Source organism: Diadema antillarum, unplaced genomic scaffold (assembly GCF_040938485.1).
Source record: "Diadema antillarum isolate AM-2024a unplaced genomic scaffold, OU_Dant_1.0 scf00000091, whole genome shotgun sequence".
NCBI lineage: Eukaryota > Metazoa > Echinodermata > Echinoidea > Diadematoida > Diadematidae > Diadema > Diadema antillarum.
In genome coordinates this window covers 2,266,242-2,410,420 of record NW_027270980.1, presented here as the reverse complement: position 1 = coordinate 2,410,420, position 144,179 = coordinate 2,266,242, and the positions used below count along the sequence as shown (strand labels likewise).

The window sequence follows — 144,179 nt, the reverse complement described above, 5'->3', positions numbered from 1 at the left end:
TTTATTTTCTCAGTGCTGTGCGAGGATAACATATCAATAATTCCTAAGCAGTAACATTTCAGTAATATGCTTAATATTAATAACAAGCAGTTGCATGTGTGTGTGTGTGTGTGTGTGTGTGTGTGTGTGTGTGTGTGTAGCTAGAACCCTTCAAAATAATTCAATGCCCTATTGTTTTCGTTATTTGAACTACAAGTCATTCACAAGTGTATAGTTACTTAGACAAAATATTCATGTCGAATATGATGAAAATTCATTATCAAATCGCTGAAGGCGGATGAACACACACACACACACACACACACACACACACACACACTCAGACGATCATGTGGTGCACACTAATGGTAAAATATTTGCAGAATATTGTCAATCATTAGAGTAAGACTCACAGCCGTTATTTTATACGTTGCAATATAAAGTTCCAAACAAAGTACATGCTGTAATTGTGAGGTGATTTTCTTTCTCACTTATAGTACATTGTAATTGCAGCGACCAAGCGGAAGGGGCTGCGGGATACCCCTTTCCGCACAAGGGACTTTTTTTAAAGATTTGAAATCTAACGATCTGGTGCGCGCTTTTGGTGGAATATTTGGAAAACATTCAATCAGAAAAAGTAAGACGATGCTTTGGTTAAAATATATGCAAGTTAAATGATAAAAGCGGCAATATACATTCTTTAATTGTTTTATGATTTTTCCATTTACCGAATACATTATTTGAAAATGTATACATGATAATTACGTATGCACAGAAATTGGAGGAGAGATGTGGGAGTATATCTAATCCCAGTGTCCTTCCATTCCTTTGGTAGAATATTTGCAAAATTGTCAATGAAAACAGTGAGATGATACATTGTGTCTACGTTGCAAGAATGAGCCCCATGCAGAACAAACTACATTCGCTATTTTTAGTGATCTTCTTACTGATCGATTAAAAAAAAAGAATGATGATCAAGCGCCTGCAGCGAACAAGCAGGAGGAGGATGTGGGAGGGGGATACTGCATGCATCTGTAACCTCTTGCTTCGTACTATAATGTGCGTCTTCATTAAGTCTATGGAGGCAGATAGCGTTCACTGGCAATGACAGAGTAAACGAAAGTGAATGAAATGGTGACAGATCATGAAATGCTATGTATAGGTCCTATTTTCAAAATAGGATAACGGGAATGTAATAAGGAAATTGAAATGAAAAATATGTATTCTGTGGCGTGATTTTCTTATTTACTGATGAAATCATTTGAAAATTTACAAAATCCGACTCTAAAGAAAAGGGGATATGAAAACCCTCCCCCTCATCTCCGTCCATACGGCAACGGTCGACTTTGGGTCCTACTGGCTCTCATCGTAATAGTTTCGAAGAAACTATTGATCGCAATCTTAAACGTTCAAGATGATTAAATAAGCTATAAAACGTATGTTGTTATGAATATGCAAAGTAGGCTCACTTATCACAATCCTTTACCACTTTGCAGTTTCAGCCAGTTGGCTCCAAATCTCCGGCCTACTCTCCAGGAGAAACGCTAGATTGTCCGTCAACGGTAAGACCCTCTTCTTGACCCTCTGTGTTCTTCTCCAGAAAAAAAAAAGTCAGAAAATGCAGTTCGGGAATATAACTTTTTTTTAAATATGATACGGGCTTTGTATTTTCCAATGTATCAAATATTTTACAATTACTACTACTTCTTTGAATGTTCTTATTGCTTGATCAAGCAATCATCAGTGTCCCAACGCAGAAGCATTTTGATTTCCAATCTCTTTTAAGTTTGTAAAATCAATGTTAATGTAGATGAACACCAGAAGATAAGACAATAAACGACATGGGCTTATGAGTCTAATAGACAAATATCAAAACAAGAACATTCCAAGAATCCTGGTTGCACTGGTTCTTGTCGATACTGTGCTATTATGAAACGTCTTAAGGAATTTTAAAATATTATCATTATTTATATCTTTCCAGGACTTCCCCTTCATGTATACCAACGTGAACAGCCGACCAGGATTCCTGTGGCAGCCATTTAATCGTTCCTCTCCAGCGTGGAAGTGAGAGGCTTGATGGACAATCCCTGTGGTGTTTTGAGCTCTCGGGACGTTTATCTTATTAAGTATTCATTACACAAATTCAAAATCCTTGTGTAAGTTGAGACAGGTATATACAATTGTTCCTCTTCCGTGTAGTCAGAGGTGATTGAAATGGTCATATGTGAAAAAAAAAGAAGATAATAATGTAAGAAGTTTGAAGCCATTATTTGAATTACTATCCTGTTGTTCAGAGCGATAACAATATCAAGTGCTGTTATCGTCTCAACTCATATAATTATTTTGTACGATGACCTGCAATATAGCTTGCGCAGATGAGTATGGCCCCCACTTTGTTGGAGAATCGATTGAGGTGAAAGGGGAGCTGGTAGTACACAGTGGTTCCCATTTGCATTCAACAACCAACTGTACAGGAGCCTTGAAGGAACATCGCAGTACATTTATATCATCGCGAAATTGAAGTCTTACACAGGTCTAGAACAAAATATCTGACGTTCGGGGAACAAGAAGTAAAGGAATATGCTTACTCATGTAGATATTTTCTGTACTCTATTTTGTGAACTACTACATTTATTTTCAACTAAGTCGACTCTAACATTTTGTATTCGTATTTGAGGAGGATGCGTTTCTTATGTAGATTGAAGATGAAATTAGTTTCCGAGGAAGGGGAGGAACAAACGCTGGTTACTGTTGCTGGTTACTGTTGCACAGGCCTTGATATAAGATTAAAGCTCGTTATTCCGAAGGGTCGTTATTCCGAAGGCTCTTCAGTCTGAAGATTCTTCAGTCCGAAGATTCGTTATTCCGAAGGTTCGTTTTTCCGAATTTCACTTTCGGATGAACAAATGTTCGGAATAACAAACTTCGGGATAACGCCACAAATGTTCGGATTAACGAACCCTTTTTCATTTTCGGATTAGCGAACCTCTAGGTATGGGGAATTTGTGTGTTTCGGATTAACGAACCTTCGGAATAACGATCCTTCGGAATATCGAACCTTCGGAATAACGAACAGCACCCTTGATATAGTGTGTCTGTTATTAATAGCTTAATTCAGTTTTGGAGAACGTCATTATTAACGTAACGCCAGACAACCAGACGCACAAGATCTATGTTAGAATGTTCTTGGTGGATTCAAAATATACTTTCTGTCTGACAAGTTTGCCATGTCACACGGTACATCATTCGCTTGTAAGTTATTGCGATGGATGTATCTGGTGTTGGAGGCTGCCTGAATTAGGCACAAAGACATGCGGAATGAAGAAGCTTAGACATCCAATCACTGAACGAGAAGGTGGAAGGACGAGGAAATTGACAAAATAATGCGTTAAACTGGCAGTTCAATGCGATGAAGAGTTGCTAGTCTCATGAGTATACTATAGTAGTTTGTTTTTCGTTGTTATTGCTTGTAAAATGAGTTTGATGTAAATGTCTTGAATTCGGATGTCAATAACTATAGACCCATATCTTTATTATCTTCTATTTCTAAGATTTTTGAAAGAATAGTTTATATCAGGACAGTACGTTTTCTTAAAACCTGCGACATATTCTCAAACTTTCAATTTGGATTCAGGGAAAATCACAGCACAACACACGCACTATACTTGCCCTCATCGACAAAGTCACACACGCACTCGACACACTTTCACACACAATAGGTATCTTCTTGGACTTCTCCAAGGCCTTTGACACGATTAACCACGGAACACTTCTCGCCAAACTGTCTCATTATGGAATACGTGGAAAGGCCTTGGAGTGGTTCACGAGTTACCTATCAGAAAGATCCCAATTTGTACATGTCAACGGTTTTGACTCTCAAAGTAAAACAATTGCATGTGGTGTTCCACAAGGGAGTTTATTAGGCCCTTTGTTATTCATTATTTATATTAATGATTTTCATATTCAATCCTCGGAGAAACTATTTCATTCATATTATTCGCGGATGACTCTAACCTTTTTTTTTCTCACTCTGACCCAAACATTTTAATAAGAACAGTCAATGAAGAACTGAAAAAGGTTATGCAATGGATATACGCAAATAAATTGTCATTAAATATTCAAAAAACAAAGTTATGCTTTTTAGTAATTCTTTAGATAGCCTCCCAGGTAAAATTACATTTGATACTACTCCTTTAGAAGAAGTTTCTTCTTTTAAATTTCTTGGTGTTTGCGTCGATAACAAGCTTTCATGGAAGAATCATATTGATAACATATGTAAAATTATATCACGTAACATTGGCGTAATGAATAGATTAAAATATCATCTTCCTTCATCTGCATTATTAACTCTTTATTCTAGTTTGATACTACCTTATTGAAACTATACGGGATTCTTGCTTGGGGTAATACATATCAGATGTTACTTGATAAACTTCTTTTATTGCAAAAGAAAGCGCTTAGAATTGTTTTTAATTTACATACCCGAGAACATACAGATGCTTTGTTTTCTGACCATAAAATATTAAAAGTAAATGATTTGTATGTGTTTCAACTTGGCCAGTTCATGTTCAATTGCAACAGTAACTCTTTACCTAAAATATTCCACGATTCATTTCATCGAAACAGTCATGTTCATAACTATCCCACGCGACGATCCGACGAGTTTCATCTTCCATTAATGAGAACCGCACATGCCCAAAATACATTTCTTTATACCGGACCCAGACTTTGGAATAATTTAGATAATAGTTTAAAAGATTCCCCCAAATTTGTTACATTTAAATACAAACTCAGAAAATATTTACTTTCTACTTACAATCTTAGATAATTTAAATTGTTTTTATTCATGCTTGAGCTTTCACCTGTCCTGATGTCGCAGCACTTGGCGTGTTCTGTGTGCAGACTTCTCTTCTTTCTTCTCTCCTCTTCCTTTCCTGTCTTTTGTTCTTCGTAGACTTGTATTGTTACCGTCTTTTCTCCTCTCGGTACTGTCTCGCGTCTTACAGTGTATATACGTGTGGGTAATCGAATGTGTGTACGAACGTGTTGTCCTTGTCATATTTTCCCGGTACACGTGGTTCAGTGAGCAGTGTCCGGGCACTAGCATTGGTATTCTATATTTTTTCCCCAACCGGTGTATCTCAAAATAATTACATGTATATTGTTATAGAATAGTATATCATTTACTCATTATTTATATAGCGATCCACGTCCGACAAGCTTTGCTTTTTAGTGGATCACTATTTTCCATAATCGAATTTATTTTCCGCTCGCCCACGAAGTATTTATACAGTGTTTTTCCTAAATATTGTACATGCTATATGTTGTTCTATAATTTGTCTCGTGTATATATTACATGAACCTTTTGCAAACGTTTGAACAATATTATTTCATCACATGTATACTTTGTACTATGTTTTTTGATTTTCGATGATTGGAAATAAACTATAATTGATTGAATTGAATTGAAAAACAGCCCGTGGCTGAAAGAGCTGTCTGTCCACATAAGCATAGAGAATAATGAATCGTTGTTAATGAACTAATGAACAATAAAAAGACGAGGACATTGCGGTTATTGATTTAATCTAATATGCTGCCAGCTGAAACCATCCCTTCCCACCCCCCCCCCCCCAAAAAAAAAAAGAAAAAGAAAACACACACATCTTTACTCATACCAATGAGAATAATACAATAGCTACCACTTTTCTGGCACGGGCAACGGCTTCCCAATTATTCATCTGGGTAGAGCGGCCACCTACTGAAGTTTGGCCTTGATCCCCGTCTGTAAAGGCGCTCTGATATAGTTCTTTCTTTGTGCAATTTGTATAGTGTTTTGCAAGTCCTTCGCCCCCAACTTATTTTCAGATGAGACGTAGGATTGTTTTTTTTTTTCGAGCCATTGCCAAGGACATGGCCTAAGGTCGCATTCTTTCTTTTTAAAGTTAACACGCCATCATATTTCCCCCGACAAAGTAACCGGTTAAAGCACACTGAAAAATAATGATAAAAAAAAATGACAGGTATATACCACTATATTAATAACCTTTATCGGCCTATATGAATGCCGGGAGCGTGTATACCTCGCAGGCACACTGAAGCTTATGAAAGTTTGAATTTACCGATGTGTTGACTTCATGCATCAATCAGTCTATCCGCAATTGCCATTTTGTTTCAAATAACAATGCGTGGTATTTGCAAACTGTATAGCAAAGCAACATTTAATAATCCTCATCCGACAGGATGGTGTGTGACCGAGTCTCTCACGCAAGAACTCTGCGTTCGTGCAATTCTGTCAAAATATGTAAATAGTTAAGACTGTAAGTTGTCTAAAAACCCCAAATCGTTTTAAATCCTCGTAAATCGAACGTACAGATCTTTAAATCTTAATCTTTGCGCTCTATCTATTTCGCTCCATCCCTTACAAAATAAGGGCACACTTGTTATGTTCACTTCCCGAATGATTTCATAAACTATTACTGAGACGCCCAACATCATCCTTTGTTTGAACTTGTCTTTTCATTGTGTGCGTGAGTGTGTTTGTGTGTTTGTTTGTGTGTGTGTGTGTGTGTGTGTGTGTGTGTGTGTGTGTGTGTGTTTTAAATTCTTTAAAAAGGCGTGGGTCTGGAAGAAAAGCAATCAAGGTTGAGGTCAACGTATTGAAAATAACATGTACTGTACTGACAACTATTTTATTCCCCCATTATACGACACAGCCTTTCTTTAATTTTGTGGTATACACTGTATGAAGTCGGGTTATAAGCAACTCATACTTTTGTTACTGTCAGGTGGATATCCTGGCAAACATCTGTTATAAGGATTACATGAATATATTATGATAATTACATCATAGATGCTTTCATCAGTAAAATTAAAAACCAACATGCCTGTTAGTACAAATGACTTTTTTCTGCTGCTGTGTTCTTTTGCAAGAGAAGCTTACAGAAGTCCGCGTGATGTGAAACAGATACCAAATCATTTCGTACTTTTTTATGCAAAAGTAAATATCTGAAGTCTCCACGAGCAGCCTCAAACAGACTTTTGGCACAGTTTATACAGACAGAATAGGGCAAAGGCGATCCTATCCAATCATGTTCTGATACGACCTTCGACTACGCGGGATTGGTTGCAGAGCAGCCTCGATAAGGCTCAGCTGCAGTTAAACGTCTGGAGTTTCAAGCGCAGTTCCTGGGATCGGGAAGTGTAATTGCAGACTGCAGAAATTTCGCAATTTTTGTCTAATGATCTCATGTTCTCCTGGATTTAACTTTCTCTCTCTCTCTCTTTAGAGGCTCTGGGTTATTATTGAAGATAGTGTTTTGGCCAGTATATAAAGCGCATGGAACATAGGCCTACAGCATAACTGTGTATAGAGATCTATCAAGTTAAAAGGTACTGTTTACCATTGGGAGCGGTGATCTAACAAAAATGTTCAAGATATCACATTTGATGCATATGACTTGTGTAGGTCAGTTGTATCACAAAACATTCTACCATACAAGGATTTCGTAATAAAGCCTACAATATAAGGGGATATCACTATTTTTCTCACAAACAATAACTGTAAACATCTACAAACATTTTAATTATAAGTACTGTTCACATTTTGTATATTTAACAATGTTAAACATTGATTATACTGATTCAATTTTTACATTGGTTGTTCCTATCCTTGATTCACATTTTGGAATTATTTTGAAGCACTAAAGCTGGGCTTTTGTTTCATCTGCAAATGGTAAATAATGCCTTTAACGTGTTCGTACATCCCTACAATAAATACCCCGCAGTCTAATATCGCAGAATGAAGGAAATCAATAACACCCATACATTTGTGGAAAAGACGAGACAAAGTTTGTTTGGGTTTTTTTTAAACAATTTCCGCGGTTTTAGGGAGCAGTGTTTAGGTGGTTTCAGTGAAAACACTCGGAATATAAAACCGCAATTTCAACAAGTACACGACGCCCTTCGTACAACGAGGTGATAGAAATGAAGGCAAAAGACCACTGTACTGTTAAAAAAAAAATCCAGTCACCTTCAGCAAGTGTTGTTCCTTTGTAATGTTATCCGGAATAAAAACAGGATAAGAAATTAGTAGCTAGAGGTCAAAGGTCAATTCAATGGCCATTTCCAGACGTCAAATGTAATCACCTAAGTACGATATAGTAATGCATGTTATATGAAGATGGATTTGGTCTTGGGTGGATATACTAATAACTTAGAAACTGTTTCTATTGTGCTGTGAGGGTTACAGGTCAATGCTTTACTGGTCAAAATCAATGAGATTCGTCAGTAAATAACGGATCATCATGTTTGGCAAATACATTGACTGCGCGAGAAGGAAAGGCATCCGAGGGGGATGTGCTGCACTGCGTGCTCTCGAGTCATTTAATATTTTTTTTTTTAATTTATTTCTTTTTAAAGCCATGCAACAATGCCTACTGTTTGGCACATGCATTGGAGGGTGCCGGAAGATGACATAATTTTCAGTGGGTGAGCAGACAGTGTGTGTGTGCGCGCGCGTGTGTGTGTGAATGCTTGTGTGTGTGTGTGTTTATGTGTGTGTGTGTGTGTTGAGGGATTCTGAAATCAAATTCATCAATGCTTAGAGTAGTTACATACGCATTTTATTATCAGTCGGGTAGGTTTGCACAAAAATTCTTTGACACCCATACTCCTGTAAAAGGAACGTCACGTATTGAATGGTTTGATTGAGAGATCGTCCAACTCCCAACATTCCCAAATCCGAAATGCTGAATACAACTAAAAGACGCCATTGAAGTACCCCTAGCTCGTAGTCGTCAATTTATGTCTGAATGAGCGGTAGTGAGCTCCTTTCCGTTCATGTCAAAACGGGAAACAGGAAAGGAAAATGAAGATAGACATATAGACAGATCTATTGACATAAGAAAAAGAAAGAGAAGAAGATAGACAGAAAAATAGTGAGAGACAGAGGAGAAGAGGAAGGCAAACAGAGACCCAAAGGAAGAGAGAGAGAGAGAGAGAGAGAGAGAGAGAGAGAGAGAGAGAGAGAGAGAGAGAGAGAGAGGGAGGGGGTTGAGAGAGTGAAAGAATATGATCAATGAAGAGATTTGTGAAACTTTGCATGACGTATGGCACTGAGATTCAGGGTTCGGGTGTATACCTCGCCAACACATTTCGTTTACTTTGACAACTATATAACTTGAATAATATTGGTGATCCCGTCGTCAGGGTTTGGCATTATTGTATTGTTCGCGAACACATTAGTTTGCCTTGCAAAGTATCGGGGAGAAGACGGCGTTGGTCAGCGAGCAATTTGTGAGGCAAAATTTTCAGAGTAAACTCATCCACAATGCATGCTTCCGGTGGCGATTTTCTGCATCGTGGCCCTGTTCCGAAAGCCAGCGAGGTCCCCCAAGCAGGGAGAGCGGTGCTGTGGTGCGTGCCTCGCTCACGGTCCACGGTCTTCACCAAGTGCATGGCCGAGATCGACGGTATGTCGTCCTGGTTTTCAAACTTCACCTACGCCAAATGGTTTGCCAAGGTGTACGGAGACGCGACGGGAACGCTTCTCCCAATGGAGTACGCAGGAAACGAACAGGTCTTTGACACTGCGATGGAGTTCATCAAACTTAGTGGGAAGGGCTTCACTCCATCACCTGACAGAGTAGGGTATGCAACAATCATTTTGAAATGTGCTTTGCTGCCATTTTATGATTATCATAATGGGTGCCATCACTGTTATGAACATCATCATTATTATCACTACCATTGTCAGTAGGCCTACTGCTGGTGTTACTATTACCACTGCCATTTACAATTTTGTTCAAGGGAGTTTAAGTTTCCCTTGTTTAAGGGAGTTTAAGAGGGGAATTTTGTTTAAGGGAGTGCTTAGCTGATGTCATTGCAAATTTGTATAAATATGGTGAGCGCAAATATCTTGATTAAGATTTTACAACATCTTTTTCTGTGCAGAAAAGAGATACCTTGCTCTGAGAGAATTTCCCACATAGGCCCTATTAGGAAGACAAAAAACAAACAAACAAGCATATAAACAAACAAACAAGCATATAAACAAACAAACAAAAAAAAAACAGAAATTATGGAGGAGAGATATTTGTGCTTACGTTTTAAGATGTGTCCGAATAATAATGCTGGGCATTTTTTTTTAAACTACCGCATATCCAAGCAAACAACTTATGAATTACAAATGAATAACATGCGATTAGAAGTGTCTTGTTTGTCTGCACGTGAGCAGCTCATCTCAGTACAAGCACCTTTTGTTTTAGATGAAGTGTCATTCCAAGACTCCTCGTTTTTCTTCAGATACGCCGAGATCAAACAACACATGGAAAGTGACAGCAGCAGGTATGTCTTCGTGAAGGAGCAAGCTTACTCCATGGCAACTACGCGCGCTCGAAGCTTCATCCCGCGTGGCTTTCACCACGCTTTCCTGATACGAGAGCCGACCGAAGTATTTCAGTCGATACGCAAAGCAATGCTCCTAACCCTCTGTGACATGCACGGTGGTCACGGCGAGGACGACTTAGAAAGCGCCAGCATCATCACGAACGACCCATCGGCGACGATGGAGCATCTGACGTTCTACAAGAAGCAGTACGAACTGTGGCGGTTCGTGCGGCAAAACCTCGACCGTGATGCAATTATTATCGAATCGGAAGACCTTGTCTCGAAACCGGGCCCTACACTTAAAGCGCTCTGCGACAAAGTTGGGTATCCATACAGCGATGCCATGTTGTCATGGCAACCCGGGGATTTGAGAGGAGTTGGGTGGCACACGCCTTCCCGCGAATTTTCATTGGTCGACTCCTTCCCTCACTATTACTCCACAGCCTTGTGGAGCACGAATTTCAAGAGCACCGGCAGGAAAGATCCAACACCACGTGATCAGTTGACTGAGGATGTCCTCCAGTGCGTTGATGCCGCCACGCCATACTACCAGGAAATGCATAAGCATAGTTACCGTGTTTGAAGGTCATGATCTAGACCTTACAAGGGTATCTTTGACTCCCAAAGATATCTGTAAGTAATTTATTTGTTCCTTCTTCACTAAGCTAGTAGTTTAAACCTATTGCAAGGATATCGGCGGTAAGCATGGGTATCTGCACATGCCCCTTAAACAAAATATCAAACAAATGAGAAGAATAAAATGTCTCTGCATCGGGACTTGCCTTTCTACGATTGGTTGTACCAATTTTCTCTTCAAATCTCCTATTCAAACTTCATTGATTCAAATTTCCCTCACTGACAGTACAGTTTATATGCCGCCGTTGTGAAAATATACCAATTCAAGACACTGATACTATCATGTATACCTTATTTTCTTCATAGTGCTACCACGCCCTGCTTTTATTTGATATGAGGTGAATATTAAGATATATGCGTATATTAAGTTCAAGAAATAGATTTCTCCTTTGTCCATAAACAAAAGACTGTTATTCATGATAACATGACTTGTAGAGATCCTTGGTTTCGATATTTCTTTATGAACGTACTATGTATATAATCCTCGTATTTACCTTTACGCTGTTTCAGTTGAAAGTGGAGAGGAACTCCACAATTCATGTCATACTTTGTTTAAATGTAGACCACACCTTTTGTTTCGATGACTACATAGTACGTCTAGTCCATGTGCCTTGTGATGCATCCTTCCTCTCCTATCCCTCTTCCTTCCTCCCTCGAAAGTCTGTTGCAAAATTATGCGTTCTATCTTATTGTAATAATTTAATGTGTAATTTACAGACACTCAAATACAAACCTGGAATTGTTTTTTGAAGACCTAGAAAACCTGCTCAGGAAAATCAACTTTTCCAATAAGATATGCTGTTTAATGGGCGATTTTGATATCGATCTGGCAAAAGAGAATGATCCGACTTTAACTTTTTTTAAATATCTTACCGTTCCATTTCATTTTATAATGCAATTGATAAACCGACAAGAATAACTATATATAAATAAATAATATAATGCTGTTAAATAAATGTTGTTAAATACAAATAAATGTTGTTAAATACAAAAAAAAAAAACATCCGTGGATTACGAATGGTATCGATAGAGGTCAATTTAGAGACGGAATATGTTATATAAATTGCATGTAAATAGTGGTAATATAAATATATTTGATTTAGAATGTTTTGATAAATACAAGAGATATCAAAATAAATTGACGGAAATGATAAGAGCATCTCGTAAATTATATTTTCAAAATAGAATTCTAATAGCTAGAAATAAATGTATTTCCATTCGGAAAGTAATAAAGAGATTTTGAATAGAAATTGCGTAAGTAAGCTTGATTTATTTTTTAAAGAAATGTCGTATGACACACCATTAACAATTGCAAAAAAAAATCAATAATTTTTTTTCCCGAAATAAGTCGAAGTCAATCTGAGAAAATTGATAGGAAAGGAATGGATTTAAGTATTTTTTTTCAATAGAAGCTTTCATAAATCAATATGATATTTTTACCCTGTAAATGATAGTGAGATATTGAAAATCGCTTAAGCACTGAAAGATATTTATGCTACTGGTATTATATTACACGCACTGTAAGTCTCTCTGAAAGAATATGTACTTTTGTCCTTTTATGCCTGGGACACAAGAAATGGCATTGTCGTGATTGTCGATATGACTCCAATGTTCAGCACTGCAATGATAACCCTATGAAATTATGTAATTACTTTTATGGTGCAGTTCATGGACCTTACGATTGTTCGTTCCATTCGAGATTTGACATCAGCAAAATACCGATCAATATCAATTCATCGTGTGTATGCCAGATTTTGTGATCGTTTGTTTCTATTGTTGTAATGTAACACTTCAACCACATCTCGTGTTTCTACACAATGATTATTGTTCCTTGTGTTTTGAGATGTTATCACTTTGTCAACACAGACATACATGACATGATTATAATTGTTGTGTTATAATGTGTAGGTTGTGTACTTGAATTCCTTTATGTGCCGTCATCTGCTGGAAACATGTTTGGTATATATTTTTTTCAATGTTATATGACATTCGCTGTCTTAAAAGGTCATGATAGTTATATGCTTAAAGGGATGGTATGGTTTTGGTAGAAATGGGGATTCAGCTTTCCAACTTTTTTTGTGAGATAATGAAAAACGTCTTTGTCAATGTAAATACGAAAGAGCATGTAATTCTAAAAGGACTTCAAAGTTTATCTGATGAAGATTGGTTTTGAATGGCTGAGATATACAGACACAATCATAATAACATGTGGGACCCATCTTTCATTAGGATTACTTTGTTTTACTTTATTTTTGGATATCTCGGCCATTTCAAAAACCGATTTTCATTAAATAAACGTTGAATTTCTCTTAAAATTGTATGCTTTTTAACATTTCGTGGAGTGGTTTTTATAGGTATCTTGCAAAGAGTTAAAAGCTAAATCTCCACCTCAACCAATACTACACCATCCCTTTAAACAGGGCCTGCTGAAGGTCACCCAGGATGCACTAAACTTACAAAGAGAATGACTAAAAAAGGTACATGGAACAACATTTCTCATCTAATTAGTTCTGATAGAATGGATTAAAGACTTTGTTTTCGAGACCATTACGTTAAATTATTATGCTGAAGAAATCAATAGCGTTATGGTTCCCTTTTGAAACAAATTATAGTGTATTGTCATATCATGTTTGAGCGAGCCGTAATTGATAAAAATCATACAAAAAATATGAAAGAGATTTATCAAATTTGACTTATATCTAGAAACTCGATTTTGCAAGGTAAATTTTATGAAAATTTGCTTCTGGGTAATTAAGGACCTTCAGAGGCGATGAAATCAATATTTTTTTTTTAAATCGTTATATATATTTAACATATATATATATATAACGAAGAATAAACCGGTAATGCAATATTTCGCCAATATATAAGAAATAATGAGTTTATCGAGTGTATTATATATTCTTTCTTATATATTGGTGAAATATTGCATTACCGGTTTATTCTTCGTTACTTTAGAGCCAATACGTGAATTCGCAACATTTATATATACTACTAACATGTTATATCATTATCATCATTACATGATATATATATTATTACATTATTATTTAACGCATTCGTGGTGTTAGAATTTAGAATTCCACAGTGTTGCTGTCTTCTAATTCGGACAACCCTCTCCCTTTGGTTTGTTTCATCATGTTACTCTAAGAACCTCAACTTCCACTTGTAGAGAAGTTTCACATTGACAGAATCATTTTTAAAAAAGTGTCATCTAGTCGCATATTTGCCTTCACATTCCTTCTCAAAACATGGTTTTCATTCACATTCCTTCTCAAAACATGGTTTTACTTAACTTAATAGAGATCTTAATACACACATTAACCACAGATTGGTGGCTTATCTCCACCTTCAAGGGTACTTATAATTTTAGTTATATTCCAGCTCAGTAATTTCTCTATTTACATTACATTTGTTTCACAATACAAAATGGTAGAGTATTAGCGTTCTAACAGGTAATATTATTATTATTATTATTACAGCTGTATTATTATCATTATTATTATTATTATTATCATTATCATCATCATCATTACGCAACACTGCTGAATGTTTTTTTTTTTTATGTTGTTTTACTTGTAACTCGTCCGGGGTGTAAAGGACATTTGTTTGAGTCAAGAATTAAAGATTGGTGATTACGTGAATCCCTACTTTCTATAAGGGGCTCAAAATAAAACGGGCTCTGCTTTCAACTTTGTCTTCTCAATTAATTCATATTGTTCATAGTCACAATACTGTACTTCTTAAAAGACAAGTTCACCTTCATATACATTTAGATTGAGTGAAGCAGCAATATCAATAGAACACATCAGTGAAAGTTTGGGGAAAATCGGACAATCCATTCAAAAGTTATGAATTGTTAAAGCATCTGTGCAGTCACTGATGGATGAGAAGACTACTACAGTGTATGATGCCGCATGCGTAGAATGATATAAGGAAATATAAAGAGAATAAATATTTCACAAAATTTAATTTTTTTGAAAAAAAAGTGCACATTTCCTCGGCTTGTCACTTACGTGTATTAAGGGTAATATTATTCCCCCCTGCCTTCTGGAAGAGGCACGTCAAGTCTTCTTAATTTGACTATGCGAGAAAAGTGAAAATATGTTGAATTTTATATATATATATATATATATATATATATATATATATATATATATATATCTTTTATATCGTTGTACACAATCATGTGACATCACAAGCTGTAGTAGTCTTCTCATCCAGCAGTTACTGCATGAGCAGAAACTTCAAAAATTCTTAATTTTTGAACGGACCGTCCGATATTTTTCTCAAACCCTCACTGATGTGTTCTGCTAATATTGCTGCATTCACTCAATCCACATGTCCATGTGAGTAAACTTTGTTTAACGGTTTTGATCAGAAAATGTATGCGCTACAAACCATTTTCTAACACTGTCGTATAAAGCTGTTTACTGGTATCTAAGCTTAATTTTGACATGGAAAAAAAAACCCCCAGAAAATTAAAGTGGTCACATGAAAAGTGGCATATAACAAGACAATGTGTACACCACAAAGCTATGCTATTAGAAAAGAAAGAATTTCAAGCCAAGCACACTTTTTTTTTTTTTTAAATTAGGGATGAAATTTGAATCAAAAGGCGTGAGAGATGAAAACGCGAAAGGAGCTATAAAGATAGAAAACCAAAATGTCGCCAGACGGCAGGAGCTTTGGGTAGGTTTTCAAGGATAATAACCAAACGTTGAGTGGAATGGTGCCGTGATAGAAAGGGAAAAAAAAATATCTGTCCGGTAGTTCTTCAGCGCCTTTCATAAATCAGCACTGATCACAAAAGCAGATTCAAAAGTAGGTTTCATTCACGGAAACGAAGATATAAAAGGTGCCAGCTCTTCACAGAAATCAACATATTTGTTCAGATTATTTGCGCATGATGCTCAAATGCAAAAGGTGGGTAAACCCAAGTACACCTTTGGCGATCGTCCAATCGAAGTGAATGTAGATTCAAAGCTGTGTAGGCGGAAATATGTCGTGAATTTGCGTAGGAATTTCATATATATATTCTTTTCATTTCAATCAGCGACGAGATTAATTCATAACTTGATTCGTTTTTAAATCTATACTAGTTTATCTTTGTATCATGCACACATACTGTGTACGTAATAATGATACACGCATACACACATACAAGCACGCTTATGTATATGTCATCATTCTTCCGCTCTTTCCGCTAGCATTCTTTATCATATACAGTTGTACCAATAACAGTGTCACTTGCCACGCCAGCTTGATTGTCACCTGTATTCACAAGGCACAAACAAACACATAAGGTATATAATGAAATGATCATTTATTCAAACAGATGGTAAATGTCGCGTAAACAGATATCAAAGAAATACAATACGCGTTGACAGGCTCTAGATGAAAACATGGATTTCGACGTTGCAAGAACAGCACTAATTTCTGAGGGGCACATCCCTGTTTAAGTGAAATTGTTTAAATTAAGATGTCTACAAATTGCAGCGCAGTCAGTATGGTTTGAGGCCAATGCTGATATATGGCACTTCATACATCCGCTATCGACGAAAACAACTTATCGATCGCGTCTATACGACAATATTCACGGTATAGCGCGTTACACCATTAACGTTGTTACGGTATAAAACAATTTTGTCTGTTCGCATTTTGTTTTTAACGTCATCAACATCATAGCAATGTTCTCTTTGGTCACATGACTCTTTGTAGACTACTAAACAAAATTTTATTGATAAGGGAAATAATGCAAAACAACATCTCAGTCTGCGTTTACATGTATGCATTACACTCAGCACACAACTTCAGATACATCATAACACAAAAGTTCAAAATGTTGTATATAAACGAAATCAGACATTTAAATCTTCTATAACAAGTTAGCAACTTTCCCTCTTGTTTCTTTGCCCTCTTACCCTCCCCCCTTTATTTCTCTCCTTCCCCCCCCCCCCCCCCTCTCTCTCTCTCTCTCTTTCGCTCTCTGGCCTGTAAATGTATACGCTGTATATATTATATATTATATATATACATAAATACATACACACACATATATATGTCTGTTTAACTTATCCGTTCGAGAGTGAGAAATGACTGTCTGGTGCATCAACTCGATTTACATTCTTCTCTCTTATTATCAGGTGATCAAAGAATCCGTTCGACCAGAAAATATTCCATATTGATTCGCGTGGGGAAAAATGAATGGCAAGAAGTGTCACCCGCTCTCCTTCTTTCCACAGAAATGGTGGTGAGAAGAGCAGCTCGAGTCTGAAAAAAAAAATCCTTGTTTTTTTTTCTTCTCCTCAGCACAAAGTAAATGATTGTTTTGCCTCTTATCAACCACATGGCTCCAGAGATCGTTTCTGAAATGTATTCAAAGTACACCTAAACAACCACAAAGCTTGCCGGAGATTTACTCTACTCAATAGCAACTACTGAATACGAAGAGAATTTTTTGCCAAAGATAGGCCTACTTAATTGGATGGAGTAGGTTAATGCAATGAATCGTTACTATAGGCTGTAGGAAAAAGAAAAATCCATGAATTCTTATGATACAAAAACGGTCTATATGTTTTATAACGTCTTTAACCATTCTCCCTCTGTTAACAGACGCACCTACAAAATGTCCGCCTGGATATTTACACGTTCAACTCGCTCAGTATCGTCGCCAACTTGTTCATGCACAAGCTGGTCCCGAGATGATCAACCCTCCACTACCATCCCGGCATACAATGTCAATAGCGAGCTTTAGATCTACAACGCGAACGCCAAGACGACGGGTTGGAAAATGGAAACAGCCATATCATGGCACATTGGGCAGAACATCGTAATTGTTATTGGCTAATCAGCGCCGTCATAGCGTTCGCGTCGAAGATCTACAGCTCGCTACAGGCAATTTGAGATGAAGACCCTGCAGAGGGTATAGGAACGGGCTCTTCACGAGTGAAGGAGGGAAGAACTCACAAGGCATAAATGGATGAATGATGATAACAGTTAAAGATATTCATTGATACGTCTCGGGCAGAGTGATCGTGAGCACTTTCTTCTCTTCCAAGAAATTTGACGACAGTTTTAAAGAAGACAACAATGAGGGCAATTCCACAAGTGATGTACAATAGTATTATGAAATTATCATAATCATGCGCTTGCGCATGCCCGACATATGACAGTCAAACAACACAAGTCGGATCCACTGGACTGCGATGGAAGCAATAAACTTAGCTTCTGATGAGTGACTGATGAGAAAAAAAAATCCCTGTGGAATGGAGGTACACAGGGCCACATCCGAGATCCTAACTTCTGGGGTCGGAGAATGCGAGATCTGTTAGATGTCAGCAGACGAGATCCTACGTCACGGCTCTCCTTCTCGGACCCAAGAAATATTAGAGGCGAGGAAATACATCAGGTTGTATCTCGTCTTGTCAGATCGCACACAGACCTATCTGTGCACCGGGGCTTGCCTTTCTTAATTTCATCTTCCTCAATATTTCACCGTATGCATGTGGGCGTCCTGCATACATATTGATTTATCATTCCCAAACGACGGTACCGTGATTCGCGAAGGGTCAATAGTTCCACTGATATTACGGATTGACACATACAATTATCAGCATGCACCTTTTGAGCTTCTGTATAGACTCGATCGAGTAATCTGATTGCGATGTCTTGTAAACCTCATTATAATTCGACATTGCCAAAATCACGTGGGTGAGGGAGTAATCCAGTTACTAGTATTATCATTTTTTAACCGCAAGATTGCACGGCTTTTCACACACACCTGTTGGGGTCTCGTATTGAGGTTACCCAATGAGCTGTTGTATGTTGTGGTGTCGCTGGTGAACCGGCGTGGCTGCTTTTGTTGAAAGCCCAGTTTGTGTTTTGTTTGCTGGTGGAGGGGGTGGGGCACAATGCGTCGATCCATGCATGTCGTTCTGAGGAACGTATCTCTTCAACTTTGACTCACCACTTGTTGAGAGCCGGCTTCAATAGGCTTCTTTTTATTCAGATTTGATGAATATTTCACTGAGAAATGTCAGTAGGTGGCCTTGAAGAACGCTGGATGCATTATCGGACCTGCGTAACAGCGTTGAAGTATATCGTGTGAGACATGAGAGTTGGGTCGACAACAGAGAAACTTCTACGGCATTACAACGGGTGCAACGTATAGTTCGGTCCACATCCATCCGCTAACACACACACACACACATGTGTAGATCCACAATATTGTATCATATCTAAAGAATACAGCAGATATTTGTCTTTACAATCCGATTAGTTCCTGGTTGACTCAAAACTCATGATTGTGAAAGTCATTTCAAATGTCAACAGTAAGGAAACACATTTAACTTTTCTGGAGAGTTGGTGTTCCAGTGGTATACATTTTGTTTTATATGTAATACAATATACCAAGAAATATATATAATACAATAAACCAAGTAAGAAAGTTCAGTCATAATTTTCTAGTTTTTAAACATGCGCTTTCTCGGCAGGATGAAGAGTTTTTATGTCATTTAGGTTTTTGTCACATAGGCCCTACTATAGCATAATACTTTAACACACAGGCTTCATTATAAATGTTCCAAGTATCAAGAAAGTTCTATCGTGTTCAAAAGCCAACTGGAACCAATTCTCTTTTGTCCATTTTTCCTTTGGGTGTATTTTCTATCTTGAAAATCTTGGCCACGCAAATCCATCAACTTGCGTGATATGATCCGACAGGGTGAAGGGTTGAAAATGCAAAACCAAATAAAAAGAAAACAAAAGAAAACAAATCGAGACACAGAAGTTCATCGTCCTGTATGAACATCCCCGACACAGATGTTCCCCGTATGAGTGGGTGTTACTATCTGTCCCCCATCTCTCTCTCTCTCTCTCTTTCTCTCTCTCATCTCATCATTTTCCGTTCCGCAATTAGTCCAAACAGCGTAAGCCGCGTGGAAGCTCAACGGCATCTATAATCAAACATAATTGGGTTTTTTCCCTTCACCCCTTCCTATAGATTCTAATCACTCTCAATACACTGCATCACGTGTCTTTTCTGCTTGCCCAATCCAAAAATCATTGTGTATTATGCGGCTCTCTCTTCAGTCTGCCTTTCACGAGAATCATCGGGGCATAACGACTAAAATTCGACTAATCCGAGTATTTCCTGTTGGCATTTCGACATTACGGTGAGAAGAATGCCTCGATATTTATAGAAACCATTCATCTGCTCTAGTCTACGCCCACTGTTGCGAACTTATCATCCAGTGAAGATATATCTCATCCGTAAACTGGTTTTGACTTATTTTTCTTGCTTTTTCATGTCCACAAACACTCGCGACACACGTTTACGCACATTATGTGTGTGTGTGTGTGTGTGTGTGTGTGTGTGTGTGTGTGTGTGTGTGTGCGTTGGCGTGCATGTGCAATCATCATTTAAGCACGTCCGTAATACACTTTGGACCTTTTGGAGATGATTATTCGTGACTAGAAATTAAAAATTTGCTCAATACCAAGAAACATAAAAAATGACATTCGCGATTCATAGAGAAAACCAAGCAATTCACTAGGTATATATTGTACTAGAAGTTACCAAGGTTAAAAAAACAAAACACAAGTTTCCTCAGCACAATGAAAGGGGTCAGTCACAACCTCTACTTTGCATGTTTAATGAGGAAATCCAATTCACGTGCCTATAAATCTTCACCAACTTTCGCCTTCTTTCATGTTCATGCATTCTTCGCATCATAAATCGTTGAGGACTATTTACAGCTACGCAATGGTGCCTTGGTATTTGACATCGTTATAAATGCTGAATTAACGCCGAAGAGGGATTATCTTGCTGGTTTTGAAAATGGAATTTTGAGATAGTACAACCCGTACTATCGTCAAGTCCCCTATTTGCAATATGGTGCCTGTTACGGATGAACTATTTCATTAAAAAAAAAAAAAAAATATATATATATATATATATATATATATACAAGCTTCATATTCCATTTTTTTTTTTTTTTTTGGTAAGGTTTCAGTAAGCTTACATTGTTGAAGTGTATTTTGTTAGCATTACCTTTCTCAATTTCTCATCGAAGTTATCACGAATACATGAGGAATTTCCTTTCAAAATGCGATGCCAGACATTACATGAAAGGAAAAGATGGTTGAGAAAGTCAATAAAGTCTGCAAGCTGACGACATTGTCTCTTTTCAAACCGCACGGATCTCCTCTACGTACAGCTATTTTTTGTTCCATGAATGACGCGTCACATTTTTTTTTATTAGAGTTCATGTCCCACTATTCAATTCATTGTTTACGCGGAGGGGGGGGGGGGGATAGAGATAGAGAAGCTGCGATGTCTTTTGATGTAAACACCCACATACATGTACACATCCGATCACTACATTCGCCCTCAATCACTGCAGATTACGTCATTTCGGTTCAATTCGCTTTCTTATCATTTCAATTACACGTATTTATATTTATTCTGCTGCTTTTCACCTTAAGACAAACCCGACACCAAATACATTTCCCTAGAAAAACGGAACCGAGCACAAAGTAATCCGATGTCAAATCAGTTTTAATGTGTGTCCTCACAAATACACGCACGTGGAGTCTTTCATGGGGACACAAACATAGACGAATTCACCTCTTCATGACGCCAATGTGCTGTACAATAGATTGAAGTGCGAGTCCAATTATTTAACAAAGTCCAATACAGAATGAATCTCGGCGAATTGGCGAAGTTCAGGGAAAAAGTTCACTGCATGGTGGCCGATGGCATCATACAAACAAGTTACAGTAGTTGGCGCTCCCCTATTTTCATGGTAATTGATGTACGATGTATCCATACCAGATGCGTCACAGAGGTCCTGTATTGGCATGTACTGTATTACGTTAAATGCATCAACAAAGACATTCACTCAAACTTCCAAAGTTCTGTAAAGATGATTGATTGTTAAGGCTGCTATCTCTGCATTTATATCCGGGCAATTGGGTGGTAGAAGGCTTCACGGTGCACCACGTATTCTTTCTGGAGTAAGTGAGTGGCCCTGAAAACGGCCTACCTTACTCCAGAAAGAATACGTGGTGCACCGTGAAGCCTTCTACCACCCAACATTCTACCACCACGGAAGCCTTCAAAGATTTATCCGGGCAATTACCACCCGGCTAAATACTGGTTAGTGGTACGTTTAGAGTAAAGATTAGGGTTAGGGTTAGGTTTAGGGTTAGGAGTTTGGGTCAGGGTTAGGATTAGGTTCAGGATTAGGATTAGGATTGGGGCCAGGGGAAGGGTCCGGGGTAATTGCCCAGGGGGTAACTGCCCTAGACCCGTCAGGAATACTAGTACACAGTTACTTTAAGACTACTGGTTAGAGCTTATGACCGATCGAGCTAAAGAAATTTCAGCCTTTGCAACATCCGACTGTGTCTTAATTCATTGTAAAAAGTCACGGTAACAACAGTGGTGATACGACATTTGCTCCAGCGTCAGTTGCTCCGGTCGTATTTTCTCCATGGACTATTAGGGTTAGGGTTAAGGTTATAATAGGGTTTTAGGTTTAGTATGACATGAGGATTAGGGTTATGTTTGTGGGTAGCATTTATGTCTGCCTTAGCGTGCAGATATTTCATGGGAGCAATTGTCACAGAAGCAAGTGTCATGGAACCTCAACAGTATACACTGTAGCAGGGACGAGACCAAAGTCGTGAATGAGATGACTCCCGCAGTAACTCCGGGGTCCGCGGCCAGAGCTGGGGATGTGAACAACGATACGACTTATATACGACTTATGATACGACTTGTCTGCAATAGGGCAATAGGGCAATAGGGACACTCGACAGGGCACTGGAGCCCACCGCACCCGCTTGAAATCTATCCTGTGTGACTTTGTTGGCAACGCTGACTGATCATAGTCTGATAGACTTTGTGTCAGCGTTCGATTACTTTGTGAACAGAACTTCAAACTATTCACCTTCCTACACACTGAACCTGCCAGTGAGGATGCAGAAGCAGGATGCCATGATGAATAAGGGAATAGAGTCTTCCGTCAAATATAACGTGTGACAGCATGGATCGAGGAAAACGCTGTGGTCCTCCCCGACAGAAAGGCCAATTGCCGATGACACCTCGGACACAATGGACATCGTGCAGGTGATCCATCATGCCCTGCGTGAGGACATAGCAGCAATAACTGCAGGAAATAATCATGATAGACATGATGGAAACGTGTGAACAAAAGCAGCAAGTATGTCAAAAAGTCATGTGTTCGCATCCGTCCGAACGCGGTTTGCCTTTTCTCAGACTTAAACATGGCCACATTGGGTCGAATGGGGGTAGGAAGGGGGTAGGAAGCTGGTCGCAATACGTCGAACGTGTGGGACTCTACATGTACATCTCTACTCAGGTCATCAGTGAGGAAAGCAAGAAACGCTGTATCCTGCCCAGTGTCTGTTGGGCCACTACGTAAAAGCTTATGTCAAGCTTGTGTACGTGCGTCAGAGTAGAAGCAAGGGGACATCGTATTCACAAAACTTGTGAAATCTGTACAGGATCACTGTTACAATAAATACACAATGCGACTTTCATTATTCAACTGCGCCTGCTGTGTTCCAGAGAACCATGGATAATCTGCTAGCAGGAATTAGTAGTAGTGTACCTGGTCGATTTGCTTGTCAGGGGTAGTATAGCGGACAAACGTGTAGCAGCATAACTTTTCTCAGTCTCTCTCTTCCACACATGCACTCTTGATCTCTCTCTCCTTCTCCTCTCTCTGTGGGTCACTGACCCTCTCCGCTGTTTCGTTTCCTCCTCGACCAGTTTCCTTATCGTATCTCATGATTGTTCGCGAGCCTCTGCTCGCCAGTGCGTCTATCTGCAATGTCATGACGGACACAAATTCTTAGTATTGGAACAAACATGAATTCTCTCCCGTGGCTTGTCAACGGACACCACCTGACGTCCATTCGTCTTTTTGGCTGTGGCTCTAATGTACATAAATAAGAACGCCCATAAACAATCCCAAAACAAGGTAATTGCTTGTCAACACTGACCACTGCTTTGTAACTTTCTTTTAACTACATTTTTTCACCGCCTACCAGAGAGGTGAGTCACCTCCCTGCTGAAATTGTGTATAAATGGTGATTGCTGAATATTGTAAAACAGTTTCATGCTCATAACGACTCGTCCACGTGAAACTTCTTCGAATAAAAGCTGCAATATCTCATGTACTACTTGCGTATCCCGAGTCTCATTTTTCTCCAACTTCGATTAGTGAGATGTTCTAATTCTCATCTAATATCATCTAGCTAGTTCATCTATCCTCACTAAAAACTTATGATCACTCGTGAGCAGGTTCTACGTAAACTACAAGACGCTGAATGGCGGCTGAGGCTAGAAAGGTGCGCCTTTCTCGTCAGCGCAGGGCAGTACCTGGGCCACAAGGTCACGCCGACGGGTTGCCACAAAGGGGAGAGTTCAAGCCATTGGCGAACTGGCTAAACTGACGGACGGCAAGGAACCACAGACATTTCTGGACATGATCCTCTATTATGCAAAGTTCCTGATAAACCTGCCAACCATGCTTGAGTCACTTGATTGTCAGTTGCGAAAGAACGCACTATGTTTATTGGGACAGGAACAACGAAACGCGTTCTGAAAAAAGGAAACGCTCAAGACAGCAAAGGTACGAACGCACTATGACAGCAGCAAACCACTTGTTCTCATCACTTGCAACCCTTGCCCATACATGAAGGAAGACGGAATGGAAAAGCCAGTAGATCACACATCCCGTAGCCTGAATGATGTAGAGAGAAATATTACAAACAAGGAGGAGGATCAGGAAATCATCTTTTAGGTGGAAAAAGTTTAACACCTACGTATATAGGGCGACGAGTCATCAAAACGAATCACAAACCGCAGCTTGGGTTGTTTAACGACAGGAAGGCCGTTCCAGCTAGGATTCGCTAGTCGTTTAGCCCTCGCAGCGTACAATAAGGATCTCGTGCACCAGCCGGGTCTGACCATCTCCAACGTAGATGCGCTGAGTCGACGTGGAGCAAGCACCGATCCCAAGAGATATTGTCTTGCTGATGACCGAGATGGAAAAAAAAAATACCGGTAGATCCAGCGCGAGTGAGAATCATGACACAAACATATCCAATGTTCTCGCGTGTTTGCAACTTCATCATGAATGGGCGGCCGGAGAAACCACCTGACGAGAACTTCAAGCCCTACTTCGGCTGAAAAAGCGAGTTGAGCGTGGAAGAAGGATGTCTGTTGTGGTGTACTCGCGTCGTACTCCCATCCCAATGCCACGCTCAAATGCTTGAAGAGGTACATGATGCACACCCAGGCATCATCAAAGTGAAGGCTATCTATCGAAACTGCGTGTGGTGACCCGGAATCGACAAGGACCTCGAGAGAAAAGTCTGAGCATGTGCAACGTCAGGCACATAAAAGGGAGCCGCCAGAAGCACCCTTCGCAGCCGTGGTCAAGGATACATGTAGACTACGTGGGTCCTGTATTAATGGGAGGAAAAATGTTCACAGAGCTTATCGATGCCTACTCGAGGTGGATAGAAGTGCATATCACGAATGAATCTACAAGCGATGTCACATGCGACGGTCGTAGCAACATTTTCACAACAAATACCCATTGTCTACGCACATGTTGGTATGGGATAACGGATCGCATCATGTGTTTTACCATCAACGACATACGGGCTCGCAGATAAAGCGCGCTGTGCAAAGAGTGAAATCAGTGTTTTCTTTTTTTCTTTTTTTCGCAAGATGACGGGACCACTACATACCAGAATCACACATTTCCTCATCACCTATCACTTAAGAAAAGAGCTGACATGGCAAACGCCCCGCAGTAAAGAGAAAAACTGGTACTCGTTAATCATGCGGTGTCGAATGAACGTGCTAGCATCGCGCAAAAGTAGTTCGCACAGAATTCCACCACGATTCGCGACCGATTCGTGAGTTCCGGGAAGAAGATTAAGAACGTGACTGGTACGCAACCACATAGGAGGTCATCGGTGATTAACCTGCTGGGTCCTATCACACGTCTTGGTCCAGTGTCCTATGAGGTGGACGTTGAGGGTCACGAGAAGCAAATCTGGAGATGTCTAACTGAATGCGAAGCGGCGACAACTCCTCGAGGAGAAATCGAAAGTGACATCCAATCACGAAATCTACAACGAAACCCAGTTGCTCGAGCAGCGTGTCTGCTCGTGATATGCCCTATCTCTCACCAAGAACTAGTCTTAAGAATGACAATTAAAAAAAAAAATAAAAAAAAAAATGATAGTGGTTTTTACGTGAAAACATCATGGACCCATGAAGATCTCAATAACTTACCCAGTTAGACCAGTCCAACACTTCCCGATATGGATCCCACAGTTATCACAACACAGGGAATTTTGAAACTTTTCAAAGAATTGAAACTATATAAACCACCAGGTCCTGATGGGATTGTACCTCTGGTCTTAAAGAAATGTGCTGAATTTGTCGCTCCACTGTTACAACAAATTATCCAAAGGCCCATAGACACAGGAGAGCTACCTGACAATTGGTTTCAGTCAATATTTCTCAAATATTCAAGTAGGGCAATCGATGTAACCCAGGAAATTTCAGACCAGTTTCATTGACGTCTATCCCGTGTAAGATTTTAGAGTCACGTTAACAGTACAAGTAGACATCTGACGTTAGAAAGATAGATTTAGTTTTGGAATGGGTCTATGCCTAGGCCTATAGAACAGTGTTCTATAGTTCTTTCAATGTAAGGCCAAGACTACAATACAGTCCCACAGATTCTTGGAATAGAGATCTACATGTAGGACTAAAGTGAATGATCGAGTCTTGGAACAGATCTGAAAATAAGGCCAGGACTAATGAGGACAGTCTTGGAACAAATCTAGGAATAAGGTCAGGACTATTGTGTCTGCACAAGAAGTATTGTGTCTATATAAGAACAACATGTCTCATTCATTTCATAGTCATTCTTCCCTTCCCAGACACTACATCCATCTCACAGCCACCCTTCCTCAGTAAAGCTCCTTATCAGTTTTCTGGTTTCTTTCTCTGGTCAAGATCAACTAATCTTCTAACATGCTGACAGCCACTTTCTATTCCCACTTCCTTTCCGGCACCCCCTGCCATTTGTCTTGTAAACAACCACAGGAAAGTTACCAGGAAAATGTTTTGTAAACATGATGTACAGTGTAATTGCGTTGGAATATATTGGAGAACAGTGAATAAAGAAGACACTTGCATTCTGACTCCAACATGAAGCAGTCATGCCTCTATCATTTTCCTGAGTCTATAAGCATCTAACTACTCCCACACAAACATAAAATTTAAAAGAACAAGTAAACATCTACAAGACTACAGTAGGGCCTACAGTCCCGCAGAGTCTTGGAGGAGAGGTCTAGGACTAAAGTGAATCATCGAGTCTTGGACCAAATCTAAAAATAAGGCCAGGACTAATGAGAAAAGTCCTGGGATGGATTTGAAAATAAGGCCAGGACTAATGAAGAAATTCTTGGAACAGATCTGAAAATAAGGCCAGGACTAAAGTGAATGACTGAGTCTTGGAACAGATGTAGGAATAAGGTCAGGACTAAAGAGGAAAGTCTTGGGCTTGAAGACAAAGATTTAATATAAAAGATGTGGGAATAGCTCTAAGTGAAAGTACCGTTAGACATACTACCCAGGCCAGGACTAAATATTGCTTGGGATTGGATAATGGTCTTCAACTTCAAGGAAGGACTGTGTTTCAGTCATCTGGAAAATTCTGCTCACTTTGCAAAACATTGCAAAAAGAGGTTGACGCATAGCATTTGCAGTAAGTTACATCCCACAGTGCTGCACACGGAATGGAAGACAGATCCACCCAAGAAGGAGAAGAACAATTCAGAAAGGTAAGCTGGCACTCAGCAGGCTAAAAAACCAGAGGCTTCTGTCATGACTGCACAGCAACCACAGCAGAACAGCCAGAGTCAGAGCACAAAGCAAGAAGTGGCATCAAACACCATAAAGTGCAGCTTCACAAGTTCTCCAGGCAATGACCCCTTGCCAGGCATTGTGCCAATTAGAGTGCACTCGAGCAAGACATGGCAGGTGTGTAGACAGAAACATATGCATTCGTTGACTCAGGAAGGAATGCTGTCCTCTGCACAGAAAAATTGGTGAAAACTTTGAATCTGCAAGGCAAGAAGATCAACTTGCATATGTCCACCATGACAGATGAAAAGGTGACAACTAGTCAAGTGCTAAAAGATCTAGAAGTCATGGATCTGCAGGGAAGCAACACCATCCAGCTGCCTGAAGTCTATTTGCAAGAACAGGCACCAGTAGACAAGGAAGATATTCCTACACAAGAAGACTTGCAGAAGTGGCCATATCTTCAGGTCATCGAAATGCCATCATTAGCGAAAAAGGCATGTGTTGGCTTGTTGATAAGAAGCAATGTACCCAGGGCAATGAAGCCATAAAAGAAAGATCATAAATTCAAACTTAAAACTGTGGAATGCAAAGCAGCAAGATTTGTCTGCAAGGACTCCAGAAGAACCAGTAGTGTCTCTTCCATGTTAGCAGAACTAGGGTGGAAACACCTCGAAGACTGCTGGGGTATTTCCACACTTTACATTTCTGCATAAATCTAATCATCCCATTGCTGCCGTAGACACTGACAGGTATCAAAAAGTATCTTCAGATGGAATCCCAACTGGGAAATCTTCTTCAATTTCTTTCTGTCACCCAGTGACTAGGAAGGACTATTACAAATATTCCTTCCTTCTAAGGACAATGGCAGAACGGAATCTTCTACCAACGAATGTATTGAAGGTCAAGAGTAGGTGATGTGAATATTTCAATTTTCATCCAGGGGCCAGTTTTAAATGCACCTCTTGCCACCTTGCAACTGCAACTCAATATCCCAGTTGCGGAGTCTTGTTTGATTTGTGATGAGAAAATCTTGTGAATATGAAGTGAAGAAACTGCATTATCCTTATGACATAGTTATCCAATATTTGATTCTGCGGTTTCAGTGCACGTACTGCATGCTGGAGAGAATCAAAAAGTTTTTTACTGGGTCTCAAGTAAGAAGATTTTTGGCTAATGCAAACTCGACCAACTACAATGTTAAAATCAAGATGGAGACAAGATAGAACATAGATTCAACGTTTGAAGGTTCTTTGACACACCAGGTAATGCCACCCTGAAAAAAGATGAGCATAGGAGCAGGCCTAGCCAAAGTACTACAGCACCATTTTGAATTTTGTCATACAGTTGTAAAAGTTTGTTGAAGTACAATTTATCATCTTTTGTCCAACTTCTTCATCGATATTGGCTTGCTGCAATATGGGCACTCCCCATACAGGGTATTGAATCCAAGACCTGTCATGTTCTGGCGACTCGTAGGAAGAGAGCAGAGCCACTGAAAAGCAAGAGAAATACAAAGATCATCACTGAAATTAATTCTCCCAAAATCAAAGTTGAACAACTCGATCATGATACAATGTAGACTTCTAAACCATGAGGACTCGGATTGTTTTAACTACATGCATTACATTCACTAACATGGGCATAATTACTGACACATAATAATGGAAAAGAAAAAAAAAAACATTACACAAATACCCACAATGATATCATTTGGGTTGATAGTGAGAAAAAAACAAACCTTCTATAGACTTATAAATACTTCATGAACTTCTACAAAGGTTAGTGATATTGGGGATAGCATGATTATGTGAATCACATTTTCCCCTCTTTTTTATTCTACATCATCAGCATTGCATTGATTTACCAGAATCTGGAAATGTCCAGTTTGGAAGTGTCCAAACTTACAAATTTCTTTTATGACCCAAATCATTAACCCTAACTTACCTGGGGGGGGGGGCATAATGGCCCCCCTCAACGAATTCCGCGACCATTTCGCCGCGTAAAATTTTTTGACCGCGCCGCTCACTGACTTTTTACTTTCAAGTCCCGCGCAACTTTTTAGACCAAATTTGCCGCGCCCAGGCATACCGTTCTGAAGCCACACGCCTTCAAAAAATTTTCGTCAACCCCAAAATTGCTCAAAAACGTGATTTTGTGTACAAAGTCAATACAAATTGTGTTTTTTCAATTAAATCATAAAAAAGATTCATATTTGTAATTTTAAAGGCTGAAATAAATTTATTTTAGTATAATTATGCTTCTAAAGATGTGTATGACAAATTCTGCTGAAAAAACAACAAAAACAACAGTTCAAAAAAACAAGGAAATAAATAAAAAATGATAAAACAATAAAAAACATAAGAAAGCAATTTTGATACTGAATTTTTTTTTTATGCACAAATGTTTGGAATGTCACTAGGAATATTTACACCAAAAATCAGCATTTCATAAGCTTTTATAAGCCAATTACAGACGAAAATGAGGTTTTTTGCATATATTTGCATAATCAATTAATTCAAAATAGAAAATGTAAATTTTTTGAAAATTTAACTGAACAGTCTTGTAGATTTCATCCAGCTTTATGTTCATGCAAAATTTTGCGGCGATCGCACGATCAACGGACGAGATCTGAAGGGGGGCCATAATGGCCCCCCAGGAATTCAAGCTTGCTAAATAGCCCAGGTAAGTTAGGGTTACATCATGAATGGTCATAATTCTGCATCACACTGTCAATCCTTGTATTGTAAGATTTGCATTTTCCTCTATGTGCCACATCCAAAGCGCACATATTTGTTCCCACTTTTTTTAAGAGCAACTTAGATTTACATTGTGTTTGTTTGGTTTTTTTCTGGTGAAACTGCAATATGCACGATGAGCTTTTTTAGTACTGTAAAAGTGGAAATTTTCGCACATTTCGCGCAACCAGAAGCGAGCGCAAAAATAAAAGCACGCAAATATTTTTGCTTGCCATATGTTCCAGTTAGCTGATGTCTTGATTCCGCGGAATTAAAAACTTGCGAAACTCTTACAGTAGTCCCCTCCATTTCCAACAGCCTACCTATCTAACCATTAAATACTACAACTTTAACGAATCTATATGACTTAGTTTAAATTATGCAACTGTTATGATATTACAATTCACTTACAGATTATGTAAATATTTGATATCATCACTTTGAATTCATATAATCATGCCGTGTTTTTTATTGTATATAATTTTGTTTGAAATTAAAAATATATGAAATGAGATGAAGATAGAGTGAGTGCACTGAAGGGAGTAGTTATCAAAGAGTTAGGAAATGACTGCAAATGCACTAACATCAATTTTTTTTTAAAATTGGAATTTCAACACAAGAGAACAGAGAAAGAATTGTAGAAGCAAAACTTGTGCATACCTCATGTAAACATGTCTGGTGAAATGGCTTATTGCACTGAGGATTGTCACAAACTTGGTCAGGGATGATACTATCCAGGCGATATGAGTAACAGATCCCACATTCTTCTGTGAAGTCCTGTTAGAATGAGAATAATCAACCATAGATCATGTTGAAAAAACAAGAACAAAAACCAATCAAGAGACCTGTGTGTCTAGCGCTCACCTGAGCGGCACATTTCGCCTTCATGACACCAAGAATTCAAACTTGGGCATTGCAGACCCCCCTCCCCTCCCCCCCCCCCCCCCCCCCCCACTTAATACTAGACACCCAATATGATATCTACAAAATTACAAATTGATTGAAAACTGAATACAGTTACTGTTGCTTTGTCTCTAAAACTCAATGAAACTTGTGATTGTGACTACACAAGCTGCTATGATTCTCACAAACTTTGCAATGGCAGAATTACCTATATTGACTTCCAAAATCATTGCTCATCGGAAATTCAAATATTCCTTTACATAACAAGGCCACTCAGAGTAAAATATGACACACACACTAACACACACGCAATATTAAAATTACGCAAAACAAATCAACATTTTACCTGCAAAACATATGACTGCATCAAAAGTATTACCGGTACCTGTTGTTGGGAAGACGATGGCAAAGGGAAGTCCACATCCAGAACACTACGCAAATTGGCCAGCAAACTTGCCGAACTGTTCCATGTGAGCAGGTTGACATTCAGATTGTGCCGAAGAGGACCGATTACTGCCAGAGAAGGTAGGGAAATGAGGATATGAGCAATACTTTCTTGGGACAAGATGGGAAAACACACACACACACACACACAACTTACATCAAATGAAGTATTTCAGCTGTAAGAGTTACTTGATACAGAAAAAAAAAATCATCCAACTATGAAGGGTTCATGGCCTCTGCAATATTCTTCTGGCATATACAATGTATGAATTGTGTGGTTGGTATTTGGTCTGTTCAGCTAAATTTACACCATTCATATCTTTCTGAAACAGATGACATATCACTATGGGCAAACAACAAAAGATAGGATGTTGAGATGATATCATTACATGCCTTGGCCATGTTTCTAAGCCTTCCAATCTCAGTAAAATAAATGTGGAGGTGGCCAACAAGTTACAGCAATGAGCATTTGGACAAATATGTTACCCATTTCTCAGTCTGGCAGTGAGAATTTGACTGTTTGTTTAAATGCTATTTCTGTTCCAGGTTTATAGAAAATAGGCTACAGGCCTATTGTCTCTTTCTTCATTTGCATATCATTAGAGGAGTCTCCATAGTGACAATCAATGAAAAACAAAACAAGAGAAGAGACTAATCATAGTATCTTGTGGTTATAATACATCAATCTATCATGATGATTATCATACCCAACATCTTCAAAAACCAATTTTGAAATGAAGATTGGATTTTGTCACAAGAATAATCCCGGATGCATCAAACACATGAGTTAAAAATCACACACTGTGGTATCCTGGTATGGCCAAGATTCTTCAGTTATAACTAAATCAGACTGTTTGATGGGGAAATGGTATGGTCACATATGTATGTCCAGTATGTGTTATTGTAACAAATGATTCAAAACTGTCGACGAAAAAGAATGGTCAAACATTGTTGCAATGACTTGCAAGAAAAAAGAGCTGCACTAACATGACATAGACTGCATCTATGACACAGACTGTCAGATCAGTCATATGTATGTGCTATACATGGAGTGGCAACTCTTTGCAATCCATGCAAACACTTTTGGGTTTTAAAGCGTAACAATGGGATGTCTAGTCTTCCTGTGGGCTTTGTAGCCATGCTGAGCAACTGCTCTATCTTAAAGACAAAGTCTGGTAAAGAAGAAAAACTTCTCATTTCATTGAATTACAAGCTGCATTTCAATGCAAAATTTTTAATAAAATACAACAATTTGTTTAGAACAGAATAAGAAAAGATAGAATAGATGGAGTGGCAACTCTTCGTAATTCATGCAAACATGTTGGGTTTTAAAGCGTAACAATGGGATGTTTAGTATTCCTCTGCGCTTTGAAGCCATGCTAAGTGTTGCTCTATCTTAAAGACAAAGTGTGGAGAAGAAGAAAGCTTCCCATTTCATTAAATTACAAGCTGCATTTCAATGTAAAATTTTGAATGAAATACTACAATTTTCTAGAACAATCTAGGAAGAATTCAGTTATACACATGTATTTCTGTTCTCTTCATCCTGCACAAACTGAAAGGAAGAGAAAACTAGTTCCTCTTAAACACTTGATATCTTTCATGATGCACACATTTGTGCATGTTATTTTCCCAACCTCTTAATCCGGCACATTAAATCGATCTTTCGAAAAAAGCACCCTGACACAGTGTGTTCTACCATGTTTTCTACTTTTTGCAGTTAAAAGTGTAATTTTCACACTGCAGAACTTGAATTGCTGCTCCAATTCAAAGCAGATACATTTCATCGTTGCCAGCACATTGAAAGAGAAAGCAAAGTGCAGCAGGGTTAGGTCTTTTGTGCTGTAAGAATGTGAGTCCTAATTACTGATGTGCTCTTTTGTCAAAGCATCTGGATACTACTTTTAGTTTAATAATCAAAAGACAAGCGCATAACTTCTCAGCAGAGTCATGCATGACATTAATGGCGAGCAATTAGTTTCTACTCCATCTAAAGAGCACCTCCCTGGTTAGCTGGCGTAGGATTGGTTGCACCTACCATGCTCCGCCCCGAGAAACCTGCACTGGGGCAGCATGTGGGGGATGGAAGGGATCAACGGTGATTTGAAGTGACGAGTTGTTCCCTGTAATAAAGAAACAGAGGCACTCTTGTGAAGAGACACCGAGAGATATCCTGCACACAAGAAACTGAACAATTCACTGGTGCTTTGGAGGAAATATCTGAGCTAAAACCTGTAGAAAGCATGGGGGAGGGCAGGAGAATATACGAGGTATGCTATCAATCTTACACAGATTCGGAGGTGTAGAAATAAAATATGCATCCCCCCCCCAAAAAAAAAAAAAAAAAGACAAAGAAAATGGTATTACAGGAGGCAATGCTAACCTAATGCTATTCTGCGGTGCACATCAGCTGGTCCAGGTTTTTCTGGTTCTAGGATCCAAGCATTGGCATCAATCTCCGCCATCTCATCCCAGAATGGCTGGTACTGCTTCAGGCATCCTTCAAACTGGCTGAGAATATCCCGCAAGGTGCACTGTAGAGAATGCCATCAGCCACATGATTTAAATTCTTTTTTTTTTAAATGAATACGATATGTTAACATTGTAGTGGTAAGCATTTGTAAGTATTTCTTTGTGAAAACATAGAAATATATACCACGCCAATCAGAGTCTACAGAGTCAGTACCTCAGTAAGTGCTTGTATGGCAGCTCGTATATGAATGCATCCATCTTGCGTGTTTTGTTTTGTTTTGTTTGATTGATTATTTGTTTGTATTGTTTTTTGTTTGTTTTTGTTTTGTTTTGTTTTGTTTTGTTTTGTTTTGTTTTGTTTTTTTGGGGGGGTATCATATGTTTTACTTACAGTTCTGAAAGAGAGCAAAATGTGCAGTTTTCATGGGTTACACATATAGCATCCAAGAGGAAAGTAAAGCCATCACAACCTGAGACAAAAATCCTTGGGTGAATGGCTCACAGATAATCAAGTATAATGACGCTGAATGTTGCATAGTCTTGCCTATTTCCCATTTGGTATGCATTCATATGTTGTAAAGTACAACGGTACACAAAATAATTTTTGATATCAAAGCAAAACATATACATCAAAATGCAGTGAACCGCACTACATGCTTTTAGTTTCTTCTAATGATATCTTTATCATGGCCACTACCAGCACTCACCTTGTGGTTCCAGTGCAGTTCAAAATCTCCTGGCAGATTTGTACAGCATGTTGGGGCTACAGAAGGATACTGTATGGATAGAAAGAGGACATCTTGTCAAAACTGTGACATTGGCACATATACGTGTGTATATGAATACATGTTCACATACATATAAATCTTACACTATGATGAGAACACTAGTATTGATAATAAATGAAGAAACTTTGAGTGACCAGGGTCCTGCTTTGTTAAGATTCAAATTGTCAAAACTACATAATCAAATCCTACAATTAAAGATAAGACACCATGAAAGTTGTATATTCCTTAAAAATGAATTAAAAAAAATACAGCAGTATTACTACAATGCTAGTCATTGTCACATGCAGTTGGGTTAAAACTGCACCACAATATCTAAATCATGCAAAATAACATGGGCTGCTAAGGTGAAAATGATGATTATCATCACATGATGAAGTCAGGATGCTTTACACAGATTTCTGTGGGGGCAAGCTGATGTAAGTGGACCATGACAAACACACTCCTGTTTTCATCGATCTCAATTTAATTTTCTTGAATTTAAATCTAATGAAATACATGGGACCCTTCTTGCAGAGTTGGAGTATTAGCACTACAGTGTAGATATGGCAATCAATAAATACAAGCCAGAAATAATTTTGCCTTAATTGGTACACTGCTTTTAAGCACACTCATAAGCACTCTATGAGATGCAGGAATCTATATTCATACTTGCTGGTGTAGTTGAATCTTGATGGTGTGGGTAGTGCCTGAAATTTCCTTGGACAGTAGCTCAAGCCTTTTGAAGTCAGCGTCAATGTCACTCACTCTGTAGCAAAACCAAAATTTAAACACTGAGCAATTACATACACAGATGTGATACATGACAAAAACCACAAATGAAGAAACAATAAACAGAAACTGGCATTTATACATGTACACCCTAACTCAGTTTGTTGCATGCCACAACTCGTATGGTTATAATCAATTTAAACTGCACAGTTGTACTCTGACAGAAACTCCAGAATGTTAGCATCATTCAAAGAGCAATTTCACTCACATTTGCATACATTGTATGTTTATCAGGTACTTTACATTCAACTACAAGTATTTCCATTACATTTTACACCAAAATGCGCTCCTGCAATGACCTAAAACTCCTTGCAAGCTCTATAAAGATTCTCTTTGGCTGTCTTAGGTTTGTCATCACGTATATAATATCAGCACATAGCCCATGAATGCGATTGAAGTTTGTGTCACTGTCTTTTTAAATGGCCTTTTATGACTTGCTGTTGTGGAGGATCATCATGACCATTTCTTTATAGGCATCCAAACTTGCCTCTCCCAGCCTATATCCCCGACTTCTTGGACTATTCTCGAGTACAGAGCCGAGTCATCAGCCAGTTTCAGAAGAGGCATTCCCGTCTTGCAGCCCTTTTTCTTGGAGGCCTCCAGCAGGCTGCAGAGCTCTTGAATGAAATTCTCTGGGTCGGTCGCCGACTTCAGCCTACTCTGGATCATTTTTCTGTGTTTGCGTAGATGGCGTTCTAATCTCCAGTCTCCCCACACTCTGTCCGAAAAACAAGAAAGAAGTACTTACACAAATATCAGGACGTGGCTCATTGATGTTTTGGAAGACCAGTGAGGCCAGAAAACTTTGAAAGAACTGTCTAAATCTTGTTCTAAATGGTTGACCAGACATTTGAAGGGCGAGTATAAGACTGAATATAAAATCTTCGCAACACAATTTATTCACTCTGAAATGCACATACACAAGGATTAGTCATTTCTTAACTGCAGCAGCTTAATCCATTTAAACTTGACAAAAAGAATTAAATACATGTTCATTCTGATGCCAAATACCATCTGTAGGCAAAATGTAAAAAAAAAAAAAAAAAAGAGAGAGAGATATGCAGAAGGATGTTACTATGTTTAATTCAATAACTGACACAAAATGCATAACAGGTGAGGAAGAAAGAAGGAAAGCAGTTGGAATATTGAGAATAGCACCTTGCGCCATGGAGGCATTTATCTAGAGGAAGCTCCAGATGAATCTGATGCTCTTCTCCCTATTACAGCAAAAACAAAGAAACAAAACAATTAATGACATTGAAATGCGCATTGATACTCTTTTTTTTTTTTTTAAAGGGGAGGGGACTAGTGGCCAAAGTAAATTTATCCTATCACATTCTTCTAGAAGAAGATAAACATAGCAGGCAAACACACTCTTCTGATTCAGTGCATATTTGAGAAGATCGGTGGCATCGCTCACACATTTTCTGTTTTGGCTGTGTTGATGATGTCTTTTAGTTTCACAAGTGTCCCACTTGACTGCACATAACACTTCACTGTATTTCTTTTCATACATATGAAGGGAAATCATCACCATTCGCATCACTTGGTTCTAATGGTACAATCATGCAAGAATGATGACTTTTGCATGGGGTGGGGTGGGGTTTATAGTTGTTGAATTATGTACAAAAGAATTATTTCATAATCATTGCACATACTGTAAAACATGATATATTCGCGGCACGAAATTTTCGCGAATTGGAGCTGACGGCCTTTTTCGTGGCATGAAATTTTCGCGAATTGCCACTGGCGTCCAATGCATATAGTGTAGACAAGAAATTTTGCGTGCATTTTAATTTCGCGAATCTTGGCGCTCGCGAAATTCGCGAAATTAAAATGCACGCAAACAGTCCTCGTTTTACAGTACACAACACTGGACATGAAAGTCATATAAGGTGATATCTTTGCACTATCTAATTAATTTGCATATTGGTGATCATAAGCAAAATCAGTTTTGATATGAAGTTGGCTAAAATTAATGATTCCATATCTGTTTTTTTTCAATGAAACTTTCAACTCTTCAGCATGTTTGATTTCATTCTTCTTGAACATGATGAGGAATTCTGCTACTGTAAAAGTGGTTTCTTTCGCGTACAGAAACTTTCGCGGTTTCCATCGGTGCCGACTTTTTCGCGTGTGTTTAAATTCGCGGTCGGTAATGATAGAGTTGTAACAAGCCACGAGTTCAAAACATTTTCGCGTGATGTTAAATTCGCGGTTCAACCTCAAAGCGCGAAAAGCGCGAAAATAAAACCACCGCGAAAGAAACCACTTATACAGTATATAATCACACATTAGGCAGAAGTCATTATTCTGAGTGGAAAATGGAGGGTAACTAGTATGGCAGGTTATAAACAGTGAATTTACCTGGACTTTTATGATACCCATCCATACTGTCCTGTCAAGGTTCTGTGGAATGAGAACGTGCCAAACATCTCCTCGGCTCATTGCTTGCTCTGTTCTTGGGCCTGTTGTCTGAAAGGAAGTAATCAATTTAAAGGAAATCGAAGCCCAAATATAAATGTGGATTGAGTGAAAGCAGTCATATTAGAAACTCTACTAGAGCATGTGAAAGTTTGAGGGAAATTGGACTATCAAATCAGAGGTTAAACATTTTTGACATTTCTGTGCCATCATTGCTAGACAAGAAGACTACTATCATCGATCAGGTCGCAACGGAAAACATCAATACACAAAAATATAAGAAGAATCCAAGTCCCAGCATCATTTCATTTTTCATGAACTAGATGAGCTGTGATCGATATATTCCGCCAAGTGTAAAAGTGTCAAAATGGCAAAAACTCCATTTCTACTGGACATGGACTTGGGTCTCACTCTCAGACGCAAATAGTTCTATACTATTAAACTTATTACTAAATTAGAGGGTTCTAGTATAGTAATGTATTATTTACAGTTCCCACAGTCACAGAGAGCTAGACTCTAGATCAGAATCAGGGCCAGTGGCAGTGCGAGGGTACATGTACACTGCAGTCCTACTGTCTGTAGCTAGGGTTCTCTGACGTTAGCTAGACAGCGAGTAAAGTTCAACCCCGGGGCGCTCCTAGCTCCTCGTACACGTTTGGGCTGGTCCGGTCGCAGTTACATAGCGAGTAGGGCACCACAACTGACAAATAATTGGACACATGGGACTAGGGTGACGGGGAGAGTAATCTTCTTGCCTTTTTTTCTTCATGTAAGTAATAGAGATATTCCAGTGCAGCTCATTATATTTTAAATGGCCACAAGATATATTACAAATGATATAGTCGGATGGAAATGACACTAGAAATCGTAACTCGAGAATCTATCGTACATTAAACTCACCTGTAGCTCGCTTCTCCGCTTCTTCCCACCGTGTTTAGTGTTATCGTAGGAACGGTATTATGTAATGCGCATGCGATATGCAGCAGACAAGCCATATCTGATCAGCATGTAGCATAGCGCAGCAGCCATGCCTGCGTGCATGCATGCCTACGCCAGCAGCCAGCGCGCCAACAACCCGCGATCAAGCGAGAGCGAGCGAGAGAGCTAATCGTGCGCGCAGTATGTGTGGTGTGTGTGTGCATGCGCTGCCTCCATCACAGTGCTCTAGCTACGTGTATAATGCATGCACCATGCATGAAGAGTCACGTCGGTACATCGGTACGTAAACTTACGACGGAAAAACCGGATATCGAAGAACGTACACCCAATTGTAACGTAGGCGATTCATCCGTTCGTGCGATCCGACCCACGACCTGTGATCCATCATGAAATAGTAGAGAGGAACCAGCCAGCAGCTCGAAACGGTTACGTCGCCAGTTTGTGAATGGGTTAGCAGTTGTTCCTGGATATCTCTAAATTTTAGAGTACAAGCTCTCCCTACGCCACGCTGAGCTACAATTCTCAGTGTGAAATACATAGGTATGGATAAATTGCATTGCTAAATGAATTGCTATTGTGTGGCATTGCTATTTTAAATGCCTAGTAATACTGGCCTAGTTGTCGCCCTAGCTAGCGCCCTAACGTTAGTAGGCACCTATATCGCTTACTAGTATTACTGTACGTGTGTGGACGTTTGGCGCAGATAACTGTTTAGACTAGATCATATGATTATGACTCAATGTCTAACGTTATAGTATTACTATTATTAACGTTAGTACTATCAATGAATCTTGAATGTTCTGATGATCTGAGTGATGTTAAATCTTCTTGCTGTTCAGTATTCGAGACCATAGACATAGATCATAGTCTCGACCCTCGAAAGTAGAGCCTAACTTTGTTAGAGGTAAATTACAGACTGTACAGTCTGAGTGTGAAATATAACCATCTAAGTCTTACTCTTAGTCTTAAGTCTAACATTAGGCCTAACGTTACTGCCTGCCTTGCGTTGGGCCGGCCCTTGGCCTTGTGTTGACCGAGAGATCAGTCTGTATCTTGTTGGGGATAGATCTATATCATCATCTATCAGTCCGGGAAACCCGCTCACGAGGCCAGCCGAGCGAGGCCTGCTCCCTGTACGAGCACTGCCTCGCCTCACGAGGCCTGCCGAGAGCCTCATGAGGCCTCCCGACCCGGGGGAGAGCCTCAAGAAGCTCCCTATTCACTTTTTATTCATCTCACATCTGACATATAAATTGTCACAATTTTGCACGGTGATTTTTTGTTACACATACATGTCCACTAGGGGCCTATCCATGATGAAAAGAAGAAAAAATTCTGTCTGTTTTTTTTTTTCTCCAAAAATCGAGATTTAATCAACCGATGCAGAGCGACCCATCAAAACACGGGCGCCAGCGTGTTCGCACAATGCAAGACAGCCGCACCTAGCGGCCTGATTCGACTTAATATTTTCGGTGCTTTTTTCTGCAGCTCTCGCTTCTCCGCGCACGAATCATCCACGTCAAGCTGAAGTCTGCCATCTTTTTACAAAAATTCATTACGGGAAAAATGAAATCAGTACTAACCTGATCTTGTGCATATAGGCCTATTCCAAATTACTATTCCACACTGATAGAGTAGGTGGGTACTCCAGTTTGTTAGCAAACTAATCACTTTGTAGGAATGACCAGTTCACTTTCTTCGTCAATTCCGCCGCCCGCTAACCTTTGGGCGCTTTTTCTGGAATCATCTCGCGACGCGACGTCACATCACATCATTATCACGCATCCAGCACATACAGACAGCGCGCAAGCTGTGAGATTTTGAGAGCGAGCTTGCGCACGCACCGGAGGATACTGTATCCTCTGGTGTGTGCGCAAGCTTGCTCTCAAAATCGAGCTTGAGCATTGAGGCTCTTCTCGAGTCAAAATTCTCTCATAGCACTCCTGAGCAGACCGAAATGGCCAAGGGTCGGTGTAATGTTGCGATTGTTGCATGTACATGTATTACTATGGGGGTAGGATGTATGTTTGTGCTTCCATGTGTTTATATCAGTGCTTCCATATGTTTATATCATTGCAGAGTGCATACAGAAAAATTACAAATACCAGTTCGAGATGTGCTCGCTACTCATTGCTATCGCATAGAGGTCTACATTATTGAACCCGACCAGACGCTGTGCAAAGCACGGCTGCCGTGACATTTAATTGTGTACAGCATGCATCAGGGCTGTTCTACAGATACAATGTAGTTTAGCATTGTAATCATGCGTGTATGCGTGGTGGAGGAGCACAGTCTGTTGAAATTAGCCAGCAAATACAGTGTAAATGATGTGTCATTGTACATGCTGGCTTCTGGACTGTAGTCTAAAGTGTAATGCTTATCATGCTTACTGTAGCCTCATCCAGTTGCTGAACAGGCTTTGATGAGAAGCACCGTAGTTCTAAGTAGCCTCATCTTGTTGCCTCAACAGGCTTTGATGAGAAGCACCATAGAAGTATGCACTGGACTCCATACTAATAGCCTGACATTGCGTAGCTTTGCTGTCAGAAACTTGATGCAACTTCACACTCAAATGCTAATGTGTATCACCCGAAACTTTGTGATTGATCAGAATCAAATGCAAAGTTGTGTTTTTTTATTTGCATTCAAAATCAAACGTTCTTTCAGCAAGAAACTTTTTTTTTCAGCAAGGAACTTGCATATCCAGATGTAATGCTTGATAGCTGTTATGTTAAAGTTAAAATTTTCTTGTTTTTTTCTCCTTTCTCTCCCTCTCATTTCTCTCTGTTGTTGTGTTATACATGCACGCTTATTGTTTTTTGTGTGCCTATTTCTTCTCTGAGGATCTACACATTTAACTGTTGGATGTGTAGATGTAGGCTATGATTTTAATTTGTAGAAAATGTAATATTTCAAATGAAATGAGGTAAAGTCCTGAAGTCACACACTTTGGCCCCAAGCTTTATGGAGGTCAGACGTCCAAGGTGAGGATTTGTCCTCAAATATGCACCAAAAGTGTGTGAAAATGTCTCAAAAGGTGCACAAATAGTTTGTGGATATGTCATAAAATGATCAAAAGAACTTTGCAAATTTCACGAAACATACACAAGACATTTTCCAAAGTGTCGGGACCTAATTGGGTTTCATGAAGATTTTGCAAACATAGCGCACGTCTTGCCAAGGTCTCGGGCATATGACGAGGCTTTCAAGACATTTTTGAGAACAAATTACAAGCAAATCATGACCCAGTGTGCGGAAAATGTTCACGAGAAATGTCAGATTTTTAAAAAACCACTGCCAAACTAAAAACAACACCCACAAACAGTTGACAGGGCTTCCGAACTCCTGCACAGGTTTGGCGATCTTTTGCAGACTAAAATGCGAATGTTGGAATTTACCTTTTTTGGGGGGACATTCGCATCCTTTGCAAATTGTTCGTGTGCTCCGTGAAATCAGCCCTTAACAGACAAGCCAACACATTTCTCAGGATAGAATAGCATGTGCCATTCCCTGCCAGATGGCTTACTGGTTGCTTGGAGTCGTAAAGTTCTAAAAAGTGTACATCATACATTTCACTGTGTAATCTGCAAAAAGCCTGCCATGGGAGGTGAGCGGGTTTGGCATGTCATCGATGTAGGCAAGAAATAGGCGTGGGCCCAGCACACTGGTACTGCCCAGTTGGACTCCTGACTGTGCCCTGGATGGGATTAGAATGAGTCACCACAACCTGTTGCCTGCTGGTAATAAGTTGGAGATTGCAAAAATAAATTTATGCACTTTCTGATCCAGTAATAGTGAAGCTTGACTTGTGGACCAAGAGTGAATGGTTGACTATGCTGAAAGCTAAAGTTGCAAAATGTAACACTAAGATGTCCATCTTCTTTCCCTGGACCATATTGTTGATCAGCTCATTAATGAATTCCAAAAGCTGAATTTCACAGGATCTTGTCCTTCTGAAACCATGCTGTAGTGGGCATATAATATTATTATCAAGGTGATCTTTTCTTGCACTACAAGCCTATAAAGCATCTTGCAGCACACACTCGTAAGACACACAGGATGGTCCATTGTAGTTTGAAGGTTTGTATTGCTCTCCCTTCTTGAAGGTAGGAGTCACATTGGCCCCTTTCCAGTATCAGCGGAGGACTGAAAGATGATGGCTAGAATGGGTGCAAGTTCATTGGCCAGCTCTTTTAAGACACATACAGTAGTTTGATGTCATATTGACCAGGAGCTTCCCTGGCTTGGGGTTGTGAAGTTATACATGTAATGTCTTACACTGAGAGCACCTGAACACCTTGTCTAAGACTTAAGTCCCTTGTTGGCATCTGGCATTTGGTGGTGAACTCTCCTTTAGAGTACAAGTATACATGTACGCAGGTAAATTATAGGTCTATACAGAAAGTATAGGCTGTGTGGTGTTAAGGTAATCGGGGTTCTGCACTTGTTCAGAGTGAAATTCCAAAGTCCTGAAAGTGACAGGTCATTCTTCTTTTATCTCAAAGAGTGGTATGCAGGTATAATAAGTTTATCATGGTAGAGAAAATTTTTGTAAGTTTTGCATGTTACTGTCTGTGTCAGTCATTTATATTTGAGTTATTGACTTGCAAAATCATATTTTCATCAAGAGTCAAATGCAAAACTAGCATCTTCAACTTCTTTGCTTGTAAACCTGGAGAAGTTTGATTTGATTTGATCATAGTTTTTGTTTTGTTTTGGTTTTTTTTTTTTTTGGGGGGGGGGGCAGAGAAAAATAATTGGAATAGAGGATTAGTCAGGGATTAAAGACAGGGTGATGTTGGGATACCATGGAATGGGAAGTCTGGCCCAGCTCTGATCATATTAAAAAATCAAGAATCCCGTAACAAATTGCGTCAGAGCTTTATCACTGATCTCATGTACATTGTAAGTACATTCGCAGCCGAAGACTCTTTGACTGGAATCGGTTATTACCAATGAGTGTACGCTTCAGTGCACAATTCACTGACAGGTGGCTAACAGGTGCTATTCATGGTACTTGGTTACTTGGTTGAGGTCCTCCTGAATACTCCTACTGGAGTTTTGACTGGAGGTGCCGGAGGGTGGACATTTAAACAATTATTCCATTTAATAACATCTCCTTAAATTTAGCAGAATCCGTTTGTGTGATTACGGAAGAAGGAAGTTCATTCCATGCTTTAATTGTGCGGGGAAAAAATGAGTTTCTGTGGACTTCCAGTCTGGAGGATGGTACTTCAAACTGATGAGAATGTCCGCGTCTACTTCGGATAAGCTTGGGTTTAGTGTGTGATAAATAATCAATATCCAATCTATTATTCAACATTTTGTGAAAACAAGTCAGGCGATGTGCTTCTCGTCTTGTTTGGAGTGACTTCCATCCAAGGGAGTTCAGGAGTTGAGTGACGCTAGATTCCTTGCTGTAGGTGTTGGTGACAAAACGTGCAGCTTGTCTCTGGATTCTCTCGATGGATGAAATATTTTTGTCAGTGTAAGGATCCCATGCGGCAACAGCGTATTCCAAGTGTGGTCTTACTAAGGTAGAATATAATTTTTGCTTGACAGTGGATGAACAATGATGAAAATTACGCCGGAGGAAGTTCAATACACTCGCAGCTTTAGAGGTTGAGTAGTGAGTATGGCAATTCCAGCGTAGGTCGTTTTGGATTTTGATGCCTAAGTACTTGATCTCCTTAGTTCCTTGGAGGGTAACACCACTGATGTTGTAGGATGCTTTACCTGGAGACCTCTGTCTAGTGACTCGCATAAATTCACATTTGGTAGGATTAAACTGCATGCCCCATCTGTGAGACCATTTGACCATTACGTCGAGGTCCTTTTGGAGATCACTCATATCATTCGGTGATTTAATTGGGCGATATAATAAACAATCATCGGCGAAGAGCCTAGTGGTACTGGAGACTTCTTTCTGGATGTCATTAATATACAGTAAAAACAGATGAGGGCCAAGCACTGTACCTTGTGGCGTACCACTCAAGACTGGATACCATTCAGAGCTCTTCCCATTTACACATACACGTTGAACACGCTTGGTAAGGAAATTTGTAATCCATCGCAAAATGTTAGAGCGAACTCCATAAAAATTCAACTTCTGGATTAGTTTTTTGTGTGGGATGACATCAAAAGCTTTTGAGAGATCCAGTGCAAGAACATCTGTTGGGATGTTACTATCCAAGTTCTTTGCGAGGTCATTTACAGTGAGTACAAGCTGTGACTCGCAGGATCTGTGCTTCCGAAACGCATGTTGGTTGTCGGAGAGAATGCTTTGTTCACTTAAATGATTCATTAATTGACTGTCGATTATATGTTCTAACAGTTTGCAGCATGTGCAGGTGAGAGAAATTGGACGATAATTTGCAGGGTCAGTGGTAGAGCCCTTTTTAAAAAAGGGGGCAACATTAGCACTTTTCCAGTCAAGCGGGAGTTCCCCTGAGTCAAGGGACTGTTGAAAGATGAACTGTAAAACAGGAGCCAATTCATCAGCAGCTATCTTAAGGGCTTGGTTCTGAATTTGATCAGGACCGATGGCTTTTGATGTATTAATATTAAGCAGCAGTTTACGTACACCATCAACACTGATCTTAATAGGTGGCATTTCGGGAAAAGAACTAGTTTGTAACTCAGGCAAGGGAGAACATGGTCTTTGAATATATACACTATACCCTAGTGGGTAGCGAATGGAGGTCAATTCAATCAAATCACCCATGTTTCCCGACACTACAGGTCTTTAAAATACATTTTAGGCATGTCTTCATCAGCTTGAAGTTTCAAAATAGCACGCTATTTTGCAGTTGCGAAACTAGCCCGATGTCAAAATAGCGGGCTATTTGTGTGGTGGAGACCCAAGTAGCGCACTACTAGTATTTGGTCGGGAAAATATCCCAAGAAATCTTGGGCTAGTTCGCGAATTAGCGCACTAATTCGTGAACTAGCGCGCTATTTTGGGTGCATCTCCATCAGCCCAAAATTTTCTTGATCCCTCCACGCTTCTGGTTAGCCAGCTGGCTGTGGGGAATTATTGGAAAGCGCAATGTAAGCTGAAGATTCGTGCAGATTGCGTGTATTTTGGACTTGTTCAAACATTTCAAATTGTTAATTTCATATAAGATGTCTCACTGGACAGAAGAAAGACTAGCATTATTGATATCCCTTTGGAGAGAATATGCTGTACTGCTCACCTCCCTGGTTGTAGTATCGTACATACGGTGATATAGGGGATTTTGCGCGGAGAAAAACCACTTTCAAACCGCGAGCTAAGCAGAGTAATGATGCAAAGTGCGCATGCATCAATTTTCGTGCTAATTTTCTCAAGCGGGCTGTTCGAGCTGATGAAGATGCACATTCGCTGTATCGGGCTATTTTCCAAGACTGCAAAATATTTCGCTAGTTTGAACTTCGGGCTGATGAAGACACGCCTTTTGATGCAGCCAGATGAGCTGTACAGGAAACAAGGATATATATATATTATGATATTTGGATTTGTATTATAAGTGTGTGTGCATGTTATGTTTACATTATTATTTTTTTTTTTTTTTGCTCTTGTTTGTAACATGACAGTTCCAGGACAGCATTTTGCCCAATTCATTAACACGCTGAATCATACAAAACTGCATTTGTATGCAATTGCATTTGTTATTTCAGACCAGACTTCTGTACATGTGCATACATTCACCTATCTGGAAGAAATTGCGTGCAGGTTTCTAGTATTTTGCCATATTTGGTCATTGATTATGTTTGTTCAGTGGTCTTGACCATTGGTCATGGACTTGTAAATTTGAGGATTAGATTTTGTCTAAAGGTACAATGCCATCAGTACTAAGTTATTGTGTCAAGCAGGCAATGCTTCCTGACTATGTGGTTATGTATAAAACTTGAGATAAGAGCATTCCACAAACATTCTTTAGCCAACCTTCCCGCCCAAAGACAAATTAACCTGTTGAGGACGGTTTGATTTTACTACAACACGCATTTCCTATAGACACCTGCCCGAGTATACTCGGGACTCGTCCTCAACGGGTTAATGTGCAAGAGAAAATTATTTGTGAAACCATCCATGTTGACTTGGACAGAACATAAAGAAACTATCTTGAAAGGTAGCACTTGACTCATCTAACTAAGCACATTTATGCTTAAGAAAATCCAAGCAGGATTTCACATATTTATGCACTGTACATAAAAAAAAAAAAAAATGTACACTGTATACACTAAATAACCAAGGCTACAAAGTCCTTGTCCTTGGAGCATGCACACATCTGTGAGGTACACTGTATGTGTATGATCCCATTCCCAGTATCTTCTGTTCATGTTTGATTTTGTGTGGCCTGTCCAACAGCATGGCTTCTTACATGCACCAAGACAGGCAAATTGATCATGTGACTCTGATTGTTTGCATGGACATTCCTGTGCTTTATCACACACACACACACACACACACACACACACACACCGAAAAGAAAGAAAAAAAATAGATGTTTCACTGTGATGGCATGATTGCAATCTTTATTCTAGGAGGATGTACAAAGTATGGTAGAATCTTGAAACAACTTCCCAATGTGTGTATGTTAAGTGAAGTCTCACTGACAATTTGTATACTGTAAAAGTGGAAATTTCGCGGTGTGGAAATTTTCGCGTATTTCGCGCAACCAGAACCTACCGCGAAAATAAAATCATGTGAATATTTTTGCTTGCCATATGTTCCAGTAGTTGGTGTCTTCATTCCGCGGAATTAAAAACATGCGAAACTCTTCTAACCCTGCCGAGCGCGAAAAATTAGTCGCGCGAAAATATCCACTTTTACAGTAATGTGTATGTCTATTGAGAAAATTATATTGTTACATCACTGAAGCTGATCAGATGTAAGGCCTTGGGGTACCATTGAATGTTTTGCATGAAGCAACCCCCCCCCCCCCCCCCCCCAAAAAAAAAAAAAAAAAAAGAAACACAACAAAACAAAACAAAAAAATGGGGGGATGGTTATAGCCTTTTGATGTGTCCAGTACTCATACAAATTACTGTAGAAGTGGAAATTTTTGCGGTGTTGTCATTTTCGCGCATTTTGCACAACCAAAAACTAGCGCGAGAATGAAAGCCCGAGAATATTTTTGCTTGCCATATGTTCCTTTGCACGATGTCTTGATTCCGCAAAATTAAAAACACACAAAACTCTTCTTACCGTGCCAAGCACGAAAAATTAGTCGCACGAAAATATCCATTTTTACAGTATGAGTTTGCATTCTATACAAATCTGTGCCTAGTCAACCTTGCATAAGTCAACCTCACATAAATCGAAGGTCTTTTCAAGTCCTCTTTATATTCTGTTGATTTTAATCCTTCATAAATTGAATTTTCTCTATAAAAGTCAAATCTATTTCTTCAGTCCAAATAGATTCAACTTGGGCAAGGTTGACTGTATTTTCATACCTCCGTTGCATTGTCCTTGTATTCTTTGCAGAAATCTTTCCTTGTATAGTTGAAGCGCCTGGTATACATCTACGATTTATATTTACTAGGCTGATTACTAATTCTGCTCTTTACCATTTTATAAATGTGATGCTGATGTAAAAAGCATGCATAGCAGAGAAAGTTGCCTAAGTTACTGTAGAACCAGAAATTTTTGCTGCATTTTATCTTTGCAAATTTCATGAGAGCCAAGATTTGCAAAATTAAGATGCACACAGAAGTTCTTGTCTACACTATAAAGCATTGGATGCCAGTGGCAATTCACAAAAATTTCATGCCGTTAAAAAAGCCATCGGCTCCATTTTGCAAAAATTTCGTACCGTGAATATTTTTTGCTTTTACAATAATGTTGAAATCTGGAAACTGAATGAAAATAAAATGTACAGTTGTACTGTATATGGCAGTTGGAGACTGAAAATTTTCAAACAGAGGAACAACATAATGTTAAATCGTTTAATTAAAAAACCTTATCCATGGGTCAATGGCAAACTACTTTCTGCAAAGGAGGGTCCTATATAAAAGGGAGGTAAAGCTTTTGATGATGCCACATGAAATAAAGAGCGAACTGGTACTGAGCTCAGAGCTGTATGTACAACTGTAGTATGTAGGGTTGTACACTTGTGACACATTCTAGGCCAACTGCGGTACTGTACATTGTACAGTGTGTATACTGTACCATACAACTTCTCATTGACTGTAAGTGATAATTCTGGCCAAGTGGAAGAGAGCCCCCTAGTGTTGCCTTTTTTTATATTGGACATGTGCATCTATGTACTGTACATTGTACGTACATGGTGTAAAATTATGTGGTAAGTTGGTGTATTTAAAAAAGAAAAAGAAAGAAAGAAAGAAAGAAAGAATAAAAAAACTGTCAAATATAATTCTTTGAAGGCATAATGTATAATGTGTGCATCAGACAGTTGTTTGTCTTAATCTCTGCATCATAACAACTGTAGGATTAGATACTCGGGAGATTTTCCAGGCTGGACTGAAATGATGTTATGGGATCCAGAGTGTTCCTTCTGATTATCAAAAGCAATATTAAAAAGGCACTTGTACTTACCAGTAAACAGAGTAGCCTGTGTCATATGAAATTAGAGAAATATTTTGCATTGATACATGTACAGAATGTACTTGTGGTGGTGAATGTGGCCAGAGTTTTCAACAATTTTGTAAATGTTGCAGAGCTACCAACTTATTATGTTTTTACTACCAGAATAATGAGTATGTTTTTTCTTCATTCAGAATAAGAAAATACAGAATTGGAGCAAAAAGCAAAATGCTTTAATGACATTTTGTGTAGCATATTTGATACATGCTAAGTGTGCAATTTTTCTTTTCTTAGAAATCTACAACTGTATGTGTTTTGCCTTGAGATCTACAGTGGTTAGCAGCCTTGCATACCCATTGATAAATTGCATTGTATTACAGCTTTGAAGTGAGCCAAAAATAATTTTCAAATGATGTGGAGGGCTTGCAGTCATATTGATATATCAAGGCAGTATATTTATTTATTTGTTTGTAATACATGAAAAAAGAAATATAGAGAATCTCAATAAGATCTCTGCATGGCTGGTTATGCAGCTTGCCGTACATTGTGTAGTTTGTTAGTACTAGGGAAGAAGTACACAAACCTGAGGAAAAAGAATCTGAAGATTACTTCAGCTGAAAATTATCAATGTTTAATGTGGTGAAGCATATGATTTCATTATCATTATTAATCTTGTAGTTGGTAGTGAAAAAAAGTTCATGTGAGTGATTTTATTTTCGTGTTTGGTCTGGAGATGGTTATCTTTTCAAAACCTCACTTGCGTCATATCTGATAACATCTTTCAAAGTACATGTAAAGGGAAAGCCTTTAAACTGTCTTTGTTTTGATTTCCTTCCACTTTTATGGAGGATATTTATGAGCAAAGAAGAGAACACACACACGCACAAAATGAAACCATCAGAAGCCCACCTGACATTACTATGGAATTGAAGTCCTATTTCATGGAAATTTTTGCTTCCTTTCTCTTTTGACAATGAAGATTTATCCATTCATAAGATTTTTTTGACGTTTATCACCCAGAGGGTCTTTTTTCCCACATGCTTGTAAATTTCAAACACTTTTTAACAACTTGTGTGCATTGTTGCTTGATTGTGGTAGAGTTCTAAATGAATGTTGAACAGCTTTGTCCTCAATTAATTTTGCAATGAACAGTACATTTGATTTTCATAGCAAGGGATGTGAGAAAAAAACCCAATATTTTTGTGTAGTTTTAAAATTTTTTATCACATTTGACACAGAAATGAAATATTAGAATATGAGCATTGCCCAGAGAACCAACCGTACAGTAAAGGGCTTTATTTTTAGTAGCCTGTGTTCACTCCCGCTATAGCATGTGCGCACAATTTCCCGCAGTATTTCTGGAGAGAAGTGAGTGTTTGAAAGCAAGAGCTTGAGTCTCCATTTCACCTGCCTTAAAAGGTCCCAACCTGCTGTCAGTTGTCTTCTTGGGTTTGTTGATGAGCCGTAATTATGTGTGTTGCGTGATGTCATCCTCCCATGCAACCTTATTTGGCTGCACAGAGGGGGTGGAGACTCCACCATGACACTATCTCTTTCTGCCAATAGAAATCGCCATGAGCTCGGTTGCCCATTGTCTGTCGCTGATGCATATCCTGTTTATTTTCTGTTACTTCCCATAATGATTCAATAAACTCTGGACTGTGCATTTCTTGTGACGATTGTACAATGCAGACTGTCCAAACTCCTCCTCTTTTCCCTGCGTGCTGTGAGCTTAGGAGAGAAAGAGAAAGAGAGATGGAGAGAGATGCGAAGAAAATAGGTTTAAAATGTGTATACTAGTACAGCATGTCATGTGGGGCAATACCAATAACAGTTTAAAATATTGTCTGAGCAGTGTCGAAGTCTCATATCTGAAGAGGGAACTTCCTTGATATGTTAGTTCCTGGTTGATTCTTGCTCATAGGAAATTGCACGCACACTCTTGATGTGTAACTCACACACACAAGTTCTCTCGCACAGCCAGGAGTATAGGGTGTGATAAACAATCCGTAGATTGCTCGGTCGGTGCTCTCGCTGCTCCCTTGCCAGAAGTGCCTGAGCAGACATGGTGAGTGGAGGGTTATCGTTTTCAATGCTGCCCAGATGTTGTTGTTGTTGTCACCATTTTGATACCAAGGATATACAGTGCTTTATGTGTCTTATTCTCCGGAAGTATTTGTGGACCGTGACTGAATGATCATCTCTTCTTCTTTTCCCTCTTTTTTTTTTTTTTTCATATTCATTCCATGTGGTGAATTGTTAATTTTTGTGTGTATTTTCTTGCTCTGACAGTATTATGCAATGTTTTAGATGACTCAATTTTTTTTAGTGACTGTTCAGCAGCAGCAGCATCATTTCGATGTGAATGTTTGAACTGGGAAATCTCTACATGCTATAATTCATGGCAAGAGTCATGTTGGCTTATCATTTATCAATGGTGTAGTACACTTGCATGTTCATAGCTTTGAATTTACACTGTTAGTCATCTTTACAAACAATCATGTAACACTAGAAGAGCCAAAATTAAGATTTCTTTTCTTTCTTTTTCTTTTTTTTCCCCCTGAAAGGATGACTCTGAAGTGCCAATTATTGTTTTTTTTTTATTTTTGTATTTGCCTGTGAGTAGTAAGTCAGATGCATTATGTGCAATTCCAAAGAAGAAGAAGAAAAAAAAATCCCCACATTGATGACAGATACATTGTGGTCATAATTCATTCAGCGGAGTACGTGTATTCATTCAAGAATGCACATAAAAGCTGGTTATTCTTGGTGCTGTGTTTGCAGTTGTAGCTACAGTGGTGACATTTGGACTTTGGACTGATGTGTCTGGAAATGATGTCAGGCTTTTAAATGGATGCTGTCATATGCCAATTTGTACACGGAAACCACCTGCTTGCCATGATTTCAGAGTCTTGTGTTTTCTTTGTTTTGTTTTGTTTTTCTATGCTTGTTCTTCCATTCTCTGCATAGAGTGTTATTTTTCAATTGAGAAGTAGAAAGCTCATCTTGTGATACCTAGTATAGTTTGGCTGTAGAAGAGATCTGATAAAATGTGGAAGTGTTTTGTCTCATGGTTTGATGATGAATTTCTGATAGATAATAACACTGAGCAGGGTGTACTTTGATCCCCCTATTTAAGCCTTGTTTATTTTTGTTGACATCCGTAAGTATCGTTTATAGAGTAGATTCACGCAGTGATTGCAAAAAAGGGGGTATAATTTTAAACTGCACTTGTTTCTTCAGGGTGACTGAGTTCAGATCTTCAAGCAAAAACTGTGTAAGATTTTGAAAAACAAATTGTGTCTACAGATGTCGGCATCATTCAGTGTACATAAAACGTTTGGTGTGAGGCCTGTTCTTGCTAAGTATTGAATGAAGCAATAGTAGTCCTATTTTTATTCCTTCCCACTGTACATTGTATAAATTATATGTGAGTGTGCTGTATATTTTGAACAGCCATTTGCTTGAGAGCAAGGTATTATCAGTATATTTAACAGTTTCTGTGATTCCTGATTGATATAGTTACAAGAACTGACCCATCCAAATGTAAGTTTCCTATAATGTTGATATCCAGTAATTAAATTTTTCTTGTGCTGGGAGAGAGCTTTTCCCAGTTGGCCAGCGCAAGGAATGGCTATTGGGTTTGAATTGCTTAAAAATCATATTTCTACTGAATTAGAGATATCGGCAGTGGTGGTATAATTAGTGTTATTTTCAATACTACTATGAATATGACTGCAACAATGCAGCTGGCGTGTGCAGTGAGCATTGCTTCATTTGACATTCCTGCATTATGTGATACACAAAGCACAATACATGTTTGTTTCAGAGGTACAAATGTATCATGATGAAATATACTCAATAGTTTGTGAAATCACAAGCATAGTTAATGTTAAATCCAACCTGACAATGTTATATACTGAACTACTGAGTATCCATCAAGTATCTTCATGTATATCAAGTTGGCAGTGAATTTCCATTTCAACGAAAAGTATGTCAGTTTCCATAGTTGAAGTACAGGGAAGTTATACAGATGAAATTCAAATTGTTTGGAAACTTAATAGCATGTTGAAGCTTAGTATTTCAATGAAGGTATTGTGGTTTAAGGTGCACTGTATATTTGTGTATTTATTTATTTATTTTGTTTTTGTCTTTGTAGTTGTATCCAGCTTCTATCCTTGAAACCTCCTTAAATCGAGCCAAACTCAAGCACTTAGTATGACCATGTCATCTGAAAAGCCATGGAATATTTGTTACTGTATGTAATTTTTTTTTTCCATGAAAAAAAAAAAGAGAAAAAGATGTCATATTGACAGCTTGTGTAAAATGGTGTTGATATCTCTGAGAACTAATCTCTATGAATGCTTATTCCCTTCAGGAACTGTCGATTTAAGCTTTGAAATTATGGTGGACAATTTCCCACAACTTTAGCAGTACTTCAAGAATATGTGTGACCAGAAATGTTAACATATATTGAACTGTTCCCCATCTTGTAGGAGATTTCACTGTAGTGGAGACAATGCTCATTTTTAGGAAGGATATCCAAGATACCATTGTATGTATGAATATACACTTCGTCTTCATCCAGTGATGATGGATAGGAGAAAAGCCAGCCTTTAAGAGCTTATTGACAGTTGCCATTTTCACATGAGGAAATTCTGGAAATTGTTATTTCACATGTGCATCACTTTCTCATTTACAGAAGGGCATCCAGAAGCTCCCCGATCAGCACCAGCTGAGTAGCCTCTTTCCCATAGTGGACCACTGGAATCCTTTCGGCCACGATGGTCGGCGGCTGAGTGCTGTAGATCCACGATCTGCCTTCACCACTGCCTCCCCAACCATCACCACTGCGGCGTCCACCAGCATCAGCAGCAAAAGCAGCAGCGGCGGCGGCGGCAGCAGCAGCTGCACCACGGCCACCCACACCATCGGCTCCCTTAAAGCCATGATGAAGCCGACGGACTTGTTCCGGGACCAGGTCAACGCCCTCTGGTCCTGCTTCAAGGACTGGAATGAGTGTGAGCAGACACTGGTGCTCTACTCACTGCTCAAGGGGGTGTCAGGCACACAGGCCAAGTTCCTATCAATGGTGCTAGAACAGGCCCAGGCTGAGTCGGACCTCCAGCATGTAGAGAGAGAAGCCAATGATCCAGGTAGGCAAAGTTTTACCCCCCCCCCCTTTTTTTTTTTTCCGCATTAGTTTTGGTGTGCTTTTCCTGTTATTGTCATTTTCTCTTCTTTTTTTTTTTTTTTGGGGGGGGGGACATCTACAACCAAATTTGGTTAACATTTTGGCTTTTCACAGATTTGGAAGACATATTTCCCTATAAGTTACAGTCAGTGTGGAAATGTTCTGTGTGAACAATCCTGTAGATGCTGGCTGCATATAATCATGAAAGTACAAAAAGTTGTTGTACTGCAAAGTGCAATATTTTAATCAATATTTTGATGATATTTTTGTTTTTATTTTTTATTTTGTATAAAGAACACTTCTTTTTTGATTTTTTTTTTTTACCCTTTATAATCTTTTACTTTCTGTGTTGTGTCTCATGCCAGTAGTACAGACAGTTGGCACTTTGCTGACATCAATCTCATGACTTGATGTGATGTGTTGAAAAGCCAGTATGTGTGTTGCCATGAATAATCATCTACATACAATGTACAGCACAGTACAATGTACATGTACATCGGAGAATGCTGCAGTTGTCCCATAAGTTAATGAGGTACTTCTTCCTGAATCCCATCCCAAAGTCTATGCCATGTATTAACATCACTTGGCAGCTGTGTGACAGGCATACATGATTGTCACTGGGCATTGTTCAACTACAGCCCACTTCAAAGATATATAATGCATTGCAGTAGAAACAGAAACAATAAGGCACTGTGCTGGTTGTCATCTGCTCTTTGTAGCTATACAAAGCTATAAAAAGGAATGACAGATCTCTATTCAGCAAGCATGAAAATGTTCACATGCAGTAGGCTATCTACTTATAGGCAGCGCCAGCTTTTTATGGGGGGGGGGGGTGATTTCTGTATTTTTAACTGTTTCTAGAGATTAAAAACATATCACTCTTCACTAATATGTAGATTGATACTCTGCTGTACTTTTTTTTTTTTTGCGGGGGGAGGGGTTTTAAACTGCAATTTGTAGTTTACAATACATGTACCTTTAACCAAGACGAATCTAAATAGAATTTATATAAGTATTAAAGCTGGCAATCTGATCTGATACTAAGTGTGATTATGTCAGTGATGTAATATTTTGTTGGTTGCTTTTATTTATTTATATATATATATATATATTTTTTTTTTTTTTTTTTTTTTTGGGGGGGGGGGGTAAGCATTTTACAGGGAAGGGAAGGTTAATGTGAGTTAATTGTTAATGTGTACAATGAAAACCTTTCTCATGTTGTCATTTACCTACAATGTATGTCAGTTCTAGTATACTTTAGGTCTCTCTTTATGAATACCAGAAATGGAGGGCTGTAAAATATTGTCCCTCCGTGGTTCTTTGTTCAAAGCTTTTCTAAACTTACAGTTGTGCTACACAGGCATTCCATGGGATCATCCTAATATACTACTCAAAAAAAGTTAAGGACCACTTTTTAAAACGTACACATTTGTACACATTTGTACCACTTCACAATGGGCCCACTTTTCAGGATATGCAATAATGCGAGAGACATCATGCAACAACTGAAACCGCCCATGTGTGAAATTGTTACAGGGTGTTTGAGGAGATTCAAGACAGCCATATTCGGGTATTTCTAGAAATACAACACCCGGTTTGAAAATTGTATACACACATTAAAAAGTGGTCCTTAACTTTTTTTGAGTAGTGTATTATGGAACTTTTGAATACTTGTAATGTACATCCCACACACACATGCTGCACTGTATGTAGCAGCCTACACATTGTATGATAGTCAATGTAACAACAGAGGAATACTATTCTGCACAGTATTCGTACCTACAGGCTTGGAAGGGGTACACAATCAAAACAACAACAACAACTATGTAGAATGTACCTGTACATTGTATTGCATAGGTAGGAAAACTTAATAAACTACTGAGTTGGCAGCGAGTGTGATTTAAAGTGTTCAGTGGTGTATTTCTGACTAGAGACAGCAAGAACTGCCAAGAGAGTGTACTGCACATTTATCAAGAAGTAAAAACAAACGGCTACATGTCTAACTGAAGTATACTGTAGGCCCAGCCCAGTCAGTCTCCGGTAAAGGGGCAGTGTGGGATATTAATAGATCGAGGCAAATGATAATCTGTCCCTAGTACACTCTGACTAGATGGATGTAAGATTCAGCACCGTCAGACTCTATCCAAAAATAAAGTAACCCCTAGCGGATAATTGAGGCCATCTCTCGTGTGGCCGTCCTGTCGCGTGGACAGCATTGAAGTACACATTGCGTGCAATGGAACTCCCTCCTCTGCCCCCCCCCCCCCAAAAAAAAAAAGGAGGAAGGAGTAAAAAGGAAAAAGAAATCATAAGAGTGTAATGTATGCCAGGTCTTGTCTGGTGAGTGTGTGTCATGGAAGCATTGGCCAATCCTCTGACGTTTCTTGGGAAAGAGGATATTAGAGAGATTTGTTGAGCGCGAGGTGCTCACTTGCTCCTATCGCGTGGTGCTATCACAAGGTAGCTTAAATTCTCAAGTCAATGATGGTGTGTACACTGTAATATCACGAAGGCAGTACAACTGTGTTGCCCCCCGTAATTTTTCCCTCGTCAGTCTGTGTGTCAACATGCTGAAATTGTTTTTTTGTTTTTTTTACTAAACCATGTACTTTGATGCATGCTTGAAGGAAGACCCTTCTTACATGCACAGCTGACTAATACTGATTGTACTGTCTAATTTTGCTTTGGCCAGTTAAAGAGGAATGAAACCCCAAAATATAATGTGTACATTGAGTGAATGCAGCAGTATCAGTAGAACACATCAGTGAAGTTTGAGGAAAATAAAGCAATCTGTTTAAAAGTTATGAGATCTTAAAGTTTAGGTGCTGCCATTTGCTGGATGAGAAAACTACAATATTTCACAACATTATGCTGGATGACATAAAGAAAATTATATTTTAAAGAGAATTCAACATATTTTTTCATATTTCAAGCATTATGAAAAAGCACTACTTCTTTCACAAAAAAGAGGGGGGAGTTTACACTATCCTTTATATGTCAAGATCAAGAGAAAGAAATTGGCCACACCAAAACTTTACAAATTAATATTTTTTGAACAGCTTATTGGGTTTTCCTCAAACTTCATAAGTGTGTGCTGCTACTTTACTTAATCCACTATTTTGGGTTCCGTTCCCGTTTGATACAAATGTGTCCTTCTTGAAAGGGCAAAGATAAAAAAGAGATGAACTGTGAAGTGCAGAAATTTTCATGGTACAATGTACATTCATTTTTGCATATTTCATGCTACTTTTAGCACAAATTTTAGAAACCACAAAAACGTCTTCACAATTTACTCTGTACATTTTGAATGGGTTGAATCGTGGGCTTCATCAGTGATGCCTTTTGGTATAAGTGTGTGCGTGTGTGTGTGTGTGTGTATGTGCCTTAAAAATGTACATGTAATATTCATTTGAGCGCATGTGTGTGTGCAGTATCAGGGTACTCATAGTTTCTGTACGTACAAAGTGTAATGCAAGCAGCAGTGTGACCATACAATTGTATCAAGGGATTCATAATACAAATGAAATACACAGTTTGAGATTGTGTTTCATTCTCATAAAATTTTGCATGGACCACTCAGAGATGAAATACACTACTGTAAAAGTGGAAATTTTCGCGGTGTTGAAATTTTCGCGGTGTTGAAATTTTCATGCATTTTGCGCAATCAGAAACTAGTGCGAAAATAAAAGCACGCAAATATTTCTCCTTGCCATATGTTCCTGTAGTTGATGTCTTGATACCGCGGAATTAAAAACACGCGAAACTCTTCTTATCCGGCCAAGCGCGAAAAATTAGTCGCGCGAAAATATCCACTTTTACAGTATATGAATAAAAATTCGGTCGCTGCCATTACTTAAGTTGTCTAGAATTTACAAAATAGCTGTCATGCTGCCTTTGATTATTTATACATCAATCAAATATCGTATGCAGGAATGATTGGGGTAAATATGCATATGAGTGTTTTGTGGGATAAACAAAAGACCTTTTATGGTTCCCTGTCACAGGTACTGACTCAAGTGATTGTGTTGCATATGACCAACCAACCACAGCATTAGAGGTGAAGATTTGGCAGGGATCCCCATAGGATTATGTGCAAATGCCTCCTGATCTAACCATCCTTCCCCCAGAGAGTCTCCAATTGCCTTCTTTTGCACTTGGAAGCTAGAATCTGTTGTTGTCCTTGTTTTGTTGCACAATCTTGTTGTTAATTCCAAGTAATTTTTTCTTTCCTTGTCAGCGGGGGTGAAGTACCTGGTACACTGCTACATGGCATGAATTGACATCCAGCTTGCAATGACTTTGTTTTAATAACAGCTCTGTCATGTCACCAACAGCAAAAATGTGCATTGCTTGTGGGAATGATAAGGGCAACTTTCAATCTTTTGCATTCGTAATACATGCGTTGTACATACTGTACTCATGTTTATATTGAAAATTAAAGATTCATGATATAAAATTAAATTTACAGATTTTAATCCCCTTTTGAAATTAGCTGCATTTAAGGAGACCTCCGAATGATTTTCAGACTTAGAATTGAACAGATAAATCAGTTATAATGTGTACGATACAGAGTTTCAGAATGTATAGTGATTGGGATGAGGAATAAAAATGTTTCCAAAATTTATAACAAATCACAATGAACAGGAATGATGACATTGCAGCTTCACCATAAGATTGCGCTGTGGGGGGGGGGGGGGGGGGGGGGGGCTCAAGGAAGCAGAACAAAAGAAGAAAGCATGCATAAATTCTTACACAGCAAGTATTTGGATTACATTGCTACGTTTCTGAAATATGTGAGCCTATTGTAACATACTCTGTCATCATTCTTGTTCAGTGTTGATTTGTTTTGTGTTTTTCAGAGTATTGGTTTCTCTGCTCAAGGACCACAATGAATTCCACAAATCTACAAAATGTATGCATGGTGCTGTTGGTGTACAATGTGTACGTACTACTGTATAAAGCTGTTATTTTCGTAAGGGTTTAATTTTCGCGAATGTTGCGAACCACTGCTGGACCGCAAATTTAACAACACATGAAAATGTCACCATACACTAGGCTAATAGTGCACTTACGATAAGCCTCAGTGTCAAATCGCAAAAACAACATCTTGTGAAAATGTCTGTGACCTCCCCATTCGCGAAAATATCTGTATGCGAAATAACAGCTTATACAGTACACTGTACATGATGCTGAATTATGAAGATCGTTTGGACTTTCCCTATAAGTTTGTATGTATTGTAGGACTACCTGTACAAATGTAGTTGTCATGCACGCAGATGATTAGCAAACAAATGGTCAAGTTCAATGCAAGAATGACATTTGTTTCATAGAATTTGAAATAATTCAAATTTCCAAATTGTCTTGGGCTTGAAGTTCAGAGGAGATTTTATCTATTTTAGCATTATACATCATGAAATTTGTTTTTCTGCTAGAGCACATTATTTTGCAGTCTTGCCAGGTGTGGTACATGTAAGTGACTTCATGAGGATAAAGTGATGACAGGACCACTAAGGTACTGTATGTTAATGTACAGTACCGGTAGTTTATTGACAGATGTTGGAACAAATTGCCTGTGAAGGGGAATTCTGTTAGTCAATGTTTTCAGCAAATATTTTGATTTGTCACACTTGTGTACACATTGTGTACACTACAGTTGACATCTGGACAGTATTGCCATCAGCATAGTTCAGGGCACTTCATAAAAAAATGTTCAATTACTCTATTAAAAGTCTAAGCGTTTAAGGCTTTCAGAGAGTACCCTGTCAAATGTGACATCTACAGTGAGCAGAATCACATATGACTACACAATAAAATCATCGTTTTTTAAAGTTGTATACTACCGTATTTCTCTTGCATTTTTTTTCTTTTTTTGTGTGTGTAGTACAGATTGATCCTGCAGAGATACATTGTACACACAGGACTAGACGTGGTGTACTGTATGTCACCCAACTTAATATGATGCCTTGTCATGTGTGGCTATGAATCAACTGAGTAAAGGTTGCACCTGTATGAGTCTAATTGCTGTATCGATACATCAAACCACACTACTTGCCTGGTACCACTACAGAGTGACGCATATGATGTTGAGATATATATGAGACCATCCGCTCATTTAAAACTACTTACGGTATGTTTAAGATCACAGTGTGCTGGGTAGTCATTTTACAGTTGTACCACTATGTACATATCTATAGTCCATTGTGAAAGAATTATCTCCTGCGGTCAACAATTTACAAAACAACTGTGTTGCCAAAAAAGAAAAAAAAAGTATTTATATTGGACACAAATCCCATGGATGTTAACTTACCGGTATTATGTTACCGTAAAGTTCCGTGTATAAGACGCACTATTTTTTCGTCGGAAAACGTTGAAAATCGGGGGTGCGTCGTATACACGGGTACAGTCGAATCGAGGAAAAAAATCCGTCATGTACACCCAATTTTATAAGGCCAACTTGGGGCCATGTATGCCCATCGACGTTTGGAAGGTAAGCAATCACTAGAACTTACGGATAAAAGAGCGATCTTTCAATCTGGACACCCACAAAAGCTGCAAATACGAGATACACTTACATCGGCCTTGTGCAGTAACGATGTATCAATCTGGCCATAGACAACAGCTGTAACAGCACTGCTGTATGCTACCGATGTCAGTCTACCAAGCTACCAACAGCCAACCTAGTAGCTGGAATACGCGATGTACAGGTATCATTACTAAATTACCGATACTGTAAAACTTATCAATGTACTAGTATCAATATGACCATAGACAAAAGCTGTAAAATACGGAGTAGGATCGACACTATATATGTCACCGTAAATATGAACGATGTGTGAAGCATGCATGCATATCCATGTCGTTCGTTTGCTCTTCATTTCACGAGTGCGAGACCAGCTAGGATAGCATAGCTACACTGTGCTGTAGCTAGCTAGTAGCAAGCCTTTGGCAAAGGCAGCAGCTGCAGAGAGGCTTTTGCAATGGACTCGCGTGCACACAGCGATCGGATCGAAGCGCGCTAACCCGTTGCGTGCTGTGTGTGCAAGTCCATTGCTCTCTGTGTGCGTGTGCTGAAATTATAGCGAGCTGCCTTTTGCAAAAGGCTAGCACTGTGCATACAAGCATGGTACAATAGACACACATGTTACTGGTAACAGTGCATGAGTGTAATTACCGTACGCACCGTACGTCTTGCCGTATGATCCCTCTGCTACACTTGTTGATGTTTTTCTTATTTTTCGTGATGAACCTTCCAGTCTGACATGCGTCAATATGCGAGACACCCTCTGCTATGTATGACAGCAAAGATCGTACTGTATACTCATGAGTACGATATGCATGACACATGTACCACGATTGAAAGGCGAAACAATAGCAAGTGAGTACCGAGACAAGTCTCGCATTTTGCGTCTTCCATATTTTGTTGATACCCGATGAATACCGTTAAAAGAAAATATAAAAGGAAACGAAAAATAGAGCAAATACATGCTGCATTCTAGGGAAATATTGAGCTGAAATAATATGTATGACACACGCAATATTTGCGTGGACATTTTCGTGTGTTTTTTTTTTTTTTTTTATTTTAGGTCCGAAATTAGGGGTGCGTCTTATATACGGGTGCGTCTTATACACGGAACTTTACGGTAGTTTACCACGGGAGTACTAGGCGAGCTTGCCTTGTACTCCCTTGATTATACTACAGTTGTAGATGGCACAGGTTGGCAATGACTTTGCAAATACATGATAATTTTAGATTTCAGTAACAAATCAATGATCTTGTACATAAAAATATCCAGTCAAAATTGTTTTGTTTTATGCTCTCCTTTTTTTTTTTAAAGGCCAGTTAAAATTGAAAGTAGAAGTACAAAGTTTTATTACAATTGCTAAAAAAAAAGAGAATTAAAGAAGGTTGCCTCCAACAATGATTCATTTTTGGAGAACATACAAACAATGATAACACAGCATTCAGTGACAACTGGTATGCTTGAAAACTGTTCAATATGTTTGCATTTTTTTGTTGCCTTTTTGCCACAAGTGGATATTTTTGGGCAAGTAATTTATTGTGCCCTAAGATGAATTCCGTGTGTTTTAAGTTCAGTGGAATCAAAACACTACATAGTGATACATATAACAAGCAAAGATATTTGCGTGCTTTTATTTTTGCGCTTGTTTCTGGACATGAGAAATGCGAGAAAATTTCCACTTTTACTGTAATTTAACTTGATTTACCTCAAATCTTTATTGTTTAATTTGCTAGCACTTTAAATTTGGCTTACTTTTCTACATTTGATTCAAGTTAAACTTCTCACAGTTGGGTATGACAACAAAATCACCAAGTACGTAGGTGTACTGGTAACCAGATTCTCTCTGTTATAGTCACATGGCACTCTATTTGTGATTAGTCCTGTTGACTTCGGTCCAGATCTCAAATTTTGCAGTCTGTGGGTGTTCATATTTTGCTACCATAGAAAACAGAAGACCGTCTCACAACTTGTGTGTAGGATGTCAGGTGATAAATGTATGTGGTAGACGCATAGAGGCGACTCAGTAGCACACGCAAGACATGCAGCATGCGACAAGTCGGCAGGTTGACACGTATGGTGCGGGAGTCTATCACTGCAACAAATACGTCAGCAGAGGAAGTTAACTGTGAGCAGGCATGTGAGCACAATTAGCTGCAGCTGAGGTGTAAAGTCCTGCCCTGTACACTTACTGTAGGTCACATGGATGTATACAGAATACTAATCACCTGATGATGAATTTATTTTAAAAAAAACAAAAACCAAATATTCACCCTTTCCATGCAAACAGTATATCCTACTCCATGCTTACCCTAGTCCTCCCCCCCCCCCCCCCCCCCGGCACGCACGAATGCACACACACACACACACACACACACACACACACAAACACCACACATATGCTCTTCAGTCTCCTTGCTTTGTACAGATTTCCCCCACATCAAGAGATTTTACTGAACAGTGGTTTGAAGTCTATTATCATTTGAACTTTAAAAGTGAAAACATAGTTTTGGGAAGGGTTTGAGAACCCGCCTGGCACCATTTCATATTTGCGTGCAATATATCGAAAGAGTCTACCAAGAAACTTACCTGGCTGACGCGATTTAGCGGGATGAGGAGTTGTTTTGGAGTATTTCAAGATCAAAAATAAGAGTCGGTATACCGACTTTTATTTTTTAGAAGGATCCAGACTAACTCGGTCTCAGGGAAAACTTGGCCCTATTTCAGACAATTTACATGCAGTTTGTGATCGCCATACCGAAAAGACAATCAAAGATGCTTGATAAACAACACAACTTCAAAGACATCTCAGGTGATGTGCGTAATACGCTTGAGGACCGCGCTCTGTCCATTTGGTTTGTACAAGATTAGCGCGCACTTTCCTGTCTTTTCAGTTACAGTTGTAAGCGTCCGTGGGTATCAACTTGGACCATAACTGTGACCAGCCAGAACGCAAAGCGCTACAGGCTGCTCCCATAGTATGATACAACGCTGTACAATCCAAAGGGACAACTCGTCCCGCCGTCAAAGCGAGGCTGAGTTGTCCCCGAGTCTGAGTTTAGCCTGACCCCAATCGGATAAGTTCTGAGACTGCGACTCTGGCGAACCTTTTTGGTTATTATTTCGCATTTTCGTCGTTAACCATCGAATATCTTGTTATTACAGGGTTATTCCACACATTTATTAGGCATACGTGCACATTTGGGAGTGAAATTTGACAACTTTTGCAGGCGTACCAGAACTATGTTTTGGCTTTAAAGTGATGTCGAGTCAAAAGACTGCCAGAGTTCTCATAGAAGTAGAAATTGTATAGGTATCATTGTTGCACATTGACCTTGCTGTAAGAACTGAATGTACAGAAGAGGTCACAGTGTACAAGTATTTCTTTGATATTGATCAGTATCAAGTCTTCATTGTTAGCAGATCCAGATTTATAATTTTGCAGTATACACTATGCATTACGAAAAATAAAAAAAATATATGGAACTACACTGTACACACAATTAAGAACATGCCAACCAACTTTTACACTGTTGTTCTATTTTTTCTCCTACCGTATGTCAGATCTATACCCTCGCACATACAAATGTATAAGGGGGTACAACATAGGAATTAGCGCGTAGGCGGTCGGGTGGTTGAGCTATCCGTTGCAAATCTTGCGTTCCAAACTCCTTCTGCAGTTTTGAAGCAATTTTGATGAAACGTAGGGTACATGAAGACATTGAGGTGTAGATGTGCAAGACATGTTTTTTGTGTTTGTCAGAGAAAGTGTTGCCATGGTAACCAAAATTTTCCCAAAACCTTGTGGAGTGAACTACTTCCACAGTATTTGAGCAATTTTTGTCAAATTTGGTATGTATAATGATCTATAGGTGTAGTTATGCAATACACACTTTGTGTTTGTACTTAACAAGGCGTTGCCATGGTAACAGTTTATTTTCTTGAAAATCTTGTGATGTGAACTGCTTCCACAATTTTGAAGCAGTTGAGCACAAACTTGGTGTACATACATTTGTAATGACAAGTACAAGACATGTTTGTTCGTTTGTTTTTTGTCAGAGAAAGTATTGCCATGGTAACCACAATTTTCCCAACACCTTGTGGAGCAAACTACTTCCAGTGTGAAAAGCTTATTTTCTTATTCATTAGTCTGTGCATTGCATCAATGTGTTAAACCTTCAGTGTTTCTTTTCAAAACCAGGTTCTGTTGTTTTCTGTTGTGTTTGGGCATACACAGTGTGTAGAAACAACATTGTACTCGAGTATAAGAAGAACGCATTGTTTCCATTGCATCAGTTGCGCCAGGTTCTGAGTTGCTAATTTGTGATTTGTTTTGTTTTGTTTTGTCATGTTGAACAGTGACACTGCAGAAAGATTGCACTTGTGCTGTAGTGGTTACCATTGTAGACTTCAGGCAAAGAGCTCAGGCTGCATTATTTCCCTGCAAGCTGGGCAGAGCTCTCAGAGAATGACTCACGGAGGCATGACCTCCGTTCAGGAAACGATTTACTGCAACCTGCCCTGCCAGACTACGCTGTCACTCACTCCATGCTGCCTCCAGCAACACTAGACAGTTGCAGAAACTTACCTACTGTACGTGTGGCTATGGGCTTAACCCCTCCCCTGCTCCCGTCTCTCATGTCACATGACAGGTATTGGAAATAGACATTAATCAAAGGGACTTTCCCCTCTCAGTAAATTTGGTAGTCGTGTGGTAGAATGGAAGAAAGAGATAGACGGGATGCAGCTGGATGCTGGAGATGGGGAAGCCTCTCTTCTGTACATTATGTACAGCTACAATTATACATTGCACGCACATGATGTGCCACCTGTAAAATTGCTGTACATGTGTACTTCACATACTGTACAGTTGTAGCTTCTATTCTGTCATCCAAAGTGTGACCTATGTGTACACTATTGTACATACTTCTTGATTTTTGCAACATTGAAAATCCAAATGAAATACCGTAAGATCAGTCTCATGTCAAAAGCCCAATGGAATGCACAATTGTAAGTGACTTTTGTAACTTGAATCAAATCTTGAATTTACATATTTGTAGACATGTTATAGTTTGTGTTTTCCCTGCTATTGAGGAGTTCTTTTGTGTCCACTTTGTGCAGGTTGAATTTCTTCTTTTCTTCCCTTATGGTTTCGTGACTAAACTGGTGGATTCTTGTGCTTTATTGGACAGAGCAAGGTGCAAAGTACAATTGTACTTGTAATGTCATTGAGCATTGTATAATTTAGTAAGGTCAGGAGAGAATGAGTTTTATTTTTCTTTTTTTAATATGTGCAGTAAGAGTTTTGTCCCGTTGCCTCCACCCCCTCAAAAAAAAAAAAAAGTGATCAAATACCTTGAGCAGGAAAATACAGTTATCAAATAAAGTCAGTTATCATTTTGAAGGATTTGAGTTTAAAATCTACTGGAGCACGAAATCCCTCAAAAAGATTTCGTTATACATGTACTTTTGATGACATGGGTGTAGCTTTAACCCAATGAAGAAGAGTCCCGAGTATACTCAGGCAAGTTGTCTGTGGGAGATGTGTGTTGTAGCGAAATCAGCCCACCCTCAGCAGGTTATTATAAAGTGAATCAATATTCAGAATCGACGATAGATTTTTAAATTTCCAGTCTGCCTGCTGAAGAGATCATTTCTTCTCACAGTTATTTAGTCAGATATGACATTGCACTTTTCAGGGTTAATGGAGTCTATGTAAGTGCCATTCTCATTGTAAAAATCTTGAAATTTGGGTCATGATCAGGGTCGCATCTTTTTGATTCTCACAGTGAAAAATTCAAAACTTTGGGTCGTGATTGTTTGTGAAAACCTGACCTGGGCATGTGCATGAATGATATGCTTACTACAGGGCAAGTCCAAGATAATGCGCACGTTACGTATGGGACATTCAGAGACTTTTATGACCTGAAAAATAGTGTTAATGGCCTTTGATCATATTGAACTTCATCATGGTGTTTGATATCTAGAAGAAGTATAATCCTGTAAAAAATTGAGAAAAATGACCTTGACAATTATATTCTAGAAGAGAAAATATGTGCCGTTACGTATGGGACCAGAAAATTTTTGTTTTTTTGAACATTTTTTTCAACCTCAAAACTCTCTGAAAGTATATCATTCTACAACTTGTAACTCACTGTCATGAAAGTCACAACACTCAAGATTATCACAGGTAAGTTTCATGTCATTAGGCAAGAAGCTCTAATTACAGGTTCTAATTAAAGACAGACATGACGTGTTACGTATGGGACAGTTACGTATGGGACAGTTTGTCCCCCATTCATTTAGTGTGTGAAGAACCATGTTTATGGGTATTTTGCATAATTATTGAAGTAAAATCAGTTAAAACTACTCAAATACTGATCCAGATTGTCAAGGAAACAATATTCCCCAAATATTCACCATCATAATCATATTCAATCATATTTTTATATTTTTATGACCAACCTGGGTATGCATGCCCTTTGTCCCCCATTCGTTTAGTGTGTGGAGAACCATATTTATGGGTATTTTGCAAAATAATTTTGCAAAATACCCATTTAAACAAATTTTTGCATAATTATTGAGGTGGAATCAGTTGAAATTACTCAAATACTGATCCAGATTGACAAGGGAACAATATTCCCCAGATATTTACCATCATAATCATATTCAATCATATATTTTTTATGACCAACCTGAGTATGTATGCCCTATTTTTATCAAGATAGTTACTACTGAAGAATTGAATAGTTTAAAGTGTTTACTTGCATTGATGAAGGGCAGTTTGCCATTTAGTTTCAATAAAAAACAACTTGACACAAGAAATATTAAGTTTAATAAATAAGCAATACCTGCTGCGTGGAACCCCAGTGATCGAGTAGATATATGATGTTTGTCTAGCAGTCAGGTCATTGATTCGAGTCACAACTCAGTATGTATACCCATGAATTTTGTTGTGGCTACTACTGAAAACTGAATAAGGACAAATTGTGTATCACTTGCAATAAAAAAAAAATCATTTTACTTTATTTTTCTTCTATATATATCACAACCATTTCAAATTGGATCTCCATCACAAACTTTGAATTCCTCTAGTCTTAGGAGTTTATGCTCTTAAGTAATTCATATAATTGGTTTCCAATCATCTCTTTAAATGTTGAAAATTGAATCCCCATTTCTACAAAAAACTATACCATCCCTTTAATGCTGATTTTTCATTGTGCATTTTGCCATTTTCCCCTCCCCCTTTCTAAAATTGTTCAGTCAAGTTCATGTATTGTTTCAAGTGTCTATAACTCAAAAAGTAGCTACAATGTTGAGATGTTTTCTTCAGGATGATTGACCATTTGTGTGAGAGACCTTCCCAGCTAACTACATGCATTCACATGCAATATGTATGAGGATGTCCCATACGTAACGCATTTATCCCATACGTAACATTATTTCAATGCCTAATAAAAAATATTTCTTTTACTTGTTTTTCTTTTTTCTTTGGTATTTAATTTCTCTAAACAATAAATTAGAACTTTCCAAAAGGGCATTAAAATAACCTTAGGAATTTCAGAAAAAACCTTAAAAAATGACCTCATTTTGTTACGTATGGGACATCTCATGATAGGACACGAGCTAATTTGCATAATCATTTGCATAATCCCTAAATTTTCATACCAAGTTAAACTATGTGATGAACTTCTTATGTCCACATATTAATCAAATATTATTTGCATTCCTTTGAATTAATATGAATTTTTATAAATGTCCCATACGTAACGCTGTGTTTCACATTTATGCAAATGAAGCCCTTGAAATTTGCATAAATTTCCATAACATCATTTTTTCCTTCACGGAAATCAAAACTTCAACTCATAAGCTTCAAAATGATACCAAACATGTCAATATTGAGCAAAGATGAAATTTTGCCTTCTGAGGGGACCTTATCTTGGACTTGCCCTACAGCAACATTACAATACCAGTTCAATATACTGCCACACACAATGGCTGGTTAAAAATAGTTGAGCAACACACACAGTGCATTGTGAGATATGGTCAATAGCACAATCAGGGTATGCAATTGTGTAACAGGGGGGAAATGAAAAAACTTGGTGAAAATGCTTTTTTTGCTGTTTGTTGTACAATAGCTGAGTGTTCAAATTTTCATTTTATGTAAAGAAAGAGTCAAAATTTTGCATTTAACTGCACAAACATGTAAATTAGCATTTTAAATCGGGGTGTTGAATTACATTGAAATGACTAATATATTGGAAAAATTCATTAAAAAAAAGGCGAATGTTTTTTTCATCTGATATTGCAGTTAGATATTCCTGATAAATATCCCTTTCATTCACCACCAGCACATAGCCATGACATATCACAAAATATGAATAAATATCATATTTTCACTTCTCGAAATGGATGATCAATTTTGTAGGCATTATTTTGAATTCAAATAAAACCACTTTTACATATTTTATCATATTTCACTTTTGCCAAAGAGTGAAGAGGTGAAACTTTCAGGAACAGGTAACAGACATATAGTGGCCATTATTACAAAGTTTTATGAAATTAGGGCTGGTACTTTCGAAGATATGATATTTTTCATCAAAAAAATTATCTGTACAGTCTGACCTTGAATGTGTGCACAGTGTTTGGATCCATTCTCATATTTGTAAACTCAGATAGAAGAATGAATGTGAGATTTATGATGACTTGAGTTGATATCCAAGCTGTGACACTCAAACAATGACATATTACGCCAAAATACTATGTTTTTGCTCATGGTATCTTTAGAAATTGAACAAGCATTGAAATATGAACACTGAACACTTATCATATGACCTTCATGCAGTATAACATGGGCGTGGATCGGTCTTTTTTTCCCTCAGCAATTTGTAACAATATAAAAAAATAAGTTCTCATTGCTCAAATTTGCTAAAATTTTCACACAATAGATTTCTACATATGTACAATTCATGGCTAAAAAAAACAAGGATATTCAATAAGGGGAAAAGATTCTTTTTAGTAGTCAGATTAGGATATACCTCACTGAAAATACTGAAAAACGGCTGCACTTATTTTCCTCAGCATTTGAAAATGGCTCAAAACTCAAAACTGGCTGAACATTTATTGGCAAACAGCACACCATATTGTAGTGTGTCTTCAGTACTTTCAGGAAAAGCAGAAAAATAAGCTGTTTCTCCATGTATAGCTGTACAGCATGGGTTAAAAGGTCACAATGTCACAAAAATAAGCCAGCATAACACTCCTACTAGGACGGGACTTCAGACCTCATAACTTTCTCCAGCTGAAAGAACCATTGTTTTTTATTGCATGCAAGCAATGCCAGGAAAAAATCCATTAATTTGATACCAAACACATAGGGGTAGACTTTGAATATGGACCTCAAATCTTGATTTTACGCAAGTTGTAAAACGCTTTTTTTTTTGACGCATTACATGGGTTTTGGGGGACTTTTTGGTAATTAATCTTTAATAATTAACAGTAAATGAGAAGAAATTAGCTATTGTCTTACCACATGTGATTACTGATGTCTTAGCATGCTGCATGTGAATTTTTAGGTCAGTTGGTGCATTCTTTTAGAAGTTACAATTTTTTAAAGTGAGAAAGTCATGATTGCATACCCTGATTGTGCTTATCACCATATAAAATTTTGCAATTTTTTGCAGTCACTGTTCTCACTATACAATATGTCTATTTGCAAACAATTGCACAAAGTGTTGCGATTTTGGTCACAGCCAAAATCCTGCAAAATAATGTGTCATTTATGACATGTACAGTGTATGTGCACTTCAAGGTAAGTACATGTGCATATCATAATTCATATTCTGTAACGGAAAACTTTGTCTCAAGTGTTCCGAAAATAATGAGAACATACAGGCAAAAAAGGAAATCACTATGCACTTGGTTGCCAATCAGCATTGTTATTCTAAGCAACTCGACCAAATCACAGAAATATATTCGTATTTCCTTCTGCATAAACTGTATGTTTATTACAAGGTACGTGTACAGTGTATAGTATAATGTCTCCCGGAAAGATCCACTTGTACCTTTCTCGAAGAAGAAGAAGAAAAAGAAGAAGGAAAAAACAAGCAAACCCAAAAGGAACAATGAGTTGTCCCAAGTTATGATACCATATTTAGTTTCGGTTTATAATGAGCCATAATGACATTCTATATAGTACATGTTCTGCATTTCCTTTTGCCATTGAAAAAGTTTCTTCACATCTGTAGAGAAAGTGTAGTAAGTAAAATGAGATGTGTATATACTGAAAATGTGTGTGTGTGTTGTGTGAATTTGATGAGTGTAATTTTGATTGTTTTAACCCTATCTCTGTCACGGGCCGATTAAATCGGCCCAAAAACTGCAATAGAAATGCTTCGGCCGATATTATCGGCCCTATTTTGATTGACAGATTACTTCAAAGGCTATGACACTACCACTCTATAAACTCATTTGTGATTGGCTGACAGTGTAAGGAAATGATTTCCAGCGTGAAAAAAGCTTCTCCACCTTTAACCAATCAGGAAAGCTTTCTCAAAGTCCAAGAAATTGTGGTGGCCCCGCCCATGGTCATTTGCATTCAGACTGCAATGTATTGTGTACAGTTTTGCCATGTGTGGAGAACTTACACGAATCTGTATATGTGGGACTGTACTAGAGATCGCCGCGAGCGATGAAAAGATCGTACATGTGGGTCAATTTTCATCTATTTTATCTAAGTCAAAATAGTAAAACATGAAGTGAAAACATTCAGATTAGGGATTTCAACATCTCTGAATTCTGTGAAGGGGTATAGTTTCAGTAATATCGGCCTCATAAATGATCTGAAGAACAGATGAACACTGCACATTCGGTGCAGCAGTTGCAACTGTTTACTCAGCACTAACAGCAGTGCAATGGGTCTCTAGTTAGCCCGGGCCAGCGGGGCAGGTGTAAGGAGCAATAGGGTTACAGTAGCTTCCTGCTGGCGGCCTGAAGCTGTACAGTCTTGATGTTGGGGTATGTTTGACTGTTTATTATTATTACATGATGAAACCGTCACTATGCGAAACTTCAGTTCAATGCAGGTTTATCATAAAGAAAATGACTGCTGTGATAGTTAATTCTGTTTCAATAAGGAAAGTGCAGAAAGTCATAGACTAGCATATGATGATCAACTGGAATGCATGGACACTCCAACGTCTGAATATTTTCAATAACATTTTTTATCCTTAGATTATCTTATCATTATGGCAATATCATAGGACAAGATTAATATAAATTTACAAGGAAAAAGCACAATTAAATTTATATTTTCAGCTTGACAAGATACAAACACACTTTGTCTACTTTCAGGCCAACATCACTCACAAAATCAGAAATTACACAAAATGTGTGAAATCTAGGTTGTAATTGCCACAGACTTTTGTTCATAAAATGAAGAGTACTGATGCTAGTGATGAAAAAATCATACCATCTGAAAGCTGAATAAATTCTCTACAACATCTATGAGACCTTTTTGTGATGCAAGCTCATGTTGTGTGGAAAAATGAGGTGGTAACATGTAGAAATAAGTCTATATTGATAATTATGTGACATAAGAGGGCGTCCTACTTAAAATTGAAGTGCGCCCTCACTCAGATTATTATGGAAAATGAAAGTTTAGACTATAAGCTTTCAAATGATGTATAACATGACACATTAATGTCAATAATAATAATCAGAAATGGCCATCAACAATCTTGTGTCTGTGCACTGCAAAATGTCTGAGCAGTCTGGCTACGGCATATGTGACAGATATAGGGTTAAATTGGAATCAGTGCCTGTACACCTGTATGTCAATCATATTTAAAAGAAAACAGTTGCCATACACACTATATACTGAATTCTCAGTGTATGAAAATAAAGTACCTTCTCAGCACTAAATAGTCCTGTTTTATGTTGTTACAGATTGTAAAACTACATTATATGTCTTTTTATGCACAGTTCTTGGGAAATTAATGCTTTGAAGTAATAACATGAGATTTACATTGTTATCTTCGACTACAGATTTTGTGAGAAGTTTGAACCATGAGAGCAAGGATGATGCCCTCGTACAAGTCCTGTCCCACCTTCCCCTGCTCCAGCCCAGCAGCACTGAGGCTAAAGCGGAGTACCTGAAGCTCATCCCAGAGATCCTGAACTACACACAGGAGAAGGGCGTGCTCCTGGAAGAAGCCCACCAGCTTTTCACGTACCTTGTCATACACCCAGTCCTCAGCTGCGAGGAGCGCCTGCCTCACAGCAAATGGATCAGCCAGTTTGAGGACCAGCCGTCGTCCTTTCCCTCGGCTAGCTACCCTGGCTCACTGACCTCTGACCAGCTGGTCTCGCCGTTCCCCAAGCCATCTCCGTATGCTCCCCCGCAGCTCTCAGACGGTCCCTCCCGAGGGTTTCTGGTGCCCGGCAGCTGCCATGACTGGTATTCTGGAGGCTCCCCCACTGAAGGGAGTGGGGGCGGAGGCCTGCTCGCTGGACCAAGTTCCTTCCACCAGCCACTGACGACGACTATGTCTGCTCCTCCGGCAGTCAATGCCTCTGGATCGTCAGGTAGCCACACATTTATTTATTGCATCTTCATATTACCTTGTCAGGTCAGAAAAAAAAATATGTCCACATATGAATAGGAAGTTCATAATTTACTTCTAGATAAGATTCCTCATTTTTGTGCATCTACTTTTTAAAAGCCAGTAAAATTCAGTTTAATATGGCTATGAGGCCAAAAGACAGTTTGAGTTGAAATAAAATATTGATGATTCTGTAAAGTATGCGAAGCATTTGAAGTCACCTTAAACACCGTTAGAACATGCCTTTGTTTTCCTTGTCTTTTCCAGGTAAAAGACTTTGTTTGCTGTCATAAAGTTTTAGTTGTGATAGCCTTTGTATAGATTTAGTTGCAGTCTGAAAATGTATGTTATTACTCTTACTTGTATTGCTTTAGAAAAGTGTTGCATCCTGTGTGTACCACAAGATTCTATTTCTCCTATGCCTGACATTTCATAGTTTGTAAAGGCCTTGAACAGATTTAGGATTGTTTTCTGTTCTAGATGATGGTTTCCATGGTAAAGGCAAAAGAAATAGCTTCCTGGAAGAAAACAGTGGAATGAAGGGTAAGACTCATTCAATTTTCTTTGTGTGTTTGTGAGACCTTGCTAGCAGCACATCTGCCTCCCGAGTTTTCAAGAATTCAATATAATTATCGATTCGGCTTTCTTCAGATGTTATTCGTGTCTTGACCTTACATCATGTTGGATAGTCTGAGCATAATTGTTTCATGACAAATGAAACAGTAAGATGAGCCTCATTTTGTTGAAATCAGTGTCTGTAAATTGTGATGCCCATTATTATTTCTAAAAAGTAGGATTGAACATCTGAACATTGAACATTGAACTCTTTTTAAAGTCGAATCTGTCTTGTCATTGGGGGGAAAAAGAATGATTTCAATGTCTGTGTTTATGTGTGCACCTTACCCCATGAACAGATGTACCGGCATGGCTGAAGAGCTTACGGTTACACAAGTACACCAGTCTCTTTGAAAAGTTAGACTACAAGGAGATGATGATGCTCACAGAAAAGCAGCTGGAAGAAATGGTATGTACCAGTCTCTACCTGTTTGCCTCTTTCCAGTACAATTCCCCCTTTCTTTATTTGTGTTACAAAAATGTAATTCCTAGTCTAGATTGTATATGTCAATTAGTTTGAATAATAAAATGTATGTTTAAACTAAAGGTGTCACTTTTGATGAGTTAGTGGCGTATTGTGCCCCTACATGTGTTCTATATTTGTGTAAAGTCTTTGTGTACCAACATAAAAGCTAACAAACCTGCATTTTTTTGTTGAAAGAGTATGAGAGTTAAATTTTTCTGTTTCAAAGGGCTTTGTGAGGATGATGATCCCCTTAAAGACTGTGTTGTCTGAGGATATTCTTCTCCATTTGAGAGGTCAAGGGTAATGTTAAACATGGCTGGCTAATGCCACAAGTAAAGAAATATACTGCTGTACCTGAAAATATTTACAGGAAACATATTTTTTAGTGTTAGGACTATTCAGTGTTGGGGTAATACAAATTTTGTCAACTAGTTCACATTATATCAACATTCCACTCTGCATCCTGCAATAAGTAGTTGCAGACTAGTGTGGTGATCAGATGTTTTGCTGTTCATGATAAGGACAGGCTCATGTGAGTGAGGTAGGAGAAAATGTAATAACTTCAGAGTTCTCTAGTTTCAAATCTGTGTGTGTGTGTGGGGGGGGGGGGGTACATGTAGTATAGATATAGGGGAGAAGACTTTATAAAGCAGCCATGATGTGTGGGTCACATTAACATGATTGTTCACATCATGTATTAAAATCAGCTCTTCCATAATGGCACTGATCAATCCCCCATGGTATTACTATTGCATAGTAATCCAATCCACGTATGCTTCAAAGCCAAACTTTGTTGAATAACACCTACATGTATTTTGAAGAGAGGCAGAAATGTGTCATTTCCACTGAGTAATTTTTAAGTTGATGTATAATGTTTTATTTCTATGTGTTAAGTCACCAGTAGGTGCATTGTTGTAACAAATGGCCTCCCAACCACCTCCCCTTCCCCCATAAAAAAAGCATTTGAGAGCATATGCATAAAAAACACCTTTGCTGCAATAGCACAATAAGCATAGCCATATGTTTCTATAGTTTCTTCCTCTAGCAAAAACTCTATTGAGAGAAAGGGCTGCAAATAACATGAAACAAAACTAAAGATAATCAGTTGTTATGGATTAACAGTGCAACCATGAATGATTTGTCAAGATAGATTATGTACAAGCCCACTATATCTTGTGGTCTTGCAGGTTTCCACAACTAAACTATTTCAGGGTTAGCAGTGTCATGTTGTTTGCCCATTTGAATTGTATAAAGCTGCATTCACAAAATGTCATTCAAACAATGGTTCATGTCTTAATCAGTAAAGGTGGAAAAATGCTTGTACCTATGGTGCCATAGCTGCTAAAATCACAAAGTAATTATTCTGACAGATGAACAAACACTGAAATTGTGCAATTTTGGCCATAATTGTGGAAGCCAGCAATTTGATGTTACAATATATTTGTTTGTTTGTTACAATGATGTTTTTCTGCCTGTTCTTAATATTTTTATGGAGCAAAGGAAAATTGTGTTGATGCATTCCTTGGCTTTTTCTGTCAGGCCAAGTGAAAAGAGGATTGTGTTGGAATTGCATTGACACCCCATCTTTTCCAATCAGATTCTCAGTGAATGTCAGACATATCTCGTTGGCAGTTATTGCTTCGCAAATTGTGATTGAACACTATGGATTACTCACTATAAACCATGCAATCTTGAAATTAAAGGATAATGTGTGCTGTATAAAGATAAATAGTGTACAGATATGGACCACTTTTCAGGGCATTGTTGATATCATTGCACCGAATAAAAGCAGTCCACAATGGTTTGACATATTAAACAAATATAATTTAGTGAGATTTTGTGCTTGGTCAGTTACAATCACAGAATGTGTATAATCCTTCACCAGGTATGAAGATGTAGATGTGAAATCTTGTTTATTCCTTCTCAGTCGTGCGTTGCTAGAAGTGAAATCTTATTTATTCGTGAGTTGCTGGTGGCAATTGTGATGAGGATCTCTCTACAGCTCATGACGGGGATGTAATAGGAATGGCTACTTGATAATACATCAAGCCAAACCCTTGAGTGGCGCAGAGGACATGTTTCTTGGCAACGGTTGATCCATACTTTCGCATGTCAAAATCCCCCGTTTTTTTTTTTTTCAGGGGTGGTGTGCACTGGGAAAGGAAAGGAAATGGTGATATGAATGCAGAGCCCACAAGAGTTTGAGATAATTATCTGTCAGTGTAGGAGACCAGCACAGCTTTGTCCATCCAGGAATGTTCGTAGCACTTCCGGGAATGTTCATTACTTTGGGATCGCTCTTCTGCACTCGACTAGGAGCTGGCGATGTTAAGAGCTTTATGCTACAAGTAATTGGGCTTGTGATAGTGGGCCAAGACAATACAACTGTCAAAACAGTTATTTCTTAGAAACAAAACAGACCACTTCAGAAGGGGGAAAGTACCTAAGTCTTCCTCATTGTTTAGCAAAATAGCATGTTGGTGAAGATTGCAGGGTCGTTGTTTGTTTCAAAAAGTGCATACTAGTAGTATGGGCAATTAAGGTTTGAAGGAAGTCATAAAAGATGCTGTGAAATGGGATGGAGAAAGGATTACGCATAGTAATGATGAGTTCAAAAAAATCAGATCAAAGCCCCTGCATGCTGGCTACAGAATGGCTGCCTTTGGTAAAATTAACTTTCAGAAGTTTTCCCATGATTGCTGAATTGATAGAAACATACATTCTATGTTAGTATTTTCATAAATGGTCATGATTTGATTTTACTAACACCCCCCCCCCCCCCCACCCGGAAAAAAAAAAGACTTTTATTTCAATACAAGTTACCAACATGGATGAACATGTATATGGACTTGTTAGACAGACATTTTTCTGCGGAGCAAAATTATGTTTAGTTTACTGATTGCTATGATTTCAATCTTTCATCAAGGTCTGATATTTTTCTCCACTTGTGATATGTTGCCATCTTCTTTAATAAAATGTTGTTTGATAACTTGTTTGTGACATGTTTTTTGTATTCCCATGCAGGACGTTACAAAGGGTGCAAGGAATAAGATCATGCTCAGCATACAAAAATTAAAAGAAAGACAACACATCCTCAGAAATCTGGAAAAGGTGAGTGAGAAAATTCCCTCCCCCCCCCCCTCGATATTTGTATGATATACCCTGTTGCACATCAGTATGGTTGAGATGGTATGGCTGTCGTCTGTCCAGGGTAATCATCAGGGGACTCTGCTCATCTGCAGGGGCGTCTGAGCCCCTGCGTGGGTACAGGTATGGGTTGAGCTGTGTAATCGATATGTGTCGAGATAAAGTGGGATTTATGTGTGCATGATGCCTATTGCTTGTATACCTGGGCAGAAATGAAAGAAAAACAAAAACTCATATATCCCTACTTGTACCTGTGAGTATATTATTCCATAACAAACCTACACACATTTTGTACGTACTATTAGCCAGGCAGGATGTTGACAGAGGCAAAGATAAAGAATGGCCGGTTGTACATATCTGTAATCTCAGATATGATATTTTTCTCTTTTCGGGGGCATACCCTGGTACATTTGCAAGCAAACTCTCATCCAAAATACATGAATTGACAGAAAAATAAAAAAGACTTTGAAGAAACAAAATGCAGGAATGCTGGCTGTTTTATTTTTTGTTCAAGTACATCTAAAAAAGATTCAATCTTAAAGCAGTGCCAAGCAGTGCCAAGTACTCTCCAAGACAAAACGGTTGAATTGATTTATGTTGGCTGTAACTGTGACTGAGATGAGCTGTGACACATGATCTATCAGTAATGGTACATCTTCTATGCACAGCTTATAGACCACAGATATCTGTGCAGGCATACATCGACTGTACCTGTTCAAGAAGTATTTATAGAAGATGTAGTCTCAGTGGTAAGTCATGAATAACATGGGCCATTGCACCTGTACACTTCGTCTACAAGCTTGCGGGCTAATAGGAACCTTATCTTTAAAGGATAATTCATTACTAGGTATCAGTCCCTTATACTTGTCAGTCATGAATGTTCAGTTCTGTTGCTTTTATAGTCTAATCCATTATACACATGTATCGGCTTTCCCCCTCGAACAAACACCGTCTATCTCTGCATTTTCATGAATGCCAATAGCGGATGATGGTAGACCCGCTGTAATGCCATAACAAGATTGAATTCTAAGTATGTGTGACATTTGCATCATGGGTTTGTAGGATCGCCTTTAACGCGAAAGACCGTGGGTGAGGGGGTTATGCAGGCTGTAGGGGGACGGGAGCGAAGACTGGCATGCTAAGTACATGAATGCAATGCAGAGTGGAGCGGAAGCTACTAGTTTGTCTGTAGCCTTGAGGAAATGCCACCTGTCACTCATGTTATTCGAAATCCTGCGCTAATTTTGTGGCCAAGTCCCCTGTTGTCAAGGTCGTGAATTCCCACCCCCACCCCACACTCTTTCCCTTTCCTCCTCCCCCCCCCCCCCATCCCACAATCTGTTCCATGCTCATTTCTAAGTCAATAGAGTATTGTCTCTCCAACAAGATAAGTCAAGTTTTTGGTTTGCTCAGTGTCATCTCCCACTATCTTCATTTGGATAGAAATAAAAAGTAACAGAAACTTGGCAGAGTTATATAGATTGTGCATTGATCTAATAAGTTCAAAGAGTCTCTGATATTTATACAATGTATGAGTGTGATTTGCAGCCCTCCTAGTCTCAGCTAACAGTAGTTTTGTACCATAGTCTCCTTGATTCTGCAGGAGGCTTCCTGAAAAAAAAACAAACAAACAAACAAACCTATCTCTTCATGTCTGGATAGGAGACTACAAGAATCTTTGTGATATTGAAATTATTTTTGCCCATTTTGATCCATGTAACATGCAGGTATCTCCCTAATTGCTCTTTGGAATCTCCCTTATTTTAATGGTTTACTGTAAAAGTGGATATTTTCGCGGGACTAATTTTTCGGGCTCGGACAGGCAAGAAGAGTTTCGCGTGTTTTTAATTCCGCAGAACCAAGACATCAACTATTGGAACATGTGGCAAGCACAAATATTTGCGTGCTTTTATTTTCGCGCTAGTTTCTGTTAGCGCAAAATACGCGAAAATTTCCACTTTTACAGTAAATGTTGGCAGCCCTATATTTTGTACCCCGCAATCATATAGAATATCTTGTGCTTGTCAAATAGGCCTGTATCAATAGAAGTGCACAAAAACTAAGCTCCTGAATAACCAGAAAGCTTGAATTGGTGACTTGACTAAGACATATGTTTCACACGCACACACACACACACACAAACACACACACACACACACACACACACACATAAAGAAATTGCAGTACCTAGGCCAGCCTTTGTTTTCTTGTAAATGCACACGGGCCTGATGACTGTACCAAATTCAGTCACATTTGGTACAACCTCTTGAGGGAGTCTCTTGCTGACCTTGGGCCAGCCTACTATTGGTGTAAATGCATGTGAGCCCAAATGCAGTACCAAATTCATCAGAAGATAACATCAAGAGATGACATACAATCAGTGTCACACGCAGCATGCAATCTTTGTGCACCTCGTCAAAAGAAAATATACATGTATTTACTTCCATGGAGAGTGCCACTAAGACGAAATATAAATAGTTTTCATATATATAGGTCGACCCAAAATGTCGTACCACAATTGGGGCCGGCCTCTGGCCAATCTGCCAGTGTAAGCGGAGTCATGGACATTGTACGTGTGTACCATAGTAATGTAAGGTCAAGCATTTTAGCACTTCTGTACTCTTGTAAGGTCACATTTACACCCAAGGCATTTTGTTTACATTCCAGTATTGGATAATGCATGTTCTGAGATCCTCTTGGTAGACGTGCAGTTGTACAATGTAGATTTACTGTGGAACTGCTCATGTTTTATCATGAATGACAATGGCTAGTTAATATAGGGAGAGGGAATATTGCCAAAGGCAAGGAAAACCTCGGGTTATTCCTTTACTATGCACGCTGCCCGTTTCCTCTGGTGACATGATCAATGTCTGGTAGGAGGATATCGGTGGAGGAGGGAGGAGGAAGGACCTTTTTAAGCCAATCATAATTTGGCTCTCTGCCCTAGAACGCAACCCATCCAACAGTCACCATGGACACTCCCTTCAAACTTTAGATGGCTTTGAAACAGAGGATCACTGGAATTTAAATGCTCCTTCCTCTTCTATGAGTCCCTCTTGAAGGGGTGGAATTCTTAGTAAAGGAGAAAACACCACATAGTCCCCTATGACAGTTCAGCTAGGACTGTATGATTGGACTGGCCTACATGCATATGAAATTAATTTCATGTCACTGGGCATGGGATGTATGTATTAGTAATAGTAATATTAGTTTGTGTTTATGTATGTGTGTAGTGTGTGTTTGTATATACATGTACATGTATGTGTAAGTTTGTGTTAATTTGATTTTTTTTTCTTTGTTTTGTTTGTAAGTTTTGTAATTGTTTCTGCCATTACAAGTATGATTTCCATCTGATGGAATAAATTCAAAGTAATGAATACATATTAAAAAGGATGTAATAACTCTTGTCAGGCATAAGGTGTAACTACTGTAAAAATGAAACTTTGTGACATGTATTTCCTGGGCATTTGTCTGTGAATTATGTATTACCTCTCAAGACTACAGTCATGAGATAGTCTTGACAGAGGGTGGGGTGGGGGTGACATAAGGGATATGGGATAAGCGGGATGTATCAAGACTCGCCTGTGTGTCCCCCCGTACCATCTGACAGGCTGACCTCTCCAGGATTTGCCGACACCATCGGCCTAGGGACGTGGATGGTGATGAGGTTCTTCCTGCACCCATTGAATGTAGCCATCAGTCCAACTCCTCCCTCCTCCCCTTCTTCCCCTCCGTTTTAACCCTCCCCTCCCCCTTCCACCATCTACTAGTCATGTTGACACGTGGCCCCTGTCATGTGACATTAGTCTGCATTTCCTTTTGTCACTTATGTCATGGGACGAGAGGGGGGGGGGGGGTTATTGGAATTTTACTGATTGGCTGTGAAAGTTTTTAAGTTAGCACTGAAGTCTAGGCAACACACAAGCATTTGATTTCAAGGAAATATTTCTGTTTCTTTCGTGCCATATCAAAGCATGATTTGCTGTAACAATGTTATTAAAATGCACATTATAGAAACAGTCAGAAATGTGATACAGCATTTCATCACATTCATATTTTGTTGAATACAGATTATATGAATTATTTAGAGCCCTTTCATGAACAGTCCAAGTGAATCCCTTTACTGGCAAAGTTACAGCAAAGAATAATGAAAGGTAGAAAGACTTGATTAAAACAGATTTGCTGTTTGGTAGCAGTTTTATTATGAGGTTAGATTTTATGAAATGATGTAAACATGATGATGCATTTATAGTGGAATATGATTTCAGAAAATATCTAAGACCAACACCCATGATGTACAATTGTGTGTTGTTGTTGTTGTTTGTAATATATGTTCGAAGTGTTTTTCCCCACTTCTCTCTCTTTCTCTCACTCATTTTACTGCATGAAATATTGATCCAGTTCTGAAAATGCAGTTGTTGCTTTTTGTAGCATTTTTATCATATTCTTGTTCTGTACAACTGTCCATTTTTCATATTAATGGTAGATATAAGTAGTAGGTGATATAAAAAAAAAATTGTGAACTTTTCATAAGTACCAAGCTTTATTTCCAAATATTGTAGATCAAAAATATGCCAACACTGTGTTGGTGTCTGCTTATATAAAGTACACCAGAGTTAAGGATTGAGAGTTGATTTCTGTCTTGTTTGTTTGAGAAATGCAAAGTGACATCCGCCAGTGTTTGTAATTGATCAAATCTCTTGGAAGTAAGATAGAAGAAATGTCACCATCCACAAGAAGAAGAAGACCGTTTTTGCTGGGGAATATGTCTCCTTTTTTTTTTTCTTTTTTCTTTTTTTCTTTTTTTATTGCGGAAGCTCTTCATTGGAACTGAATGCCTAGTAAAGTCTTTTTTTTTCACTCATTGTGTACATTACACAAAAGAAGTTTTCCATACCTGCTTTTCCTTAGTTTAATTTGGCACATAATGCTGAATACTCTTTGCCCAAACCATATCCAAAAGGGAAGTATTTGTATTTGTATAAAATGTATTTTTTTAAATATGTGTGTATGTGTGTGTGTTCAGGACATATGTACACCTTCCTTAACTTCCCCCTCTCCTTAAAAGAATGAAAATAAATAAAAAAAACAGCTGCAACAATAAACCCAATAATGTAATGATAGCAATGGCTACCAAGACTTATAGCCATTGTCACTGTGTAGCAGAGCAAGAACAGTATTGAAAGTGGAGGAACAGCCCCTTTACTGAATTTGAAAAAACAAAATAATAATAATGATAATGGAGGAAGGGGGGGGGGGAAGGTGCGTTGTAGAATAAGAATTCTATTTCCGTTTCTGGCACCGGTGACGATTTGTTGCCTGGCAACCCTCCTTTGTGTTTGTGGGGAATATTTGAAGGCATCTCATCCCCGGGCTGGCGCTCCGTATGGGTCAATCTTTTTGAGGACATCAACTCTCCTCGTCCCCGCTTTCTCCTGAATGCTGCCTTTGATGTTGTTTGAAAGTGCCACGAGCCTGGAGAACCTCCGCTTTTCAGATGGAGCGGAAGATGGCTGGTGAATTTCTCTGTGTACATCACCTGTTAAAATGTTTGTTTTCCATTTTTTCCCCTTTTTTCTCTTTTTTTCCCCTACCCACAATGCAGTGAAGATTGGGACATAATATTCCTTTTCTCTCTCTATCTCTCTTTTTTTTTTTTTTTTTTTTTTTGGGGGGGGGGGGGGGGGGGGGGGGGTCTTGAAACAGTTTCCACACTGTCAAAAGTGCATAATTGTGTAAAATGAAAGCCACAATCTTCTTTTTACTGGAGCAACCCAGTCATTACAAATGTATTACTGGCACTAGCAACGGATGTGACAGCATTTTGGCATTGATGTTTTATTTCCTGCCTCAGAGATATCCATTCTCAAACTAAGCACACCATTACATAGACATAGAAATAACTTTGCCTCATTTGCAATCTTTCAAAATGGGATGGTAAGCTCACAAAAATTCTATATAAAAAAACAAGATCAAGTATGATTGACTAGTCATTTGTAGCTGTTTTTAGTTTAAAGTGTTTGATGCAGTATTCATGTGTTCTCTAATTCCACTGTTACAACAAAGCAAAACAAACAAACAAAAGAAACATACAAGATTTTTTGTTAACAATTTACTGAAATGTTGCTTTGGATATTCAAAGAAAATAAATATCTTTATTTGGGCATGTGTAATTTGTCACATGTGCTTTGTCATGTGTGCTTTGTCACTGTCAGTTCTGTAGCAAATTATTAAAATCTGACACACAAAAGTCTGCTGTCAAATCTTTTCATAAATTTAGTGGATATGTGATGGTGTTTACAAAGAAATTTACTTAAAATGGCTACACAATCAGTGGGAGCATACTGAGGAACCTGCAATATATTTGTATGCAGTATGCATGCATGAAGATCACATTGCTCTGATATTCCTAGCTCATGCATCGAGTCCTTTCTACTATTAAGCACAGTTTTGCATCATACTGGTTTTTTTTTTTCTGTGTGTGTACAAGTTGTATCATTTCATTATTGGTTATTTTTTAATATTAAAGTGAATTGCTTTATGAATATCAGAGAAGGTTTTGACACACAGTTGGATAGGTACAATGCACATTAGATGACCCTTCTTGGTATGTTTAAGGACATGGATAACAGCATTGAACCAGTTAGTCATCATGCTTTTTATAAATCAGTGGGTCCTTATTGATTGCACATGCTCGACCTTATGTATCATGCATGTTGTATGTCCCTACTGGCACTAGCAACAGATGTTTCAGTGAATACACAATATATCAACGTTGTGATAGGAAATGGGTAATTTGGCCATTGTCACTGGAACTGCTTGTTTCCAGGTTTGGTATGCTAATCACTTTTAAGCTCAGTAATTATGAGTTGTCATGCTTGTTTGTTTGTTTTTGAAGGGTTTAACAACTCCAACTTATCTGTTTGTACAAGTAATAGGATGGTTACTCTTTTCGGAATCGTATCCCATTCACTCTTGTTGGAGTGAATGTGAAAAGCTTAAAACTAAGCTGTACAGCACAAATTGTTTCATATGGATCATGGAACAGCATGGAGTTTTTGCTAAACTGCTGTGGGTTTTGACATGAATATGTTAACGTTTCACAGTGCATTCATTTTGAAGTATAAATATGACAATTTTTGCATGATGTATAATTGTGCTTGGCCATTTTTTTTTTTGATGAATTTGATAATTTTATATCATTTTGAAATTTGATAATTTCAAAGGATGTTCACTTGTGTGTGTGTGTGTGTGTGTGTATTTTTGTCCCCGCCGAACGAGTTCGAGCAGGGGACTATGAAACGGGCTCCGTACGTGTGTGTGTCCGTGTGTCCGTCCGTGTGTCCGTCCGTCCGTCCGTCCGTCCGTCCGTCCGTCCGTCTGTGTGTGCGTCCGTGTGTGATCAAAATGTTCAAAATGCTACTCCTTCGCCATTTCTAACCCGATTTTGATTCTGTTTGCTTTATATGATAGCACTACATGGGAGTTTTGAAACTTCTATACAGAATTTCAGTTGTGACCTTTGACCTTGACCTTTGACCTACTGTATATTGTACATTTTGCTTCAAAATGCTACTCCTTCGCCATTTCTAACCCGATTTTGATTCCGTTTGCTTTATATGATGGCACTAGGTGAGGGCTTCAAAACTTCTACACAGAATTTTGACCTTTGACTTCTTTGACCTTTGACCTTGATTTTTTACCTATATTGTACATTGCCTACAAAATGCTACTCCTTCGCCATTTCTAACCCGATTTTGATTCCGTTTGCTTAATGTGATGGCACTAGGTGAGGGCTTCAAAACTTCTACACAGAATTTTGACCTTTGACTTGTTTGACCTTTGACCTTGATTTTTGACCTATATTGTACATTTTGCTACAAAATGCTACTCCTTCGCAATTTGTAACCCGATTTCAATTCCGTTTGCTTTAAGTGATGGCACTAGGTGAGGGCTTCAAAACTTCTACACAGAATTTTGACCTTTGACTTCTTTGACCTTTGACCTTGATTTTTGACCTGTATTGTACATTTTGCTACCAAATGCTACTCCTTCGCCATTTCTAACCCAATTTCGATTCCGTTTGCTTTATGTGATGGCACTAGGTGAGGGCTTCAAAACTTCTACATAGAATTTTGACCTTTGACTTCTTTGACCTTTGACCTTCATCTTTTTACCTATATTGTACATTTTGCTACTAAATGCTACTTCCGGCGGGGACATATATTACGCACTGCGTAATTTCTACTTTTCCTTGTTTATTTTAGAGCTCTCTTTTTGAATTACGGAAAATGTCCCATTGTTGGTAAAATAATCTAAGTTTAAAGCATCTCAGATTTGAGATAACAGGTGGAGATGCCAGGCATTGAAGGATACATTACTAGTGTTGTGGGCTTGACTGAGCTCTAGACAGATTAATAAAGTTATTTCATCAGACTTTTTGTTGAGGTCATTGTAAATATCTGAAATTGTAATATAAATTCTCTTTGCAGACTTTGTGCTTAAAGGGACTGTACAGTACTGGTTGAGGTAGGGATTCATGTTCTGAACATTTCTAAGTGAGATAATGAAAAGCCTCTTATGAAATATGAAAGAGCATGTAATTTAAAGAAGGATTCAATGTTTATTTGATGAAAATTGGTTTTCAAATGGCTGAGATATCCAAAAAAGTGCTCATAATAAAAGGCAACATGCCCCAACTTTATTAGTATCTCTCTGTTTCACTTTGTTTTTGGATATCTCAGCCATTTCAAAACCGATTTTCATCAAATAAACTTTTGATATCCCTTAGAACTGCATGCTCTTTGACATCTCATAGAGTGGTTTCTGAATATCTCACAAAACGTTAAAAGCTAAATCTTCACCTCGACCAGAACTGTACACACCCTTTAAACAAAATGAAGAACTGTCATAACATATCTTGTGTATTTTATTTTTTGACAAAAATTGTTTTTATTCCTTTTATAAGGACATCATGTCGTCGGGTAGTGCAAAGAACCTCAGGAACGCCCTGAACGACATCAAGAACATGCTGATCACCCCGATCCGCGCCATCGACCTCGAGGAGCTACGGAGCGGCAGCAGCAGCAGCGGCACCAGCGGTGGCAGCAAGTCACTGGAGGAGAGCGGGCCAAACCCTGCGGGGGTGGTGGGAGACATGAGGCCGGACAGCAGTCTCTCCTCCTCAGACACGGAGCAGGGCTCCCAACCCGTGGCAGAAGGAGACCTTCCGGGACAGATCACCAGGTTTATGGGCAAAAGTGAGTACCTCCTTGATGCTTTCATTATGTCTTAGGAAAAATAGCCAACACTCCTCCAGTGCGCTGCATTTTTACACCACCAAGCAGTAATATGGCATTGGAGTGAGTATTGCATTCTGAGGACAATTTCTTGTGCTTGGAGCATCACCTTTTATTTGTGTGACTTTTTTGTGTGCATTATTTTGCATATTGCTGTATTCTTAACGTGTAGAAGATGCTTAAATTATCTGAGAACTAACACCCTGATGATGTATCGACAAAGCTCATCTAAGGGTAAGCTCATGAATATTTGTCTGGCACCCGGAAGCTGAGATACGCCCACCATCATCAATCTTCTCATATGCATGACAATAATTCTAGATTCTGTGAGGCATGTTTGTATGCGAGACTTTGTGTGTGTATTGTGTGTGTGTGTGTGTTTGTATAAGAGGTAAAAAAAAGAAAAAAGCAAAAGAGAGGGGAAGACAGAGAGAGAGAGAGTGAGAGAGAAAGAGTGTCTTGATGAGGGGATTACAATTACAAGTGTATAGCCTAGAGTTAAAGGAACTCTTCATTATCTTCCTTTAGCTAACACTGTGTTGTCATTAGTTTTCCATCGAGCAACTACCCATCAACACAAAGGGATATAGTACACCTGCTTGATTGAGCATTTATGATTGTGTGAATGTGTATTTGTGTATGTATGTGTGTATGTGTGTGTGTGTGTGTGTGTGTGTGTGTGTGTGTGTGTCTTTCTGTCAACTCCTAAGAGAGACTGCCATTGTAAAATGCTGGAAAACTGGGACACAGCAATTGTGTCTGAAGGTTACCGAGAAAAAGAAATGTGGAATACACTTTTCCTCCTGGGTCCTTCTTCCTTTGCCTTTGGCTTTGCCTCATCCATTGGTAAAATGGCACAAACACTGCGGGGACCAGTGGGTGTGGTGGTAGTAGTGTTGGTGGTGGAGGAGGAGGAGAGAGGGGGGCTCTTGAGTTAGAGACTTTACGGAATGTATACCATGAAAACTCATTATAATGTATGCACTTGCATTGTATACTTGAAAGATATAGCCCCCGAGAGAAGAGTTGATTGCCCATTTCTTTTCTTTTTTCTGGCATTCAGTAAAAATTGCATTGTTTTGAGGAATGAATTGTCAGTGGTGCAGTATGATTGTTATTCTAAGGCAATGAGAAAGAAGAATGAATTAGAATGAAAATGAATAGAATTAAAGAAATATAAACAAAACATGCTAAAATAAAGCAAAAAACAAAAAGCAAACTATACAACTACATGCAATTTCAAGTCCTTTGAAAGCATTTTTTGTAAAATATATAAAACATATACCTGAGATCATCGCTCAGAATATTTACAGTGAAGAAACTGACACCGGGTATCTATGAGGATTGTACAAATAACAGTTCAACTCGGAGTTTTGATTTATTCCATCTGATTCATAGACTACAATGTATTCATAATGATTTTTGTGGTAGAGTGTGTTTGCGTTATGAAAATACTCGATGATTCCTTTATAAATATTTTTGTTGTTCTACCTCCATCACATGACTTTCTACAGTACCTGCTCAACAAAATACAAATGATGAAAGAAATGAGAGAATGATGAGGAAAAAGTGCTGGAAACAATAAACTTATGTTTCCTGTTTACATACTGGTCTAAATGTTGCAAACATTATGAGAATTATATTCCAGCCCAGATCTGTGTACTCATCCAGTTACCTGGGAAGTTTCAATGCTGGGGTTATTTCTGTAGTTGTGCTTCATATGTGATGACATTGCTGTTATAGAATGTTAAGGGGAGTTGGGAGCATTATTGAACACCAAATATTTTGTGGTTGCTGTCATTGTTGTTGTTGTTGTTGTTTTGTTTTGTTGTTGTATTTTGTTTTGTTTTGTTGTTGTTGTTGTTGTTGTTGTTTGGCTGGGGCACCAAAGGAGCAGAACACATTATGCTTTCAGGCTGTCTGTCTGGTTAAAAATGTATATCAGTATGTTCTCTAAATTAGGTGGAAAGGAAGAAGCGAGGCATTTTTTTTTTTAGCTCACCTGAGCCAAAGGCTCAAGTGAGCTATTGCGATCGCCCTTCGTCCGGCGTCCGTCGTGCGTCGTGCGTCGTGCGTCGTGCGTCGTCCGTCGTCCGTCGTCCGTCGTCCGTCGTCCGTCGTCCGTCGTCCGTCGTCCGTCGTGCGTCGTGCGTAAACTTTTTACATTTTCATCTTCTTCTTGAAAACCCCAAGACCGATTTTCATCAAACTTGGCAGGTAGCATCCCTAGGGGGTTAGGAACTCAATTTGTTAAAATGGGCACCATGCCCCACCCAGGGGGCCCCCAGGGGGGCCCAAACCCCCCAAAATTAAGGAATCTGTAAAAATCTTCTTCTCTAGAACCAGAAGTGATAGAGCTAAGTTAATACTATGAGTTAGTACATTGATGACTGTAGTTTCAAGTTTGTTCATGGCAGAATCAGGGGTGCCCCCCTTGGGACCCAGGGGAGGGGGGGTGGGGAAGGGTTCTAATGGGGCCTAAATTGTACATTTTCATCGTCTTCTTGAGAACCCCATGACCCATTTTCACCAAACTTGGCAGGTAGCATCCCTAGGGGGTTAGGATCTCAATTTTTTAAAATGGGCACCATGCCCCACCCAGGGGGCCCCCAGGGGGCCCAAACCCCCCAAAATTAAGGAATATCCGCAAAAATCTTCTTCTCTAGAACCAGAAGTGATAGAGCTAAGTTAATACTATGAGTTAGTACATTGATGACTGTAATTTCAAGTTTGTTCATGGCAGAATCAGGGGTGCCCCCCTTGGGACCCAGGGGAGGGAGGGGGTGAGGAGGGGTCCTAATGGGGCCTAAATTGTACATTTTTATCTTCTTCTTGAGAACCCCATGACCTATTTTCACCAAACTTGGCAGGTAGCATCCCTAGGGGGTTAGGATCTCAATTTTTTAAAATGGGCACCATGCCCCACCCAGGGGGCCCCCAGGGGTCCCAAATCCCCCAAATGAAGGAATCTTTATAAATCTTCTCTAGAATCAGAAGTTATATATAGAGCTGAGATAATACTATGAGTGAGTACATTAATGACTGTAGTTTCAAGTTTGTTCATAGGAGATCCAGGGGTGCCCCTCTTGGGTAGGGGGGGGGGGGGGGGGGGGGGGTGGCTGGAAGGGTCCAAATGGGGGCCTGAATTGTACATTTTCATCTTCTTCCTGAAAACCTCATGATGGATTTTTGTCAAACTTGGCAGGTAGCATCCCTAGGGGGTTAGGATCTCAATTTATCAAAATGGGCACCATGCCCCACCCAGAGGGCCCCAGGGGGCCCCAATCCCCCCAAATTAAGGAATCTTAAAAAAATTGGGCCCTTATTGTACATTTTCATCTTCTACTTGAGAATGCCTGGTCAAATTTTGGTAGAGCTGTGAATAATTTAGATTAGTGACTGCGTGAAAGGTGAACTTGCGATACTCAGGTGAGCGCTAGACCCGCGGGTCTCTTGTTTCATTATTATTATTATTCATTTGAAAGATTATCAAATGGCTGAAGTCAGTATTAAAATGTGAATATCCCACTGCTTCCACAATAACTTACAGGCTTACTGTCATTTTATCAGGGTTGGTACAAGTCTTGACTGTGTAAGAAAAATTTCAAATTCTTTGGTCTTACAGGTTTCTGTTCGATATAAAAAGTAAAGAACAAAAGCACTTCTTTAAAAAGCAGAAAAGGAATTTTTTTCTAAATACTGTATTGCACTTTGCCATATATTTCAGAGGTCTACAGTGCTTTCATGTGAGCTATTACATTAACTTGTTTGCGGTGTCCAAACAGCCTTTTGCTCCTGAGATGCCGAGTCCTAAACATTGCTCATTGTGCAACAGATCCCCGCCAAAGGCAAAAGAAGAAACTAATATGAAAGGATCTTCCCTGAGAAGTGGCATGATTGGGAGATTGCTTTGCTTTGATTGCAGATGAGGCATATCCTGTCTACACGTAGCTCATGCAGATTCATTCAGTACATACAAACACAGACAGACAGACAGACAGATTGGGGTTCTACATTGTATTATCTCAATCACGACTTTGAAGCCACCACCTCCCCCCCCCCCCCCCACTTTTTTTTTTCTGTTTGATACCCATTAGTCCTAAACTTCCAACTGATACATGAACTAATATTTTCTGACCGGCATTGATAGATCGAGAATATGTTTTTCTCAGTGAGAATGTGACTTCATATTTCTAGTTTGCTTTTTTAAAACAAAGTTCCTTTTTGTTTACCTGTTTTTCAGGGTTTGTTTGTTTGTGGTTTTTTTTTGTTGCATGTTTGTCTCCTTTTTTTTTTGCCTTTGCATCTGAGTATTAATAGATGAAATCGATTATGGTTACTGACATTTAGGTCATAATTCAAATAAGCTGTTTTAAAGCCCTAACCGACCTCAAGTGTATTATTGTTATCATCATTGTCATTATCAAAACGTCTTTTGGACTTGTGACACTTAGGAAACAGAAGTGAAACAGCAATTACGGATGTGGTTTCTCAGAACTTGGGTAGTTGTGGGTTTTCATGTATTGGAAGAGCATTGTACAGTATGTATTCCGCCATCTTTAGAATGCAAAAGACAGGATATACTGTAAAGAATTGATATTAATTTCCTCACATGAGATATTGAGTGGTTGTTCCTGGAGTGACACTTTAATATTGACAGCTCTGCAGCTTGCAGAGTCTTCTTTTTGTTTTGATTTTGTTTTGTTTTTGTTTGTTTTAACATTTTTGCACATGCTTGATACAATTGACAACTCTGTATTACAGTGTAGATAGTGATCTGTTGTGCCAATGCACATGATTGTAGCATGAGTAAGTAACCAAAATTGAAAACTCAATGTCCTTAGGCGGCATTTATAGTAAGCATTGTTTCGGGAATGCGACATCATTTCAAGGGATATGAGGAAGTCTGTCCTGCCATGCCCGTAGTAATCTTCGATGTACATTGTACGTACATCTACGCCAATTCAGAATACTTCCAAGTTTCTCCCCCTCTATCCTCTTTAACCCCCCCACTCTTTTTTTTTTTTTTTTGGTGGAGATTCTTGCTCTTCATTAATGATAATTTCAAGTGTGACTGCACTATTTTCCTGAATTCGCATAGAGTTTGGTCACTTCCTTTTTTAGACCTTCATGGGAGCAGTGCCAAGGCATTGTGGATGTAATGTATTAGCCCAGACTGAATTAATTTTATGAGTTTCCTATCCATGATGCCACGATTCCTTGAGCAACCCCATTCCTACTCTCCCCTCCCCACTTGTCAAGTGTATTTCTGTTTTGTTTTGTTTTTGGGGTTTTTTTTTTTAAGCAGAGACGTGGCATAGAAGAATGTGTGTCGCGCCACGAAAAAAAATATGGATACTGCGAGGCCTGGTGGATTTCGGTTAAACGAAACCGTGACTGATCCGAGTTGGATGTCTCGTGACTGTGTGCAGCCAGTGACCGCATCCAGAGGCTTTCATAACAGGATATAAACATACAGGAATCTAATCCTGAAATCATGGGAACATTTTTGTCCACATATGTTGTTACCACTCAAACATGTACACATCTCCATGATAGTGTGTGGCATTGTTTTCCCTACAAAGATGTTTATCCTCTCATGTGCTACCATGCTTCCCTCTCACTCTCTCTCTCTCTCTCTCTGTATCTGTGTGTGTGTGGGTTTTTGTTTTGTATTGTTTTGTTTTGTTTTTGTGTGTTTTTGTTTGTTTTTGTTTGTTTTTGTTTGTTTTTGTTTGTTTTTGTTTTGTTTTGTTTTTGTTTTGTTTTACAAAGTCCTTGCTTTCTTTCCTCCAGGTATATCTTCCCAGTGCTCAACATTAGCTGTGGCCCAGGGGCCACTAAAAATTCGTGATGGGCTACCAAATTTGCCACTTTTCTTTCTTTCTTTTTTTTAATTACCAATATTGGTAATGCAGCTTATATGGTGCTGTGGCCTTATTGCTGGGGAATTACAGTCCAAGTACCTCGAGTATACTAGCACTGAGAAATTTTTCTCCATTTGATTGATCGTTTGCTCATTGAAGTAGCTGACATTACAGAGCGAAATGTGAAAAATCATGCATGCGGTTTTTCTATGATTTAGCTACCTTGAAAAATATTTTTGACTATGTTACAAAAGAGAAGTTATATTGAGGGTACTGAAATAAAAAAACTATATTATATATCTTTCAATAGAAGGAAAGGTAAACTGTACTGGTGCTACATGGTTTTGAAATACCTCAGCATTAGAGAAGTGTCTGTGTGTCTTTGCGTGTGTACACGTATACAAAGTGTTGTATACAACTGTATGTGTGCTGACTGTATACATTGTATACAAAGTTTATAGTGAAGGAAACATGAATACTTTATATCTTGTCACTGTACTGTGATTTTTACAGGGTGGAAAAATTTTGGATTTGCAAACAACGTCAGTCTGAAAACATCTCATAAAGTAGTAGAATACATAAAATGCATATTCATGTGTTATTTACAGTTTGTAATCTTTGCAAACTTGTGAATGTGTGCAACCAGAATGTGATTACGGATTGTTCTTCTTCTTTTCCTATGTAAGAAATCATGTCTCATCCACTTGTAGATATATTTCTTGGCAGTGTAAATGCATTGTTCCACTCTCCTTTGAACATGTGTGTTTTGATGTAAATACAGTGGCGTTTTGAATATGATCGGTTTAACCCTAAAAAGACTGGGGGGGGGGGCCTAAAAGGCCCCCCTGGGGGGGGGGCCTAAAAGGCCCCCCCAGGCCCCCCCCCCCCGACATTTCGCGCGATTACTCTGCAACACGCAATGCTCTCGCCGCGATGTTCTATGACTTTTTTCTTTCGAGTTTTCCGCACATTTTGACACCAAATTTGTGACACCCGGGGGTACGGTTCTGAAGTTACATAACTTTTTGTACATGCTCGTGAGGCCGAAAATGGCTCAAAAAATGTGATTTTGTGTACAAAGTCAATGCAAATTGAGTTCTTTCACATGGTTCATATAAATATGCTTATTTTTCCTCTCAATGGCTAAGATTAATTTGTTTTAGGAGTATTATGCTTCAAAAAGTGTCTGCCACAAATTTTGTTTAAAAAAACAACAAAAACAAAAGGTCGAAAAAACAAAGAAATACATAAGAAATTCATAAAACAATAAAATAAATAAGAAATTAATTTTGATACCGAATTTTTTTTCAAGTACATTTGCTAAGAATGCCACAAAGAATAATTAGACCAAAAATGAACACTTTTGGAGTTTTATTTAGTGATTTAGATCAAAGAGTCTGATTTCTTGCATGAATTAGCATAATTAATCAAAATAAAGTAAAAGAAGATTATTTAGTAAAATTTGAATATACGATCTTGTAGATTGCATCGCACACTACCATTGTGCAAATTTCCGCGGCGATCGCGCGATCCACGGCCGAGAGCTTAAGGGGGGCCCTTTAGCCCCCCCCCCCCCCCCCCAGTCTTTCGAGCTACCAAAATAGCCCAGTCTTTTTAGGGTTAAGAGACAAATGCCTCTCAGCGACCAGCTACCCACCTTCCTGTCATTCCTCCCCTTTCTGCCTCCCAGTGTGCACCCAGCTCCTGATGTCGCCGCGGCCGCACGAGGAGATCATCACCCAGTACCTCCAGCTTCTGGACAAGTGCTACAACCACGAGGCGTTCACTGCCGCCCAGAAGAGCAAGCTGCTCTCGTGGCGGAAGAACTGCCAAAAGTTCAGCCCGCACCCCTACACGCGCAAAGCCTCCTTGGACAGCAAACAACAGCGCAAGTAAGTAGCATTTTTGGAAGTTGTAGTAGTTGATGTGTGCTATGTGTTATTATTTTTGCAGTGACTGCCACAAAAGCACAAAATGACATACATATACATTGTACTTGACAGCAAGTAAACAAAGTGTTCTCTATAACAACAACTGACAAATTCTGTACTTTTTTCTATCTGCTGTATTTCCAAGTCTTGTGTTTAATTTTTTTTTAATTTGTTGCTCATATTGATTTTCTTATTTTTGACCTACACTTTTCATGAACATACAGTGAAACATTGTCGTACAGAGGTCAGACACAACAAAGCCCTCTTATAACGAGGTGATTTTGCAGCCCCAACTCTCTCTGTTTCATTGTTTTTATACCCAGATATAGTGAGAAACCTGACATAACAAGTTGATTGTCATGGTTTTTTATATCCTTGTTACAACGAGATTCCCCTGTACTATGATATCCTAGATATCCACTAATTTATTGTTGGCTGCATGATTCATGCCCGTTCTTGTATTTTTCCTGGGTCAGCAGCATTTTACCAAACAATGACTTGGATGACTTTGTCTTTCAAAATAAGCTCAAGGTGAATTGTAAAACATAGTTAGTGTCTTGTCACGAGCGGTCTTGTAAGTTGTTCCTCCCCGAAAGTAAAAATTGCGTGCTCTGTCCTTTCTGTGATGATTGTACCCACACACACACACACACACACACACACACATTCAGTACACACTTCACAATACAAAATTATGAGGTAATGCGCACTTTGATGAGGAAGTTGCAAATAAAACAAATTCTCAACTTGTGAGTCATGTGGACATGTTCACCATCATGTACTGATGCATTACAAATTCTACCATGAGGATTTTATTTTAGTCACAAAAGTCTGTGACAGATGATAGTGTTGTATTTTTAGATATGTATTTATTTCTATGTTTTCTTTGTTTCTCAAGTAAATTGGTCTGTGCTGAAATGTCAGAGCATTGGTGCGCTTAACCTTGATAGTGCACAGGGTATCCATAGTCTTGATGATTTAATAAAATTGACACCAAAAAGGGGGGAAAAATGCTCTGTACTATTCGTTTTTGTTGTACAGTGTATGTTATATTTTAGGTTTCATTTAGCAAACTTACGAATAGTTGCTCACTGACATTGCATCAACAGCTTTGTGTCAAGAGAGACAGGTTCTTATGTCAGCAACTGTAATACAGTATACACTAATGTATGATTGGCATTATTATAGACATGAAAGTGAGAGAGATACTACAGCTTTTTGCATCTGTGTCATATAGTGCATATTATGCACATTTTGTGCATTGACGGTGTTGATAGAAAGGTTTTGGAGGTGGAAAGTTTCGTTGGGTGGAAGAGATAATTGTACAAACAGGAAACAGTGCAGCATTCATTCTATTCTGGAAATGTTAGTCATTGAGATCCTGTAGTGGGTTGCCATTTGCTCTCAAGGTAAATCATCAAAAGTTTTACCAAAACCATTTTGATATTGTTGGATGAGGCTGCAGTGATGACCCTAAGGGTGAAGCAGATTGAAAATTCATTGTTCCAGTATTTAACCACACTGTCACAGAATGTGTAAAGTTAAAGGTTAAAGACCCCCAAATAAGAGAAGCCATATTAGTAATAGAATTAATAGTAGAACACTTACACGTTGCATTCATGTCAGGATCACGGTAGGTTATATTTTGGCATATTGTTAGATTCGCAAATAGTACCCGACTCGCAAAATTCACAAAAATAAAACCCCCACAAAATATATGACATATATGTGGGACTGTATTGGATGCTTATTAGTAGTTATTGTGTTAGGTTGAAGTTGCATTAACTCAAAGAATTGCATTTCCATCGTGAAAAAACAAAAAGGGGATGGAAACAAAAGAACATGAGTCTCACTGACAACTGTGAGATTCATGACACATAGGCAATGTACCAGTACTAAAGATAGCATTTTCTCTTACTGCAGCTGGAGCCACTACCCAACAGCCTTCCGTGAGCACACTACCCCAAGCTCAGGGGTGGCCGTCGGTGTGCGGAGACCGGTCGGCGGGCAGCCGTACGGCCAACTGACACAGCCCCACCTCAACCCCTTACTGTCCATGAACAGCCTGTGCAGCACTAGCCCTGTCTACAGGCAAACCCCTGGCAGCAACATGTATCTCCACCACAGACAGGTATGGAACAGGGAGGGGGCGGGGAGGAGGGGGGGGGGGGGGGTCAGTCAAAACAGAAGGGAGAAATGGTCTTCTTCTAGCCAGGTGCCAAGGCCAATGTTTGTTTTCAAGTGAGGTGTGCCCGAGTTCAATTCCCTGACAAAATGAGACCAGCCATGATGCCATAGATTCAATTAACTGTGCTGCAGTCACGGTGGAGACTGTACCCATTTCGGTGATGTGTACAGATTCTGCAGATGCTAGGCTCACAGGCTCACAACTTTTCCATTACAGTGGTCACTGCTTAATCGGGAGGGGTCGGGAGACAAGTTTTTCTCCGATTTAAGCAGGGCTCCCGCTCAAGCAATGGCTGATATTGGCTCATGCAAACCACACAACATGAAGCCCAGTATGTGGACATTACACAAAACCATTTACAGGTTTTAAACCCACTGATATCCACAGCAATAAGCACACAATATCATGGGCTATGACACGCAGACACAAAACGCGGGCAAAAAGGACACAGAAGTCTGATTGATGCATTACCTAAACAAATCTTCATATTGATTCACAAAGTAACCGTTTTCAGAGTTCACAGTACATTATATGAAGTAACGATGCCTATGACCCTGCCAATGCAGAGAAAGAGGCAGCACTGCCAACTTGAACATGTTTCAGTCACACCATTCAAGGTAAAGCAACATGCACATTATGGCACTTAATGAGTAACAAAGACATTTTTCCCATATTCAACCTGCCTTCTTACGCTGTCTGTCACACACCCCCGTTCACAAACACACGCACACTGCACATACAGATGCACAAAGAGGTAGAGTATGGGCCGCGTGTGGGTAAGGTGACTCTCCATTCTTGCACTGAAGGGGTGGTATAAAGTGGAAGTACATTCGAGAATAGATGCTGACGATGCTCGATATGACCACCAGCACTAGGTCCTACTGTGCATGATTAGACTGTGCAATCGGCAAAATCTATCTGGGGTTGGTTTGAAAATAACTATTCTGGTAGAGAAATGAAATTTCTATTATTATTTCTAAGTACTTACTTTCATTTTTAGACATTAGTGATGGACAAAGGAAGTGTTTCAGCCAAAATTTGTCCAGATTACAGCAGTGAAAAGGTTTCCAATTAAGCGGTGACATGTAAAAAGTTGTTACTTTGAATTTTTGTTTTATGTGAGCTACCTGCTAAAGTACATATATTCCAATGCCTCCCGTGCTTTGATTTCTGGGATGAATGGCAACAAACTTCTTTTTAGCTTAGATTTGTCCATCATGGCCAAAGAATGAATGGCCCAAAATAAAAAAATTAAGAAAGGGGGGGGGGGGAGGGGGAGAAGGAAGAAATGGAGAAGCAGAACAAGAAAATTTGATAGACTTTTGCTTCAACAGAAGACAATCTAAGAAGCTTTCCTGGGTTGGCAAGGTATAAGGTAGGGGTTTGTGTGTGTGTTCGTGTGTTTTGTAAGTACAGCTTTTGAGCAAATTTATATTTTCTTCGCTTATCCTAGACAGGTGAGTGTGGGCTTGTGTGGTGAGTAACCAGAGGTTAGAACTTGAACAAGTGTGTTCTGCCCCGTGGATTAGTCAAGGGACCAAAACCAGCGCCATTTCCTTCAGTTACCAGGGTTTAGATGGGCGCACCTGCCAAAACCTCTTTGCCATTAAATGATATGAAGAGTCACTCTTATTTCCAAACAAGGAAAAAAAAAATCATGAGAGGGGAGTCCATCACTTAGGATCATACCCCTTCAACAAATTAAGGTTCCAAATTGCAAAATGTAATATTCCGCAGTCATTATTACTCTATTATCCAGTGATTCTGAGGTCAAGGGAAGACAATTATTCAGTAGCATGAATCAACTTTGAAAAATCCAGACTGTAGAAATTTAAGCATGAACAGCCAGAACTGGAATAGTTCCTTAAAGGGAAGATAAACCCCAAGAACAATGTGGATTGAGTGAAAGCAGCAACATTATTAGAACACATCAGTGAAAGTTTGAAGAAAATCGGACAATCGATGCAAAAGTTATGAATTTTTAAAGTTTTGATGTTGGAACCGCTGGATGAGGAGACTACTGGAGGTTATGACGTATGAGTGGACAACAATACCAAGAAAATATAAAGAAAAAACTACAAAAATCAATTTTTCATGAAAATTACAAATTCCATCAACTTGATATTGACATATGTTAAGGGTAGCAATTATTCCCCCTGCTTTCTGAAAGCGGTTGGTCCACTGCTCTTTCATAATTCTAGAAAAGTGAATTTTTGTTGAATTTCCTTTATATTTTCTTTGTATTGTTGTCCACTCATACATCATATCCTCTAGTAGTCTCCTCATCCAGCGGTTCCAACACCAAAACTTTAAAAATTCATAACTTTTGCATCGATTGTCCGATTTTCCTCAAACTTTCACTGATGTGTTCTACTAATGTTGCTGCTTTCACTCAATCCACATTGCTCTTTGGGTTTACCTTCCCTTTAATGATTTACTGCTTACAACATATTTTTCATGGATTTTTGTTTTCTTATTCTAGTTGCCTAATATTCACAAAATTTACATCACAAAATGTTGCATCCCCTGACATGTAGGTAATGTTTATTGTCTTTAGGTGGGAAGTATCGATGACAGTATCTACTCTTTTAAGATGTTTCTTTCTTTTTTTTGGGGGGGGGGGGTATGCTGATTGCTAGCAGTCTTCTCCATATTCTTATTATTGGCTGCTTTCAATGCTTTTATGCCTTGAGAATCTATCAGTTGTATTTGTGAAAATCATAACTCTCTCATAATATCCATTTCGCAGTGTGATCATCATTTGTTTGGGTCTTTTATTTTGTGTGTATGTCCATATGTAATGTCTTTCAAGCATCATATTCTGCAAATCCCATCAGAAGTGCTGATAGTGATTTGCAAACCAGGATTTTGACACCCCTAGTGACCTCGTGTAGTACAGACATGTAATAGTGAGAAGTGGTCCAAGCATCAACATGCGGCTTTAGTAATAAGAGGTTTCATGGGCGTTTTAAACTGGGCTGTCATTTAATGTGCAGACCAATGATGCAAAACAAAGCCGTACTTCCTCATTTTAGGAGAAGGTCAGCGTCCACAAGAAACTTGCCAGCTTTGTTTGCAAACTTACTTGCGATTGCAGGGTCGCATGTTTTGCTAAAAGAACGCATACGTGTACATGGTTGTGCTGGAACTGACAGTCATGTAACCTACTCAGTATTCAAGATCAGACATCTTGTAAATACTTGCATCTATCAGTGTCAGAGAAAGAAGACTGTTTGGATGTTGTGATCCAAAGTGGATTACATCATGGCTGCTGTGAAGTAAAGAGAATAAAATCTACGCAAAGAAAGAGAATCCTGCTTATGGAGGGAACAGACCCGAGTTAAATGATGACCAAAACTTTGAATGCTTTTCAGAAAATACAGTTTGATCTCTCTTTATTCTGTCTGTGTTTTTATTGCTGTGTATTCAGATTTAGGTTGTTGCAACCTCTCTTTGGCAGTTGCTCTGATAAAGTTTATATGAAATGGGGGGAAAAAAAAACCATCAAGACAGTCATACAGCAGAGATAACTCTAACATGATTTTGGCCAAGCATTTCTCAGTAGTGCTGCCTAACAGAAAATGAAGTAGTCTGAGTGCGTCCTTGTATTATCCTCTTATTGGGGTCCAAGCCCCACTTGATTACCATCAAGGCTGCCTCATTCGCCACATCTCAGCCGCAAGTAGCCCCAGGCAACTCTTGTTGATGACAAACAGGTGACATTGGCAGTCACATGACTTCCGTGGGCTGTCATGTGACAAGCGTGTCTCTCCAAGATGGAGGAGCTGCCCACGTGGCATGAGTCATGGCAGCAGGGCGGGGCGGCGCTTCCTTAGCTCAGGGAGGGTCTGCCATGTATGGAGAGGTTTCACTGTTGAAAGTACTAGATTCCTTGGAAAGGGGTGTTCAAAGGGGTTCTTTGAAGAGCAAGAGTGCCTTTTGCATCATTTACCTAAGACATTGTGTGCCACGATTGCACACCCTACTTGATGGACAGCTTGCCAACTTTGCATATTTACTCAAACACACAGCTGTGCACAAACCGATCGATAAATCACAATATGCCACCGTACATTGAGAGCATCACTTGCGATTCTATTCCTCACACATAAAGCTTGTGGTGTGTGGTGACTGAATACAGTGTAGCATTGTTTCACAGGGATTTTTCAAGTAGATTCTTATTTTCTGTTGAAGTTGTGTCTTCAAAAAGTCATGCCTCCTCCAAGACCTATTCCTGAAAGTGTGTGCAATCATGACGAAGGTTACAATTTTGTGTGCCTGTTTTAGGGTTAGGTTTTGAATACAGGCCATTTGCAAGAAATATAGCCATAACTTTGTCAGAAAATTCACATTGCAGCCAAAGCTTGCAATTTTGTCCACAACTTTGCTGTACTAGCATTTCTAGCATAAACACTCTCAAAAAAAAAGTCATTAATTGCGGTCTCAGAATAGTGTTTGGTGTGGCACACATGGCACATAGAGCCATCATGTAGGAGGCCCATTTATCCATAAGTGCTGGAAGATACATAAAATGTTCATAAGGATAGAAAGAAATCGCCTAGGACTATTCTTTTCTCATATCAAGTAAGCAGTGGCTGTCTATACATTCAGCTGTATCATACATGTAACAAGTCAGATATGATACGCTGCCCTCTAGCAAATTTTGTCTTCAAAGTTGAGAAAATTTTTGAAGAGGACTACTTCCCCTTTTTATATTTTTGCTCGTCAAACCTCTGATGAATATGAACCTCTGCCACATCTTCCTCACTACTATTTTGTTCTCAGCTGAAATGTGGCAATCCTCTGACAATGGTACCTGGTGCTTCCATTGTACATGTACCTTACAAAATACAAGGTACAAGTGTATATTGTTGAATCGTTGAAATGATTAGTCTTTGATTATCATGTAATCTGTGATGGCTAGACTTTGAACCTAGCTCATCAGCATTTAATATCCTGGTTGATAAATTTTCAGGAATAATTGTGGTTCAGGTAATAACAAATTTGCAATCAATTGTGGGGTGCCACTATTGTCTTGTGTGTACAGTGATAATTATTTGACAGAGCCTTTGCTGATGCAACAACAGATTAGCCTTTCTCCATCAAGACCCACCCCCCCCCCATCACCACCACTTTAGGAAACTAGATTGCTATAATATATTTTCCTAAACATGTGGGAGAGAGGGCAATCACTGAGACAATGTGGAGCAGGTGTTGTTTGGACTTTCCACTACTTTTTCAGGTTATTTAAGGAAAAAAAAAAGAGGAAGGGAAAAAAAGGAATGACAAGATGGATTTGTCATTGCTTTGTTTATGGCTAGGAAGAAAAAATGACTTATCACCTCTGAGGATGCTGGAAATTGTGGTTTGGAATGACAAATGGTGCGTGAGGTTTTGGGTTGTCAACCAACAAAGTTGCCTTGAGGTTGCCTCCAGTTTGCAAGATCCAACGCCATTTGAATTTAAAGAAAAGCCCCCCAGCCCCAGAGAGTACATTTTGTTGTTGTTGCAATTTCTTCATCAGGATTAATTCATTAGTCTGCAAGATCTGCAGAAGTTTAAATAGTTTACCAAGCACTTCACAACACTGTGACATGTGATGGTGTCAGTATTGTAAATATAGGACAAACAGGCATCTTGCCATCACTTGTTCATGTCTGCTCATTGTAGCCTTGAGAACTTAAAGCCAAGGTTTTCAATGTGTTGTTTATTTCTGCCACTCATTTTTGCTGACTTTCCAAAAACAAACACAAGATTTCAGGGGAAAACTAGCCCTTCAGAGCATGTTTTGGCATTATTGTTGTTGCTATTGTTTTATGCATTAGGATGAGGGTGGGAGAGGTGAATTATTTTTAGGGTATGATGGCTGAATTTCTATAGTCATAAATTCATAATGGTATATATTTTTGTCTGTACATGAAAAATAAAGTATGCTTCAGAGAAGCATTATAATTATCGCCTCACAAGAAAGAGAAATGGCGTGAAAGAAGGATTTGATCGGACTAGGGGACAGTCCACATTTTCTTAAAGCAGGGGATGGTACCACTGTGAACTCAGATGACTATGTATGACAGGAAGCCAACAGGGGGCCACCTTCTATATTTGAGGGTGAAACGGGAAGTGGGCCTTACGATGTACGGCCGGCACATGATCGGCGTACTCCACGGGTCATCAAACTTTTTTTTTTCCCCTGTGGTGTTGCATGGAAGTGGAACTTGGTTGGTGGCTTTCAGTGATGAGTATCTCGCCGATTTCCTCTTTGTTTATGAAGTAGGGGTTGCAATATGAGTAATGATGCCCATTTATGTCCGATCTGTGTCAGTTCCTTTGGTGCTAGCAAAAGGCTTCAATCCCATCCACATTTCCGTGGGTTGAGATTGTCGGCTTGCTGGTAGCCTGCAAATTTCCCTGTTCCTGGAATAATGAAAGTCTTGGTGTATCTACATCTGAAGGGGTGTGTGTGGGTAAATCACGACCAAAATAATGTAATGTACACATATAAAGATTGACCACTTTCCTGCAGTTGTAAACACATTCATTATGTTGATGCTGTATGACAATGCAAGTTTTTAAAAGTAGAATGAAGTGAAATAGAAAGTGGGAGATGGGGGATGGGTATCTATCTCTCATCTCATTTGGACTCTTTTGTAAAAGAATTGCCCACAGAAACATACTTCAATGACTTGAAACATGAATCTTATGCAGTGATGAGTCTTATAGAGATGAAGGAATGAGATTAGAGGTGGAATTTATGGATGCAGTTCTGACCTTTGTGGCTAACGTGAAGTCACTGACTTTTGATAACGTTTCTTGGAGGGATATGATCCCTTTTCCCTGTCTCTGATGTTGCTGATATAAAAACATATGATTGCAAATTGCATGGAACAAAAGAAGTATAAAGGGATGAATGAGATCCAGGGATTTTTTACAATGTTGGGGTCTTCCCAAGATGGCTCGTTTGGCGATGATATACGTGATAGGTATTTTTGTGCACTTCCTAACATTTCAGTAGCTCGTGTATAACCATAGAGCTATTGTGTAAAAAGACAAATAAGCGAAAAGTTGTTTTTTCCTATAGATGTGAATTTCACTTTCCATACTTTCCCTGCTCTGTCAAAATACAAGTCTATTTCTTTAAACAGAGAGACATTTATTTTCATAAAGTTCTGTTCTGCGAAATGTACATTCTTTGAAGTTTTAATTGCTTTTGCTTTCTTTTCTTTGAATCTAACAGGAAAAATAAGACATTAGTATGCAATTAATCACTTTCAGATGCTAGATTTGTTTTTCATGTTGTTTCACTTTGATCTGTCATTTTGATTATTTATCTAATATTCAGAAGAGACTGTTTTTTTCTCTTTTTTTCCTTTTTTCTCTATCTATCTATCTTGTCTATCTATCTATGTATCCATTGATCTGTTATGAGGTGTATTTGATATCTTTGTTGAGTTTATCAAATTGATTCAATACATGTGTATTCATGTCTTATGAATCTCATAAATATCATGTGTAGTCTAAGCAGGAAAGGTCATGGCAAGAAGACTGCATGAAGACGAATGATTATAAACATGACACTTTTAATAGCAAGGAAACAAGCTTGCATAGTCATCAGTCCCAGACAAATGTAGAATAGCTCTTTTGTAGCTGGCATAATCTCCATCTCACTTTTTTTTTCTTTCTTTCATAGTGACTTTCTTAGAGCATATGATTCAAAATGCAGCAGACTTGCACAAATAACATTCATAGGAGGTGTGTCAGAAATTTGGAAGTTTTTCACCTCCAAAATGAGGTACACGGGTGTTGCATTTCTAGACGACAAAGCTAGGCTGTAACCAGGAATTCCGAGAATCATAGAATCCTGAGACTTTACAATACTCGTCTGACAGTGGTCAATAAATCACCCTCTTCAACATTATGATAGTATCTTACTTGTTAAGATTATGTTATAGTGCAAGAATGTCTACAAAAAGGTTTACAAGGTACTGTCAGCCACGGGAGTAAGTATAGCAAATATATATTCATGGCTTTGCCCAATTTCCAGTGTACAAAAATTGTGTACCTGCAAGCCCGTCCCTCAAAAAATGGTTGTCTTTTTTCTTCTATTCTGTTTGTATAGTCCCTCGGAGGCAATGCCCACTCCATGGTGCAGCGAACCAAGTCGGCGCCCAACCGACGGTCATCCCAGCCTACTCCGCCCACCTATTCACCCCAGCACCCACCCCTGACCAGGGTGGAGACACCCCTCCACAGCCTAGGAGAGCCCGACATCACCGACAGACTGGAGAGGTTATGCAGGAGTGTCACCGAGCACGCCCTAGGAGGTACGAGGAGGCCCCTTTGCTATTCCCCTTTAATTCATTCCACTTTTAGCTGTTGTCCATTAAAGTGTTGTCTGTCAGGATCAGTCCTTGATATAGACGAAAAGTTCATAAGGTTATATATTAAACGCTACTTATGTAGCATCACAAAAGTAGTGCAGTCGTCTTCCTTTCAATTGAAATGAAGACTAATGTCATTACATTTGATAGATTATAATTTCCTGCATGTAATGAGAAAAATTAAGCTTATTATTCTTCTCAATGCAACAGAAGGCACCTGATGTAAGATTTCTGAAGACTTTTAGCAAATGTAAGTCCTCATTGCAAAACAAGAAAAGGTTTTGGGGCATGCCATTTTCTTCAGCCACGATACGTCATCGAGGAAGTGTGAATGACAACTATGCTGGATTGCACACCTACATGTATCAACAAAAGAATACATATTGCCAGAATGTAGGAGCAAGATTATTGTGTAGTGGGATGCTGGAGTGGAAATCTACAATTCCAAGAAAACTACATGGAGAATGCAAAGAAGAAGAAAAGAGACGCGATACTTGAAAATGAATCAGTCATACTTTTCATGCGTGAAAAGGATAGTGTGAAAGAAAAGTGAAACAGGGTGATGAATGGGATTGGTAAATCAGTGTGTGGGTGAAGATGAATAAGTTCTTACAAATAAAGCAGAGACGCTAACGAAGTTTTGTTTCTGTTTCAATGGGTCAAAATCCCCAGAACCTCTGCCAAATTTACCTTTCTTCCACAGGAAAACATTATATTTGTAAGGAGACAGGGAAATAGGAGACAAAATATTTCTCCTTGACCGAATCTCAGCACTCTGCTGCTGGAATGTAATTACAACAAGATGACCATAATTGGTCAACATACTTGTCCATATGTTTGTGTTTCAAGGGGCTACAATGTCTTCAACAAAGTGTTTGATTATGTTTTATGTTTTGTCAGTGCATAGTCTAGAATATATTGTATGAGACTAAGCAGTCATACTATAACATCTAACAAACATCTCTGTAAACTGCACACAGCATATATTTTACAAGTCATTTTTTACAAATTGTGACTTCCCAACAATTTCGTGAGTGGTTAAATTCACAATCATGGAGTACAGTTAGTATTGTAATGACTTGAGAAATGCATGTCGCGTTAGACGCATTTATGGCGGGATTAGAGTTAATAATTTCCCTTGCTGTTGAATTGTGAATAGCATTCAACACACAAAATTCGCAAAAATTGAAACTCCGCAAAATATGTGGCGTATCATACATGTGATCGAGTGCCCTCTGTGCATTCAGGTTGCCTTGAGAGGAATAATGTAAAGCTGTTGCAAAAATCCTACGTAGACTGTAACAAAAAGGGGAAATGAAAATTATAAGCTGATTATAAGAGGAGTTGATAGATTGTCAGATTCCTGTCACTACCTGAAACACTTGATGCGTTATTCCTTGGTGCATGCAAAAGGATGTTAAACATTAGAAGTTTTGATTTCTGTTGAAAGGTATTGCAAATTGTCAGATCAATGTATTTTGTGATGATTGTATATCAGATTTATATAGGGCAGTGTGAGGTAGGTTTTAGTTTGGGCTGTCTACAAATGGACAATCTTGTGTGGGTCCATGATGCCAGCCCAGCTTTGCCCTTCCCTACCCACCCACCTATTGTTTAGCGACAGTTCTTCTGGGTTTTTTTTCAAAGCCTGAGATAATCTTGCAATTTGATATTCTGTCGATTGATGTGCAGACAAAGCTTACAGTAGAGCAACCAGTCTCCTACTTATCATTATGTGTCTCACTCCTTGTGTTATTGCTCTCTCTCTCTCTCTCTTCCTTTCTGTTTTTTGTCTATCACCCATCTCCCTAACAGATGAAGCTGAGCACAATGGAGACATAACCAGACATTGATGCAGCCCCTGAGTACCCCATGGTGTGCTGTGGGAGCGGAGGACAGACAGAGTAGCAAAGATATTGCCAAATGAAATGAAACATTGTGTAACGAAAAAAAAAAATGTGATTAAGACAAAGAATGACAAATAAGGAAACCACTATGCAAGGAAGGGCTGCAGTACCCTTCTGGTATCATACGGCCCCCCCTCGCTTTATTTTTGTTCATTTCCGTTTTGAACTTGTGTGAAACCTTTGGCTGCCTGCTGAAGATGTTCAAGTGGGAGCAAAAGGGGGAAATGACAGAGAAGTGGAGAGGGCCATGCTGATGTGTGCTATACAGACTGGAACATCAGCGTGCTCTGCCATTAGAAGCCAGCAGCCACACGAACACACCACGGCTTTTGACGACTGTATCAGGACCCAGCCTGCACTCTTCAAGGCAGAGCATGCGGTAGATGGCCATCACCCTGTACAACACGCAACGTTTCCACTCGAGAAAAATGGCAAAATGCATAGCACAGGCATTCTATGTCTCTTTCCTAGCTTTTAGTGGTATAAATGACAACAAATGATGCTTAAATGGCTGCTGTATCAGTGCATGCCTGTAGAATCATTTGCAGTTACAAAGTAGAACCAGAGTATACATTTCAAGACCTTGCGCTTTCACTGGCATGAGAAACGTCGCCCTGTCTAATTGATGTATAGCAGTCACTGTCGGTATTTGCAACTATTAGAGAGTATGCAATGTCTGCAATTCAAGCCATGGTGTCGGCAATCATGTACAATTGAGAAGATGGCAAGGTGTGTGTCCTGCCTCACATAGCAACAAAAATGTTATATAAGCACAGTAGTCAAGGTAGTCTGTTTGCAACTCAAATGGGTCACTAAATTTTAATACTAGTGAAGCCGCTCTGTTTAAGTATGCCATCAATTTGACAAAGACACAATTTTCGTAAATAAGTGTTTGCAAGAGGGTACACATTTCACACTGGCAGTAGCATAGAAGATATTGCACAGCGTTGCATGTGTGACTGTGTTGAGGAGAATGGAAACAGATCAGGCTGCAAGTTCATGGTTGCCATCTCTACCTACTTGTCTCGCATATTCTATGTAGAGTGTGATATTCCCAACCATATATCCAGTCCCATCAGAAGAGTGTAATCCCCTTACTACTCTATTCCACTGTGTAACGCTTGCCATACGCCATGTACAAGTGACAATATATAATGACCTTTATACGTACCTGCAGCAGAATACCCTGACGTGACATGTCACACACAAGTGTGGGCAGGCAGGTTTGAGGAAGGGAATGTTCTTGGCTTGAGGTGGCAGATGCTGCGGGCAGCGGGCAGCGGGCTGGCAGAGGAGGTGGTCGTGCAGATGGTCATCACATTATGCAGCTACAGCACAAGGCAAACCAAAGAACACATACTGCTGCAAGGAGATGGGGGAGGGGTGGGGGAAGAGAATGTCACTCTGTATTGTTTAGCGCGCATAGACGATGGAAGAAGAAGAGACAGTTGTTAGATGCTGCAGACAGGGACTGACTGTCAATATCCAAGAAAGAACTTGGACAACGTGGAAAATATCTGTGTGTTGTATCAAGTCAGAGTCTCACAGAAACTACTTTTTTCTGGGGCTTGACCAGCCTTTTACTTTGCTTTGTTTTGATTTTAGACTAATGTGATAACAGGATTAGTCATATATTTGTGACACAATATCCTGTATTATGAAAAAAAAAAAAAGAGGAAGGGGAAATACATATGAAAGAGAAGCGGGTTATTCTCACTTTATTTTTATGCCAGTTTAGTGTATGATAGAAACAAATAGAATGTGTTGCAAGAAGAAGCTGAATTTTGTTTTTTAGGTGATATCACAAGAATTTGTTCTGTCAATTTCCTTTCATAGGGAGGAAGAGGAATGAGAAGAGCAAAGCTGCTCAAATGAGCGAGTTTCAGATAATGTTCTCAATGTATGCTCCAGTGGAATCAAATATTTTAGCATTATGTGTATGTGATGTAGTCTGGGTCACAGTAAGGCGGTGCCATACTCGGAACGAGTACGGAAGACTGTGTGTCTTTTAGATTGAGTGTCCACGTGATGAGCAGTGCATTTGAACCAGCATGCAGATATTTTGGTGCATTTGGTGTATGTCTTTGTATTTTTTTTTTAAATCTCTGTCTGCTTTTCTGTCCCACCATACTTGTAACTTCTATTCTTTGACTTTTTGTTAAACTGTTCACATTTACATAATGAATTGCATGCTGGCCATATTACATTATTTGGTGGACAGATATTAACATGGTGCTTAAGTATTATTGTATCATTTTGCATATTTTTCCCTTTTAGACTTAAACTTGTTTACAGTAGTTTTTTAACATGATTTGCTGTTTGACACAGCTACATGTGACTAGATTCCTGTATTTTCTCATAATGCAAACACATTTATTGTAAAGACTTATGTAGAAAACTAAGACACGTATGATATATTTGAACGGCAGGCCCATTTTTTGTTCAAATATTTCTTTTTTTTTTACATCAAATTATATGTGAAGGGTTTTGCATTCATGCTGTATAACATAAGTCAATCTCTGGTGAGTGTGCGAAGTTTAATGGAAGTTGCAAAGTTTTCTCACCATTCAGTGTTGTGCCCAATCACATCTCCTAAGCATCGACAGGATGTTGAACTCATCCAGGGGGTGAACATCATGTGATTGAAACATGAGGAGCATTAAAAAGAAAGAAGTTAGCTCATGTCCAATATCTGACACAGAGAAAGATTTGTGAGGGCTTGCGCGTGTTTTTGCCACTCATTCATACAGAGATTGGCTTATCGGTATGCCCCTTGTGCGTTTCATTTCTCTACTCTCTGATTATGCCATGAGCACAGGCCACAAGCGCAGGCCGTTTTAATGGAATTTCAAGGCAAAAAAAAAAAAAAAAAAACTCCTTTTGCGTGGATCATGTTCGTGACGTACAACAGATGCCTTTATGATTTGTGTTTGGTGATTTTTCATTTGATATTTAATGTGTGCTTATATCTGCATTGCTGGGCAGTGCTACAGTGCATCGTATCACATGGAACTGAGTATAGTTAAGGTGACTTCTCATCATTTCTTTGTATCTATCTAGCTATCTCTCTCTCCTGTCTAATTGTATGAGAAAAGACAAATCAGTTTCTGTCATTTGTATATCATTTGTATAGAATAGTCTAATTTTAGTCAGATTGTTATTTATCTTAAACTAGAAATAAATGAGCACTTATAGGGAATGACAAATATAAAGGGGGAATAAAAGTGAAGCGGATATCTGGTTATGAGGGTGGTTACTTATCGTATTGACATACTGTTTCAACTCCCGAGAGCTACTAACTTAAAATGAAATGCATATCTGCTACGTCTGTCAGTGAAATCAATTACATGATTGGTGTACCAAATTGAAAATTGAAAACATGCAATATGGAGTTGCAAACTCGTACACCCAAAAATACGGCCCCTCTTATTCTGTGTTGACACACCAGATGTTTGTTTGACGCTATTATGACCATAGCTCATGGTTGTGATGAGGGGTAGTTTATGTATGATATGTGTTTCTTTGTGCAGCTTCTTTCAGGTCTGGTCGTAGATAAATCAGGGATGTGTGCCCTTGGTTATTGTTAGGTTGTGGAGGGGGATGCATTAGTAATGGTACATGAGCTAAAGTCAGAGGGCCCCATTTCATGAATTAGATGTAGTTTAGATGTAGTGTCTTTATTCTCTATTGTCATACCACTGTTGGGGCGACAAAACCTTGTATCCCAAATATGACAAATGTTTGGGAGAGTGATAAAACGTGGCCACCAAAGCATTGTAACAAATAGGATTGCCTTTCCTGTGACATGGCCTGGTGGCTTCAGTTTTGGGTTAGACAGCTAGGATTTGGACAGGACATCACTTAACTGATTATCTGACAGTTAAGCAAAGAAGGTGATTTTGACCAAAATTTGAGATGTAAGGTTTTGTCACCCCGGCGATGATATGCTCAGGTGATGTGGGATTTATCAGTAGAAGTCAAAGTGTTTCTACAGAATTAAACTTGAAGTGTCTACAGTTCTGTTTGGGGTAATTGCTCTTTCATATCCAGGTTGATAGATGCCAACCTACTGTAGAGGAATCGAGTGGGATGTAGCTGTGCTACTGCTGTATATGTTTCCAAGAGGTGCAAGAATTGGCCTGCCCCCAATGGGGATGAGGTCATGGTATTTCATCCATGGCAGGGTGTCGGTGGGAGCTTTTCAAGTTTTATCTTGGAGGATACCAGACTGGATGGGGGGGGGGGGGGGGGGATGGGAGTTATGCTGTTTAAATAGATGGATGTAAACAGCCGCTACAGGAGTTGGTCAACACTGTAGCATAACATCTAGGTCAAAACCCAGGACTTTAGGTATATTAATGCTGTAACATGGCTGCCAGAGCCTATGCCACCCCCACCCCCAGAAAAAAATAACTGAATTAAAAGCAAACAAAACTAGAAGAAGAAGAAGAAAAAAAAAAAGCAAGTGTCTAACGTTAACAGATTCACATAAGATCACGCTCCGCACGTAGGTAAACCATGTTTGTGTCAAATCAATTACAAAAAACACCACTTTATAACTTTCACTTTTGTTGAGTAATGAAATGGAGGGCAAAGTGCAGATTGAAAAAGGAATTATCCATTTTTATCAGCATGCCTGTCTAGTATATTTAAAAGCAGTTCTCTCTTTAAGCTGATACTGCGTGCTGCTATTGAACATTAGAATGATTCATTTTTGTTCGTGATACAAATTTAGAGAAGACACACAAAGGCATCTTTAACTGCACTGTAAAGCTGTACATGTCTGTTTAAAAGAGTCCAGTTTGGTTCATAGTTGTAAGGAAAGTGCCCCATATTGAGTAACTTTTTCTTTGCTGAAATTGCTGAAAATCGAACCCCACCCCCTTACTCTGACCGCAATCTCGAAGAAAAACATGTTATGTTAGTTGACTCCCTGTATTTTTTTTTTTTTTTTTGGGGGGGGGGGGGGGGCACAGCGGGTTGTGACCAATGCATAATTGTAATAGAACACACTATCCGAACGGCTGAAAAATTGTACTGAAGGCACTGCCCCCTGCAATGCTGATTGATATGTTTGTAGAGCAGTGTGCTGGCAAAATTTCTCCTCCCACACGTCACTAGTAGAACAGGGTGCTTAGTCTGATGCGAATTGTATGCACATAGATAATACAGGTTTAATATGAGCCTGGTGTGGTATGGACTTCTCGTAGCTTTCTTTGGTGTACTGCACAATGGGTTTGCGACATGTTAAAAGTAGTGCATGCAGATTTAGACTGCATTATATTTTATGTGGTAATATAACTCAGGCTTAAAGCTCTGCTGTAGATGATGCAAAATGTTCGCAGTCACTGCAGTGTCACTGCGCAAGGTGGCAAGACTAGCAGATTGGAAACGAAGAAAAGAACAGGTGAGAGTAAAATTCTGGGCCCGTCGTTTGGTTAGAGGGAAGGAACGTTTATGCTGGCAGTAATGTGCTGCATGTGTCTGATGCAGAACCAAGCTGTCGGCGAAGGTTTGATCTGGTCATTGGTAGTAAAGTGTAGCAGTGTCTTCCCAGCTAGGCCATATCATTTGATATTTCTCTGATGGCGGTAAAACAAATGGTAAAGCTTGTAAGGACATTCCATGTTGCTAGTCGAGCGAGCTCCATTTGGCACCTCAAGCTGTTATGCCATGTGTGCTCAGGTAGCCCTTAGTTGTCAAAGTTCTTTGAAAAAAAAAACATAGCTGCAAAATGCAGGTCATAAACCATTTGCATTAATAAATAGCATAGCCTCTAGCAGATATCTGGCACATCGACATGAAAATCTTACCGAAGATTGGACACTGTACAAGTTAGAATTGCATGTGTTTTTGTGAATAGATGTGTTAGGTCAACACTGTGTAATCTAAATATTTCCTTGTATTTCTCTATATTTATATCACTTGTGAAAGGAAAGTACAGTTGTATGTACTGTTATTGTTTTCCACTTGTTGTTAATCTTCTCCCCGTATGCTCACTTTTGTTGTTGTACATCATAATGGTGTAGCTATGCCAGAATTAAAGCATAATTTATATGAATACTAGCATGAACAATTTACTTGTTTGTATTCGCTATTCACTTTCACCTGTTCATTTAGGTAAATAGGCATGTGTACTGAAAGTAATTTGATGGTAGTGTATATCCATTGTACCTGCTGGAAGTAGCGAGATTGAAAAAGAAAGAAAAAAATCTTTATCTGAAATAAATGGTGAGGCAGCAAGGCTCTGCCAACAAATTTGTGATGAAATTATCACGTCATGTTTCTGCAGTGGTCTCTTGTTAGAAAGAAAAATTGATATGACAGACTCTTCGTTTAGCATAGTGATTTTTTCCCTCAAGTTCAAAGTGTTTTTTGTTTCATTGTTTTTGAAATCCTGATGAAAAGTATTGTTTTTTAAATACGCCAGTAATATCACTTGTTTCAAGGAGTCTGTCTCAACAAGAGCCCACTGTACAGTATACAAATTATAAGTAGTCTGCACTTGTACGAAAGGGGTAGGAAAATTTTTCCATAAACTTATGTATTTTTTGCTGCTAATCTGTGAGAATAGGGTCATGCCATCATAGTTCCAAGTACAGAATTTTTGTTCATTTGGAACACAAATGTGGGAAATGCAAGCCTGTTTTCTGTTTCTCAATGCCTCTCTACTGAGTCTGTAACCATGAGAATGTCTTGATTTCATCATCTGCAGGAGTCAGTGAAGAATTGAATACTCCACAGTTCTGGAGGCAACATGAACTTGATTGCATGGGATTTGCCCTCCGTGTGTACCCAGAAGTAACTTCATTTCGAACAGCGAGGACTGTATGTTTGTTTGCAATTTTATGGATGTGTGTACTTCAATGAGATATGCACCATTATTTTTGTCAGAAAAGATTATACATTGTTATAACATTGCATCTGGGATGCTTCATATATGGTGATATTGACTTTTCTTGAAGATGTTTTAGAGAATATAGTTGTGTCTAGAAGACAAGCCTCATGGTGGAAAAACAAATGTAAATAATTTATTTTATCAGATGAATGGCTTTAATGAGAACTCAGAAAAGACAACCACAGGAAAAAAAAAAAAGAACTGCTTCCCTGCAGTTTGTATTTTATGACTTACTGTTTCTAAAACTCTGATATACCTTTGTGTGTAGCTGCACACACTACTTAGGGCTGGAGCTTACCATGCATGACTGTATGAGGAAGGCATGGCTTATAAACAGTATATATTGCTTGTGTGTATTCATATGAAAACGAAACAAAAAAATATATGATTTGCAGGTTTGTAATTTGGATGAAGGTGGATCCTTGACAAATAAAATACATAACTGCAGCATAAAAAGTGCAAGTTGTTCTGGCTTTTATCTTCATGTGTGATACAAGCGTACAAACCTGAGATATTTTGGAAACGTGATGTGACTTCCTAGTTTACTGTATACATTGTACATGTATATGTCATATAGTGACAAAACGAAGAATACGCATCAACCATATTCAGTAGAAAACCCAGTGATTTTCCACCGTGGAGATGATGCAGATAGTCTTCAATAGGTGAAAAACTCTTCACACATTCTTCACTTTCAACTCTAATCACTTTTGAAAGTATAATGCTACCCTCTTTCAGGGTTAGTATTGGTCATGAATACAATGAGCTAATGGAGTGTGCAAGATTTCAGCTTAATCTGATAATTCCTTCACTGTGGATGCTAGAAAGTTTAACATCCTGTCTTTTGTCCCGTACATTGCACGGAGCTCAGCGTGGTGAGAGTATTAAAGGGATCGTGTAGTTTTGGTTAAGACTTAACTTCAGGTTTTTATCATTTTGGGGGGAGATAGTGAGAAACCTCTTATGAAATATGAAAGAGCATGTAATTCCATGAGGATTTCAGCGTTTATTTGATGAAAATAGATTTTGAAATGGCTGAGATATCCAAAACGGAGTGATCCTAATAAAGTGTGGGACCCACATTTTATTACGATCGTTTTGTTTTACTTTGTTTTTGGATGTTTCAGCTATCCAGACCCGATTTTCATCATATAAACTTTGAATTCCTCTTAACATGGTATGCTCTGTACTACAGTGCACTCCCGTTACAACGAACACGGTTATAACAAAATTTCGTCATAACGAAGTAAATCTTCTGGTCCCAAAATTATCACCATTAAAGTCTATGGTACAAAATTCGCTTGTAACGAACACGGTTATAGCGAAATTTCCGTTATAACGAAGTCTTTTCCGAGCGCCACAGACAAAGAAAAACGAAAGAAACGTGCTCGGCTATAACGAAATGCGAATTGCTTTCGAAAATACGTAGCGGAACATGCATTTATAGCGTCTCTGCATGGGTGAACGCTTCACACCACTGTGTGTTCACTCCTTGTGTCACGCACAGTTTCTGAGGGGAACTTGCGTTTATTACTGTAATACAGTTATCCCATCACATTTCACATTGCTTTCCAGTGTTTGATGAGTATTAAGCAAACATAATATGATATATATATAGGTGGTTCCTTGTTTTCGTTATATATTGTATTTGTTCGGTTTTAACGAAATTTCGTTATAACGAAAGAAAACTGCCGGACCGGAGCATTTTGTTATAACGGGAGTGCACTGTATTTCATATACATATTAAAGTGTTTTCTTGGTATCTCGCAAAAACAGTAAAAGCCCAATTTTCATCTCCACCAATACTGTACCATCCTTTTAAAGCATTTGAATAGACTAGATTTCAAAGCCTTTGTTCACATTCAACACTTTTACAGAGTGTGTACTTTCTTTCCATTATTTAGATTGGCTAGGTAAGTCCATTTGTATTAATTTATACACTGTACCTCATTTTAAAGGGACATTCCAGGCGATTTTCATAATTTCACATCATGTAGTACATAAATCAACAACTCCATGTACAGATTTGTGGAATTTGTTGTTCTTGAGCAGAAAAACAATACTTTGAAAAACAAATTACACTGAACAAGGATGATGACATAGGAGGTTCACATATTTCAGAAATGTCGCAGTGTAATTCTATTACAATACCGCTTGCTTGCGAGTTCACCTGTGTATAATTTATGCATGCCTTCTTCTTTTGTTCTGCTTCCTTGAGCCCCAACTCATGCATTCTTCTGGTGACTCTGCCATGTCATCGTCCTTGTTCATTGCAATTTGTTGTAAATGTTGAAAATATTCTTATTCTTCATCCCAATTATCACAAATTCTGAAACTCTGTCCTCAGTATAACTAATTTATAGTTGTTCAAATGTAAAACTCTGAAAATCATCTGGAGGTCTCCTTTAAAGCTTACAGTCTGCTTTCAGAATCTGCCCTTAATTAAAAATCTACGCCTTCTGACTAAGGCGGTTGTGTGAGACAGGTTCATTTATGTCACTAAATAAGTTGATGGAAAGTGCACTTTTCTGGAAAAATAAGACTGTGTAAATTTTTACTTATACTGTATTTTCTTTATACTGTTGTCCAAATTGATGTAATGAACTGTAGTAGTCTATCTATCCAGCAATGACGGCACCAAAACTTTAAAAATGTACACGTATAACTTTTGAATCGATTTTCTGATTTTCCTCAAAATTTCACTGATGTGTTCTACTAATGTTGCTGCTTTCACTCGGTCCACACTGATATTTGGGTTTTGGTTTCCTTTCAGTTGAGTCAAAATGGGACAAGAGAAAACCCTTTGTCTCACCTGAATTTTGATTTACAGCATAAAATTAAGGCATGTTTATATCCATCTGGGGTAGAATTTACTTTGACTTAGCCAATTTTCTGACTTGTGCGAGGTTGACGTAGGCAAGGTTGACTGTACACTCCATTTACACAAGTCCTGTTACTTTTGCGAATATCAGGCAACTTGCAAAATACATTGCTATACATGTTTGTTCTCTTGTACACTGTACATGTACATTTGGCAGATGAAAAGAAAAAGGAAGCTGATTGCTGTTTGTTTCAGGGAAGTGCACTATGTGTGCACAACATGATCAACCTGACGCTTGACACACAGATACACACAAAATACATCCACTGTCATTCAGTCTGCAAAATTTGAATATCTACCTGTTCACTCAAAGATTTTGGTGGCTGACTAATGGCATTAATTTAAGGTCATCATTTTCATGTGTATCCTAAAGTAACCCATGAGTCTGATTTTAGTTTTTACTCAAGAAATGAAAACATTAGCAAAACAATACAAAACTCATTCAGAGAACGCTCATAAACTGAACCCCCGGCAAATTGCATTCCGCAGCTGTTTACTTGATACTACTGCATAAAGTTATTGAGTTGTTTTGTGTCAACACAACTAACAGTTCAAGGTCACAAATAAAGTTTGAAAGATTGACAAAACAATGGTCACATGTTTTGTTGCATTGAAATAAGAACTTAAGGTATGGCCAAATTTTTTTCTTTTCTCTCTCCGGTAAACAGTTCTCCCTATTGCACGTAACTAAAAAAAAAAAAACTCAAAGGGCAGCAGCACTATATAATTTCCACAACAATGTCTTGACAATGCTGTGCTGGTGCACAGTGCGAGCTCTATTTGATCGTACATGAAAACGGAGCACTACCTCTATCTCCAAACTTCTATGGTTTTGTAGATTTTCTCAGCAATTGTTTCATGGTGGGAAAAGAAATATCAAATCATAAGCTCTGAAAATGCATTTCTAGTGTGGAGTGACAATGTTTTAGTCATGAAAAATTATATGCAATTATACCACACATATGCTCTATCTGCCTGTGCCTACTGCACAGTAACTCCACATCACCGGAAGAGCACAAGTCTACATTGAATGAATCCCACTGCTTGACCTCTGCGTGTTGCGCGCGGGTGCATAAAATCACCTCATTCATTTGCACATAGTGTACGACCCGCGTACGGACCAAACCCCTTGCGACGAAATGTTTACATTTACATGCAATAGAGAGAATTCCAAGTACCTGGTAATGTTGATTCTGTACAGCTCTTCAGAAAGCATTTCTAAACTTCAGGCATTCCCAATATTGATTTCAAGGGAAAGATGGCATCCTCCTTCCCTTTCCCACAAGAGAGAAAAGAAAAAGGCAAGTACAAATTTGCAGCATGAGTGTCAAATTGACTCGCCACTGTTCACATACAAAATGCAATACGATAAAACCAAACTACAAGCGACATACCTTGACTGAATTTATTCAAAGGTATTGATCGATTCTGTGACGCGCTATGTGTATTTTTGGCATGGGCGCAGCCATAGTGGGTGTATCAGCCGACCCCCCCCCCCTCCGCACTCCCCCACCCCTCTCCCTACATTAGCACGCGCGCAGAATGAAAAACTGCTTTAGCCAATGGGCGTCTCGTACTGAGTGCGCGAATGCTTGCTAGTGCGCGAACCTTTGTTACAAGTGCGTGATAAACATGTTGCCCGGGGGTGGGGGAGAGCAGGGGGGGTCGGCTGATACACCCACTATGGCTGCGCCCTGTGCCGTAAAATGTCTGCTGCCCTCAACGAACCCGAATCGGTCAATAGCACCAATAAAGATCAACTGCAGGGTTAGAGATGTCCTTGTCCCCAGTTGATGGACTGCCATTCTGTCATCAACAAGGCTGATAATTGTCCCCAAATTTTAGAAACTCCTCTCTCTCATCACAAAATGTCTGCATCACAAAAAGCTGTGAGATTGAAAGACTTTTTTTTCCACACACTAAAACACCATAAAGATCTTTCCAGGATATGCTGAATCCTAGCTGTGACATCCATGCCTTGCTCTAGTCTGTCATTTGGCTGGTGATCCTCTACAACGTCATCTCCACGGGCACTGCCCTGCGTTCTGATCCTGAAGTACGACGCAATGGTACCCCGGCACATGGGGCATGCCGAGAGCAGCCCAATGCAATGCTGGCAGACACAAGCATGCCTGCAAGGGATGATGGTCCGACTGATCGGTGCATTCTGACACACTGTGCAGCTCCTGTCAATGACTCTGGAACTGTTGTCGGTAAGTCTGCTTTCCGCTGAACTGAGTTCCGTTTGGTCTTCTGGTGATGCACCAGACTGTTCCGTTTGGTCTTCTGGGGATGCACCAGACTGTTCCACTTGGTCTTCTGGGGATGCACCAGACTGTTTGGAGTTGTGTTGCTGTACAGTGCAGTCTTCACTCTCCAAAAACAATCTCTGAAAGCCAAGCAGTTTGGGAGAACAGAGCTTAAAGCATCTTTGTCTGTGATATTTATTCCGACGGCTGAAGCAACCAGCACCTTACTTTCAAATGCGCCAAAATTGTCAGGGACACATACAGGAGCTGCCTAAAGAATACATCCCATAACTCAATGTCAACAATTCCCATCATTCCTTCTAACCCAGTGAGTCAGTTAAATTACAAAGTACTCCAGTCTTTAAACCATTGTGAAGTCAGTCATCACTGAAGGGCTTTGCAGAATAACCCACTTATCATTACATATAAAATCATTGTCAGTGCTGTCATATTACCAAACTTCACTAGAACTGAAAATGTCGCTATGGCGACCGGTATGCCTCCGCCATAATGCATGATTCTCCTAATAGGTCTATAGTTCATGTGGACAATGTGTGATTACATTTTCACAAAATTGGCAAAATATTTGAAATGACATGTTTGTCACAAATGTGTTGAATGTTCACCTTCCTTGACCTATGTTTAACTGGATGAATAGGAGAGCATGTATTTGGCGATTTAAGAACTTTAACTTGACTTTGATCCTTTCATAGTTTATGCATTGAGTAATTTTCAAGGCATGGAGAAAAAAATGCAATTTCTGCATTGACCAGTAAATTGTTATCATTTTCATCTGGTCTTTGACCCTAAGATTTATAAGAGAATCACTGTCAGGCAAAACATTTTACAGTTGAACTTCTCGTATCCGGACAAGTCTGGACCGGGGCTCATCCGGATAAGGGATTTGGCCGGATACGGGAGACTCAATGCTTTATACATGTACATATACATACACATGTACTGATGTAGCCCATTGTAGTACCACATGTAGTAATGTGTATACTGCAACCTTTTCATTGTTACACTCTGTAACAGACCCCAAAATAGAGGTTCGTGTTTGCAAGAATGAAATCATTTTCTTTTATAAATTCTTGGGATGATTTACCTAAGTAATTAACGCTATTAAGAAATGTATCAAGTATATGTAATTCATGTGTGTTTGTGTAGAAGTTCTCAAGGAGTTGGGAATCTCCCTTTCTTCCCGTAATTATTAAAAAAAAAATCACGGCGAGAATGCGTCCGTATAATAGAGAGATCCGGATAAAGGGAGGCTGGAAAAGAGAGGTTCAACTGTATATACATGTATATGCTAAGTTTCAAGATAACTTGAGTCACTTCCGAGATATCAAGAAAAAGTAAGTTCAGCACTTTCACTTGATCTTTGACCTTTTGATCTTTGACCTTTGACCTTCTTGGCCAAAAAAAAACAAAAACCAGAGAATCTCTATTGGGTTATACATGCATATACCACGTTAAAAAAAAGAAAAAAAAACCCTGCTGGCATTGCATACAAAAGGGAAATAATAAAATTTTGAAGTATTGCCCTTGACCTTTGCCCCCTGAACTTTTACCCCATGAACCCCAAATTCCCTAAATAACCACTGCCAGTCAGTACATGCATATATACTATGTTCCATGAAGATACCTTGAACAATTTCCAAGATACAGAAAAAAAAGTGAAATTTTAACATTTTTACTTGACCTTTTGACCTTTGACCTTTGACCTCATGACATCAAACTTTCACAAGACAATCTTAATTGGGTAATACATGTATACACTAAGTTTCAAGACAATATCTTCAGGCATTGCATAGATATGGGGGAAATAGTGAAATTCTAAGCATTTGACCTTGACCTTTTGACCTTTGACCTTGAGCATGTGCACCCAAAAGTTGATAGGCACAACTTCACCCCCTAATACACATACATGCCAAGTTTCATTAGGATACCTCCAAAGGTTTTTAGTTACGCTGTCCACAAAAATCATTACGGACGGACGGAAGGACAGACGGACAACCCGAAAACAAAATGCCTCCAGCACCACTTCGTGGCGGAGGCATAAAAACAGAAGCAAATGCAATTCTGACAAATCTAGAATGGAAATCCATTTCACTGAAATCGGATTCACCTGTGATGCTTGGAATGAAAGGAAGGGAACTACATGTACATGTACGCATATTTATCAAGATTTTACATGCATAGTGGGCTTGGATGATTGGTTATAATGGTCTACCTGAAGTTCACACACTTGCCCCTCAGCAGTCACGATCACCCGACTAATCACATGACTCGATTTTGTCACTGTCTTGTCTGGGAGGTGTAGAATCCACAAGATTGTTTTCTGAAGAAATAAACAGGTAACAGAGGGCAACATTGTTTCACAAGTTAGAAAAAAAAAAAACAGGTAATAGAGGGTGAGATAATTTCGCAAGATTACACACACACACACACACATATATATATATATATATATATATATATATATATATATATATATATATATATATACACACACACACACACACACACACACACACACACACACACACACAAGAAAAGATTTCAGAACCAAAAAAAATAAATGCAAGATGCTTTGAATGTGTGATGACTTGACTTGTTCATCACAAAGTGCTATCAATTAAAGGAAGTTAATAGAGAAATGTGACCATTCTATAAATAAGTTAAGAGAAGAAAAAGGGTATTGTTATTGTCTTGCATTGCCATCTTGTAAAATCAAAATTGCCGGACTCATAAACTTACAACTGCAGCATCGGTCTGTGCATTCTCGTCATCACCAGCATCCCAACCTTGGGTCACGAGGACAACCAGTGGATACCTGGTCCTTGGTAGTGGCCCAAGGTCAGGTTCAGACTCCAGGGTAGTACTGCTCTTTTTACTTGCATCTGACTCTTCTGTGACTCGAAGATGAATCTGCCTCGTGTTGTCTTGTTCAAGCCTTTTTTGTTGGTATGGAGCATCAAAATGAGATGAGGACATGAGAATCATAATCAAATTTGTTACTGTCATTATTATCATCATTGTACTTGTAAGTAGTAGTACATGTGTAGCATTGCTCTTGTAACAACAGCAATAGTAGAATTTGTAGTATTTTTCTTTTTACTATAATCACCACTATCACCTTTATCATCAACATCACCATTATAATGACCTTACTAAGTCAAATCATAGGAGGAACATTCATATATCATTTCCCCAGAAGCTCAATTCAAATGATACTCTAAACAACTCTCAATTGAAGTAAAGATATTCCAAGGTGGCTGTCCAAATTTATTGAAAATTACTGTAAATTTGAAACATAATTCTTATTTGTACATCTAAATGTTGTCAGTATCTTTCAACTTCATACAAAGTTATCTGTCCCAAAATATCAGGTGAGACAATAATACACATCTTGCCTTATCTCAACATTTATTGAATAGTCAATACATCTTACAAGTGCAAACTACATGGCTTGAGTAATCTTTAAAGACAGATATATAGGGCTACACCCACCCTGCTTCTTTTTCCTGCTCTCTTTCACATAGTTTAGAACATAATCAATCTAGCAGACAAGAAATTTGCTTGACTTTGTCCTGATTCTTCCTTTTACAGAATGTACACTGTATGAAATGCCAGAGATCTGCTGAAACATACCAATACTTTGAACTGTGAGACAGTGATATTTCCTGAAGTTGTGCCTCAAAATTAGGCAAATGTAACCCATTCTGTCTGGACCTCTCACAGGATTGAAGAATCTTTGTCAGTCCTGCACACTCTACTATCCAGAAACCCATCAGAGAGCATGGGACCGAAGTCTCGACTGTGATCAGAACACCCTCTGTAAAATGTAGAAAGGAGGGAACTTTAAATATGACTGAGTGACACCAAAATGTTTAATACATGTCCAAAATATGGCTTCCGATGTCAAATCAAGGCACATATAACAACTTTAAATACATCAGAGATGGTAGAGTCCTAATGACACACTGCATTGGCTAACAATCAGTTGTATCAACATGTGTGTAACCAACTTGTTTGTTGATGACTATGCTATGTGGCCAAGTTTAGCTTATATTTGGATTTAGGGTTAATATGCATGAGAATGGCTGCAGGAATTGAGTGTCAGGGTAAGCAATGTATAATGCAAGTCTCTGGGATGGTGTTCACGATTTACAAAATGTGAGGCACTGTGCACACTGTGTGTTGGTTACACTACCTTTAAACTGTTTAATAATGATAATAATAATCACAACATTTTATATTGCGCATAATACAAGCGTAAGTTTCTATGCGCTTCATAACATTATGCATATATTCAAACAAAAAAAAAAACAAAATTTAGTCTACAGAAAATTATAGAGTATAACAGTGGAAAAACAGGTACGTTTTTAGTGAGTTCTTGAAGCTATTGACACTTGATGCATCTCAGAGTTGGGGAGGAAGAGAATTCCAGAGTGTTGGTGCTAGGGTGCTGAAAGCATGCTGCTTATATAATGATAAACACAAATACATCTTTATTCCATAGACAAAAGGCTAACAACTTTACTGCAAGACTCTCTCTGAATTTCCCTTCAGCCCACCTCTGAGGGATGCTACATCTCTGGTCTTGTCATCAAGCTTCATCTGGAATGGGAGGGTTGTGGTGAACATGGGCGTCTCGGGTACAGGCTCTTGGTGCTGCCATGAATCATCATCTGGGATGTGAGGCAACTCAAGTCTGGTCCATGAATATAATCATGAATTTTATATTTTTTTAAAGGGAAAAGAAAATAGAGTTTTGACAAAAAATAAGATAAGAAATGCCAATATTAAGAATTTTTATTCATATACAGTGCAGACAGATGGATTTGAACATGTCACTGTCAGGGAACTGCACTGAATCCGGGGGATAGTTCAAGACTTCACTGAGAAGGAAACTATAATGTAACATATGTATAAAGATATACATTAAATTTTTAAAAAGGGCAATGCCGAAATGAACACTGACATCACACTTTGACAGATATTTCCATCTCATTTCACATAAGGATATGGCTGTTTATATCAATGTCTTAGTCTACATACTCGGGATAGAGCAACTACCTTTTACTCTGCAATTACTTTATGGGGGAAAAAAATTTATGAGTCAACAACTGTGGCAAATATATATGAAGACATAAAACTAAAATAAGTGTACTTATTTAGCAAATGTTTTCCTACCACTGCACAGCAACCATTTAATATTAAAAGCTTTGACATGAATGAACTTGATCTATATTACATGTACATGGAGTTTGTTAGAACGGCTGCATAGTGCTCAGGAACTTTTGTACATTACTGTAGCGCCTGGCGGCAAAGCACATGCTTACTCGATATTTTTCACCCTTTTGTCACATAAAAGGAGAGAAGAGTAACAAACAACTGCAGGGGCGTAGAATGGTATAAAATATCTCTGTTAATTTCTTTTTCTTTCCTGCTCTTCCATTTATCAACAACAAAAAATGTCATCTGTCTATTATCAGTTTTCAGACATCATCTCAAGCAGTGACTGATGGATGACAAGATAATTCATGACCACCTTTCAGTCTTTGGCACTTGGAATATGAATTCAATATCTTCACATTAAAATTTACACTTTTAGACCTAGAGTCTATACACAGCATATGATACACCAGTATATTTTACAGATATAGGGACAAACAAGGACTAAAAGACTGATTCAAGTAAACGGAAGTATGACACCCAGTAACAACGCTGTGATAATAACGGTGTCCATCCACAGCACACAGGAAGTTCTCAACTCATTTACAAATACAAGAATACGACACAGGCAACATGCAACAAGCAACTGTTTTAACGACACATTTTCAAGGCAATGGGACTACGAAGAGTAACTTGCACATGAGCAGCAGGATCTTCAGGCAGCAACATGATGTGCAGTTTAGGCCTGTTATCTACGGTAATTGGAAACATCCTGTTTATACTATACGTATCATAAAGGTGACTCACCTTTGTAGGTACAGATAAAATGCCAATATGCAAAATATGATGGCAATAATAGACAAAAGCTCGCTCGATATTACAGATGATTCGCCTCGCAGATGCTCGTTTTCACTGGCCATGTTTACAATACAAGCCTTCTTTAATACAAGACCTTACTATTTGTCCTTTCTACCCCAATCACATTAGCCTTGTAACAGGACATGAGGCTTCCAACATTTTTTGATGAAGAGTTTTTGAAATAATGAGAAACCTCTGATAAAACATGAAAGAGCACTTGATTATAAAAGGAATTCAAAGTTTGTTTGATGAAAATTTGTTTTGAAATGGCTGAGATAGCCAAAGCAAAGCGATCCTAATAATGGTGGGATCGACCCACCTTTTTACCAGGATCGCTTTGTTTTACTTTTTACCTGGATATCTAAGCCATTTTAAAACTGGTTTCTACAAATACACTTTGAATTCCTCTTAAAATTGTATGCTTTTTTAACATTTCATAAAGTGGTTTCTAAGTATCTCACAAAAAGCTGAAAGCTGAATTCTCACCTAGACCAATATAGGTTTTCCCGGCCAATTTCGCACTTTTGTCAGTCCATTTGATAGAAGGTTCATGCAATTTAGCGAAAATCCTCGTCTTTGCACATTCTGTCATTCAAAATTGCAAGTTGTTCGTTCAATTTAGCATATCGATCAATGAAATTTGCACATGTGCCTTTCGGATTCGTAAAACAGGCATTCAAATTGGCACATGCTCTTCAGTCATTCAAATTCGCCAGCACTGGCCGAAAAGGGTATTTCAGTCATTCAATTTCGCGTATGGGCAATCAAATTCCAAACATGTTCACTCAAATTAACGTCATGTTATTTCTTTTTTGAAAAGGTGAGAACATTTAAACATGTATTTCTGTGTGACTTTTTGATTCATCCACGCACTTTTAAGCAGTAAAAGTATCATATTTTTTGACCCTATATAACTCGAGTTTGTTGTTCTGTAATGCCCCTTTTCTTTCATATATGTCATTTTAGGCCTACATGTACCAATACTACAGATTAACGTCATCTTCTTACAGTCATTACAGCACAAGTTAGATACAGACGTATTTCTCAAGAAGACAGAAAAAGAATTACAGGAACATTTGATGATCATAACCTTGACCTCCTAGAACTGGCCGACACACTCGAATAAAGCGCTCAACGGCCAGATAAGTTTTGGCCATATGCACTATCTTCGGACTGGAAGACTCAATAAGCACATTGAAGAAAAAAAAAACTGTTGCCAAAATCTCTAAAATGAATATGAAAATAGGAAATGTAAAGACGCTTGCAAAACAATAACTATGTTGAAAAAAAAAAGAAAGAAAGAACCAAAGCATAAACATGCGTGCTAAATTGACTGCAAAAGATGTTAAATTGGATGCCCCAAAATGAATTCGAATGAACGAGTGCAGCATGTCCATGATCACGTGACTATATCATTCTAAATTGAATGAATGGTGCTTGTTTTACGAATTTCAATTGAAAAAGGGTTAATTAGAATGAGGCTAAAGGTGATTTGAATGCTCAAAAATGAATTTGAATGAAGAGCTCATGAAATTGAAATATCGAATGTGTCATCTACGCTAAATTTTGCTAAATTGAATGCAGCAATTAGGAATTGGACTGACAAAAGTGGGAAATTGGCCTGGAAAACCTATACTACAATGCACGCGCTGCAGGATATACATGTACATGGAAGCAATGAGTTAAAATGTGATGACGCCTTGATGAAACAAACAAAAAGACAAATAAGCAATGAACCAATGAAGACTTTGGAAAGGCAGGAATCATATATACGTATATACATATATATATATATATATATATGCGTATGTATATATATATATATATATACGTATAATATATACATGTATATATATATATATACGTATAATATATACATGTATATATATATATATATATACGTATAATATATACATGTATATATATATATATACGTGTATATATATACATATATCTTAACGTTTACATTCTATTTGTCACTTTGATTACTGTACAAAACTGTACAAAAGTCTGGGATTTAGAATATCTTAATGTCTTTTATGCATGTGTGTGTGAAGGGTGGTAGGGATGGTATAGTATTGGTGTAGATGACGATTGGGCTTTTAACTTATCTGCAAGATATGAAGAAACCACTTATGAAATAATACAGAGCATACCATTCTAAGAGGAATTCAAAGTTTATTGGATGAAATTCGGTTTTGTAATAGCTGGGACATTAAAAAAAGTAAAACAAAAGCGATCTTTTATATTTCATAAGACGTTTCTCATTATCTCACCAAACAATGTTAGAAACCTGAAGTTAGGTCTCAGCCAAAACTATACGATTCTTTTTAACAATACAATGTATACAATGAAAGGAAGAAATTTTTGTTTGGCTTGTCGTTAGTGATGATTTTTTGGCCATACAATTTGTTTACTGCTGTGTCTGCAAAATTGTTTGAAAAGGAATAATTCATATATCTGCACATTTTCATCAATGAAATCATGCACTAATCCTTTTGACAGCAAAATTATCATTAATGTTTAGATTGGTAGCAGATGTAAATTTGGATGGGAGGGGAGTTATGGATTGTATAATACATTCTATTAACATTGTTTATTGTATTCTTTGACATGAGATGTTACAATTTGTATATTTGTTTGGTACATGTATACATTGAAGTGGAATGTATCATATAAGTATATCAATGAATGAAATTCAAGATTAAGTAGAAAAAAAAGAAATCAAAACAGAAATATTCATGAAGTTAACCATACCAAGAAGGAAGGAGACATCATGAAATTTTCTGGTTGCACTTTGGCCTTCATTTGCATTCTTCTGCAATTCCATTCAATTCCAACAAGTGATACAAGAAACAACACCAACTTGTCGATAGACAAACAAATAAAAAGCACATTTAGATTCAGTGACCCCAAGGCACTGGACACAAGTGATAGTCTGAATTTATAATTATTTTTTTAACATTGTCTGCACATTATAGTGAGATATCACTTTAGCCTGCTCAATTTGACTTGAATTCAGTAAACAGGATAAAGTCAGAATCGTCGAAGTATCATATGTGACCACCCAGCTCAAAACCCACAAAAAGTAGGCCAAAATAAATTTCCACTCTCTACATAGATTGAAAGAGTATACCAGCTCTAAGGTTTATAATGATATACTGTATAAAGTGTAAAAATTTTACCATCCTAACCAATTCAAAAAGTGGTTGAAATTAGAGAGAGTTAGGAGATGCAGTTTCATAGAAAAGGGAGAAAGAGGATTTAAAGATTAGGGTCACCCAGGCATGCTGTGCAGGAGTATCAGTGTAAACATGCATGTTCTATTTTACAGTGAAAGCAGCACCTGTCCACAAAAATATGGTCCAGAAAAACTGTTAGTATCTTGATTTCGGTTTTTTTTTCAGCTGCCAAATTTTGACATAGGGTAAAAAAATAATGCTCTCCTAGGTAAGTCAAACTTTAAAAAAAATGAGTCTGTCAACCCAAACAACCTGTTTTGGTCCATCACAGAGAATCCTAATATGGTACTTTTTTGTTGGTTTTAAGCTGGGCAGTCATACATAAGTGAGACACAAAGTAAAACCATACTTAGTTATGGAATTTTACATGTTTAACACATTTTCACAAAATGATGAAACACTGCTGCAGTGCTATTGGTCCCAATCACAGCATTTAAATGTGATGAGGTGATGTCATTTCCTCTTAAATCTGTCACTGTCATGCACACAAATCTTCACTAAATATCTCTTTTTTTTTAAACTACTTATCAGGTAAATTTTTTTTTTTAAAGATGTCTCACTAGATTTCTCTGCCATCATATCATTGAAGAGTTGAAATAACCTCGCAATGACTTGGCGGTTGTCTTTGTATTGTCACTGGCCACATGATAACTTGCTTGTTTTTTACACAGGTTTGTTTTCTTTTCTATTTCGATTGTTCGTATTGTTGTTTTCTTTACAGCGGGGGAGTTTTAAGGAAAATGGTAGAATAATCAAATAAAACCTCTTAATTTTTTTCACATCCCATCACCATGAACCTTCCAACCATTTTGGTTAAAACTCGATTTCATTCTGTTACTAAATTCAACTTGAACAAAAAGGTGCATTACACTCTATTCTGTGGTGATTGAATACAAGGCTAGGCTGACAAAAGAGGTTCATTCTCCTGTACAAGTATTGATCACAGCCTGTTATTATAATGTGCACTTCCTTTATCTTTACTGCATCAAACAATCAGTAAACCTTAGAAACACCTGTATGTTTAATGGTGCACTGTGCATGAAAGGTATGACAACTCCATGAACAGCTGCTGGGACCACTTTGCCGAGTGTTTCATGAGATGAACGCTTCACTTTGAAGAGCAAATTCTCCACATAGCTTTGCAGCTGCATGTGTGGGTTGGCTTGTTGTTGCTGTTTTCAATCTTTACTTCTTGAGATTTCTCAAATGCAAGTAAAAAGCAAAAGATCAATTCAGACTTCTTTATGATCAAATACCAAATTTAGTGCTTACCACCATTACTGTAATGATGTCAAAATACATGGCATGTTTACCATACTACCTATGACTTTTCATGATTGATAGTCCAAAAACTGTGCACAAAGGAAACACACTTTAAAACCAATCCAGCTTTAAATAACTGCTAAGACTTCATTCAGCCTTGACGCTACACGGGAGTGATCAAACTACAATTCACTTCTGGATTGAAATGTATGTAAAGGACTTACAAGTGTATGTTTGACAGGACACGGTTCTCAGAACAGCATTATTTCAATTTGAATAATTTCTTCCTGTCCATAATTAATCATCCTATAGAAACGTTGATATATTATAGTCATATACACCTAAAATTGGTCATTTATTTCTTCAAAGAGGGCCAAAAGCAAAATTTCCCAACTTTGGTGTTAAAAAAACAGACAAACAAACAAACAAACAATCAAATAAACAACAACAACAACAAAAATGCTTGGCATTGCAAAGTCAAAACACATTATCCTGGACAACTCTAATCTTCAGTTCATCACTTTGTGTCGGGGACTGCAGCAAACGTGCACATATTTATGGTGCCATTAAGTACTTTAGTGTAAATGCCTCTTAACCTTTGACCCCCCCCCCCCCCCCCTTCACCTTACAAAGAAAAAAAAATAATGATAATAAGGATAAGATAATGTCTGGTTATACTTATTTTAATTATACAGTTATGAACATCAGGCTGCATGTAGTACAATGGCCAAGATAGACATGTCACACTGTCTAGTAGAGCTACCAATCCTTGGTCAGATTCCCTTTAAAATGAGAAAAGCAAGTGCCTAAAATGGTTTATGCTTTTTCCGTGTTGGCTGGTGATGCATCCTTACAGTTTTATGTGCATCGCATCAATACTAAGAGATACAATAATTGGACAGGAGTTGTGGTTTACTTGCCATTCTGAACACAATCCTGAAACACACACACACACACACACACACACACACACACACACACACACACACACACAGTCTTAATATCAATTACTGACAGCCAGGGACTGGATGGCAGAGATTGGTCAACAAGTAGGTTCTGATAGATTCAAATCACAATAATTGTGAAGCAATGGTAAAGATTGAGTGCTCCATCAAATCCAGTAAACTCAACAATAGTTTTGGCAATTTTAAAAAAAAAGTCTTAACACTGCTCCCTTCTTCCACTTTTGCGACAGTACTAGAGTTTGCATTTGAAAGACTGAGAAAAATATTTGTGAGAGTATGATAATGTCACTGCAAGATTTCAGTAATGATCCATTATTAAGTATATACATACACATAGGTGCATTCCTGTAACAAGCAATGCTTCATAGTTTTTAATGATGCCTTGTATAAAAAGGAGAGATAATGGCTGTGAACTTTTTTTTGAGAAACTGCAAGTATCTTGAAAACTAACAGTAAACGAATAAACAAATAAATACACAAATAAATGAATGAATAAATAAATAAATACATAAATACACTGATTAATCAATTGATTAATGTATACATATGTATGCATCTACCTGCCAAACATCATATTTCCTTCACAACCAGATGAGAGAAAGTATCATGTAACAAAAAAGGCTTAAGTTTGAGCAAATTACTGCAAAAGGTGGATCTTTTTGCAAAATTTTTCGTGCTCAGCAGGGCAAGATGAATTTTGTGTGTTTCTAATTCCGCGGTATCAGGACATTAATTACTGAAACTATGGCACGCAAAAATATTTGCATACTCCTATTTTTGTGCTAGGTTCTGGTTGCACAAAATGCACAAAAATTTCCACTTTTACAGTACTTACAAATGCAGAATAATGGCAACTGTCCTACACTTTCCAATCTATCATGACACTTTGTGTAAACTGATTTCAGTATGCTTCCCACAATGCCACTGCAATACATCTTGACATATCAATGACTTGAAATATTTATTAAAAAAAAGGAAAAAGGAAAAAAGTATGTTTTACTTGTATGAGAGAACAGAGAACAGTGCTGTATATTAAAGCCTGGTTTTGTTTTTAGTTTTTTTTATGGTAGGGCATAGTTCTTCACGTATGTTTCCAGACATGATCACTTTTTTCACTTGCTTCTCCTTCACATGAATTAAGAGCTTGCACATGTTATGTTTTTGTGATGCTTTTCCTGCACTAGTTATACCCGTCTGTGCAGCAGCGAACTATTTGATTAGCTTTATTTTGAATTATCCTACGCAGGGACACCTCACCTGAATTATCTGCTTTCTGCTTTTGCACAACAGGTACAAAATCAAACAAAACAAAACAAAAACTAATCGATGGACACTCTTAGAGAGGCCATGCACACTAAAGGAGAATTTCATAAATCTCTTTCTCTCACATACACAATCTCTCACTCTCAACTTCATTTCCCTTCGCTCTCCTCTTTCTCTCTTATAATCTTTCCCTATCTCTGTCTCTCTCAAGAAAAGGAGAAACTACCAGAAAGAATTGCATCAATGCTGGAAGATTTCCATCGACCTAACAGATCATTCGCAATCACTAAACAGATTGCTTTTAAAAAAAAACATACAGACAGATGAACTAACACACAAACAAACAAACAAACAAACACAGAGGAAGTGAAGCTAAAATGTCAGATTCTGTGTCCATGCAAACTCTTCACGTCTTCTGCTCCACAGATTCCATGGACATTTTAATTGCAGCCTCCAACATGGCAGACTCTGTTAAATCTTCATCCTCCCCTGCCGTTGAGTCAAGGGCAGTGTTTTCGACCATGTCCGTCCTAGTGCCTGGCACACAAGACTGCTCGGCCGCCTTGGCCGAGCTGTTGGTGTTGCCTTGCAGTCTTTCACTGGGGCAGTCTTTGGCAGCTGAAGAACACTGCAATGTTGGGGTGACTCTTGACTCGGCAGCCTGGGTTTGACCTGACGATGACCCCTGTGAAGGCTGTGATGTCGCTTGTCTGCAATGGAGGATGCAAGAAGGTAAATACATCTGACCATTCAATGGGTGACAGCAAGGATTGGGTACGTGGAGTCAATTCTACCAACATAAATCACACAAACTCCAAAAGAAATCTAATGGATCCTACCTCTCAAACTACCGATATGAAGTACATGTATTTGCTACTATAGAAAAAATGTCAAAACTTAAATGCACTTTTCTAATTATTTAACACTTTCTTCTTCAAATTAGAACAACATTTGAGCTAAATTCCAACTGACATACGATTTGATTTCATTTGGTATATCATATAACGTTTCACTGCAAGGTTGGACATAAATTGCTGTCTACTTTTGAAGAAACTTATCTTTTGAAAAAAAAAAATGCATTTTGAGAATCCTATTCACACTGAAACAAAAACAAAAAAAATAGGAATATAAATCAATTGCAATCTTGCAGAGATTTCACTAATTTTGTTGTTGTTTGGCCATAGTTTGGCTTTGCTTTGCTTGTTTACTCTCATCAAATACAAGAATGAATAGTTAAGTCTATGTATCTGTTCACTCATTTCTAAAATAAAGTTACCTGTTAAAGTATGCCTCTCTTCTCCTCCTCACTTCGTCAATATCAACAGGCGTCTCACTGGTGGCAGCAACTTGGGTTCCTGCTCCATCAAAGTCGATGGAAATATAAACCAACAAATGAGTCAAATCCCATTTTGTTTGTGAAATTCACTGGAAGAGTGTGAATGGGTACGAAACAGCACTGCCACACAGCTACCCCCATACAAGGAAGTACAGTGCTGCAAATTTGTTAAGGCAAGTAAAAATTTCATGCAGATATACATAATGTCTTATCTATCAGTTTAATGCAATGCACTTGTTTCCATGGCTGGGGTGGCAATGCAATGACTGAACAAACATAATTATGCTTAAAAGTTATTGCATGAATTGTTTGTGTGTGTGTGCATGTGCGTATGTGTGAATAATCAAAGTCCCATTTCATCAACTAAAAAAAAAACATAGATAAATGAACTAAATGAAAACAAAAGTGAGAAACCTGGCAAAAGTTCAGCATGTTTAAGGGGAATTTACCCCAGATAGTGTGTGCATTTGCAGAATGCAGAAATATTAGAAGCACACATCAGTGAAGTTCAAGGAAAATTGGACAATCTGTTCAAAAGTTATGAATTTTCAAGTTTTGATTGATTTCATGTGCAGTCAATGCTTCATAACACTACAACAATTTGTGATGTAACAAAAGGGCAACAGCATGAAGAAAACATGTTTGATGTTCATTTTTGTAGAATTACAAATGAGCACCTGACTCAACTCTTTCACAAGGCACAGGGATTAATGTTACCCATAACGTATGTCAGCAACAAGTTGAAGGAATGTGTAGTTGCCATGAAAAATTGAATTTAAGGGATTCTCTTTATATTTTCTTCATATCATCATGTTTCCGTGACATTAAAATCTGCTGTGAAGCAGGTTGGACAGTATCGATTTTCAGTCAAACGAGTTGAAAAGTCCTTAACTTTACACAGAAAACTGAAGAGGATCATTTCTGTTCAAAATGACTTAAATATTCACATTCACTCCAGCATCGCCTAACCGCATCATCTACCTTGCTTGCATAAAAACTCACTAGCCAGCACAATCAATAAGTATTGCACCATCAAAAACATTCTTCCTGATCCAATTTCACATGTTTTAATCACCTTGTAAACTCAATTGGATTGCCTCTTGTAGAGTGTTCTCTTCTTCCTCCTTTCTGGTGAGGGAGTTCCTGCTGGCAGCCAGCGCCCTCTGCAGGTCATCTTGGGTCACACCCACACCAGTGGACGAGGAAGTGGAAGATGTTGTCCTGCCACCAGACGACGAAGATTGCTCCTGGTCTGTTAGTAGCTTTGGTCTTTCTGTCTGGACGGCTGGAATGAGGGCCAGCAGCTGGTCTGCCTCGCATTCAGGCAGCTTGCCACGAACCACAAATATTGAGTACCCTTTGAAAAAGCATAGACAACAGAGCATATATATATTGGGACCAGCAAAATAGTGCCATTGCCAGAACACACACTTTACCAATCAGTCATTTCGGGTGAACTGTTATTGTCTTATTGTACAAAGCAATGGCATCCACACAACCTTTCATTTATCTAGTTTTGTTTTGTGTTTTGTTTGTATTGTATTGTATTGTATTGTATTGTATTGTATTGTTTTGTTTTGTTTTGTTTTTGTTGTTGCTTTGTTCTGTTTTGTTTTTTGCTTTCAAACACATGCCAATGAAACATCTACAACAAAGCTATCATTTCTGTGAGGAGAAAACCAAGAACTAATTAATGGCGGAATGGAAGTTATCGATCATATAAATCCTGTGCACGACTTCTTGCACTTTAATGATCATTGAATGCTCAATGCTTATTGGTTCTTGATTATTGGGTCCACTGCATCAATCATAATAAAGCATCCGCTGCATGCACGCATACAGCTATATCATTACAAATGCACACAAGGTGGTTGCGCCTAGAAACATACAGGGGCCAGCAAATGCTCTATGTTACATCAATTGCATTGTATGATGTATCATTACAGAGCGTCAACATGGCAAAGGACAGCACAAATGTCATTCTTTTGTGGAATCGGTAGGAATTTCAGAGATAAAAAATAAATGTGATATATGTTTGTGATTGGTTTATGTCACACGGCAGAGACAAAGTCCTTGTCAATCGATACCCTTTACAACAGTGCCTGAGTTGCTGCGGTGAATTTATGATTGCATTTGGGACATCAACATGAAGTGTCTTTCTATGTATGAAGAGGCTATGGTGTATCACAAAGTGCCAATTACCATCCCGCTGCAGTTGTGCTAGAAACATGCTCAGGTAGGTGTCTGATATGAGCTCTGGACCAGTCAGAAGAGAGTTGAGGTTGAACCACTGGTGGCCCAGTTTCCGGATTGTCAGCCAGTGCTCACGGAAGTTACATATAAATGCCAATTCCCTCCTGTGTTGAGAGAGAGAGAAGTAGAGGTAAAGAGCTGCAGGGTCACACTTTTATTTATGTTTATGTTCTGTTGCTAAAAAAAACCAAAACAAAATAAAACAAAACAAAACAAAAAACATCAAAAAACATCAGAATGTCAACAGTCTAGTGCTTACCGGGTATACACCATCTGGCAAAACCATTTCAATGAATCTTACACAGCACATCATCTATTTATCCAAAATGTTTGTTGACAGTATGCATGTTTTTACATAAAAAAGCACAAATGATAGCAATATCCATTTCAAAACATAACATCTACAAAAATCAAAATAGAATTGTCTTGGTACAATCTATACATTTTGAATGGAGGGATCACAAAAAGCACACAAGAGGCTTGTTGGAAATGATCCCCTACAAACAAAAAAAACATCAGCAATTTGAAAACTAATATCAAATTACATGCATTAATCATTGCCTTCATTTTTAAAACACAATCACACGTCTGCCTTGCACTTGAAATAATATACAACCCAAACCTACCCAGGGTGGTCAAAAGCACCACCTGCCTCTGAGCTACCTATTGGGACAAGGCCGAGCTCCCATACAGACAGTGCACGGCTGATCACCTGAACAGAGAAAAAGCCACTGTCATCCATGTTGGCCGATGGTTGCTGCAAGATACACACAAACCCCAAAAGGTAAGACAAGAAATTGAAGACCAATCATCCATATCGTAACAAAGAAATGACAACAGTAACAAATTGACCACTTCTTATCATCGGATATCACATTAACAAAACCATGGAAAGTTGCCAGGACTGAAATATATATATCATTCATTTACTCAAAACATTCTATGTACTGTTGACAGTTATTGACAAAACTGATGACATGAATTGCAATGCATATGTCAAAGTTATATCTAAATGCAACATTTAGCCAGTATGACCCTAGAAAATTTTACTTAGTATTCTATCTCTGAATGGGTTTGCCCAAGTTTAATGCAAGATGGGAGCACAATCATGAATATACCTCCCACTCACCATCGGGGAAAAAAAAAGTGTTGTTACTCTCTTTGGAAAGTGTGTAATGATTCAAAATTTAGAATAAAATGAAAATCAATGCGAAATATAAAAACTCACTTGAAGAAATCTGAGGTACTCCGGTGAATTGACATCCCCCTCCGCCATCCTGTCTTTTTCTGCATCATCAAGATCCTGGGCAATGGAGGCCAAATCAACTGCTGAAAAGTATGGACCTGGACGAGCATTATATAGCCAAAAAAGAAAAGGATATCGTAGTCACAATTCTAAATGTAAGACATTCAAAAATAAAAAATCCATGTATTATGAACCCACTAGTTGATTAACAATATCATTGTCATCATGGTAATTATCATTGATATTATTATTCTGGGTAGTAGTAGTAATACTATAAGCATTCGTAGTAGGAGAAAAAGAAGTATTTGTAACAGACAAAATTAAGCTTTTCATTTGTATGTAACAATAGATATTCTATTTCATATAAATCTAAGCTTGTTGGCTTGGACCACTGCAGTCCCAGATTGCAAGAACAAAAACAAAACAAAACAAACAAACAAAGTAACATTAACAACCCACATTTGGTGAGCACCTTATGTTTTACCAGATACAGGGAAATACCATGTTGATAAAACAAGCTAAACAATATATCGTCGCTGGGGTGACAAGACCTTGTATCTGCAATTTTGGTGAAAATGACTTTTTTGGATTAATGGTAAAATAATGGGTTATGTGATGTCCGGGCCAAATCCCAACTGACTTACTCCAAGAATGAAGTCACCACGGCATGTGAAAGGAAAGTTTATCCCATTCACTGCTATTGCCTTGGCCGCCATGTTTTATGGCTCTCCTGAACATTTGACATTTTGTAGATACGAGGTCTTGTCACCCCAGCGACGATATATATTTTTTCCAAATAAATATCAACAGCAAATCTCACCTTGCAACAGGGAGTTCAAACAGTGCTGGGCACATAGTGATCCCTCTTGCTGTTCAGTGATAAAGAAAAATTTAAATGTAATGATGATGACGTTGTATATAGGATTGTGATGTGTATATATATGCGCCCTTTTATATTGTGACGTATTAAGCTTTATGAATGTTACAATGAGTTACTATGTTGCGCGAAATTGTTATACGTTATGTTGCTTTGTTAGCAAGGCACAACAACAATAAAAAATAACATTTAGCTTTGTTTGAAAAAGAAAGAAAAGAGTTGAAGGAGAACCAGATTGGTGACAAAACCATAACAGCAACTTGTCTGAAAATACATCTTGATTTGAGTCGATTAATTGTGATTAAACAACCGTCCATGCATCCATCAAAGCTTCATTGAGTCACTTAGTGTGTGAATGTGTGTATAGCGTGATCCCTCATAACAAGCTTACAACAATAAGTATTGTAAATGCAAATGCTAAAGAGACATAAAAGATATTCCTCAGAAGCAAAATCCATGTGCTTTTAATAGAACATTAGCCAAGGAGGTAGACACATACAGTTAAACCCATCTTATCAACCATCGGTTTATAGCGGCCACCTGCCATACACGACCACTAAAAACAATTCCCTCCAAGAGAAAGAGCATGTTAAAGAACCTGGCAATAGCAGCCACCTGTCTATAAGGGCCATTTTTTTCGTCTCCCCTGGGTGGCTGCTATAGACAGGCTTGACAGTATATGCATCCTGTATGTGATCACCATGTATCCAAACAGTCGCTTGCTACATACTGTAAAACGAGAAATGTTCGCGTGCATTTTAATTTCGCAAATTTCGCGAGCGCCAAGATTCGCGAAATTAAAATGCACGCGAAAATTCTTGTCTACACTATATGCATTGAATGCCAGTGGCATTTCGCGAAAATTTCATGCCGCAAAAAAAGCCGTCGGCTCCAATTCGCGAAAAATTCATGACGCGAATATATCATGTTTTACAGTACTTAGATTGGGTTTGAATTCATATGCTTGCTTCATTTCCTCCAGTCAGGAGACCTACCAAGGTTTCAGGGTGTCTAATAACATATGAGGTTGTCATTTGTCATTTCTTTTTTAGGAGACAAAAACATTTGTTGACACCGTCTACCGTCGTTGACACCATCACAGGCTTTATAATACAATGTCAATGATGATCGCACAGTTTAAGTTTGGTACCACAGGGGGTATGTAATTTACGTCAACAAGCTAGAATGAAAGCTTAGATCAGAGAGAGCTATAAAATAGAGTGGGGTTTCTCTAGTCTGAGAGGGAGAAACAGGACTGCAGGAGTCATAACAGAATCCAAGTCAGTTCGGGAAACCCACTCACAAGGGGGGCCCCTCCTTATAAGTAACCCGTCCCCCTTATAAGTAACCCCGTCCCCCTTATAAGTAACCCCCGGGGCACCCCTTATAAGGAGTCTCCACGCTTTTTTGCAATGCAACGCGAAAATGAAAGGACTGCGGCAATTCGCTTGATTATGTCCATAAAGCTTCACAAGTTTCCTAGTTACTCACGAAATTTGAGCAAAATCGGTTCGAGGCATCATATCTAAAATCATGGATTTAAATGCGATGTCAAACGACCCATGCGAATGCTGAAATGCGAGCGATTACTGGCGCGAGTGTCGCCAGGCGCGGCGGCGCGGCAATGCTTGAGTGCAGACGTGGCGACTGAGTACGGAGACTTTCGTTCATTCAGGTGGCTTTAAATGAAGGAAAAATAACAAAAGTAACGAAATAGTCAACCACCTACCTTTGCAATTGGTATGCATATATACAAAAGGATACGTTCCCATAGGGTTGTCCAGTTGAAGTCGTCCCTAAACAAAAATTTTAAGTTGAAACTTGCAAGTTTCGCCGATGAAGCTCGAAATTTCCAACAGCTCCCGCATTCAGCAAGTTGTTCAGCGCAGCTCATGCTGAATGAACGAAAGTCCCCGTACTCAGTCGCCACGTCTGCACTCAAGCATTGCCGCGCCGCCGCGCCTGGCGACACTCACGCCAGTAATCGCTCGCATTTCAGCATTCGCATGGGTCGTTTGACATCGCATTTAAATCCATGATTTTAGATATGATGCCTCGAACCGATTTTGCTCAAATTTCGTGAGTAACTAGGAAACTTGTGAAGCTTTATGGACATAATCAAGCGAATTGCCGCAGTCCTTTCATTTTCGTGTTGCATTGCAAAAAAGCGTGGAGACTCCTTATAAGGGGTGCCCCGGGGGTTACTTATAAGGGGGACGGGGTTACTTATAAGGGGGACGGGTTACTTATAAGGAGGGGCCCCCCTTGTGAGTGGGTTTCCCGAACTGAAGTAGAGTGAGTCTGATATTTGTCAAGCATTCAGCTGTTGCTGTGGTTGTGATACCATTTTGTGAGATGTATTTCCCATTGTAGCATAAACTGCTTTGGCCACTTGGTATAGGCAGGTATCCTATTACCGAACAGTATCCTATTACCGAACGCATACATTTTCAATGGAAGCCCATAAAAACAACTCGTATACGCGCGCATCCATTGCACTATGCACGCGCTGTTATCTAACAAGGGAGGCCGGTGCAGAAAATTGCTGAACTGCAGGAAATACAGTACAAATTTCAGTAATGTTAAATCGCTGAAATCTCGATGTTTGTTATTCTGCGTTAATAACATTGACCAAAAATGCAATGCCTATCAAATCTCCCCATACAGAGGGGGCATGTTCGGTAAATACAATACGATTTGCATCGGTAAAAAGACACGGTTTTTGTGGAAGGGTTATTTGAAATACAGATTTTGTTAAGTGCGTGGCTTACTTTTCAAATAATACTGTTACAGCTAAATTTATCAGAATTTCAATTATCTTCTGGGAGATCTTTAGCTAAATTTAAGCATAATGTTGCCCGTCTGGAGAAATTAAATAAAAATCGTTCGGTAATAGGATACACCTCCATACGTTACAGTGATGCCAAGTTCAAAAAAATTTTATGAGTGAGATTTTCATGACTCGGCATCTCGGCATGCGAATGTTCGCGCGAGCGAGGGTGTGGGAGGGGGTTTTCCCCCCTGTGGCCTCCCACGGTAGGGAGCTTTTTCAATTTTTAGCTCTTGATGGTGCGATCAGGTGCATACATACTTAAGAGACCATTTTTTACTTATTTTGAAAGACAAAAGGGAAATATACCTCCAATTGCAACTATCACTTTAATATTTTGCGTGAGAAAAATGGGTGTCATGCGTGAGATCGTGAGATGGCCCCTAAATGCTTGAGTCTCACGCAGAATGCATGAGACTTGGTAGCTAACTACGTATCATACAACGTCAGCTCATTATCTTGACCGAAAGATCAGTCTGTAAATTTATCTTGTCATTGACATTGGGGATATGTTCCGCGGAGACTGCGTCTGGCTTCACGGATCCCCTCCGGAGGAGTAGAGTGACAACGTCAAAAAAAAATTAAATAAAATAAAAGACTCCTCCGGACAGACAGTCAGTCTCAGTCACTGACACTCAACAGTCGGACAGTGCATCACAGCGTGGTAGGTAAACGTTTCGAATGAATGGGATCATGGGACCTGTTCCACATCCACAAATGCACAATGTCAATGACAACGTCAATGACCATGACCACATGAAATAAGTTGCTGCACGAAATAGATTATCTATATAATACTTTTGAAATTTCTAATTAAAGCTATATTTTGCCAAAGCTTATCTATAGTAGACTTATGCATTGAAACTTATATACACACGCGATAAATGATAATAAAGCGAGGTAGTTACAGTTTAAGCCTCATCTAGCAGTAGTGTAGTCCCAAGTACTATGTTTCATGTGGTACACAAACAAATGCGCCGCTCGCACTCTCTGTTCTGCGTTGAGAGAACATGTTTGTCAACTTGCCTTCTCGTGAAATATTGAGTCCATATCGCGACTTTTTCCAGGCTAAACAAATATTCTTAATTTCACAGTCAATAACCTCTGGGAAATACAAGATTGAAGTGATGAGTAAAACGACTAACATCCGCGTCGGAAAAATGTGGTTCGTATGTCGAGTTCTCTTCTTGCTTGGGTTCCGGCTTCTCTCGCGTACACACGCTTACACATTATCACGACCGCGCTCCGATCCTAGGCCAGCCGCCTGCGCCTGCTGCATGCTCGCGACGCGGGGAGCTGGCTTGGAGCTTCCCGTTGCAGGTCATCGTTGTTGCCGACGTACACTGTACTACCTACGTACTAGTACTCCGATTGCCATAATACCGCACATTGTACAGTACAACGCTTAGGAAAGTTGCATTGTTGTTGCTGTTGTTGTCATCGGTTTGCCTGGTTTGTTTTGCTGTTGTTTTATTTATAAATGCAGGGAAGTCCCGGATCTGGTTCCCGATTATGACATTTACAGAAATTAAAATCTTTTAGTGGTGATATTTAATGTAAAGTACTTCATTCTTTGTGTACACTATGGAAGTGTCAGCTCTGAGAGAGAGAGAGAGAGAGAGAGAGAGAGAGGGAGAGAAAATGTTTTACTGCCCGACTGTCGTATAACACAAAACCAGATATAAACAAATGAATGACTAACTAAATAAATGAATGAATGAATAAACAAGTTCATAAGTTCATAAACAAATACGAAAATCAAAGGAGATATGAATGATTTGCTAATTCTAAATAAAAGATAAACAATGTAATGCGAAATGATTTTCACATTCTGTTTCATGTTTACAGAGTTGTGTAATGCTCGCAGTTCTTCATTTGTCATCTAGAGAGAAAATGTTTTACTGCCCGACTGTCGTATAACACAAAACCAGATATAAACAAATGAATGACTAACTAAATAAATGAATGAATGAATAAACAAGTTCATAAGTTCATAAACAAATACGAAAATCAAAGGAGATATGAATGATTTGCTAATTCTAAATAAAAGATAAACAATGTAATGCGAAATGATTTTCACATTCTGTTTCATGTTTACAGAGTTGTGTAATGCTCGCAGTTCTTCATTTGTCATCTGTGACATTATAGAAGAAAAAGAATATCTCCAATACAGGGCACTGACGTGTTGACAGGTCTGAAGAGAGTTTTTAACTCATGACCATAATTATGGAATGTACAACGTGAGGTAGCAGATGTTATTTTCTATTGAACAAAAGAATACTTTTTTTTTTAAATTTGCCTATCTACAATTGGGACCTCAAAGTTTATCAAACGTAACGTCTAAACTGCAGGCCTATACCTGTAAAGGGATTGTACATTATGTCGCAAAAAAAATTACGAGACCCTCCGCAATGATAACTTTAAAAGTAGTGAATCAATCCAAAGTTAATTTCGGGGTATGAAACTAAATAACTCATTGCCCACATCTTACAGAAAACCCCATTCGATTTGCTTCAGTGGTCAAAGAGAAATGGGGAATTTTGTAGAGCATTTCAGGAATCTCTTCCCTCCAAGTTGTCCAACTCGCCAGAAGCTAGTAAGAAGGAAAATTAACATCTACAGCAAAGCGGATTGGGAGAAATTTGCTGATTTCATGCAAGGTGTAGGCAAGGAAATTGAAGATAAGCTTGACTTTTGCTCAGTGAATGAGGCTTGGGTTATGTTCAAGAATGGAATAGAGAAGGGAATGACAGAGTTTGTTCCACATAAGATGACATCCAAAAAGAATGA

At 38.7% G+C, this 144,179-nt stretch overlaps 5 protein-coding genes across 7 annotated transcripts in view; 2 read left to right on the top strand and 3 right to left on the bottom strand.

Annotated features, from left to right (window-relative positions):
• LOC139718231 (phospholipase B1, membrane-associated-like) overlaps window positions 1-2,047 on the top strand; it is a 36,001-nt gene extending 33,954 nt beyond the window's left edge. Inside the window, exons 13-14 of the mRNA XM_071629709.1 lie at window positions 1,476-1,541; window positions 1,961-2,047. Coding sequence (XP_071485810.1) covers window positions 1,476-1,541; window positions 1,961-2,047 — 153 coding nt within the window. The remainder of the gene's footprint in view (window positions 1-1,475; window positions 1,542-1,960) is intronic.
• Window positions 2,048-29,087: 27,040 nt separating this feature from the next.
• Window positions 29,088-39,466, bottom strand: LOC139718196 (E3 ubiquitin-protein ligase FANCL-like). The gene is given in 12 exon segments (XM_071629677.1): window positions 29,088-29,426; window positions 31,330-31,446; window positions 31,958-32,085; window positions 34,055-34,097; window positions 34,099-34,139; window positions 34,400-34,550; window positions 35,196-35,264; window positions 35,925-36,021; window positions 36,532-36,762; window positions 37,203-37,261; window positions 38,412-38,519; window positions 39,369-39,466. Coding segments are annotated over 11 exon segments (1,137 nt in total). The 5' UTR covers window positions 38,493-38,519; window positions 39,369-39,466; the 3' UTR covers window positions 29,088-29,306.
• Window positions 39,467-39,779: 313 nt separating this feature from the next.
• Window positions 39,780-110,884, top strand: LOC139718254 (protein Smaug homolog 1-like). Of its 2 annotated transcripts, none has more exons than XM_071629740.1 (11): window positions 39,780-39,947; window positions 54,638-55,091; window positions 73,693-74,232; window positions 74,730-74,792; window positions 75,164-75,273; window positions 78,355-78,441; window positions 87,446-87,737; window positions 95,334-95,535; window positions 97,498-97,705; window positions 105,879-106,083; window positions 107,956-110,884. In XM_071629740.1, the coding sequence occupies exons 2-11, from the start codon at window positions 54,884-54,886 to the stop codon at window positions 107,991-107,993; spliced, it is 1,953 nt and encodes a 650-aa protein (XP_071485841.1). In that variant the 5' UTR covers window positions 39,780-39,947; window positions 54,638-54,883; the 3' UTR covers window positions 107,994-110,884. The 2 variants fall into 2 exon arrangements, with proteins under 2 accessions (XP_071485841.1, XP_071485840.1); XM_071629739.1 differs by lacking the exon at window positions 39,780-39,947 and adding an exon at window positions 51,647-52,003.
• Window positions 109,247-126,176, bottom strand: LOC139718230 (cell growth regulator with RING finger domain protein 1-like). The gene is made up of 7 exons (XM_071629708.1): window positions 126,064-126,176; window positions 124,656-124,792; window positions 123,730-123,913; window positions 122,836-123,031; window positions 122,309-122,416; window positions 119,790-120,215; window positions 109,247-109,375 (listed from the first exon to the last, which is right to left on the bottom strand). Exons 1-7 carry the CDS (start codon window positions 126,174-126,176, stop codon window positions 109,247-109,249), a joined length of 1,293 nt encoding a protein of 430 aa, XP_071485809.1.
• A 6,273-nt stretch (window positions 126,177-132,449) lies between these two features.
• LOC139718195 (ataxin-3-like) lies at window positions 132,450-138,736 on the bottom strand. 2 transcript variants are annotated; one of them, XM_071629675.1, is made up of 7 exons: window positions 138,503-138,736; window positions 137,665-137,780; window positions 137,063-137,193; window positions 136,386-136,540; window positions 135,259-135,540; window positions 134,124-134,202; window positions 132,450-133,557 (listed from the first exon to the last, which is right to left on the bottom strand). In XM_071629675.1, exons 2-7 carry the CDS (start codon window positions 137,710-137,712, stop codon window positions 133,254-133,256), a joined length of 999 nt encoding a protein of 332 aa, XP_071485776.1. In that variant the 5' UTR covers window positions 137,713-137,780; window positions 138,503-138,736; the 3' UTR covers window positions 132,450-133,253. The 2 variants fall into 2 exon arrangements, with proteins under 2 accessions (XP_071485776.1, XP_071485777.1); XM_071629676.1 differs by lacking the exon at window positions 138,503-138,736 and having other exon boundaries at window positions 137,665-137,829.
• Window positions 138,737-144,179: the final 5,443 nt, after the last annotated feature.

Coding starts and splice junctions, on each gene's coding strand:
- LOC139718254 (XM_071629739.1), top strand. Junction 74,233..74,729: donor CAATGCCTCTGGATCGTCAG/GTAGCCACACAT, acceptor TTTCTGTTCTAG/ATGATGGTTTCCATGGTAAA. Junction 75,274..78,354: donor AAAAGCAGCTGGAAGAAATG/GTATGTACCAGT, acceptor ATTCCCATGCAG/GACGTTACAAAGGGTGCAAG.
- LOC139718230 (XM_071629708.1), bottom strand. CDS start 126,176: ATGGCCAGTGAAAACGAGCATCTGCGAGGCGAATCATCTGTAATATCG. Junction 123,032..123,729: donor TCTCACAGTTCAAAGTATTG/GTATGTTTCAGC, acceptor CCAACAAAAAAG/GCTTGAACAAGACAACACGA. Junction 120,216..122,308: donor GGCAAGTGTGTGAACTTCAG/GTAGACCATTAT, acceptor CTTGGCTTTCAG/AGATTGTTTTTGGAGAGTGA.
- LOC139718195 (XM_071629675.1), bottom strand. CDS start 137,712: ATGGCGGAGGGGGATGTCAATTCACCGGAGTACCTCAGATTTCTTCAA. Junction 134,203..135,258: donor AATCCAATTGAGTTTACAAG/GTGATTAAAACA, acceptor TTGATGGAGCAG/GAACCCAAGTTGCTGCCACC. Junction 133,558..134,123: donor AGAGAGGCATACTTTAACAG/GTAACTTTATTT, acceptor CCTCCATTGCAG/ACAAGCGACATCACAGCCTT.